The following is a 144179-nucleotide window of genomic DNA, read 5'->3' as shown; positions in this document are numbered from 1 at the left end:
TCCCTCTGAAGATGCATCCCGGTTTTCTGCCAAGACATCCGTGTCCTCCATAACATTGCTGCGTGTAAACGCCAGAAACCTGCGGAGATGAATTAAAAGTGTATCGTCTGCCAGTGGCCGTGGGGGTCAGGGCTGATGCTGCAGTGCAAACTGTGGCGTTGGGATCGTGTTGACAATAGGTTTGTTGTTTTATTGTCGGTGTTACTGAGACTGAAAATGCTAAAGATGGGACAACTCTTCATATTTTGTGTCCTCTATCTCTCTCTATTAGGAAGTCTTAATAATGTGCACAATATCGTTATGTGTTGTAGTGTGTGACACACTAGCAGAGGCGTCAGCAGTGTGTGGGGTACTCCACTGATCAGATCTCTTTAAGGTGAGCTGAGAGTTGGGAGTCAAACTATTATTTTTGGTCTATTAGAACTTCTCAGTCATAATGAAAACAAACGCATTCATAAACTAATGAGAATAATAATAGTAATATATTTTTTTAAAAAGCGGCAACAGCTGAGATGAACTGAGAACGTGCAGAAAGTTCAATATTCATCTAGGGCTGAAAATCCATTGCAGGTAGTTCAGTCCCGTTTTTATTTGTGTCCATGTATTGCAAGTAGTGTCGCAACAAAGTTTAAAACGAAAAGAACACACATAAATACATGCATGGCGTAATAAAACATGCATGGGACACAACATTTAAAAATCCAAGATGGAGGGATATAACAGCGTGCTGAAACAACGTCCAACATCCTATGTGCTGTATAATGCAAGATGGTAAAGTTCCATCAGTGCATATTACAAGTTCCGGTACCTGTGAGGAGACACATAATATCAGATAAGAGACGACACCTCCCACCCGCTCCTGAATTCAGAAGGATAAAGGAGGAAGTCTGAGCCGAAAGGCAGAAACTGGAATTCAGCATGTGGGAGATGGGATCGTTCTTAAAGGATGGCATTAGCTTTCCTGACTATTTGCCTGTTGCACAGATCCGTTGAACTCCCACAATCTCACGACTCGCTCTTAAACTCTGTTGTACGTACAGCGACACACATTGCAGGTCGTGTGGAAGTAATGCCAATTACTGTCAGACATCTTGGACCCGTCAGCAGGACTGATTTAGTTCAGGAATAATGACGCGTTGCTCCTTCAGTAAAAACGAGACTTAGAGAAGGTAATTATTGAGAAAAATGCTTCAGCTTTTTAATCCTGACACTAACAACTGCAGCAGGGAGTAGGGACAGTATCTACACAACTGTGGCAAAAGTAATTGTAATAGCGATATCATTTTTATGATAGTAATCATCTGCTCGCACGTCACTGCCATAAGTAATTTCCTTACAGTAAAATATTGCAATTTGTTATTCCCAACACTGGTAGTAGTCATCATTTACCAACAGCAAAGCAACATGACAGCACAGCGAGCAACAGCAGCTTGTCCCCGGCTGTTTATTTGTGAAAGCTTGTGGAAATGTGGGTCTCCTACTAACATTAAAAGTACAAATGAGGTGGTGCACTTGTTTCTCTGTATTGTAAGATCCTCCCCTTTTCACACCAGCGTAGCGTCCGAGTGTGAATTAATAGGCGCTAATAAGCTTGGCTAAGATGAAACTCTTAGCAACGGATCGAGAACAGAAGAAACATTTCTTCTTCTTTTTTTTTTTAACTGCATATAATGCATATATTGCACCTTCCATCATTTTTAGCGAGACACTCAGATTGCATTACAATAATGTTAACGATGCTCTTACAACGGGCTATTAATATCCATATCTTCTGCAATACTTTATGAGCAGCGCTTGAAGTGCGGCCGCTCCGTTCGAGGAAAACATCAGGAATAAATGGCAGTTGGTGGCTGGGTGGGCAGTTGGTTTACACCACAGTATTACTATTAGCAGTAAAACAAAACGCGCGGCAATAAAACCTCCTCTATCTGCTTATTTATTTAAGCTCCGCAGGCAACGGTGAAGTGTCCTGTCAGCCACATCAACCAGTTGAAAAGTGTGTGTGCGTGCGTGCGTGCGTGCGTGCGTGCGTGCGTGCGTGCGTGCGTGCGTGCGTGCGTGCGTGCGTGCGTGCGTGCGTGCGTGCGTGCGTGCGTGCGTGTGTTTGCACGCGCACCTAATGATTGTTTGTAACCCCAGTAGACAGAACAGGAGTTAATGCAGACCAGGGCAATAATAATTCTCTTCTACATACTCCCCTCCACAGGCATCGACTTTGTCCCTCTCTTTCTCCGCGCTGTCATTCTCCTCTCACTCTCTCTCTCTGTCCCTCTCTCACTCCCCATATGTCGCTCCCTCTCTCTTCCCTCCTCTCCCCGCACTCAGTCGGTGAAGATGGATCACTCTGTGTCTGTCAGCAGTAGTATCACAGAATGAGAATGTATTGTCTGCTGTCTCAGATAATAAATGCTGCTATCTACGCCACTGTTCCCGGTCATAATAGATGGCCCATATCTACACAGCTACTGTTTATGAGATTATCACAGCCCTCTGCCGTCCCGCAAGCCCCCCAACAGGAGAGATGGAGAAATTACTTTATCGCTAGGGGGCCCAAAAGTTATCATTTGTGAGGAATTCGTCGAGTGGGAGCTCTGTGAATTGGCACTTACTGCCAATTGTACTGCGGCGTCACACGCACTGAGAGTGTGAGCACAGAAGCAGGAGAGGTTAAATTGTTCTGTGATTGCTCTTTTATGCTGCTTGAATCTGTGATGTGTTATTGAGAGAGGCCACCTGAAGGAAGGAGAAAGAGATTAGCATCAAACAAGACTCTCTCCTCCCGTCTTTACGGCACATCACCATTTATCATGTTTTATCTTGTTCTGATTTCTCCCAGCGTGTACTTAGTTCATGCAGGTAATCACATGCAGCTCGCAATGCACAGCAGAAGCACTGCTGAGCGCCTTATTGAGATATTTGGAGCCGTTTCCAAATGGCTTTTCTGGCTGCTCATTCAAATCAGCGCAAGTCATGTGATAAATGAAGGTCTGGGCAGCAGAAAGAATCAGTCACAGTCGCTGCTCACTGTTGGACAAGGTTGCCGGTCATTAGAGAGGGTGTGTGCTCTCTGTGTGCGTGCGTGTGTGTGTGTGTGTGTGTTTGTGCGTGACATTTATTGCTGCTGGTCACTGAGGGAGTCTGTTGACATTTGACCCCGGTCTTGACTGGGCGGCCCCGGCCTGACCTTTGTGTCTGGCTCGGACTGCAGAACAGAGGGTCTCAAGCTGCTGACTGATGGTTCTGCTCTCCTCGCTTGGCTAAAAGCCTCGACCTGCGCCTGTCCACGACAGGACAGAGCGGGGCGAGCCAACAGGAGCAGGTCAACTTCACCATCATGCTCAGACACTGTGCACCAGTGAAAATCAGTGCTCAGCTGTATCAGTCGGTACGGTGCTGAGCACATGGAAGTAGAACGGGGAAAATTACAAGGCAGATGAAGACTCACAAATAACCAGCGGGATGAAGCAGCTTTTACTTTCCCTGCTCACCACCTGTGTGGGGAAAAAAAAAAAAAACAACCTCCAGAGTATCTGTTTGGCTCAGACTCGCAGCTCATTTGCATCAGAGCTTAAATCACCAGTGTTTACTGCAACTTACCAGTGAGTTTTAGCACATAACTTATTGTTTAGGGTCATCTGTTGCTATTTGTTTGCTTTTTGAATACAATTTTTACTCTTTATTTATGTACTCTGAACTTTCGTCTTTAATGGCCTCAAACGGAATCTTAAGGTTCCTGTAAAGTTTTTGTTTATCCGAAATCTTGCAAAACACCTTGAATCACCACGTGTCTGAACGGTGCAATAAAAATAAGCTTACCTTACCCGGAGGGCAGTCTCTGATATATAAAGAGTAACTTTGATGACTATTTTAAGCTTAAAGTGTAGAACGTATCTTCATTCATTTCACGTGATAATGATGTGACTAATATTACTAAGAAATCTGCTTTTCAGCCCTGTTTTCAGAGCTGAACTTGCTCTGACTGACGCTTCATACTTTTCCAGTGCTCTGACCATTGGATCTAATTGGCCCGAGACCTGAACAAGGGCTTTAATTGGCTGTTGGCCCTGTCCGTATGAGCAGAAGGGTCCGCTGGCTCGCAGCCGCGCCGCCTGCTCTGTTGCACATGGCTATTAATCTGAACTACTATCGAGTTCTCCCAAATTTCCTTTTTCACACAAACCCCAAATTGTCCAATTTAACACAGATTTTGCGCATATTACTTGTGCAATTCATATTTTAATAACGTGACTAATTCCAGTCCAAAGCGAGACAGAAGAGCAAAGACCTCTGCTAATGAAGCTCGTGAGACGACAAACAGGCTGACGGACTCCGTTGTGATATTATTCCAGTTTACGAACAACATGGATAATGTGTGCGCACCCATTTACAGCTTACAGCTCTGCCTTCTTTTTCTTTCTTTTTTTCAGGCTAGAAGCTGTGTCCGTGTCTGCTGCTAAAAGTCTGATTATTGCCAAAAGCTTAAAGTTACATTGAAGTTTAACTTATAAAGGTCATCTGTGCTGCATCTGGCTTCCTGCCATGCAACTTCTAGAAGAAAGGGTCCTTATCTACTGTAGATAGCAAAGGCAGAGAGGGGGATGGAAAAAATAAACAAATCAAAGTGTTATTTTAAGTCTTATTTAATGTTTTGATGCACGCAAACTTAATGTAATTAAATTCAGATGATTCAGGCAAAGTTGTCACTGACAAGACTTTCATGACTTTTTATATCTTGCACAATTAAGACAAATCATTATTTCATAAGTACAAGAGTCACGCTATTAAAATGTGTGTCAATTAATTGTTAATCTGAAATATTATAGATTAGGTTTGTCCAAAGTCCAGCCTCAGGATAAGATTTTATATATTTGATGACCTCTATCCTAAATGTTATATTTTTGGCAAAGCAAAATAAGTAAATGCAATATGCTTTTTCTTGGATGTTGATGATTCCGTGTAGCATCCAGACACATGGTGTTATTCCAGTTTAACAATAATGTATTCCTCATACCAAGAAGTAAACCCACCAAGCCTCTGAAACACTGATGTATTGACTTTTTTACTTGTGTTTTTTGGGGAAAAATTTTAAATTTAAAAATCTCTCCTGCGTCATTTGTGAATTGTACATAGATTGACAACAACACTATGTATATATTATGTAGTAAGTACAAAAACATGTTGTATCCACCGAATTACCTGTGATTTATAACAAAATGTAGTCTTTCTTAAAATGGGTGCAGTATTCCTATATATATATTTGCTCATCAAAGATTCTGACATTTTAAGGTGAAATCGGTACAAAATTGTATTTTGTTCAAGCATGAAATTATCACAGCAACAATGTCCCCACGTTCACTTATGAGCTCAGGGCTCATTCTGTTGAGAGTTTGCATGTTCTCCCTTCACATGGGTTCCATCCCAAAGTAAAGAAGAAAAAAAACAACTTTTAAGACTAATGAGGGATTATAAATTTTCACATTGGTGTGAATGTGGGTGTGCGATTGTATCTCTATCTCTCTGTGAACTGATCGGCCCCGGCAACCCACTGTTACGTAACAATAACAGACATTGGTTTCGTTATTGAAAACACGTCAAGGTGGTACACTATTTAAATGTTGTACATCATATGTTCAGATTAAATCATCGTGTTTTTTTTTTTAATGCCCCTCTCCAGTTGAATGTCCCGCAGTAGAAGTTCATGTGCAGCTTTTCAAACCAGTGTGTGTGAGCAGCAACATATGACGTCTCCAGATGGGTCCGTCATATGCAGAGTGAAAACATTCAGCAAGTTTAAGTGAGGGCGGCACTTCATCACGTCTTTGTGTCATGTCTTTACATGCTTCACTGGCGGAAGGCTGCTGGCTTCAGACAAACTGCTGCTTTTCACTGAGCTTTTTTTTATTTCTGGGACATAAAGGAGATTGTTGAGTTTTGTTGGAAGCTGTGTTCGTGTTGTTGATCTGTTGCGTTGCATCATTTGAATGCAAGGTTGTGTCACATGCGATGACTCTCGCCTCTAAAGAAATTAGTTTTTCCTTTCCCCACGCCGAGTCATCTTCATTTCTTCCCTGCTTGAACAGTCTGGAAAAGGTCAAAGTTTTCCATTCTGAGGATGATTCAGGATTTCTTAAAGCCTTTAAGCTCGCCGTCTGAAGAAGAAACCCTGTGCTGATCCCATCTTCAGAAACGTGGGTCCACAGTCGCTCATCTCCTGCCTCCAAGTGAAGGGGGGAAAAAAAAAAGCCTCGATTTGTAGACCTTGACAAATGTCAGGCCACACCAGGTTCAAGGCTGACAGTTGTACACTGTCATCTGCTGTATGCGTTTGTTTACATTGGAAGGAAGACAACAATGAATCTGCACCACATGCTCTGACACACGGTCAGTCAGCTCGGCTCAGCCCGCGCATGTTTTGACTGCGTGTGTAGTAATCAGCTGGTGTCTGAGGGGAACATCCATCTAGTTGTCACACTATATTCCTTGGGGAGAGACGCTGGGACTAGACACACACACACACACACACACACACACACACACACACAGACACACACACACACACACCTTATCTCTGTCTGGCAGACCATTGGTTACTCATTAGATACAGGGGGTAAAGGGACAGGCTGCAGACAAAGAGCATCTATGCTAATGCTCTTTGATTTTTGTCTCCCCTCTCTTTTTCTGAGCAGTTGTAAAATCTATTCTTTTTTTTTTATTTTATCTGTATCACTTTCTTATTTTGACATCCAGGATTTTAGGGGTACAGAAACTTAGTGCAACAGACAAAATGTGTTTTGCCTATAAACTCATGCCTTTTCTCATACTGCTGACTGCAGATCTGCTCTCACTTTTTAAATAAGTTTATATACTAAAACATTGGCTTCTTGTCTCTTGATTTCACTGAGGCAATCCACGCGCCTTAAAACATGTGTTAGTTTGAAAACATGATACTGTACCTTCACCAGTTCATTGTGGATGAAGATGTGTTTTCTTGTCTTTTGAAGGTGCTGTTTTCATAAACCAAAACAAATGTTATTATAGGGAAAAGTTAAGAGTTCACTTAAAGATAATCACACACAAAAAAATAATTTCCCATGCAAAGTGCTTATGGACCATTGAAAGCAACTTGCTCAAGGACACGTCAACACTTGGTCAGGATGTCAACATCAAAATTGTGCTCCACGAACTGAGCCACACTGGATTTTCTTGTTTTTATGTTGAAAAGCATCTGATAAGGTATGTGTGCATTCATGTTTGTGAAGATTAATTTCATTACACAGATACTTTGGGAGACCGTGTCAGCATCGACACTGCAAGTTCCAGGGTGAGTTGAAGCTGTAGGCAGATACGTTCGACAGAATGAGTGGCTGCTCTGTTCATAAACAAGATGTTAGTAGTACGAGCATCCATTGTTGCATTTGACTGACGAGCTCATTTAGTTTACGGCTCAAAACATGTTTGATTTTGAGTATGCTGTCCACTTTAAAGTAACATCCTTGTGGCAGTCTGCTGTAGATCAGATTCAATGAGTGTGCAGATGGTATATCTTATATTTAATAATATATTGAATCAGAGGAACACTCTTCGTCATGAAAATGAAATGCAGACCGGATGGCCACCAACATAAAACACTAGATCGCTACCCAACCACCCACCTACCCAACACCTTTATATAAGTATTATAGCGTACTTGCTAACAATGGATTAGGATTATAATTGACAGTGCAACATGATCTGAACATTGAATACAAGGAAGTAATATATGAGAAAAACTCTAGGGCCACAACAGTAGCATCATATATAGATTAAGATAATAAAAAGTGTCTTATAAATAGTGGGGTGGTAGAAATGCAGCATTCTACTGCTAAATGTGTCTCTGAGACAGTTTACATGCACACAATGAATCTGACCATTATTCAACTAATTATATCAACAGCATAGAACATGTTAATCTGATTTATTATCTTCTTTAAGTTTGTGCATGTGTAAAAAGAAAACTAGAAATCAACTATATATTTACTAATGTGTTGGATCCAGTTCCAGTTTAGACACAATGAGGATGCGGGGATATGTAGACTTCAGGCACAGACGCTTCACTGAGTCGACGACCGAAAGCTAAAAGATTAAGAACATCCTCATCCTTTCCATTCAAATTGCAGTACTTTGGTGTCGAGGTTAGACTTCTTCCTGGTCCTCATATTTGCTCCAGCACTCTAAAAATATGTGTTTGAGGACCCTAAATTGATTGTCAGAAGAAGATGGATGGATGCACCTACAGACCTTATGAAAAATTCCCCATTTCAAAATGATCAATCCTGCTTCAAATCTCTAACAACGATGAAGAAACAGAAATTCAACTTTTGAAATAAACTTTGTCCACACACTCTTACAGGTTATATGTTACAAAGTACTGTTGTCTTTTCATGTAAATCCTAATCCCACATATATGCGTCCACTTCTCAGTGTCTCATTGTCTTCCTTTGCTCCCTGACATCTCTTCCTTCTACTTCCTCTCATCCGGCCGCATCAGAAACCCCCAAACACGTCACCACATTCTGTTTCCAGTGTACCGTCTCAGCTCGACTTGGAACAGGCAGATTAAAACAATTTAGTGGGTGGTGAGGATGTCATATTTACCTCAGTAACAAGATTTCATATCGAAATGAGAAACAAGCAAGTTTGCACGCATGTTGGTTTTCTCACAAATGAATGAAAACACTTCCTCATTCTATGAGGGCTGACCTGGACCTTCTACTGCAATGAGCTCAGTACGAATACTCTATATATTTTGTCAAAAAGCAGCATCTTATATGGTTTTAATGAGCTCCCGTCTGCGCTGCATCAGTCAGGTTCTTGTATTTCTTAGTTTTTCTGGTGATTGATGGAGTCATCTTATAAACAACTGAGATGGGAAAAGGTACAACCATAAACTTCAACTACACACATTGTGTGTATTTTAGTTTTTGACACGAGCACAAAGATGCAACAATATTTGAATACAGTACCATAAAACTGGGCGTTGTATCTCACACCACACATTAAGATAGCCCAACTTAATATGTGGCGTGTTTTGACATGGAGGGAATTCCATTAAAACATCTCATATCAACATTCTGTGTGCCAGATTTCTGTGGACGTTTATTGATTTTTTTTTTAACTCATTTTCTTCTATATAGTTTCAATTATCTTAAGTGTCTTTCTGTTTTGTGCAAGTTGAAATTCAGTAGATCATTTTAGTATCCCTCACTTTGGCCGTTCAGTGTGCTGTGAAGGTCACAGAACAAACTGAAAAGTCAAAAGAACAAGTATGTGTTCACACAAACCTTTAAATTATCAAGCTGTTCCTTGAAAACACATAATAGGCTCACGCTGGATCTGCCGTCTTTGTTGCTCCATGTTACTAAAAGGCTTCAATGAGAGACTTACTGTTTTATTACTGTTATTATGTCATTTTTATTGTGTTTAAATGAGTGGATTGCTCCAGCAGAGTCAGTGATATAATTGAGGGGCTGCAGGGGGTCAAACACAATGGCAGGGCACGCATTGGCTGTATGCTCTCGACTATACACACACGCACACACACACGCACACACACACGCACAGACACACACACACACACACACACACACACACTCGCCGCCCCATGCGGAGCTATAAGGAGGTTTGGTGAATGGATTGGTGGGATTAACGACTAAACAATAGCGTGGAGAAGCTACACAGACGCATTCACACATTAGCATGTACACACAAAACCACAGGCCCAGCAGCAGACACATACAATAACACCAATCCGTGTGTGCGTGTGTATGTTACTTTTCATGTATTTGATGAATGATGAAAGAACCTCGATCTCACACTCACATAGACTGTATTTACTACCCGCTATCAATTATCAGTGATATAAGGAGCCACATGTGTATGTCTTTATGCCTCAGTGGAAATCTATACACTGAACAGGACTATCTAGTGAACCGGGCTTCATGTGGCTGCAGTCGTCACTTTGAAGCATCTTCGTCGTTGTGGTGGGGCGAAGCCCTCACTTTCAGGCATCTGAAACATCCCAGCTGCAGCTCAATCTCCCACAACTACCCCCAAAAGAAGTCATTGGATTACTGTAATAAAATTACCGAGTGTGTTCACAGAGAAAAGCATACAAGGGAACCCTGGCCTCCAGGCTGCAGCTGGCTGCACACGCTGGTGTTTCTCTTGGCCCCCTGAAAGATGCTCTTTCAAACATAAATCACACTTTCAAGCAATGATGAATTCTGAAGAGTTTCCCTGATCAAGGTTATTGTCCTCAAGTGTGCATGCTGCCTCCAACTGCATCGCTCTATATGCTAAGCCCTCCCTTGCCTTGGGACTTCACTAAATTAAAGGCATGCAGGCATCTCTTTCAAGACCTCGGGTCTCTGTGAACAAACTTTCATTGTGTGTGCAGCTCTGGTGAATGTAAATTTTTTTCATGTTCTCTCGCCTCCTGCAAGACAGCCTCTTTGTTTGTCTTCCAGGCTTCTGTTGAGGACGTTTAATCTCAGACAATAAAGTCTGAGATTTGACATTTTGGAACAAGGATCTCAAGCTGTTTTTCTCCTGCCCCGAAACTCATAGAAGAATCATGTAACTTTATTGGGGGGAAAAAAATGTATCACAAGTCATTTTGTCCATGTATTTCCATCTAAACATACCAGTGTCCACTAACCCCGTAACACCTACGACATCTTCGATAAATTAACTTACTTTCTGCTCCAACAGATTCCTTGAGGTCAGTTTTCATTGACACCTGAAGTAACACATATTCCTGTTTTCTCCCTCTAAACCAACACGCCATTAAATCTGAATACACCAGCCCAGCTGCGCAGCACTAACGTTTTCAATCTCACACTGAGTAAATATGTATGTCAGGTTCTCTGTGGTTGCTGTATGATTACCGGTGCCGCAAATAAATGCTTACATTTGGCTGGAAACATTTGTGGCCATGACAAAACCTCCTCCACTGCTTGGATAGTAAATGTATTCATCTATTTTTACTTAGAATTCACTTTTAGCATAATCATTTTTAATCATTTGAATGCATTTAATGATACGTGCCATTAGTCCAAAGTTCACAATAATGTGGCTGTTTAAAATTTCATTGTCCCAAACCATTAATTATAAGACTCGTAGTTACAAAACCTTATGTTTATGTCATTCTTTGAACTTAAATTCTACATTTGTTCCTGAAAATATCAAACAAAGATCAAAGATGTATTTGCTGTGACTCATCTCATCTTTTCGTAGCAACAGTATTTACATACAAACAGACACGCCTACACACTCAGAGAGCATGTAACAGAGACGAGAACTCAGGTGTGAGATGTAGATTGTGGTAATGACTAGTAATGAACACATAAATCTGAGTGTGTGCACATGTCTGCGTGTGTGTGTGTGTGTGCGTGCATTTGTCTGCCTGACCGTGTGTGTGTGTGTGTGTGTGTGTGTGTGTGTGTGTGTGTGTGTGTGTGTGTGTGTGTGTGTGTGTGTGTGTGTGTGTGTGTGTGTGTGTGTAGCAGCTTGAGGGGGATGTTAGAAAATGTCTGTGTGTCTTCAGTGGACCCCCTCTGTGCTGCAACATGGTCTTGCACACACTTCAATACTCCAGATGGTGTAGGTGACACACACACACACACACACACATACACACACACACACACACACACACACACACACACACACACACACACACACACACACACACACACACGTGCACACTACAAGACAGACATATAGTAAGTAGCGGAGATGTAAATGATCACAGATTGGTGACAGGATTTGATTAATTACTCCTGATGCAGGGTGAGTGTGCGTTGATGTTCAGCAAAATGCATAATGATCTGCTTTATATGAAAAGACTCACATGCTTCTGCTCTTATGCAAATATTAAGCACACAAACCTTGCCGGAGAGCTGCTGTGAGGATGTTTCGGTGCATTAGGTGTACTTTATGATACCGGCTCATTATATCTCCCGAGCAATGAGTGGCGAAATGAAGAAACGGAGAAGCAGAACATAATGTAAATACAGTCACATTGGAAGGTGATTAAAAGGAAGAGGAAGACAAAGTAGAAAAGAGACGAAAGAGACTTGCTACTTTTGAATACCGTAATGAGAAGGAAAGGTTTTTAGTAAGTCTACTAAAAAAAATAGGTCAACATTTGGGAAAATATACTTAAGAGTTAGATATCATTCTCTTCTCTGCGGGTTGGAGCTGGAGCCAGGAACCAATTAGGCAAGTTATTGGCATGAAGCGAGAGGAAACCACTAGAATGACTCTCTCCAAAGTTCAAAAATCCTCTGCCGAGTAATGATGTGACTTTCTTTGTTTGATCTGAGCACAAACTGGCGTGCAATAGTAACTCTGGTCAATTCAACTATTTGTTGATGAACATCAGTTTGTTTACCAGCACAGAACTTTCTAAATATTTGAGAGTATCACCATGACACTATTGTTTCACGAAGTCAAGCAAAACTTCCAGAAAAAAAACGTTCATTTAGTGAGCTCTACAGATATGTCCTGAGTGATCTAGGTGTCGTGTGTCCTTACGTCCCAGTTAATGCTATGATTTTCCACCATGCTGTACAACTAATGTCTTTCAATAGAGACTGGAAATTGGACCTCCTGACCTTCATTTCATCCCGTTCTCGGTTGAGATGTGTGATCATGAGCTTGTTTGTGTCCTTTCTGTCTTCTGACAGCAACATTAAATCGGCACTGCTGTTATTGTCATATGAACACTGAAAGCAAGGAGACGGGACCTTCTCACCTGGTATCTCTCCCAGTTCTCAGCTGCATGAACAAAGCATAATTCCCTACGTTAGTTATTGGGCATGAGGCGAGTATAAATTCACTTTATCTTCAGTGTTTGTCTTTACTAAAGTCAAGCTTCAGTAAATCTGTTCTGAGACTATCACAACACAGATGACTGTGTCATTTCTGACCAAATACATACTATATGTTATTATATCAAATGTGATAAGATTCACCTAGTTATTGTGCACCGACTTTAACTACAGCATCTCCAGATCCATCAGTTAGTGTTAATCAACCGAATTAGCATCTGCAATGATATCATGTGCAAACATAGCAACTTGTAGTATTTGGTACTGAGGTCACTGGTGCCAGAAGTTGTTGAAGTTGTCAAATAAAAAAGACTATTCCCAGTGTGATGTGATCACTGCAGAGGCAGATGAAGGAGGTAATTCTCGCTCCATCTCGATTCTCTCGCCTCTTGAATAATTGAATGTTCTTCACAGCGACAAGGTCAAGGGGTCCAAGTCTGGTTTAGACCGAGGGAAATTCCTGTGTGGAGTTTGCATGTTTTCTCTGAGGTGCGTCTGTTTCACAGCTGGTTTGTTAATACGCTGTGACCAGGAGATCCATTGAAGCGAACTCGCTCATTTAGAACTGGGTTCAGGCCGAGGCGTTGTGTCTGGCAATGTTTCAGATTTTCCCCCAAATAGGTAAAACTATAACAATTCTTCAGTTGAACTCAGAAAGTTATTATTATAAAGGGGCATCTTGTCGGCATTCCAGTATTTCATTCACCTATTCATATATAGTGTTGTTTTTAAAGGCTCGTCCATAATGTTGTTCGCTGCTCTGTGGATGTACTGAATGTTTTATATGCGCAGTAGTGGATCTTTTTTTTTTTTTTTACTAAACATTCCCTGGTCTCATTGTGAATAAAGGTTTGTAAAATTGTTAAAGGAACTTCTACCAGTACACCTTACTTGTGTTTTATCAGTCAACCAAACTACCCAAGGATCAATAGTTCCTTTTAACTTCCACTTCGTAGAATTAGCCGTCACTCGTAACTATCTGGGGCCAATCAGCTTCAAACGTAAGAACTTCTTTCCACACTCTGCCCCGAGACTGATGGATTGAAAATGTCACCGTATCCCATTTAACAAGGTAGATACAATCAAATTGTGCTCTTCTAGCCTGACAGACCAGACATTTGGGATTTCTGAGGATTACATGAAAGGTCTGCTGTGCAAAATATGAACCCAAATCAAGTCACTGCGAAAACTTCAAGGAGAAGTCTCCACAACTCGCTCTCTTGGAAATCCGGCAAATGTGCACAAAGACAGAATTTCTGTGCCCTTTATTTGTTGGAGTGAGTAAATGGGTCCCTTCAGACCGAGCTGTGTGACCATTGAGACAATGGGGTATTTTACAACTCCCTCCAGCCATTTAGACAGCAATTTCTAAAGCAGTTGCAGCCACTTTAACCGGGGTCCCACATGGTGCTGTGGGCGGATATGGATAGACAGGGCAATTACAATGGATTTATCATACACACACACACACACACACACATACACACACACATACACACACTCACCCACACACACATGAACACACATAGTTACATGCACTTTTAATAGCAGTGTGATTCCAAGCACCTTGGGAGGTGACCGTGAGACACATGCATGACTGCCCTTTGTCTCAGCTGTAAGCCATCCCATGTCATCTAATGCGATAATCTATGGCATCATTAACAGCAGTAATTAACATATGTTATCCATGAACATCTGATCCCAAAAATTACCAATCAGTATGTCTCTCTTTCTCTCTCTCTCTCTCTCTCTCTCTCTCTCTCTCTCTCTCTCTCTCTCTCTCTCTCTCTTCCCCTCTTGTCTTTGAGTCTCCCTCCTTCCACGTGTGAGTCTCCTCTAATCATATCAGAGTATAAGGCTTTAGCATCAACAACATCAGCGGCTCAACACCTCCACAGGAATATACAGTCTAATCTCAAAATTCATAAATCCTCTTTCTACTGGAGGAAAATCTGAGATTGAGTGGTACGCCACTTAAAACACTGTGGCTAAAGATAGTACAGTTGCTGGCAGGACCTTTCTCGGTGTGTATCTGTGGGTGGTTTAGAAGCTCCTTTGAACCCCTGCTGTTATTCTGTAAAGAACCGAACAGCCTGCAGCCCGATAATGACTCTGCTGAATAGCTGCATGATTATACCTCTTTCTGTGAAGTGTTTGTCTTCTCCCCCCCCTTCTGTATTTTATCTCCATCTCCCCCTATTTTTTTGTCTCGTATTCCATCTTGTATTATTTTCTCCTCTTCTCGGTTGCTTCCGCCTCATTTTTATTGTCTACACTCCCACCTCTCTTCTTCCCTATTGACCTCGCTCGAGTTCATTACCCCGCAAACTTCACCAGTTGTTTCCATGTTTGTGGTATTTATCTGCTTTTCTTCAGCATTGTAATACACATGGGTGTTGGGGGGAAAAAACAAGAGGAGTGCTATTTATCGTTTGTCCAAATTCTTATCTGTATTATGATAAGACCCTCTCGAGGCCGAGGATATAAATTATAGCTGTTAGGAACACAGAATGGAGTAGTGAGTTTGCTAAGGAGCTATAAGACCAGAGGCTTGATGCACATTTTCAAATTTTTGGTGGCCGATTGTAGTTTTTTTATTGTACGTTGTTGTGTATTAGTCCCAAACTTTGTGTGTTTACTAAGCGATCTTGGCCATTTCTGCTTTGAAACAAATCAATGACGAGCACCTTTTTATCTTGTAGACTACAGTTCTCAAGCTGCAGCCATTTGTCTGTTAAATAGTCTTCCTGTTGCTTTGTTGTGTGACTCAATACACCATCTTGAGTTGCAAGCTTGTATTGCAGGGCTGAATGGATTTTTCCATGTTGGATAACTTACTGATTTTGTAGAAAACCAGAAATGCATCAGGGCTGTGGTTTCGTGTCATTTGGCTAATAACTTTTGATTATATCGATTTATTCTAAAGTTTAAAGAAATGTCGTGTTATCAAACATCTTTTTGTTATCCTAAAATAGGTCATTTTATGAAATTATTATTGAATCTGCGTAGTTTTTTCACACACAGGAAATGATACAGCCTTGTCAGTGCTTCCACAAACAGGGGATTCCTTGATTTTTCGCATTATGAAACAAAAACATGAACACTTCTTGGTACCAGTTAATGTAAAAACACGGATGCAGTTTTAAACTCATGGTTTAGGCTTGTGCAGTCTTTGAATTGTACGCCTACTCACTCGGTTTGTGCTTTGACTTGGTCACAAAAAGTCTTCAGCTTGAAGGCCTGTGCTTAGGTTTAGTTTTTTGTTTTTTTTGCATTACAAATGCAAAAGCGATGACGTGGTCACAGTTATGTAGGATTGTCGTATCTTGGTGTTTTTGTAATCAGACTTCACCAGAGCTCTCAGTGGGGCCATCAAGTTAATGTGCAACTTTCTAGATTCTGCTCTGCTGTTTTATTTGACCTTCCAGTGGCGTATGAAAAAATGACACATCCTATGTGTGTGTACATGTGTGTGCATGTATGCGTGTGAGTGTGTGTTGATAGCTGTAACTAATGCATGCTGCTACACACTCTGTTAAACCCCTGCCCTGGAACAACCTCCGTCTTCCCTCCTTCAGTGTCTTCAATAACCTTCTGTTGTCTCTCCATACATTTTCCATGATCTGGTAATGATACTTACACACACACTGGCACATGGGCCAACATATTGTACCAGTATCAGGACACACACACACACACACACACACACACACATACACCTGCAGTCAAAGGCCTGATGTACACAGCTAACACTCACGCACAAATATTCATCATGCATGCTATGGTATTATAATAGCTTAATGCTAATCTTACAGCATCGCATTATTAGCTTTTAATGTATTCCGGGACACTATTAGCTGTGAACACTAATGCTAGGGCACTATTAATGCTTAATGCTAATGCAGTAACAGTGAGAGTCCTGAGCCTGCCCGCCCATCTAGGATTATGTGGAGCTTTATAATCCCTTGTTAGCTAGTAGCGGAGGCATACATCACACCACCAAGGTAATCTGAGTGCTGTGTGACAGCTATACACCTCGCCTTGTCCTCATCTACTCCCATAATCTACTCCTTCCGGGGGAGTTGCTCTATCAGCTGCTTTGGTGATGATGTGCACACACACCACACTTGTTGAGAAACGAGAGCTCGTTCTGTCAGTAAAAAGAAAACAACAAAAAAAAAAACACAAAATTGCAATACAGACTTTCAAGTGTACAGTATATGTTGGTATTAGCCGTTATCTACTTGCCAGAGGGGAGCCATTGTAGGCACAATACCCGCTCCGTGTCATATTGTATAGCTTTCAAATTCCTGCAGTTTGTTAACGCCTTTGAAAATGGAAGCTCAGACGGTGTTTTTGTAAGTCGCTGGATGGATGTCTGCTGCCTACTTTCTCCCTCAGTTCTGAGCCTTTGACATTTTTAGGTCAAATCGTGTGTTTCCAATTAAAACAGCAGGTGTTCTTTCTCTCTCAAGCTGTAAGAGCCGGCATTACTCCAGTTTCAAAAGGGATCAATGTTAAATGACGACTATTTGTTCTAATCTGTAACAAAAATCTTAGCCAGCAAAGATCATGCTCACCTCAACAAGTACCAATGAACAATAGAGACTGTCTGATGTAGTCCTTTATTAGACTTTTGCTTATGTGGAAACAATAAACAAAAAAAATGTTGATGGAATTTGGCTTTTTGGAGTGTATCTAGCGAGATATCAATGAGATGATAATACTTATCATATCAGATTTGATCAATACTGTCTACTTCACACTATTCAGATTGTGTAAATAAAACATTCCAGTTTGTAAATAAAGATTATAGCTTTACTTTCCAGTCTCTGGTGTCAATTTTGTCCACTCATGTAACTCCACTGAAATCAGAGGCATAGTAACAATACCCTGGATAAGTTGTATAACATTTGTGCTGGTAAATGTGGAATATGACTCAGCTTTTGTGACAAAACTGTCCTGATTTAATGTTTCATTGTGGCTAATCAGATCAAAATCTTGTAATTCTGTTCAATGGAGGCTGAGAGGAGTGATCTATTAAGAGAGGGAGAGTGTTTGTGATTGGTTATAATCAATTCTGACAAGGTTATAAGCTACTGTGGCTTTCAGTAATGGATATTTCCCAAGTTATCTAAAAGGACATATGCCGACTCATATATATCAAGTCACAACAGTCAAAATTCACTTCACTCAGCGAACTTTCGTGAGGTGAAAATTGCTTTCAAGTGTCCACCAATCCGTTAACAATGATGATGATGATGATGACGTTTCTCCAGACAGCATTTCTTGCATCAACAGTCATTACAAGAACAAGGAGAGAGCTCCCACGTTATTTGATCTATTTCAGGAAAGTTTGCTTTATTATCTTCAATCTGAGTATATTTCCTCAGACAGTGTTTCTTTTGAACAAATTCTCAGCAAACTTGACAGGCAAAGCTTCGTTTCTGCTGCAGGAAATTAACACGTTTCTCCTTTCGCTGTACAAACCTGTTCCTGTCAGGTCTACGGGGAGTCTTCATCACACCCCATCGTTCAGCCTGCACAGAGCAGAAGCAGGGTACGGTCAGGTCATCAGGAACGTCCATCATGTGGATGTACCGTACAAACCCGGGCCATGTCAGTTCACTTGTGCCAAAGACAAACTTGAGATAAATATTTCCTCTTATAGCCTTCTGCTCCTGAACGGTGTTTGGTTCAACATTTCTTCTGATCTCACCTGCTGGGCTGACCTTGCTGTATTGTGACTGCTATATTAACTAACTGTGAAGAGTGTCGGACAAACAGCTCGACGATGTATCTCGATGGCCATATGCTCAGGTGAGCAACATACATACTTGGTAATGCCCTTTTTTCTCTTTTTCTTATCGTGCTTTGATAAGAAAACAGAGGATGGGAAGCTTAGAGGCTTGATAGGAGGGGACAAAGCAGGTGGAGGGGAGGGCAGCGGAGGAGAGGGAAAGGAGGGGGCAAGGAAAGGCAACAGAGGGGAGAGAAAAGAGGTGAAAGAGGGGCGATAGGGATGAGAGGAGGAGCATGAGGCAAAAAGAGGGAATGGGGGGGCAGCAGAGGAGCGGGGAGATAATGTACTGTAGGCTGATTAATGTCAAAGGCGCTGAGTCCTGAATACTTATGAAGCAGATGTCAATGGAGCTTTACCCTGCAAGGTTACGCAGAGGGAGGGGTGAGATGGCGTTTTGCAGGATGGAGGGGGGGGGGGGGGGGGGGGGGGGGGGTCCAACTCTGTGGCAGGAGATGGGGATGAGGAAATGAAGGTGAGAATGAAACAGAGGTAAGAGTTGAAAAAGAAAAGAGAAACAAACAAAGCAGGGATTGTGACAAGCTCGGAGGTGATAGAGGCCACGTCTATAATTTGAAAATGCCACTCCAAAGTTTCCCCCAATGAAGCACTTTTAGGTTTTCTTTCTCTCTCTGCTCAAAGAAGAACTCTTCCTCCTTCTGCCATGTGCAGACCACTTAAGCCAGCACCCGTACAGGAACTGAATGCAGGCAGCTTCTTGCCGTTTTTGAAGGTTTTTGTTTGCTGTTTACAGATCATAAAGATCAAACCGTGGCTGACAGCTGGTTCGGAGATGAAGCGGGGGCCATTAGTCACGTGTTAACATTGATGCATCAGCGTTTTGGAAAAACTTGCGCCGCCGCCTGAACTAAATAAGCACAGAAAGCGAGTGATCCAAGATGTGTGTACTGTACACACCGAGTGTGTGTATCTGAGATGATGATGATGAGGATGAGGATGAGGATGAAGATGAAGATGAAGATGAAGATGAAGATGAAGACGAGGACGAGGATGAGGATGAGGATGATGATGATGATGATGATGATGATGATGAGGATGAGGATGAGGATGAGGATGAGGATGATGATGATGATGATGATGATGATGATGATGATGATGATGATGATGATGATGATGATGATGATGATGATGATGATGATGATGAAGAAGCCCGAGAAGAAAGAAACCAGCGGGCAGAGTCTGTGAGGTGTGTTTGTGTGGTCGGAACAAGGTGCCGTACATGTCTGGACGCCACAAGGTGAACATTCATCTGAGCTGAGTGTATTCAGCACCAAAAGGGCAGCACACAGTGCAGCTGTAGCGCCTAATGTATTCAGCTTTTAATGCTGTCATACACAAGCCAGCAGGACAAAAAGAAAGGAGAGCGCTCCTCTCCTGATCTCAGTGTGTGCCTCGACAACAAGAGACCTTTACAGTCCATCTCGTATTGATGACAGAGCAACGACCTCTCACCTATGACCTTTAGCAGTGACCTTGACCTCATGGGGACGGTTGTAATGATACTGGGATACGGCTAATGACCCCTGGGTGGGAGGGAGGTCACTGAAGAAAGGTCAAGACCAAAGGTCACACGTCTTGGGTGACCTCAGGAAAGGAGCGGGGCCGGCTGATTAACTGACCGGACAGTCAATCCTGGAGAGAGAAAGTGTGGCGGGTAAGGTCTGCTCACGAAGATTACAAATCAGAGCTATTCAGGGAGTTTTTCAAAAGAGCCTCTCTGTGTGAAACTTGAGCCAGAAAGTAGAGAAGCAGAGGGGGAGGAAAACGGCAACGGCAGATTCTCCTCTACGGGATTAAATGTATCTCTTTTGCCGTTTCTGACATTATTTTCCTGGGAACATGAGAGCAGAGTGAAGGATATTACTGCGCAGATGAAAACCTAAAGAATGGATGTTCATTCATCCTGTCTTGCCTTGAGTGTTTCCTTTGTCAACAGATATGCAAGATAATGATTTGTTTGATAATAATAATAATAATAAGTGTTAGAACCTGACACAGCTGTTATGTCACATCAATGCAATTGGAATGTTTTCTTTTGATGGTGTCCACAAGTAGCCAATTATTAACGAATCCAAAAACGACACCTCAGCACTTTGCTCCCTCTGTCACATACACATGCGTTAGCTGCATTGAACTTCAGGGTTTGGGGGGGCTCTTCTGCTTGGAGATTGTATGTTTTTCCTGAGCATGCATGGTTGATCTGGGTACAGGGACTTGACCATGGTTTATGGTGCCTTTGCTCATAGTTGGGTTGGGTCCAGTGCCCTGTGACCCTGAGATATAGAATTGATGAAAGTGTATCTCCATTGGTTACAATGGTATTTCTGTTATTTATGCAGAGAATGAAAGTTGATACCTTTCACTTTACAAGTATGTCGCTGCTGGCCATCACTTTCAGACTCGTTGTGTTGTGAGGCTGCACGATGTCCAGCGGTTGATCCAATTACTGCATGAGCTGCCGTTTTAAAATCTGATGTCCATGAAGGCTGGATCGGTCCTGTACATCTTTGCAAGTTATCAAGTATTATGCCAACTCAAAGGAGAGGCATCATTTGTATTTAATTACTAAAAGTCAGATATAGATCAAATTATGTGCTGCGATCATCTATAAAGACTCAAAACAAAAGGATCAATGCAACAAATGAGGCAGGAAAGAAACTGAGTTTGAGTTTTTTTTACTTTGTTTATTTTTCACCAATTTTGTTGCTGTCCTGATTGTGTCCGTCGAAAGTGAGATATTAAAAAAGGCATCATTGAAAACACTGGTCACAAGCTGTCCTCTGGAAGTCATCCTCATGGTGCACACGAAAACTCCTGAAACTATACTACTTATGTCAACTTGTGTTTATCTCTGCCTCCTTCATGGAGAGGAAGGATTGTTAATCTGTTCATGGTCTTGTTGAATTGGAAGAAGACACATTAAAAAGCATGATACATCCTTCTGTGTTGAATTCTCCCTCTGTATGGCTTTTTGTCTCTGTACTTCAAATCCTTCCCATAATCCGAAGACATGCTCGAAAGGTAAACTGGTGACTCTGAAGTGCCTGCAGGTGTGAAAGAGGGTGATTGTCTGTCTCGTTGTGGTGGCCCTGTGATGGACTAGTGCCTTGTCCTACGTGTACCATGCCATTTATTGTCGACTGAGATACTGAGGGAGGCTGGAGCTCCCCTGCGACCCTTGTCTGGATAAAGTGTGTGTAGAAAATGGATGGACATCCACCAGAAGGATGAAGATAAAGCTTGTCGGTCCGGCATGGATGCTTTCTGAACCTCCAGTCGAGGCAAACTTTCATTAACATTCTCACAAACCGTCTATTTGTTACCCTGTATTGTTCCATTGTGCATTGTTTTGAGAATATGGATTACAACACATGTGAATTTTAAAAGTTATTACAGAGAGTTCAATGCAGAAATGGCCAACATAAATATTTTGCATAAATGCCTCTGGGACACTGTGAACTAACGCTTAGCGTAGATAACTGTTGAATAGGTGAAAGTTGGCCATCTCTATTTCTTTGAGTCATTACTGAACATATACAGCTACAATAAGAGTAGATGTACACTCTTTTCACTTCACCATTGAGTTTGACAGTGCAGCCACAGGTGTGACTGACGTGGGCCTCCACCCATTGTTTGGTCAGGTTCATGGGTAAAGTGTGGCACCGCTGACATTACTATTCCTCTCTCATCTCCTCCTTCCTCTTCTCTTTCGTATCTCTCCTCTACTGTCCGCTCCTCCACTCCTCTAATCTCTCTCACTATTAGTAGTCTATTTACAGCATATTCAGTCTGGAGTCTGCCAACACTTACTGCTCTCCAGAGCTTTATCAAGCCACTGATAAACTACACACACACACACACACACACACACACACACACACACACACACACACACACACACACACACACACATTTACATACAAGCACACGCATGTGACTGATTTCATGAAGTGATTTTATGGAGTGTGTGTGTGTGCTTGTCTGCAAGCATGCATCTTGTTGATTCTCCTGTTTGTATAAAAACATGTTGGTGAACTCGCACAGCTGGATGTAGCCCAGGAAGTCTTAGTTTCTGAGTGTTGTGGTTCAGGATATGCATGTACACGTGTGTTTATATGCATCCCTCTTTCTTTTTTTTGCGTGTGTCCGTGCTCGTGTGTATATGTTATCAGCAGTGTCCCAGTGTGCTCGCCGAGGGCCAGTCTATTTAGTGTTCATAACAAAGCCTTTTACTGAGGCTGCAATCAGGATTAAACCCTTATCAGCACACACAGACCACAGGACACAGCCAGGCGGCACGCACGTTAGTGTGTGTGTGTGTGTGTGTGTGTGTGTGTGTGTGTGTGTGTGTGTGTGTGTGTGTGTGTGTGTGTGTGTGTGTGTGTGTGTGTGTGTGTGTGTGTGTGTGCGAGAGAGGGTAAGGGGGATTATTTGCACATTTGTATTATATACAGTGTTAGTTGTATATGTGTGTACCTCTGTTCATGCATGCGCATAAAGTATATATGGACCGTAGAAACTCATGGGACAGTGTGTCCTTGTGTGTGCACACTCTTTATCTTTTGTGTTTCTGTGCATGCATGTAGGTGTGTGTGCACGCACGCACGCACGCGCGTGTGTCGGTACACTCAAGTGTTGCAATAAATATGAAACTCTGAGACTGCATTAAATCCAGATTCAAAGAGCTGGCATCCCCCCTGTGGGTTTGATAATTATCACGGTGTGTGTGTGTGTGTGTGTGTGTGTGTGTGTGTGTGTGTGTGTGTGTGTGTGTGTGTGTGTGTGTGTGTGTGTGTGTGTGTGTGTGTGTGTGTGTGTGTGTGTGTGTGTGTGTGTGTGTGTGTGTGTGTGTGTGTGTGTGTGTGTGTGTGTGTGTGTGTGTGTGTGTGTCAGAAAGACAAAGACAGGCCAATCTTATTGAGATTCAACCAATAACATCACACGGTGGAGGGAAAACCTAGAGAAGAGAATGAAGATATAAAGATAATGGTAGTAAATTTGGGGGGGATCAAGAGAGAAAGATCAACGGATCAATAACAAAGTGGACAAAGTTCTGACAAGAAAGAAGTTCAGAACATTGACAAAACAAACCAAATCTAAATACTCCACTCAAACTGCTCTCCTTGCAGCTGTTATATTGTCGCACACAACATGTAAAAATGTCTCTCGTTGATGTTTACACAGCAGGGCTCAGCTCAAACACAACTTTGCGTCCTGCATACTGAAACCATAAAAGTTTTTGCTTGCGTTTGTGCCTGTCGTCACATCCAAGAAGGGATCTCGGTGATACAGTCATCTTTGTTCTTTTCTAGGTCAAAAGCTCAAAGATCTGATCTGAGGTCTAGGATCCTTTTAGAGATACACTCTACTGTAGGCCTTTATTATTGTGATAACGCTGCATGTAATTATGTAGATTGATATCATTAATATTCATGAGCCACGCTGCCGCCAGGGAGGAGCCTGCAACAGACACAACAATGAACCGGCAAAATAAACTGAATCTATGAATAAAAATCTCAGACCGCAGAGGATTATTTACACCCATCTGTCTGCTTACTGTGCATACTGTACAAAAAAGGTGACCCACTACTGAACAGAGCTGAAAGATAATAGGTAATGAAGTATCTTTTTAATTTCCTTTGAAAGATTAGAAAGAATAAAGTTGATCAGAATCGGTGCTTATTGGTTTAGTTAAGTTATATTTAAATATGCCCTTTGTGGGGGGGGTTTGTACGACAAAAGAAATAATTGCATTTAAGAAAACGTCCCACAGAGGATAATTTAATATCACCAGTCTTTTCATAATTTTCCCAAAAAAAAAAATACTCATTATGCAATAAACATTGTGTTAACCTCTAATTAATTTCTGCAAAAACAAATGCCTGAAGAAGAAATGTCTCCATTCATAAAGAATCCCAGAGGCTTTTTTTCTCTCTTTTTCAATAAATAAGAAAAGTTTTCTCGTAAACATGACTGAATGAATACAAATTGAAATGCAGAAATGTCTAAAAAGAAAACCAAAGCTTTTTCTTTATTTCCAACAACCAGTTCGGTTATGACTGCAAAAGGCAAAACATGTAATGAGACTGTGATCAAATAAAAGGTCTATGATGATTATTTATAGAGTCCATGAGTTATGGAGTTAACCCTTTAAAGAGCACTCAATTAAATGAGTAAATATTTTAACCTCTTTGACTTTAGAGTGTACATATCTATTATTACATGATAATTATACAATCAGATCTGTTACAAAGCGGTGTAAAACTAAAATCAAAAACCTATATCCTTCCAAATCCCCCTTAAAGAATATCTACAGATTTCTATAACGTCCTCTCCTACAATGCAGTGTTTGCAAAGTAGATTAAATATTACTTGCTTGACTCATGGGAGTAACAGATGCTGTCAGTCTCATTAGTTTTTTGTGTATAGTGCTGATTTTCTTTAACTTGAAATAGGCGACGTTTACAAAACTAAAAAAGCCAAACACTATTGTGTTTATGCTATTATTGGGGGAAAACAAGTTTGGGGTGTAGTAGTTTATTCAACTTCTTATTGTTAGTTTAGAAGAAAATATGAGGAGATGCACATGTAACCGAATATAAACTCAAAGAGCAAAATATTGAATAGAAAATGCTGTAGAAACTCTGAACGATAAATAAATTCATTCATGCCAGATGAATCCTGAGCTGAACCTGTGGAAACAAAAAGTGCCATGTTGTCACGTATTTTCTCCACATAAATATTCTCTACAATGATGCTGGAAGCCCTTAATGTTAAATGATGATGGAGATTCATTATGACACGTTCTGTCTGCGATGTACAGTAAAGGTACATCAACACAGAGTGTAAATTAGGCGGGCCATCACAGTGCATTTGGGTGTAGAAACAGAATTAGGCTGAAGTGAATCCATGAATAAATATCCGAGTCCTCAGAGGATCATTAACACCTGTCTGGCTGCTCGTAACCACTACTGTATGCAAATGGATGGTACATTTATGACCTGCTAGTAGCGTTTAAAGGCAGAATAATAAAACTCAGGTGTATTGTGAAGATGTGCACGACCGGATCAAAAGTCTGAAGATTATTTCTAGTTAAATTCAGTCATAAAAATGGTTGGGGGAAAAAAAAAATAAAAATCACTTTCCCATTAAACATTGATGAACTGAATCTATGAATAAATATGACTGCCTCCTTAGAGAGTAATGTGTGTCTTACTATATGCCCACTGTTGCTGCTGTACAGTGAAGAGAGGGGAAAAGAGGATAGAGGAGGAAAATACTCACAAATACATCCCAGAGGCATATTTAAATCACAGCTAAATCTCAGTCGAAACCAACAGCTTCAACAGGAAATGTGTTGGCGCTATGTGTGAATGAAAAGTATGAAAGATTGAATTCACCAAGCAGCAAACAAACAACACGTGTTGGATTATAATCATCCTTCTGGGAGACATAATTGTGAATTGTGGGTGTCAAAGAGTCGGTTCTCCCCAGCTCTCCGTCTGATTGTTGGTGGTAAATTTCCATTAATGAGCGGGACTTTCTCTGCAGAAACCAAGCCAAACACATCAAAACACTTTCAAAAAAGTGCCCATGCATACGCTTTGCGCAAAATCTGTGTCACACATTGGTAAAAGATCATTTCTGGGTTCAGCGGGAAGCATAAAGCCTTTATAAAAATGTTTTGATTTGGATTTCATGAAAGGGCAAGGGCAGCTTGCAAGGAAGTCTATACTATTCTAAATGTGAAGAAAGTTATCTCAGAGTTAGAGAGAGAGAGGGAGAGAGAGAGGGTGTGCTTGTTTGTCCTAATGAGCATCTGTCAGTACAGACCTGATAACCACAGTGACACCCGGGGTGATTTTTCTGCCCGTGTTCACAGCCGCTCTGAAGCTCCACAGCGAGGTCAACATCTGGGTGAAAAGAACAACCCTCACACCCTTCAGCACTGTTATCACTGCTGTCAGGATGATATTGTCACAGATCTGCACTGATTCTCCATCCGTCCTGGTCAGTAATGCTTTCATTTATTACACATGTTAGTGGGGAATGTTTCAGGTTAGAACCGTTGCAGTGTGAAAACTTTTACTGGTCGAGGTTTTGGTAGAAGGACTTGGCTGAGGAGAAAGACTGTGGTCAAGGCTTGAAATGAAACACTGGATGAGGTCCGTAAAAGTTACGCTCATAATTCAGAATTACAGCAAAGCTCATGTCTCTTAAGTTCCAAGTCAGTGTTTCAAGTGCTACACAAAAATCTAATTCATCTAATTGATTATTCAACTCAATCCATTTTTTTCTACCACTTTAATCAGATTCAGGATTGTTGGGAGATGAAGCCGATCCCAGCGAAGTTAAAGGGGTCATATTATACAGCTTACCAACAAATTCATATGGTCTCGTTGGTCCAAAAACGTTGTAATCAAAGTTTATTGCCCCAAATCCAGTTTTACCTTGATTTTCATCTATTTGAATATTGGATCATATGAGCTGCATTCAGAATCTGCTGAAGGAAGTACTTGCTGCCTAATTGTGGGAGGGTCAAAGGAAGGACCGACCTTGATTGGCTAAACCCCCAATGACACTATATAGGGTTTGATTTCTGATTCGCTCGTTGGAGCAACACACTTTTTAAAAATTGATACAACCCAGGGAGAGAGATGACAGACTTTCTACACTACTGGGGCGTCATTCCAGGTATGGGGACGCATATTAATGTTGTAAAACCATTAGAAGGTGAATTTTGCATAATGTGACTCCTTTAAGGTCAACTATAAATGTGATGGGTTAAATGCAGAGAAGTAATTAAAGCAAAAAGTTCAACTGACACGTTTACGTTCTGAAAATTGAAAATTGACATCGAGTGAATGTTTTGAGATATTTTGAAAAGAACTTCTCAAGCTCTATTCACAGCCCATTAAAATAAACACATCTGCTTCTCCATTCGCTTCAAACCCTGAAAAGATGATTTTTTGGGGGGAGAACACAAAAATAAAAGTTTCACCCATGAAAATGATGCAAGCACCCACACAACTTATATTTCTATCCGTCCATCTTCTATATACCACTAAGTCCAGGTGCTGGACTTGATCTCAGCTGACTATGGGCACGTCGGCAGTCCATCACATGGCAAACACAGAGACGGACAGCCACACACACCTTCCCATTTACACCTCAGAGCTACTGCAGCCACGGGGAAAACATGTAAAATACACTCTAAGGCCTGGCCCAGATCCAGACACGAAGCAAGAGCACCAACGACCGTGCACCCAGTTACATATCCATACCATCAAATTCAGTTCGCTGCAAAAGTAATCGCTGGCCACAATATATTCAGATTTCAGTTTTATTAGAAAATGACTGCGTTTCAGCCATCAAAATGAGAAATACAGAAATAGCATTGCTATGGACTGCAAATGTTTTCGATCTTCGGATTAAAAAGTAGGATACATATTAAAGCCTAAGAAAGCAGAACTTTGAGAGAACCTGAAGCCCTTTATCAGCTATGTTAATGATTTACATCTAGACGATTACCAACTGGCTGTTGGTCTATAATTTTATTTATTCCTAAGTGGTGAAGGAAATGATTGAATTTCTGTTGTTGTTTTAAAATGTATTTGTTTTTGTTTGTTTGTTTTGTTTTGTTTTATGTTATTCTTCTCTCTTTGCTATATTGTACTGCATCTCAGTTACTTTTTGCAGTTCTTAACTTTTGTTCTCCTCTGAAAGTTTCTTTTTAATCAATTACTGTTTTAATTTAATCTAGATTGCCACACATCATGACGAGGAGCAATTTTGATGCGTATTTACGTTTGATGGTTATCATAAAGCAGCAGTGTATCTGTAGAGAAGTTAGAACATTTAAAAAAAAACATTTTGGAACACAGAAACAGAGGAAAATCATGTTTCTGTCTTGAAATCAAGTCATTATCTGCCTTTATTTTGTAATCCCTGAAGTTTTCCAGGACCATAAACATTTCTGCTGTGGTTACAAGCTGTGGGGATTGTCCAAGTCAACCAGAGGAAATAAGTTTTCAGTGAATTAGTTTCTGAAACATTCAGTGTCAACATGTTGTCGACTCCCCAGTAATGTCAATTAAGTATGTTTACTCATTATATGAATGGAAAGTGCAGTCCAGGTCTGTTATGACATGCTGTTCTAGTAAACATACTGTGGAAAACATGATTTGTTGTGACAAGTTGTCTGCGGTGAGTCCGGAGGTTCATTAATGAAACTGGCTAAAACTTGAAAAGGGATGACATGACTACCGGTCAGGCTCTGCTCAGTACGGTCTCCAGCAAGTCATTTCACACTAACACGTCTTAGTCAAGTTCTGTCATGGCGGAAACTTTCATGTCACTGAGTTGGAGTATTTTTATTTCAAGCCGAGGATTGAAATCGTCCTCGTGTTAATTGGTGGCAGTCCTTTCCACCTATATTTGCACAGATGTACAGCATGTTTATTGTAAGTCAATGCTTCTTACGATTGCTTTTCTAACGCAGTAAACACTGCTGGTTGCCACAGTTTTTGGTGTACGTTGCTTTAGTGAGATAAGTCCCACTTTTGGCAACGTCTCTGACGTGTTCGGCTCAAACTGAAAACTGGGCAAACGCTGCAGTTTGTTTTTTGTTTTTTTTTCACTCGTACGACTAAAAAGTACTGATCTTCTCTTCAAGAGATACGTCAGTTGTGAAAATGCCACTTTTCAAGGTTAAGGTGTGTGTGTGTGTGTGTGTGTGTGTGTGTGTGTGTGTGTGTGTGTGTGTGTGTGTGTGTGTGTGTGTGTGTGTGTGTGTGTGTGTGTGTGTGTGTGTGTGTGTGTGTGTGTGTGTGTGTGTGTGTGTGTGTGTGTGTGTGTGTGTGTGTGTTCGTGCAGTTCGCATCCAATCTGTCAGAGGATTTGCTAGTGAAAGGTGCTTCTCTTTGTTTGGACACCTGTGTGACCACCAGCTAAAGCCTCGAGAGGTAGAAATGGAAGCTATATGTTACTGTGTGTGTGTGTGTGTGTGTGTGTGTGTGTGTGTGTGTGTGTGTGTGTGTGTGTGTGTGTGTGTGTGTGTGTGTGTGTGTGTGTGTGTGTGTGTGTGTGTGTGTGTGTGTGTGTGTGTGTGTGTGTGTGTGTGTGTATGCGTCAGTGGTGGCTCATGTGTACCATTGTGGTATTTTGTGTTTCTATTGGTCCATTAAAGTGAACAACACAGGATGTCTGTCAGTTTGAAACATCGCAGGGGACGGCGTGTGTTATCCTGAGGCCCCAAAGGTGTGTGTGTGTGTGTGTGTGTGTGTGCGTGCGTGCGTGCGTGCGTGCGTGCGTGCGTGCGTGCGTGCGTGCGTGCTTGGTGCACAGAAGCGTGACTGAGCCAGAGGCAAAGGAAGGTCACCTCACGTGCACAGCTTAGTGGAACAGCGCCTGGCGACCGTGCACGAGGAGCTGAGCACCAGCAGTCTCCCAAGGACAACAAAGTGCTTATCCAGGAGAAAAAAAAAGAGGAAGGGTGTAGAGCTCTCTGATCACACACACACACACACGCGCATGCACGCACACACGCACACACACACACACACACACACACACACACACACACACACACACACACACACACACACACACACACACACACACACACACACACACACATCAGTATTCAGTATATAGGCTCTCATGCACTGTCATAAACAGAAAAACAAGCCTCTTAACTCACACGTGCAGCCACCTTTTGCTCATATCTTTATCATTGTGTCTCCATCAGACCACGTTTTGTCTTCCTCAATCGTCTCTGCTGCAATGTCAACCGCTCACTTAGACTCTGTGTGGTTAACAGAAGTAAAGGATTTTTTGACGTCTGTCAAATAGAGTCACAGGTGTGAGCGCGGTGTCACGTCACAATGGGACACTGAAACCGAAATCAGCCTCGTAGGGTGTAGTCACATGAGCACAACTCTAAATATCTGCAGTAGAAAAGGTGTGGAAGTTGAGGCTGCTTTAGCTTTACTCAAACATACCTGAAATCTAATGCAAAACGACTCCCAGTAATTGCTTTTAGCATCAAATAAATGTTGAATCCTGACATCTTTTCTAAAAGAAATGCAGCTTTTTGCAGAATGCTTGATAAACACCATGGATGTTCATCCCTGTTCCTGCTTTGTGACAGGTGATCAGTTGGTTGACGAGGTTGTCTTAAAATCCAAATGTTGGCGATTCAACCGCCGTTTGTGCCCGTTCATTTGGTGGTGTGTTCTTGGGAAAGATGTAATCTCGAGTTCAGAGTGCTTCACCGCACAGCTTTAACACAAATGTGCAGTTGCAGAAGTCTTAAAAAAAAAGAAGAAAGTCTTGAGGAAGGCAGTGACCAGGATTTCTAGAATATGACAGACTTTTTATCAATGCTTGTCATGTAAAAGTGTCAGATTTGCTCAAAATATTATCTTTATTAAGTGATTTTTAGGTGTTTTAAAGGATTTTTTTGGGGGGGGGGGGCCCAATGGATACTTAATCAGTCACATCTGAATATCAACAGAATAACAACAAATGTTTTGGAAGTTCTTCATTTACTTGAAAGGTAAACTCAAGCTTGCGTAAAAATCTTGAGGATATGACCTGAGCATTCTCAGCGGGTCCTATGACTCAGAATGTAGCTTATTTATATGAGGGGTGGCATCACCTTCAGATTTATCCAAAAGGATGAGGAAGTAATTGGTTTCCAGTCTCCTGTGCATCTTCAAATCCTTTGTCACAATACGTGTCGTAGAGAGGCAGAGTTTTAGTGAGGGATACATTAGATAGCTCCACTTACCCCACTATTTCTATTTTTTTTTTTCTGTAAGTATATCGTATAACAACTTTCTATTTCCGTGCAGAAGCTTGTTTTGTACAGTAAGTGGAGCTGTCCATTGCCTCCAACCTTCCTCACTCTCCTCTCTGCCATCGGTGGTTCAGCTGTTGTTTCTCATTATAAAAACCACCTTATTGTGTTTCTTATTATCCCAACCTGCTCCGAGCAACCAGTATACCCTGTGCATCGAAGTGTGTGTGTGTGTGTGTGTGTGTGTGTGTGTGTGTGTGTGTGTGTGTGTGTGTGTGTGTGTGTGTGTGTGTGTGTGTGTGTGTGTGTGTGTGTGTGTGTGTGTGTGTGTGTACAGTAGCTGCCAAATGGAGTCTTTATTTGCCTCCAACCTTATTCCGCTCGGTCTCTACTCAGGTGTTTGTCTCTTCTGTCCCCTCATTATAAAAAAAACACCTCACCCCCATCTCCCCCTGTTCCCACCTCTCTCCTTCTCTCCTCTTCCCCGTCACCGTTCAACCTGCTTCCCCTCTCCATCCCTCCCTCCTCGTCTCTCTCTCTTTACCTTTCTCTCACTCATTATCCAACAGCTTGAAGCAACCAGTCAGCCATATGTGAGCGAAAACTGCCACCTCGCACTGTTAGCTCGTATTATATCGAGCCTGCTCTTCGCCTTAAACTTTGCCCTAAACCTTTGGCTATTTCTGTTCTTTTTAAACAGTCAAACTAATTAACCAAGCAGCTCCCAGTCAGCATCCTGCTGTGTGAATCTATCTCTGTTGTTAGTTTTGAACCCATGTTTGCCTGAAGTTTCTGGGGGTTTTTTTTGGGGGGGGGGGGGGGGGGGGGTGGTTCTATTCCAAATTGTTTTCCCTCAGAATAACCAATTAATGAAGGAGCTCACCATCATCCATGTGTGAAGCTTGTTTGGTATGTTTACTGAAGAACCTGTGGGCCACAAGCTATAACTCTCCCGTCCTTCTAAAAGAAAGGCCATTTTGACATATACATTGTAGTTCTACCTTAATAAATAATCATAACAGTGAATCAAATGACTAAAGGGTAATGAAAGAGGAGTTTGGCAGCCAGTGATCTAAGACGGAGGCTCTTTACAGAAAAGTACCTCTCACTTTTCAGCCAATAGCTTCTCATGTCAAACAAAAGAATAGGTTTATTTTCTATGACTCCGAAAAGACTACTCTCAGTTATCTCTGTATGGCCTCTGAGGCTTCATACCTTGTCTCAGATAACCAAATCTATATCTGCCATGCTGGGACAGTTTTATAAACTGGTCTGGCTCCACCAGTGTCTCGTGTATGTTCCGAAAGAAAACCGCCTGGTTTGTTTGGTTTCTGTAATCTAATCACAATGTTCTTGGGTGGAGATAAGTCGATCTCACATTGACATTTTGTTATGATTTGGTGGAGGCTCTACTGCTATTCACTTGTTTATTCCTGTTTCTTGGTCAGCATATGTTGCCCCTTCAACTTCTAGTTCTCACCTGATTTATAGCAAACAGGTTTGGCCATACGAGATGACTGCGTATGATAGACCGCATGGGAAATATGCTCGGAACATCTAAATAAACACAATAAATCAAGCAATAAATCATGTCTCATTGTTCGACTGGATTTGAAAATTGGCAGCATATTCAGGCGATCTTTTGAGCTGGTGAGTCAGACCATCAAATGCTGCACCAAGATGACGGACGAGGTCGAATTTATCGAATGAATTTTTAAGACTACAACATACAGGCATTGTCAGATGTTGATTTCAACAAAGACACAATTATTATCCTTGTTTTATACATTCCCATTATAATGAGAAACGGTCCCTCTATGAATTCAAGGAAAAAGCACATTGAGTTTACATTTGTTAATGTTTTTGCAATGCATTTTGGGGTGTTAATTAATTATTAAGAAAGCAGTGCAATAGGTCCTTGTTGTTTCATGTGATACAAATATCCCAAAAATTCAAAGCATTTTAACAGATCATTGTCCAGAGTGGAAGAAGTGATGTAGAACGCGGCCTCTGTCACTGATTGCACTTTGATTCAGATTGGACCGTTTGTCCTCTGACAGAGTCACTCAAGCAAGACAGCTATTCAGTTCACTGCTTCTCGGGTTAACAAGATGATTCTATTTCTTAAATAAGCAAGTCAGCAGTCTTTGTAAAAGTCCTCTCCACAACGATGACAACGCTATAATTCACTTCCTGTGTCCCAGAGGGTCGAGCGTGACTCGATCCAATCAGAAATCATGCCAATTAGACGCCTCAACTGGCACTTAATTACCACTCTGAAGAGGCTGATGGGCCATTAATTAGCAGGACATTAACAGGACTGATTGTTCATTAACGGCAGAGCATATTAGAGGAGATAAGACCCGATTGTAATGGACTCTGGTGGAGACGAGAAAGGCTGAAGCTGCCTCCAGTAGAATTAAGTGACCTGCTACGACAGTCAAGTCTGCGATAATAATGTTAGCAATGGACATTAAAGGGGAATACCACTTACTTTTAATGTTGTGACTTTATCACTCATATGGCTGATGTCTGTTTTAGTGAACGTTCCCTCCTTGAGGGAGACATCCGGGCTGTTAGTTCCTACGAGTCATCCAGAAAATAAACACATAAACACAACAGAAAACTGAAAATCTTGAGAATAATGGTTCCAATAGATAATGCTGAGAGTGTGCAGGTGTTGAAAAGGAAAATATAAAGAATGTGGATATCTGGTGATGAGAAAAAGATAAATGTTTTCTGTCGTGCCGGTTTCTTGATTTGCTTTGGAAAAAATATTCGTTTTGTCTGTTCGAGTTTGGTAAATGTCCCTTTTTTGAAGCTCTTACCTCCTGTAATATTTAGATTTTAACACTATAAAAAAAAAGAATATCAACATGGTCATTAGCAAAAGACTATGTTGTAAATTGTGCAGTTGCTCCTTCTCTTTTCCATTGATTACACACCTCCGAAACACTTTCCGTGTCTTGCTTTTGATTCAATAACTCAAATAGGCAGTGCTCATTGCTTATTGGATCTTTGCCAAATTGGACAAAGAACTGAGTGAATCTGAGCGGCTTTTAGAATGGGAACATCTTCCTGTGCCACAGTGAGGAAACGACAACAGGAAATTTGCCATGAAAATTGCAAACAATTTGGATCACAGTCACAGTAAAACACGATGACTTTGACTTGATTTGCTATGAAAACCTTTAGCCTGTGACTAAAGTTCATAAGCTTGCTGAAAATGAGCTCAGATCAAAACTTCTTGGAACTAGTTAGTTAAAGGTACAACCCAATCCCTTCTCTGCAACACTGAACATGAACAATGTGGAAAGTTTTATTTGCATTTGTCTAATTTATTTTTTATTTTTTTTACAACAGACAGAGTTTAAAGAAAATAATGACGTCCACTGGCAGTTGGCACAACAGAATTACTTTATTTAATGATGCCAAGCAGCGCAGTTTCTGTGTCAGGGTACTAATGTCTGGTTTGAAGGCAGTTTGTCTGAGTGCAGAATCAGGCATATGGATAATAGGAGTTGTACTTAGTCACAGTATTTACCATAGACACGTTTGGCTTCTAAAATGTAACATCAATTGTCTTAAATTAATGTAAACTTTGCAATTGTGGCATTAAGTGTGAATGAGCTAGTCAGTAGTGAAAGTGACTGTTGGTGTAATAAGTCAACTTTTTTCCACATTACATCTCATCAATACACAAAACCATGTCAGCTGGATTGATGACAAACCCTTATGTAACAAGCAGCCGATGTAGAAGTTGTAAGATATTTGCCTACTTGCTCATAGTAGTCGGTGCCTTAAAAATCTTTTTAAACTGCCATCAACTTGAAACCTGGTTTTAATTGTTCAGTATGTCTTTCTGTCTTTGTTGCCCCGAGATATCAAAGCACCTTCAATGCACTTGACCATACTCTACTTTAAGAGTAGCGATGCACCGATACCGGTGCCAGTATTGCGTATCGGGTCCAATACTGCACAGCAACGTATAGCCTTCACATATCGTTGGCGTGTGGGGCATGAATTAGACTTCATGGAAGTTATTAAGTACATGTATTGTTAGTCAGCAGCTAAAAGGTAGTACTCGTATTTGTCCTTTAAAAAAGTGGCATCAGTGCACCCCTTCTTAAGACCACTTCTTGGAATTTACTATCCGAGCAGTTTTGTGTACTAGTGGAATTACAACTGTATCGGTCTGCAACTAACTGAGAAGCTTGTGTTGTGATTTGTGTCACTTTTCACTTAGTAGAATAGTATCTCACTATCGAGGAGGGTCACGTTTATGAAAAGTCTTATTCTACCACGAGGAGACGGGTTGATATACAGAGATATTAAAGGTTTTGGTTTTGGCTGTCCTGATCTATCCTGGCCCGGTCCGTGTCAGTCCGCCGTAGAAGATCCCTGGGGAAGGAATGTTCTAACATCTCTGACTCTTCATTTCACGCTTCATTTACCATCACAGTCTCCCCAAAAACTGTGTGTGTGTGTGTGTGTGTGTGTGTGTGTGTGTGTGTGTGTGTGTGTGTGTGTGTGTGTGTGTGTGTGTGTGTGTGTGTGTGTGTGTGTGTGTGTGTGTGTGTGTGTGTGTGTGTGTGCGTGCGTGTGTGCGTGCGCGTGCGCGTGCGCGTGCGCGTGCGCGTGCGCGTGCGCGTGTGCCCGAAAGCAACTTTATGCAAGTGGATGTGTGCGTGAATGCATTTTTGCTCTTGTTTCACTGTCTTTGTGGGGTCCCAAACTGAGTGTCTGATCTACTTTGTGGTACCAAAAAAATGTTTCCCATCTATATATTTAGAAGCCTTTATAGGTTAAAAATATATCCTGGGGCTATAATTGAGGTTCAGTGTAAGCCTGAGTGGGAGTCAGTATTAGAGTTAGACATTTAGTTGTGATGTTAAATGATCACATAAGGAAGGTGTATCCTATTGGCCCATAGAGATAAGATTGCAAATATGTGCGTGCGTGTGGGCTGTATTATATTTCTTTCAAGGGCCCCAAAAATCCTGTCATGTATGTGATGGCTAAGAGGTTAAAGCTTCAGAGTCAGGATCAGGGTTACAGTCGGAGCTGAAACAAAGCTCGCACAAACCGAGAAGGTAAATACTTGTAAACAAACGACCAGCTTGTGTCTGCTGGAGTCAATAGGAACTGTAGCTTTCTCCAAGGACAGGCAGCGCATGGGACAGAATGAAGCAGAGTTCTTAGACACAGTCAGAGGATTGGATGAAAGGTTTTAAACACACACACACACACTCTCACATTCACACACTGTAACTGTTGTTTTACTTTTAAAGTCAATGCAATTATCTCTTCCCCCTCTCAGTGGTGGTGTATCCAGTGTATGGATATAGCAAAGAGACATGCAGTAAATGGGAATGTGTGTGTGTGTGTGCGTGTGTGTGTATCAGAGTGAGTAAGGGGAATAGTTATTGGAGACTTTGTGTCTCATAAAGCTTCTGCAGCATCAATACAAGCTTCTCCCTGCTGATACAAAATAGACAATTTTACAGTCTGGCGTTTTGTTTTTTCATTTTGCAGCACTTGTTTTCTTTTTGTGATACAACTATAAAACTTTGAGTTTGCTGCTTCGGTTCATGTTTTATTTGTATTTTTTTTTTTTCAATAGATTGTGTCAATGATTTTTGTGTGAAGTTCTCCAAATCGTTCAAAAGAGACAGAGTCAAAGTCACAGGAGATTATTTTTCTAGTGGACGACTCAAATTCATACAACAGCCATCAGTCAGCCGATTGGCTCTTGGTGCTGAGCTGCTGATAAAATATCATTTCTGAGACACACACACACACACACACACGCGCGCACACACCTGAAAGCACACAAATTTAGCCTTGACATGTAATAGCTTTTAAGCACAGCAAGGCATTGGGTTGCATTACGGGCAGCGGTGTGAATGGATGGGCACTATCATTACACACACAACACACACACACACACACACATAGACACCACACACCGTGGTGGGTGGGTATGAATAGATGGTCTGTCTCGGATTGGTGAGATTGGTTCCATCTGTCGCAGAGAAGGTTGCAGGGTCACATCCCTCCTATTACCTTTCTCTCCATCCGATGACACTTTATTCACCTGAATGCGATGGATGGAGCTAATCGGAGCAACACAGAGGGGCAAGATGGATGAATAGATAGATAGATAGATAGATAGATAGATAGATAGATAGATAGATAGATAGATAGATAGATAGATAGATAGATAGATAGATAGATAGATAGATAGATAGATAGATAGATAGATAGATAGATAGATAGATAGATAGATAGATAGATAGATAGATAGATAGACAGACAGACAGACAGACAGACAGACAGACAGACAGACAGACAGACAGACAGACAGACAGACAGACAGACAGACAGACAGACAGACAGACAGACAGACAGACAGACAGACAGACATGTAAGTAAGTAAGTAAGTAGATAGATATTCCATGAAAGTTTTGTTTTTTTTAAAAAGGGGTTGAAGGATGTCTTATCAATCAGAGACCAAAGCGAGAATGAAGCAGCAGAGAGATAGGAGCAGACAAGGCAGGAAAATGAAGAGCAGAATGGAGAGGAGACTGCGAATGTGGCTCATTGAAGGACAATCATTGTCTATCAACATGAAGAATTACCTTTCCCTGTGTCCCTCATGCCCACATGTGAGCGCACATACACACTGAGAGGAACAAGTTGACCTGCGAGGGAACACTGATTGAATCTTCGGTGGGATTAACAGGGATTTATCCCAGTGTAATGATATCTGAATGAGTTGATTAGCTATCTGATGACACTTTGCGGTTTGACCTCCACAGTCCAATAACAACTGGTAACTCATCGCATTCACTCCGGCTGCATTCAAACAAGGGTAAGAAGAATAACTGACGCGGCCGCGGGCCTCCTTGAGGCAGCGATCAGTGCTTTTTCGTGGCTAAATGAACCATGAAAGTGTGTCACCGTGTGGGCAGCGACGGCACGATCTGTTACAGCTTGAAAATCAGTTTTTCTGTGGTTTGTCCCTGTTAAGACAGTGACGAAGCACATAAGCAGTGACAAAGCACAGCTCGAGGGGACTGAAGGGCAACGGCTTCTCAAACCAAAGCTAAGAACGAGAACAAATGTAGTTACAAGAGGCGATTAAAGGCAAATGCACATTGTATTGTAATGATGTGAGAGGAAATAGAGGAGCGCAGGAGAAATGCCATATAAATGCAGTTGCTTGGTCCAGTAAGACAGTAATGAGAAAAGGGAAACCTTTAAAGGAAAAGTTTATAGAAACGGACCTTTTGTTCTTTCTCAGCTTAGCTTTACCAGAAATGAAATACATTGACCAGTTTAAAGTTCACTCTTTAATACGATCCATCCATACTGTGTTTCTCAAAACAGGGTTTCAGAGTGTTTAGCTGATTCCAATTTACTTTTTGGCAAAGGCCCGCCAAAACAATTTCAGAGTGACAAGTTAACTTTGGGGTTGGGGCTGTGGAAGGAAACTGGACCTCCCAGAGAAAACCCATCTAGGTATCGAGAGAACATGGGATAACTACACAGAAGGGCCCTCACTGGACTCAAGGATATTCCCACTGTGAGGCAGAGGCGCTACCCAGTACACCACCGTGCAGGTGGGATAGGATTTGAAAACACAAAAACGGAACTAAAGTTTTAAAACATTTGTTCCCTGGTTGCTTATCTTTCAAATTCACGGCGAGAAAAGAAAATTTGATTATTTTGCAAAACGGGTAAATAGAATTAAATCAATTCAATTTATAAACATGTATGTCATTTGCAGAACATAGACTGTACGTCTATAGTTTGAACTTTAGATTATTATCAGCTCATCTGCAATCGTATAAAGATTAAATCCAAATCTGAAGATAGAGCACAAGCCTCTGTGTGTGGATGTAAATATCATTCTCAGATTTTTTTTTTTTACATATGCTACAATATACTTTGGAATGATAATCTTTAAATTATAAAACTAACTTGATCAAGTTGAGTAATCCATACTTCACTGAAGAAAATAAAAAATAAAAGAACACATCACTGTTCATTGGCAGCTACAGTGGGACATGGTGAGTTACTGTAGTAACAGTCCAAACACTTGCATGTGAGGTTAACTGATGACCCCAAATTGCCCCTAAGTGCCAGTGTGTGTGATTGTCTGTCTCTATGTTTGTCCTGTGATGGATTGGCGACCTGTCCAGGTCCAGGGTGTTTGCCGCCCTCGACCATAGTCAGCTGGGAGTGACTCAAGCGCCCCATGACCCTGAACAGGATTACATGATATAGAAGATGGATGGACGCTCATTGGCTGTTCTGTGTTTTGTACACTCCTCAGCTTCAACATTATGGCCACAGTGTCTCATATTGTGGAGATCACTCTTAATAATACATAGATCACAAACTCTACACTGTGTATTTATATCTCGGGTGGGATAATCAGTAAGTGGTTATAATATCTGTCCAGTCGATGCAAGTGACTGATCAGCTGATATACGAGTGTTTAGGTTTGAATTCGTGAGTAACATTACATTTTTAATCCACCAATCATCTGGGTTTTGTTCAAGAAAGAAGGAATCAAGTCTACGCTTCCTGGCCAAGTTCAAACAAAGTGAATTATAAATCAGAAGCAGGCCTTGGTAAAGGAAATCCATAAAGAGGCGACAGAAATGGAATATTGCATTTGCAAGTATGGTCCTCTGGGAGAATCATTTTCTGTTGCGTTTTGAATACCAGCTCAGAAACGTGCAGCGCTATACGAACAGGCTTTGTGTGTCATCTGCAGGCAGGTTGGTCCCAGCTGTTGTTTGGAAGTTGATTTAGATTTCAGCATCACCTCTCCCATCACTAACAATGACGTCTATCGCTCCCATTTTTCACCTTCGTCTTTGTTGAGTGAATGTGGCTGGTGCGAGAGTTGCTTTTTAGGGAGGTTTTTTTTCACTCTTTAACTATCTAAAGAGCACGCCACTGTAAACATTTACCTCCAACTCGCCTGCATTTGGTGAGTCTATGTGCCGGATCATTGTCTGCAGAGAGCAATAATGAAGATAACGGATAAATCGACTTGCAAATCTTAAAACCCGGTTTTGTTTTGTTTTAAGTTAATTACTGACTTTGTTCAGTGAACCAGTCAAGGAGACGCAGCACAGACATGAAAACACAATCAACAGTGGACTTCAGCTGCTCGAACCAGAACAATTTCAATGGTGAACAAAAGCCAAAGTGACTCGCATTGTTATCTCTTTGTTAACAAGAAGCAAATAAAAAGTTTTCAATGCTTCTTTTGCAGTTCCGATAGGTCAAAAACATAGATATGAAAGTTCCCCTGCTGGCTCAGCAGGCACCAGTGCTGGTCTATTGATCAGCCTACCAGAGCTGGTAGTTCATTTCTCTGAGCTGACATTTGAGGGTAGCTCTCATGAATTTTTCTGCTATACTTTAAGAAGTAAGACATGTCCGATGAGTAATGGGATAGAGCCTCTAACAACAGCTCTCTCTTGTTGCAGTGAAAACCTTGAGTGACTTGTGGCTGTGGTGGCACGTTGACTCTATGTGATAAGTTGATCTGAGGGAACCAGAAGTTCTGATCTGATTCCTCGTTAGTCTTGAGGTGAAGTGATTCAGGTGAAAGTCGAATTTAAGTTTTATACATCCCAGATGTCATTAGATTGGGACTGATAAAACTGCAGATTTGTTGGTTATAAGGCCATCAGTTTATGTCTCCTCGGTGTGATGGAAAACTGCAGAGGTTGAACAAAGTAAACACCAGACAACAGAATTAACTCGCACATCAATGTCATGTCAGTCTGTGTGTCGTGTTTCCTTAAAACAAGCAACTTGTGCAACGCAGCAGGTGCCAAATCCTCCATGGAAACAAGATGAGCCTTTCTCATACACATCATAATCAATTTCCTGATGATGGTTATTATATGAACGAGCTGTAGTTCCAAATTGCTTACATCCATTTCCGTGCCCGTACTGAAATTAGCAATGATTTTCATCAGCCTGTTTGAATCAGCAGACTCATGTTTTCAAGTAGTTTGTCGTGGATCGTGTGTGCACGGCTGTCAGCCACAAATATGTGCGTCAGCTCGACTTTAATGACAGTGTTATACTAGAATTTATCCTTGCTTTATGGTAGTTTATCAACGACTGGGTAAGCATGAATCCACACAACAGCGTAGAGACTAACACTCCTCCTGTGTCCTCAGTTCAAGTCTGAGCCGGGGCCTCTCTGTGTGCATGTTATCCATTCTTGTGTTACTTCTCATACACTCAGTGGAGTGGGGCGCAGCTCTTTCCTGTTTATAGAATTGGGGTCTTACTGCTGATGGGAACTATATGTGTGGATATGTGCGTTGATATCCATGCATAAGCCTATAAAAAAGACTTGGCCGTGATTCGAAGAGAGACTCTTTTTGGCTGCGAGTTGTCTCCCAGGCAAACCTGCTCGATACCGGTGTTTATTTTAATAAACTTGTTTTCATGCACTAAAGGCGGTGTGTCTCCACCTGCACATCATCGATGTGTTTGAGCAACAGCAAGATATGCATCTGAGGTAAATCTGTGATCCTAAACTACTTGTAGATATGCATGTATTTAACCTTTGATTGCCTTCCTTCATAGACGATGACTTGATAGAGTACTTTATCCTTGATTTATATTGACTCTTCAACAGATATTAATATTCCTCAACACATGAATATGTAATTAGAAGTCTAAACACTATTGATTATGATTCCTTGCAGCTGTTTGAAGTTGATAAATGACACTGAAATGGACACAGCGTTGTGACCTCACCGGCTCACTGCGGGGCTCAGGCCAAAAAAAAAAACAACTCTGCAACGTTCGCTGGCAGAATGAGCAGGACTCTGTCGCCTCCAGGTGGAGACAAGATGTACGACAGCAAATGCTTTTGAAACGTGGAACAAATCACAGCTGCAAATAATGAACTGTAAGATATCCATGTTCATATTTAGACGTCGATACAAATATTGTGACTTATCCGTTTTGAGGTTTCGGACTAATAACCTATAATAACTCTATGACAACCTAAAGATGACCTAATTCTACTTTTCCAGATATAAATCACAGCAACTATACCCCAAAATGAAACAGCGCACACACACACACACACACACACACACAAACACTTGCTTGCACTAGCACACAGACACACTCGACTGGGCCGTGTGCTTGGGTAGTAGAAAGCCCTGACGCTGTTCATTAATCACCACGTTGAGGTTTTGATGCCACAGCAGGAATGGAAATGCTGCTCCGACTCTCATGGATATACTATACTGCCTCCATCAGCTTCACCGGAGTACAGATCCGCAATGAGCAACACTCAGCCATGAGTAAGAGCCATCATTTGCAGAAATACCAATAGCTCCTGTATTTCCGGAACATGTCACCCAGTGCAAACACTCATGACTTATTTGTATGGATGGTTTCTGGGGGAAATCTCAACATGTGTTTCCTTGTTCATTGTCGTTTCTTGGTCTGGTGATATTATAATAAGCAAATATAAATACAAGACCAGCCTTATCTGTATGTGCAAACACATTACCTCCTCATCCGTTTTTATTGGCAAGCTTGCTGTTTGTTTAGTACTTCAAAGACTGAAAGATCTCGTGCAAACAAGAGGCGACTGAGAGAGGTGTTCTTATACAGAGCCTGAGCAAACAATTAAAGGCATGTTTAGATTATTGAGCCCGTCTCACTATACTGATAGATGATGACAGTTCGGAGTTCTAAGATTAAGGGTTTCTGTCCTTTTTTTTTTTTTATATATTTCTTTAAAATTATTCTGAGCGCTTTATACGCCCTAAAATCTGGCTCAACTGGTGATTCTCAGCCCAGGTTGCCTAAAGCTGCAGACTCACTCTCCAATTTCTGTTTGCTAAAACATTTCAGCGAAGCAAGCAGGTGAAGCCTCCCCAGACTTCCATTTGGGATCCACTGTTTTCAAAGAATGAGTGTACAGGAAGCTGGTGTGGATTTTATGTTTATTTTTTTAAGCGCAGCTGTCATTGTCAAGTGTTGATATTAATGTCTGACAAGTGCGCTTACAGGTTGTTTCATGTTTTTGATCCGTCACCATTCCTCGCTGAAACGCACAGATGGAGGGATCAAATAACTTCAAGCTGGTTTTAATGGGCACTTTAGATAAAAGTAGCTGACAGTCAGTAGAAAACTAACAGGATCCTTCCAACAGCTTGGCAAACTCGCTGACAACTTGTCTCTCCCACAGCCAGACTGGACTTACACAACAGGAGACACATTTTCTACACAGTGACACACCACAATGTAGAGAGGATTGCTTCTCCGTGGGGTTTGAAATTTAAGGGTTTGCCTTCAGTGGGTTGGCAAAAACATCTCAAGCTTCAGAATACGTTCTTGGGGAATGTGGGAAGGCTTCCTCCAGCATGTGAAAATGACATCAGGCATGTGGAGACTTCAACAATTAGGCATTAGTAAAAATAATTAGCAGATTTTTAATGGAGCAATGGGAAATGGATGTTATCGACATCATCTAGAACAATATGGAATCCACCGACTGGCAAAACTGTTGGAAACATGTCTGACAAAAACAATATATGAGAGCAAGACCTCTCAAGATAGCAGTTTACCAGTTCTGCTTGATGTTGTCAAAAGTTTCTTATGGTTTTCTTTGGCATTTGCAAATCAAATCTCGACAAATTCTCAGGCGAGCTCAGGTGCCTCTACAAGAGGGTCCCAGAACTAAAATAAAATCACGGTATTCCTTCAAAATGACCAAAAAAAATTAAATAAAATTAATTTCGTCACACAGTGACGATCGCGACTCCAACTGCCTTCTTGATAAAAGCACTGTAAATGTTCAGCAGCGTGAGCAGGACTGTGTCATCCCAAAACCCTCCATTAGGAGTTTGGTTCATGTTTTTTAAGCCTGGCTCTGCTCTCAGGGCACGATGCACGTTGCCTTTCGAAGGGCCAGGTAGCCCGTAACGACGTCAGTGGGGAGGAGACGGATGTAGGCGAACTCCTCGGTTGATGTGAAGCGGAGCTTCGTCTGAGGGTCTGTGTAGTTCGCCTGAGGAAAAACAAGATTTCTTTCTCAGTCTTCTTCAAAGACGTGGCGGAAATAGGGTTTTCTTTTTTTTTCCCCCTAATTTTTTTAAGCAAACTGCTCAGTGCTCACTCACCGGGAGTCCAGAGATGTCGGAGTATTTCTTGGCAGGCTTCAGGGAGGGAGGAGCATCAATGCTGTAGTCTAAGAACACAGGAAACTGATGCTTACAAATGCATCGTTATTGCTTTTTTTTCTTTCACACATCACCTATATCGTCCGTCTTAATCTTTCCTCAGCCCACTGATATATATCGCCATATAGGCACTGCTTTAAACACCAACACAACAAGGCTGTTCCTTGGGGATAACTAATAGATGGGAATTCATTCACTCTGGCATAAGTTCTGCTAAATATTCTACTAACTATTAATGTTATTTAAGGTTATACCACTTTTGGGCTCAGGGTGGAAGCTTTGTTAGTTTAGCATTGTTTGCCAAGAACTTCAGCTCTATAGCGCTTCTCATATTGGGTTTTCTATTTAGTGTCAATCTTGTGCTGAAGGAGTGTTAGAATGACTCACAACATCACCTTGTGGCACAATCTTTTATTACAAGACAGACTGGGCTGCACACACAGCTGGTTATCTTGTGATCAGCAGTTTTCTGACGGTTGTTTTGCAATGAAAATTTAAACTGTTTACTTTAAAGAAAATGACTTTCTTTTATCCTGACACCACATCCATAATTTTCACTCTACCGAAAAAAAATGAACATGTCTCGCATAATCTGACCGCATAAGGCAGAGTCATTGTGTTTGATACATCAAAATGACTCAAATGCAACAAGATGATAAGCAGCAGTTTCTTCACTTATTGCCTTGTCCATATTTACAACAGACACAGAAAACATTCACAATGGTTCATGTCAAAGACTAATAAAACACAGGAACGAGTCTGCAATAGCATTTTGGATTTTTAGAATTTCAAAGGGAGCATTGAGTCGAAGCCGAGTCAACTCACTCTGTCTCAATGACAAACATCGATCCGGAAGCTCCACAAATGCGATGCTCATCTAGTTATTTATCTTACCGGTACATGCTGTTGGTGCTGTTGGGCTACAATCTTAGTCATTAACGGTTTAACATTCCGGCAACAGTTAAAATAGAGCAGACTGCAAATAACGCATGAGCAAAACAGTTGAAGCATAATGACCTAAAAATAGGTCAAAAACTTGATTTAACCGACACCAAATAATATTATAGAAATTTAGTTTCATAAGAATAAAATCATTTAAAATCCTGTAACATGGCTGACTACTGGATGATTACGTATTTCAGTTGTTTGACGTTGGCTGACGCAGTGTCAGTTAAACCGTCACAGCTATTATCTGAAGCAGTTGCTCCAGGTGCTGCAATAGAGACACACTCTATTTCTATTGCATGCAGAATAAATGAAAATTCACATCAGCAGGATGACTCATAAGACATTGTTTATCACTTTACCAGAAGAGAAAAGGAGGTAATTTGATGATAAAAAAATATTTCTTGATATTTCTTTCTTGAAATTGTACTTTCCATTTATATGATGGAGGCTTTTATGTACTTTTAGGGCAAAAAAAAAAAAAACCCATGAGGATTTTTGCACTGCTTAGAATTGCTTATTTAGAGTAAACAAAACAGGAATAAAACAAACAAAGCAAAACTCACAGTTTGGGTCGTGGAGTTTCCAGGGTAAAGTGCGCTCCAACGCCAGGATCTGCTTGAGGTTTTTCCAGGTCCTGTTCTTTTTGCCTGCTGCTGCTCCACCAATCCCAGAATGCTGCACAATTAATCATGAGAGAGGGGAGAAAAAAAAATTTATACGAAAATGGAGCGAGTACCAATAGATGAAGTGACATTGGGGCGGTCAGATTCACTCACCATAAATGTGGCGTCTTTAAACGGTGGAGGCTTTGCTTCTGTTGCCGTGGTTGGGACGCTGTCGGTCGATGCGGCCGACTTCACCTCAACCACTGTCTCCACTGCGGCAATCTGCAGAAACACCTCGATTAGAGATTAATTTTTTTTTTGTTCTAATGGTTTTTAACAAGCATATGTGAGTTACATGGATTTCATTTATGCTGCACTTTTGCGCTGCTTTTTAAACACATTCCCACACACCAAATGTGACAGCCGCCACACAATGTGCTCAATCTATCCGTTGAAAAAATTTGGGTTCACTATCTTGCTCAAGAGCACTTTGACATATGAACTGGAGGAGATGAGGGGATTGAGCCTGCAACCTTACAATTGAGAAATTACTTGTACAGCATTAATCGATGTAAAGCAATATCGTTGACTGTTCCTCCACTGAGACCAGAAAGATTAGAGATTATAATACATCATATCTTTGTGATCGGTGTGACACGTTTTTTTGTGCTTTTTGGCCGTCCTGCAATACTGATCATACCGTTCTGCACACAAACATTTGATATGATTGTGCCGGGCAATATGTGCAGAGTCATTGTAGTTAGTTTTAGACATTGTGCTATAAAATACATTACAGGACTGCAGTTTCGTGTATCAGCATACACAGAACAACGTGTTCTAGCAACAACAAAAAAAGCCCCTCTCAGGAGGTTTGTGGTCCATTAGGGATATCGACTCGTACACATCATGTTACAACCTTTCTGCAGCCCGTTGTAAAAAGAAAATTCATGCTTCTTGGTTTTTCCAAGAGCATTACGCTGAAGATGTTTCTTCTTCAGGACAACTTACTTAATGAAATATAACCTTGTTTTCTTAAGTTTTTTACCAATTTACCGGTGTGTGTCTAAAATGAAAGAATCCTATTTATCGGAGACTCTATAAAATGTCCCTGTGTTGCAATATCTGTGTTTTTACCCATATTGAGCAACCGATATGCTTAATTTATAAAACAATAAGTTACCTATTGTGGATCATTATATATAGCCCATCTAGTACTGCAGTAAAGCAAACCAAAGTACATTTATTTACATAGCACCAATCGCACACAAGGCAGTTCATAGTGCACTACGAGGAAATAAAGGAAATACATTAAAACAAGGCCATATGAAAAGCATAATAATTAAAGTGCAAACTTTATTAAGATAAAGGTAATAAAATTAAAATGTATTGTTTAATGGAAAGCCTGAGAAAATAATAAGTGTTTTAAGGCCTTATTTCAAAGGAGTGAGCGTGTCAGCGGTCCTCAGGTGTTTGGGAAATTTGTTCCACAGGAGAGGATTGTAGGAACTTAAAGCTGCTTCGTCTTGTTTCCTCTGACTCTGGGAACACTTAGTAAACCTCTTCCTGAGGACCTCAGAGGTCTGGAAGTTTTTATATTCAACAAGTAAATCTGAGATGTAGAAAGACCTGAGACCATTCCAGAAGTAAGACCTTGAAGTGGATCCTTTAACTCACAGGCAGCCGGTGCAGATTGAAGCTCAGGTGTAACATACTGCAACCTCTTTGTGTTGGTGAGGACTCTGGATGAGCTTCACATTTCTTACTAGCACATGTAAACACACCTTTGTAATAATCCAGCCTATTGAAAACAAATACATAAACAAGATGGAACAGTAGTGGACACAGAAAAATGCCAGATGACTTGAGATTTAAAGAAGTGAGATTAGGCATACATATAAGGGGATAAAAACTATGGCAGCGTGGTTTCTTTTTAGAGGTAGATAAAAAAGTGTCTTATTGGATCAGGAATGTGAGCGTCACTGTATTTAAGGCGTTTATTAAGCTTTACAGTTAACTAGATCATTTTAAAGTTGCGGGAGAGTCTGTGCAATGTCGCAGAGTTCCAGCAGTAATCAGGAGAGTGAGGCAGTGTGCATCCACCTGTACCTGTGTCGTGGTCTGCATCACGACCACCGCTCCTTTCTTCTTCTTGCCGCCGCCGCTGCTGCTGCTGCTCCCGGCGGCCTGCTGGACGACACACACCGCCGGACTAACCGGACGTTTCTTCCCCCGCAGAGCCGAAGGGCTGGTGGCCGGAGGCTGCGTCCTCACGGTGACCGGGATCTGAGATGCCATTTGTTGTGACGGACACTGTAAGTATAAATTATCTGCAGACAATTCTCTCGACAGTTAGCTTTAGCTTTCTGCCATTGAGAGTGTAAACGCAGGTCGACCCGGAAGTGGAACTGATTCACTTCCGTTCTGGAACGCGATAGGTTGACTAAAAATTATAAACGATACCTAGAATCATGTGTGAAGATTTAATTGAATTAATTCATAAATTTATAGTATTCTTAATTTTTCCTCCGTTATTTTGTAAATTTAATGATTAAAATACCAAATAAGGCAGAATCAACATTAAACAATTAAATTAAAAAAAATAGTACAAGGCTTATGTATAAGCATGGAAAATTGAATTGACAGGAAAACACGATTTACAGAGAAGAGCTATGCAGTCAGATGACCACAGATATAAGTATATATGGCTAGACAGGTGTTTGTACATTAGGTTTGGATTTATTAATTTTATTATTACAGATGGTAAAAGGCTGCAATATATTTATATACTTCTAAAAGGCTGCAATTTTTTTTTTAAGATTACTCAGTTAACCATGTTTCAATATTTTATCAAATGATGCTAACCTAACAATTGATATGTAAAAGAAATAGGAAACGTGTTGGAACAAAATGAGGGTTCAATTCAGCATGTGGAAATAATTTAACAGCTAAAACAACACCGGAATGTCAACTGTGCTTCATTAAACTGGTTTAATCCAATGCATGCAAGAAAAACGTCCGTTTGGTCGAGCATAATTATGTAGAAAGGTTTATAGGGTCTGCTCTCTTATGATTTACATATGTTTTGCAACTCAATGCTTAGTGGAAATGTTCTATTTTGGTGGTAAAGACTGCACACTCCTGGTCTACGGTGTTGATTTCAATTTGTTGACCTGCTGCTGTAGATATTTCAGCAGGGTTTCTACCTCCACCTGCTACACATTTGATACTGAACCAGTGGCTCTCAAATGTAGCGGAATTCTTCCGCCGGGGGGCACCAGAGAGCTTCAGGGGTGCAATGCAAGAGGAAAAACCTGGGGTTGAGAGGTCTGCATTTTCCAAATATGATCAACTACAATAAGCATGGAAAGCTGTTAGTGATTTTATAATCCTACTCATTTTTATTATTGGATTTAAATTACTTTAATTTGTTTTGAATGATTTTAATTGTTGAAGTTTCTTAAATATCAGAAGGAAATCAAAATAAAACTGTCTGAACTTATCTGTAAATCTGTAGCAAATTATTATTAGAATAGTTTCACATCATAGTGCCTCCTTTTCTTCTTTCCTCCAGGGTTGTGTCCTGTTTCTTTCCATCACCGTGCAACCACAAACCGATTACCATTTTGATGTGGCCTTCCTGCGATGAAACTGTTTACATTATAGAGCCTATAAGCGCAAACACACAAGCGAATGGACACTCTGATAAATCTCTCTTTATCAATCCATGTTGATCAAGTCAGTGGATAATCTAATTTGCTAGTCTATGTTTTATGCAAATTCTAAATGCCTCAAAAGAGGCTTAGAAATGCATTAGTTCAACACATCGGAGCTCAGTAAATATGAGAATAGGATCAAAAACATATAAACCTTTAATGTATTTTAAGCCAACTTGAGTCATGTGAACAATGCAAATGAATAAGATGTAATACTATTTTATATTTATTATTGGAGATAGCACTACTGAAACCAATGTAAACATACACAATATATATGACTAAATGCCTGCAGTACAATATTGCTGCCACCTTGTGTTTTGGGGGGATAAATACCTGGACACAAAAAGCCAATAAAAAACTGTGCAGCTTTTAATAGTAAAAGGAGGATAATATTACTGGAATCTGTTTCCTGGTTCAAGTTCATTATTTTACACCATTCCTCCCATGTTTTCAACACAAAGAAATTCTCCTGTCATCTTAATGATGTAAGTTGGAACAGAATTTAACAACAATATGAAGTGTATAATACAGGATTTTTCCTCATTCGTTCAAAATCTTTGAGGCGGCGTTGGATTTGAGGTTCAGATTGTGTGAAAATATCCTTACTAGTTTACCAGATGAACTACTTCCCATTTCAACGTGACGTGAAGCAGGCCTTTCTGTCGGTGGACTGATGCTGACATAACTTTTTTTCTTTTCAGTGTCATCAAAGACCAATTATATTCCTCCAACGTGGAAACAGGTTGACAACACATTGTTAGTTAACTACAATCTTACATGAAGACCCTGCTATAAATACACGTTAACTTGTTTAAAACTTGTTTTTTTAAATAGATTCTGAACACTATAAATCATTATAAAACACACAATAGAAGAATCCAACGTGTCATGTTTCGAAACAAAACTTACGTTATCATACCAACAGGCAGTGTTTGTCCTCTTTAGCACTTATTAAGATGTCATCAGCCTTAAATCACCTATTTGAAGCTTAGAAATATTATTTTGTACATGATATTACAGGATTCATCTTGATAGCGATGGAAACTAAAATGACAAACTTCCAGACTCGCACACTAATATGTAATTCATACTATCCACACCATGAACTATAACCAAATAAATCTGTATAAATAATTCAGTTTATTGAAATGTCTGCATTATAACTTAAAGTTGTGGTATTTCAAAGTATTTTATGAGTTACATATCTTTCCTATGCTATTTACCTTTTTGTAAGTGGACCTCTGCCAGACTACAATTTCATGAGCAGCAACTTTACCTCCCAGCATATCGGAGCGATTCTTCAACTCGCTGTCTCCAACGGTCAGTTGATCGTCCCTAAAGATAGCCATGATATCAACCATGAAAAAGTCACTCCACCAAGAGGGTACGAATTATTTACTTGTGTCTGGGAGAAACTGAGAAGCTTCCTCAGATGACCTGCATTTTGACTCAAGAGTAGACACATTAAATAATTCAGAGCCTTTCATTCAGAACACTATGAAACAGATGCACTCTGTGACAACTTACAACTTGTTCTAAGTTTGAAGTCTTATACTAAGATTAGATCTTGAAAACGGATATTTTTATTCAAATAGAATAGTTTAGATTATCATTGTAATCTCTCTAATCGTAAAAGCATAATATTGTACAACATTACAAAGGATCTAATTTGTTGTTTTGACTGTTTTATACACAATTTACAATTTGTAGATGTAGTTTTCTGTATTGGCTGTTACAAAATTCCATACAAGAGCCAATAAAGTGAGTGGATCTATGTCTGCTGAATTGAATAGAGAATCACTACCCCCCTACCCAAACCAGGGTTTGAATCCTTACCCACAATCTGTCCGTCCTATCCTTTTTCCTCTTCCTATCTCCTCACCCCAACCAGTACAGCAGAACTTCTCCACCTCCAAGCCTAGTCCTGCAGGTTTCTTCCTGTTGGTGTTTTAATGCTTGCTCATGTGGAATAGTTGTTGTTTTTTTCTCTGTAAAAGTGCCTTGGGATGACTGTGTTGTATTTGGCGCCTTGGAAATAAAATTGGATTGATTAAATAATAAATTCATTGTTGGCTGCAGAGCGGAGTAAAGGGCAACTGCTTTAAATTGAAAGTCACATCCAATTTACTCTCACAATAAAACAGTTCCAGTCTCTTCTAATTTTGAAGCAACCTGTTAATGCCCTCTGTCGCAAAGATTAGAACCATATCTGGGAAAATGAATACTTTTTCCCTCGCATATTTTTGATAAAATGCAACCAAACAGTTGAATCTACCTCTAAATGCTCTGACCTGATCTGTGATAGTGTGGAAGTGAGATAAAATTTCCCTTGCTGGAGTCTATAAAGTTGTTGCCATAAACAAGCTTACCTGTCAGAATACATCTGCAGGCTGAGTTGGCCTCTGGTTATGTGCTGGTTGATTAGAGGAGAATGCGATGCCTTGGGAGGTACATGGTTACTCTCTTGTCATTCAGTCGCTGCGTTTTCACACAGCCACCTTTGAGGGGAAACTGCCTCCAGCAAATCCTTCAGTCTGCAGTGGCCCACCAGGGAAGAACCTGTCAGTATTCAGCCAACCCACACAATAAAGGTCTACCACGTCCCAATTCAACACTGTGCCCTCTGAGCTGCTGTGGGGACCTTGGTGAACTCTAGGATGCTGATTTAAGGCTTTGTAGTGGAGTACCTGAGACACGCACGCACGCACGCACATACGCACGCACATACACACACACACACACACACTGAACCATTCCTGCTGCTTTGCCTCCATTGTCCTCATGGTGACTAGAGGACCAGACTCACAGGGGAAACATTGGTTCAGAAGAAGGTTTTTCCAAATGTCTCATCCATTTTTCAATGCTGGCCCACCGCTGTTGCTCGCTACATGAATAAAGTATATTTTGAGACTCTGCTCAAGCTCAGTAGCAAACAGATATTAATGTTTTATGGCTCTGGTTATGACTATGTGCAGTGAGTGAGGGACATTGGACCTGTGGCCACATCCCTCATAAACACATCACCATCTCCGACAAACAGCCAACTGTAGATATTTCAACCAGTACTCGAACCATCTATACCAGTGCAAAAGGTTTTTGCAGCAGCTGTAGTTAAACTTAAAGTCCAGACGCACCTGAGTGCCACACAGAGTTCATCTGTCAAGCAAGCCAAGTTGTTTCATGTCGTTCTCAACCCTCTGTGTTCAGACTGAACCCGTACAGTCATTACAAAAAGCCCCTTTCCCAGCAAATGTAATTTTATTTTCAGTTGAAACACACATATATTCTGGAAGGGGGTTTGTGATTTCACAGCACATTATGTAAGCCAGCTGGTGGAGTTCTCTGCTCCAGTGACTCCGGGTGGTACGGGAGGCAAACATGTAAGCCACAGCCTAAAGCAAAGCCTATTGATCTGTGTCAGCAGGCCATTGACTGGTGCTGGATGTGTGTCAATGTTTGTAACCGGAATGGATAGTGCTCACGTGTGCACGCATGCCAGTATGTGACTGCTGCCTGATTCCTGCCTATAGATAGAGTTTCGTAAATATGGAATGATTATTTGAATATGCATGAGTGTGTGCGGTGAATCTAGAGAACAATGTCATCTGTTGTTCATCTGTTTTGTATTTGGGAGTTTGTGAGAGTCCACTGAAAATATTGTAAAGTAAAACCGCATGTTTCTTAATGTGATGTTGGTGCTACAGTTGTCGAAATTAGATTAGCACATGTCAAACCATAATAAGGAAAGAAACTAATCAAGGGGAAAAAAATATATACTGAATCAGTACACTCAATAGAAACCGGGCGGAGCAAACAAGGTCTTTCTATGTTAGCCTGAAATCCCAGTTATGTCTGATATAAATTATGGTTGCTCAAGGGCGTTTTCGTGGGTTTTTATCGCCCTGTTTTGTTCTTCAAACTACATTTATTTGCATTCATTTCTCAACAATGACTCAAAGGGAATTGCAGAATTATATTAAAGCATTCAAAGCCTAAAAAAATGGATTTGCTCTATCCAAGTTGGCACGGGGTCGTCATTACCAAACAACAGAAACAATTATGGTCAACAACACCAACAACAACAAAAAACTCAAGGGTGCAAGATCCCTTTGCAAATGTACAATGACTAATACAAGCCTGTTGGGGGGGTGAACGCAAATAGGCAGTGCATATCGCATATATATTAATTCCCCTCATGCCAAATCTTACCTCATGAATACATTCTGCACGACCTGACCTAGAAGTGCGGCTGTATTGCAATTCAAATGCCATCAAGTTGAGGCAAAGTGTTTTCTGTCTGTGCAGGTAGAACGTTGAGTCATAAAAATGAGACACAGCTCCTCGCTGACTTCATTAACTCCAAACATGAGTTTGGCAGTGATGCTGACACAATCCAATTTGCATTTGCAACACGGGGGAAAGAGTGGACGGACACCATATCTTGCGCGTCATATATTGGATGCGGTGAATCTTTCACACCTGGAAACTGCAGTCGGAAACAGTATCTACCTTCCCAGTGAAAGAACGGACAATAAATTGCTCCTCATCAGAAGGTAATGAACTCAGTGAGTCAGGTAGCTGACTCCGTCTGGCACCGGCCACAGTCTGAGCCCTCTAAAGGGTTTCTCTTATTCTGGTAATAAATTGTGACAAAAAAAGGTTACGCCTGGAGTCAAGACATCTAAACACTCCCTCGATAGAACAGCTCGCAATACTGTTGACATCTTATTTGTGGCTTCTAGTATCTGAGAGTATCCCATTTGTCGTAAACATTTCTCCTTTTCCTTGTAGAAGGAAAAAGGTACAGATTCATGTTTCTCTTCTTTTTCCCCTTTCTCACTCTGAGATTTTTGCCCACGATATACAGCAATATAAGACAAGCTCTCTGCAGCGAACGCAGGTGTCATTTTGTCGGATGGATTGTGTATGTTTGCAAGTAGTGGCCCATAAAAACTCTCAGATGTATGACCCTCTGTCATGTTGACCTGTAGCGGCTCACATTGGCAGTGCTTTGTGCTTCATGTGCAGATATTCCATCACAAAGTTGTATTTTATTGAAAATGCAACCAATAATGGTTCAAGAAAAATGTATGTACTATATCCTCCTATTGGATAAATAATATATAGTATGTCTTGAGTATTTCCCTTTAATTCAATCATGAAACTTTGCTGCTAATAATTTATGAGCTAAAACCAAAAACACTAAGTTAATTTTTATTAAAAACAGACAAATTCTGCAGAATTAGACATGTATACCCAGTTACAGACAAAATAGAAAGAAGAAGGATGATACAGAAGTGACTTCTATTTTGCATTTTAATATCTAATATTTCCATTAAACTAAACTTTAAAGAGAATTAAGCTAGTTTAAATAATGAAAAAGCACACATCAAACACATATGGACCAAGTGCTGTGTTGCCTGGATCATGTTTGAAGAGATCAGTTATATCTTTGGACGTGATTTCTGGCTTGGTCTGTCAGCGTGAATCAAAAAATAAATCTTCAAGGTGACGTTCACGGCAACGCTCACCCCCACATGAATTAAATTGACACGGGAATGCATCAGCATGTGACACGATCGAAGTTCAGGCTGAAAAACAAACTCATAAACACAAAGTCACAATGCTAGAACACAGTAAACTCTAAGAGGGCAAGATCACCTGCCTTCACGGCAAAGTATTGTTGAGAGGTTCACCCACGATTAAACCGGAAGGAGTTTCAAGACAAAGACACAAATGTTCCAATTGTCGAAAAAACTAAGAAATTGAAATAAATTGTGGGCAATAATATGAAAATAGAGTGTCTTAACCCTGTCACACATACAAATGACAGTGGAGACTGCTTAATTACATATAAGTTATCAATAAGTTTACGTATAACAGTATGCTACAAGCAGAGCATGCTGCAGGCTCTCAATGGTTTTCATGAATAGTTGAGAGTATGACAAGTAAAACTAACCTTTAGTGGATTACAGACATCAGCAGCCAGAAAGGTCAGAGTTGCTGTCAACTAGTTTCTTTGGCTAAAACAAAATAAACCCACTCATTGGGAAATTTGATCATTCTTTCACTTTTAGACCATTATTAAAGTGAGCTGGGAGTTTACCATAATACCTCAAATAACCACAAGCCCCATTTCACAGCTGGGTGTGGTGACATGTTTTAACAAGTGCTGGTGATGTCAGATGTGTGTGGGTCTGTTTTTTTTTTTTTCTTCTTTCTTTCCTTTTTTTAAATACAGTTTCATTCTTTGCAAGTAATTGTTTCTAGTGTGAAAGATGCTCATATTCACTAAATGTGGCTGCAGGCTCTAACATCACTTTATGGTCCATAAAGACAAATAAAGGCAAAGACCTACTGCTTTCATCCTTTCATATTGTCGCCTGAGTGTGTTTATTTACCATCATCCTTTCTCTCATTCATATTCTTGTTGTGTGTTATCTCATTAAACTCAATTAACCTGATGCTATTGCATTGTTTGGTAATTATAATGCGAGTGATGCTTGAACAAGGGGTCCCGCGGTCCTTTGGTGGCCACGATTCTCATTTCACATCTAGAAAATCCCTGTTTTTGCATTTTTGGGCTCGCGGGCTTGGATTTTCAAGTGCACTCCGATTTCCTTCTATAGTGCAAAAACGCATTTCAGTTTAATTGGTGACTGTAAATTGCCAAAAGGCAAATGTGAGTGTGTGTGTGTGGTTGTCTGTCTCTCTCAGTCTGACATGTAATGAACTGGAAACCTGTCCATGGTGTATCATATCTTTGCTTATTGTCAGCTGGGATTGTGCTCCAGCCCTCTGGATAAAGCAACACACAACATGGACAGATAATTATCCTGGTATATATTATTGTATTACAACCATTTTTCTTTCTTGGGTATTGCTACATTTGATTCATCCGTCTTAAAACACCCCTCTGACTGTACCAGTGCGACTTTCTTTTACAAAACGCTTTACTTTCTTGACTTTTTTTTTCTTTTTACCCGTTTTTTGCCTCACCGAAAATAAAGCTAGTGGGGAAAGTGACGGCTCTAATTCTTCTGAAAGTGTGAGGGAGCAGCTTCCCTGGGGCCTTGTGAAATAGTGTAGGGACTAAATGAAGATCTCTTCCGATGTGAAAAGCTGAATAAAGTTCCCTTCGACTTGAATCCTGAATGTGCCACGAATACACACTGATCGTTCATGTCTGAACCGTGAATGTGAGTAGGCATACTAATAACAGATGAGATACTTGAGCTTCTTTGCAATTAGGGGGAAACATTTGTGCAGATAATAGTAGGATAATATGCCAAAATCACACTTTGAATTTGGGGAATTGCTGTGCAAGAATGGCTGGTTAATTTGTTTCAAAACTACAAGGTGTATCTCTACTGCAGGCTTGGGTCCACGTGTGGCTCCATCCAGTTAAAACAAGATTTTACGGATTATTAAAGAGTAAAGTTCATTTACACATGCTCTTTGATGACAGTTATAAAATCAAGTTGACTTTTTAAAAGAAACTAATATATCCACGTGTTAGAGGTGTTCAAGGTCACAGTTTGGCTGTGAGGAGAACCTTTCGTGGCCCTGATCACACGTTTGGTGATCTTATGGTCAACACATGTCAGATTGTGCGGATGCTTAACGAACAGATGAAACGATGATCGTGGCCCTCTAAACAGTCGATTGCAATTATTTGTGGAGTTGAGATGTAGTATTTTCTTCCGGGTTGAGGTTAATGAAGGGAGGGATGAGCAGCGATGCTGCCAGTTTGCTCCTCACATCAGCAGCAGTCGCTCTCTCTCTCCCTCTCTCTCTCTGTCAGTCGGACTCACCGAGGCTCAGGGAGGACGTCCGCCCGGAGAGAGAGCACGCTCTCCCCGCATAGCGTCACTGTCGACCCGCCCCGGCTCTCGCCTCCTTCACCCCCCCCTACTTCCCAAATGGATGTTATCTCCTGATTCCGTCTTTTTTTTTTAAATTTATTTATTTGGACATCTCACGGTGCTCTCGCAGCCGTGACGACCATCTCCTCCCCGGCTTGTGTTTCTCGGTTTGTCTCGACGCCACGGAGGGAATCACTCCCCCCCCCCCCCATCCCCCTCCCCCTCCACCCCCCCATCGCTAGCGCGCTAAGCTAGCTAGCCCGCTAACTTAGCGGCGATACTTTGAAACGTCTCGGCGTCAGTTTTGCGCCTCGCGGCTCTCCTGCGGCTCTCCTGCGCCACGGCGGCGGCTTGAGGTGACCCGTCACTCAAGGTAAGCGACTATATCCGCGCGTGGGTTTGTTGTACCGACAAGGTTTTTTTTCCTGGTCGGTTCATCGGGAGACTGGCGGAGGGAGCCGCTTGTTGACAGAAGCAGCCAAGCAACGGGAGATGCGATGCGACTCGACGTTAAAACACCGCGGATCGCCACTTCTCTGCCCGGATGGTTTACCCCGAAACCCGTCTAAAACCCACTCGACACTTTTTGATCAATTTCTTTTTTCCCTTCAACCTTGACTGTTGATGTGTGATGAATGAGCCACTGCCGGGTTCACGTTGTCTCCCACTTGCCGCATTTGACTGCGGCGACTTTTCTTATAACGGTCTCCTGTTGAGAGACAGACAGCGATCACACATCAGCCTCCTCTGTCAACAACATGCAAAGACATGGAAAAACGGCTGAAGTTCACCCGACTGCTTCGTGCACAGAGGAGTGTGTGTATACTCTCTTCCTGGAGCCTCTTTTTTTTTTCTCCCCTCTCTGAATATTTAAGAGCTTCAGTGTTGCATCACAACCTGGAAATATGAGCCATAAACCTGGAATTTAACCTCTACTTTGCTTTTTTGTTTTCCCCTCCTGTGTCTAATAAAGGTCAGATGATCGAGCTTAGCTTGATACAAACATGGAGAAAAGCACACTGGTGGCCAGAATTAAGCTTTATCTCTACGTTTGGCTGCCAATTTCAACCTGTCTTTCACAGAGGTTGAGCATAATCTCGTGTAGTTCAAATCACAAGCGTAGGTTTTGGTTGAGGCGTGTGTCCTCTGGTGTGTGTGAGGAGAGAATGAGTGGGAAAGCATTAACAACGTTGTAATTGTGGTAAGATAAGGAAATGGACTCTTATCAATCCTGCAAAGATCCTGCAGTTGCAAAGCGGAGAGGATGGGGATGTGGGATTGACAGGAGCCCAATTCAACAAATCTGTCATCTTCCTTTTAAAGGGAGCAAAAAAACGGGAAGCATGTATTATTTATCATGTGTGTTTTGCAGGCATGTGTGTGGCATCGCTCGTAGTAGGAGGGAGGGATAGCGGCTGCACCTTTGTTTTACCTGTAGCAAGTATTCACTGGCAAACAGGAGCTGACGGCTTTGAGAACATTTCATCATGATTATCTGAGTGGTGCATTAAAGAAGCGGCGTCTTGACTGTGCTGGTGAATAAATGATGGTGCTTACACGTGAGTGGTAAGTTCTCTTCACAGACATTTCCTCAGACGGGTTTTGTATATGTCTCATACGTGGGATGGTGCCTCTGAGCCGTATATCTGCATTCAGCCTTGTGGTCAAGCATGACTGTCCGGCATAAAAAAGGAAATGAATCATGTTCCTCATTTCAAGGCTGTGGAGTCGGCATGATGCGTTTCCTGCCCCGTGTGTGTGTTTGCTGGTCATTCAGGCCCCAGCAGATGTGCCGCCGCCGCTGCTGTGTGGTGATTTAGATCATCATACACTGGGAACATCTCGGCTTAATTGTCAGACTGAGATGTAGTTTGACACAAGTTTTTGGAGTACAACAACATGGGTTTTGCTTCTCAAGGAGTGAATGACATCAGTGAAGTCACCTTTCGTGTGTTGAAGTACAAGCATGTCTTTAGGTGAGTACAGCTCAGTGACTTTGACGTTTATCGTTGAAGTCATCCGTTGTGCATGTTCCCACAGTGTTGGACAGGAGGTTTTGATTAAAACTGCAGCACAGTTGGAACGTTACCTTTTCAAAACTGAAGGAGTGCGAATGCAACCATGGTCTGGGATTAGTAGCATAGGTATCCAGGCTGTATGCTTGACTTGGTTACCGAGGATATAACCCAATACTGATAACGGTGAGAATCTCCAACATCCTCTATTGGTGTTTGTCATTGAGCGTGGCTGCGCTGCATTTATTGCTCTGAGCTGCTCTGGAACAATAGCTCTATTCTGGCCCATGTCTCCGGAGGGAGGCAGCAGCATTCGGCGTTCCCGGCACTCTGTGTGCCAGCGAGGCTTGGTTTAGGATTGGGTTTCCACAGCCACCTGGAGCTCAGAGCACAGGAATGCCATTGTTCCTCCTTCCAGACTATTGCCGGATCAGGCACACATGCAAACAGACGCATGCACATAAACAGACACATGCAAGAGGAGCTCATACCAACTTGCCCGTCCTCCGAAAACCGAGGTCCCCCTGCTTTGTTACCTAGCCATTACTTGCATAGTGAGAGAAATGTCAGGCTTTCATGTGCGCAGCCATTGAGATCTGACATTACAAGAAGAGTTGCTTGCTTATACAAGTGGCTGATTTAAAAAAAAAAATTTAATTTAGCAGCAAACCGCAAAAGGTATAGGATCTGAGCTGATTGTATTTCTACTATTCTTTGCTGGCCTCTTAGTTTGTACGCTTGTACAATTTAATGAGGTTCAGTCCAACTAATCTGCTATAAACTGTGCTTTTTGCAATGGCAATAATGAGCAGTTATAAAATAAGAAAATCAAGGAAAAGGTTTAATCTTATCCCGCACCCCCCCAAAAAAAAAGGTAGCTGTATGTTTAAGCATCTCGTCCGGGGAAAGGTTTGTCCTTCATAGTGCTGTAAACTTCCTATTATACCAAACTTGCTCGCGCCACAACAAGCATGCCATATGATAGGGAAGCTGGGGTCAAATTACAGACACTTGATGCAGCATGTCGGCAATAGACCTTCAGAAAAATTAAACTGCTTGTTTCAGACAGAAGATGACTTGTGTTGTGTAAATAACCTATATGAGACAAATAAGGCAGAAAAAAAATCCCTCTGCAATTTCAATGCTTTTTAAGTGGAATCGAAGAATCTGAATGAACCATGTAAATTATGATGTTCACTGTTCTTATATTCATATAAGCATATGTGAATATCACCCACGGTAAAGATGTTGATCGTTTATTAATATTTTTTAACAGGAAATTTGCCTTCAAATTGGCAACTCCAATGTGTGGATTTGTCAGTTCCCTGCCTTTGTCTGTTATCTTAAGTTAAATACTTCTGACTTTTGCTGTGTTGGTTAGTCAAGGACCAGGGATCACTGCAGGGAAACTGTGAAGTGTGATTTCTTCTGTCATTAAAGACCCAACACTTAATCAGTCAGTCGGACAATGTTAATGACTGTAATAATTATTTTCTCGCCAAATTGAAGTAAATAGAAAATCAGCACTGGAAGGTAAAAATGTAAGTTATTGATAAATATGTGGATTCTCACAGAACAGGCCAAATGTACCGTCACTTTCTTGTGTTATCGGTTCCCATGAGTGAGATGTCAGATTGACTATGTGCCTGTAAGTTTGTTTTTTGTTTTTCTTTTAGATATGAAGTCTTGCCATGTGCATGAGAGCATTGCACAAATATTCCAGCCTGCTACTTCACAAGTTTTGTTTTGAATAATGTTGTCTGATCAGCCATGCATCAGACAGACTTATCACTCCATGTTGCATCAGCCAGTTCTGGCAAAGCGCACCATGTCAGAAAGCTGATATTTCAATTTTTTTCCATCCATGAAGTTGTGATCTTTCGTCTCGTTGTCATACTGTAAGAGGCCTGTTAAGTCACAGTTCCAAACAACAATCCCCAAAACCATAATTTAAACTAGTGTGCTGCGCTAACTGAGGATAAGTAGCAAGTGGATGAATGGAGACAAAAAACTTTGTCTCAACAAAGAAAAAACAAAAAAGAAAAAACATCCCCAAAAAAGTAAAGGTTTAGTTTGTTTGATACATCAGTCGTCTATATGGCTCTCTCTTGTTCTCCTGTCGTCAGTCCATCACAGGATAAACACAGACACACATACTAGAGTCACCAGATAACTTCACATGCATGTTTCTGGACTGTGAAATTGGAGTACCTGGAAGAAATCCACTCATGCCTGGGGAGAACATGAAAACGTCACACAGAAAGGTATTAATACGGTTTAACTTCCTCTCATTTTCTACTAATAACTTAATATCATCATGATGCCAATCCTGAACTGAGAAACCTCACATAGTGACTAGTGTTACTGGGATGTGCACCCTGTGTTAAATGTCTTCAATATTAGCTATTCTGGCTTTAAGCTACCAACTGAGATTTAATGTCGAGTCAGAGCCTGCAGGAACTAGCTCCGGATAGTTGAGCTGGATCAGATAGCAGACCTAAATACTTGCTTTTTTTCGACAAAGTGAGAGAAACCGAAAACGGAGAGGGATGAGAAAAAAGAGCCACGGGCAACATTTAGCAGTTTCTTTGCTTTTTTTTCTGCCTCTCAGTCCTCTAGGGCCTCGAGGCAGTGTGTGTGTGTGTGTGTGTGTGTGTGTGTGTGTGTGTGTGTGTGTGTGTGTGTGTGTGTGTGTGTGTGTGTGTGTGTGTGTGTGTGTGTGTGTGTGTGTGTGTGTGTGTGTGTGTGTGTGTGTGTGAGAGAGAGAGAGAGAGCACGCGTGTGCATATGTGCATGTACTTGCCGGCGTGTGTGTCCTCTGGCTCTCCAGCGGGTCATATTAGGGATAGAGTTGCGTCGAAGTGGGTCAGCCAGTGCCACGAGGGAGTTTTGCCAGCTTCCTTCTCCCTCTCGGGTGGGAACCATCTAAAGGCCACCGCGAAGACACAAACCCCCACTATTTGCATGCTTGTATGTTTCTCATATGTGCATATGTCATGTCTTTTAGTATTTGTTGTTGTTGTGAGCTCACTCTTGACATACCTGCCATCTTCTTTGCACCTCGACCCTGGAAACTGCCTTGGAGGAAATATTTGGAGGCAAAAAGAGCAGTAAGCCTAAGCTATGGCGCATTATGTTGCTGCATATAGGGTCTGAACAGATGATTCAGAGCCTGTCACACTCCGTGTGTCTCAGCTGGATGGACACAGTGTTTCTGCTGGCTTAATGATAAGGAAATAGGATTTAGTGCAGTATTCAGCAGAGGTTTATTTCAACCCCTGGCCGCAGTCACTTGTTTTCTGCATTGGTTCTGTTTTCGCGTGGAATTAATGGTTTATTTCTGTTTGCAGTGGGGTATGTCGAGTTCATGTCTTGATGATTTGAGATTTCAGCACGAGGTAACAAAAAGATAGCAAATTAAGGAGGCCTTTATGTCACAATCTGGTAAAAATCCTTATCAACCTCTATCAAACACAAATAAAGAGTGTTAAGTCTGTTCTTCACAAGAGCAACATATTTTCCATTAACAAACTAGAAATTGAATGATGTTTGAGCATGAAAATCATAAAATCTTGAAAATTCTATCCGGCATGTTTGTGTGATATTCGTACATTAAACTGTTCTATTGTTAGAAACAAGTTTTTTGTCTAACACAAACGTCTGTTGAGTTTTGGATATTTATTTACAGAACAGCAGCATTTTTGATTCCCTTGAAATCTCACTATTTGAAAATGGCTTCTAGAAATGCCAGTCTGCATCAAGAGGGAAAACACAAGCTTTCTGAAACATGAAGTACTGACACTTACAGTAGCAGTCAATGGATTTAATGCCCGTGCACGAGTAGATCGACAACTGCTAGTGCTGTTCACTCTTTTGAATTTAACAGCGCTTCTTCAACAAAGTGTACATTTACTACACCATCACATGGATCAGCGGTCTCTGTGTCATGTGTTGCGTGACAAAAAACAAAAAAAACAACTAACATTGCCAACTACATCAGCGACATCAGCGTCATGTGTCTGTTTCAATTCGATCATTTTCATCTACAAAGGGCCTGAGCAAATCGTTTTCTGAATTGTGTTGACGTTGAACGTCAGACCTTTTAAATTATTTTGCTTTATGTGTACTTCATAAATTCGTTAAAAACCTATATTTATTGTAATTTCTGTCTGTTTTCTTCAAAAATATCAAATCTTTCCCTGGTTACGAGTGCCTCGTATCCAAAATTATATTTGCATTGTAGGATAATATTGTAACACTTTTTGTCTGTAAAGCATAGTTCCCAAGTCTCGGGACATCACAGACAGCTGTGGAAAAAAAAAACCCAACCCTTTTTTCAAACAGAATAATTAATCAATTTAGTTTTTCGGTCAATTCTCACCACTCTCATTAGCTGCTTTTCCCAACGCAGCAGCCAGCTGTTCTCAGAGTAAAAGCTGTACACCACAAATAACAGGCAGGGAAGAAAAAAAACAGCCCAGATGTTTCCTTTATGACGCAATATGGAACACAAAGAAAGGGCAAAAAGGAGAGTGAATAATAGATTCATCCCCAACAGGTGGTTAGCATGTCTTCAAAAGATGTTGTTTCTCTTTTTTTGTACTTCCTTTAATGAGGGTAGGGTCACGGGGGCTGCAGCGAGTTCAAGCAGACAGCATGCACCCGTCTGGGTTTTCAAGGGAGCGGTCACTTGTCTGAAACAGGGCGAACGCAGAAAGACAGACAATAAACTCTGTCCGTTCATATCACAACTGCGGTCAATTTAGCAACATTAAAGATCTCCTATTATACAGCTTCTCAACACTTTCAAATGGTGTCGTTGGTCCAAAAATGTTGTATTCAAAGTTTATTGCCCCAAATCCAGCTTTCCATTGATTTTCAGCTATTCAGTCACATGAGCTGCATTCAGAATCTGCTGTGTCTGTGTGAGCTGGACTGGCTCCGCCCACACATGCCCATCTTGGAAGAGGAGGAAGTACTTCCTCTCGTGGTGCCATGTGCCAGAGCAGAGCAGCCTAATTGTGGGCGGGTCAAAGGGACGTCCTACCTTGATTGGGATTGACTAAACCCCCGATGACACAATGTAGGGTTTGATTTCAGATTTGCTCGTTGAAGCACACACTTTTTAAAAAAAAATTAAACAAGCCATGGAGAGAGAGGACAAACTTTCTTAACTTCTGGGGTGTCATTTCAGGTATGGAGACGATTATTACTGTTGAAAAAACCATTAGAAAGTGAATTTTGCATGATATGACCTCTTAAAATAACCTAATAAACATGTCTTTGGAGTGTGAGATGAAACTGATGTAACTGCATTAAAAAAAAAAAGCACAAGAACATCATGCAAACTCCACATAGAAATGCCTTTGAAATTCAAACCCTCAGCAATTTGCTGTGAGCTGATGGTACTAACTGCATCATTGTTTTTCTACGCCTCGCATGCAGTTTTGCCATCTTGTCCAAACTCCAACTGAAGGATGATGGTGTTGTGTAGTGCTGCTTGACATTGGCTGATATCCGTACTTCACAGAGAGACTGTGTGCGTACTGTACACAGCTTTAAGAGTCACCTTGAAGGCTCAGTGCAGAGAGAGGTGATACGGCCAGCAGCCGCTCGCTCCCATAGAGTTCAGTAACCCTATAGGTCGTCTTCAGCTTAGCTCCAACAATTCCCCTCTTTGTAAAAGTGTACCGTTCGTGCGTGTTCGTATCAGTTTACTGCCTGAGATACTACTCGACGGGGGAAAAAAAGGCATAGTTTCCATGGTGACAGCCGTGCTCCCCCCCCCCCCCCCCCCCCCTCCCGCACTCTCCATAAGAGGAAGTGGAATATGTCCAATTTCTGCTGACTCATGGAGAAACAATTGCATGAGACGTAACACACACACACACACACACACACACACACACACAAAACTCCCCACCGTGGCCTGGAAGAACGGTTAGCGTGCTTTTTTTCATAAATGTGCTACACACTGTTAGTATGTGTTGGCATCTCCATTCAACTTTAATGTGAGACTTGAATTCAATGGGGATTTTCTAGTACAATTTACTTTAACCTCTTATTTGACAGACCTTCGCATCTATAAAAATATAAACCAATATGTTTATGTTTTTCATCAGTGGGACAAGAGGTATTTTTTCTGTCCTGTTCTAATTAATGCTGTTTTTTTCTTGGTCATAAATGCATTTCTTCTCAATTTTTACTTAATTTGAGACTATCCTTTTTGGTTGTTTGTTTTTTTTATCTAGTATCAACATCAACCGTGAGCCATTCGAGGTCTTTTAAATCCTCTTTCTTCTCATGGTTTGACCTTCAGGAGATCATTTTGACCGTGTCTACAGTACATGCTAGAATACATTGAGTTGAGAAGTTGACATCAGAAACCCTCACTCAAGACTTGATGAGGATGAGATGCACAGGTCGTCACAAACCTCCACCTCCACCCCCAGAGATCCTGCAGGGTGTTATAGAAAGAGATAGAGAAAGCACATGGTGACATATAAATCTCAAGGAAGTCAATAAAGTACATGGGGGAAAAAAACCATTGCACAGCAGTATAAACCTAAAGCAGACTATTAAAAAAAATTCCAGGGTGACCAGGAGTTTTTTCTTTAACTTGTTTTTCAATTTTAAAGTTTAATTGGTAGCTGCCATGCTCAGTGTTTAGTTCCTGTAATACAGTGATGATTTATTGTTTGTTATACCTAGATTGCTTTGTGGATCTCGGTTTGATCTGCATGAAATTCTGTCTGTTCGTGTAACTGTGTTGCTGCCGCGAAATGAATGAATGAATTAATTACAAGTGAAAATGGCTTCGCAGCGTCTGTGAATGTCTTTATTGCTCAAAGTAACCAGGGAGAAAAATCTGTCATACAGTTCTGAGTGTCGCAGATGATGAGCTCCAAAAGGCAGTCTGAAAAAATGCAAATTTTGGGAGACAACATTTTTCCTGCCTCCAAGAGCCTGTCAGGAAGAAGTGTGAGCATGTGACTGATAGATGAGATGCTATATTTTGGGTTTTCATTTGGAGAACCAACCAGGATCTGACAATCGGGCCAAAATTGTTACATTTCGAAAAAGTGTAGTATCTGCCATGCAATACCTGACAGTTAAAGTGAAGCGTGCACAGTGGCCTGGCAAAGTTACACATTATTGATCTCTGTGGGGATGTCTGTCTCCTGTGTTTGATCCTCTGTACACAAGCAGTGGGTAACCACAGCACAGTGTACAGAGATTAACTTCACTTCAACCCTTGTAGTACCTCGGTCACGGCCTAATGGCAGTACTGTTCTGGTAGTGACGTCTGTTTGTACCTGGATGATGTAACATAATGAGTGTTCATATGGAGAATTTGGTTGCACATTTTTTTTAAATTGCCTTGTTGCAATAAAGGGATCCTGAGATCTCGCAGCTGCACAGCACATAAATCACCACCTATTAGATTCATCTGAGTCAATGAGGAGGTTAAAAAAAAAAAATAAAATTAAATGAATAAAATCAAAAGAGATTATAAGTGTGTTAATGGTTTACTTTCTTATTTAAACTGCAGAAATCAAGATGACACACATTGAATGCAGATCATTTGCAAAGTATGTTGTTGCTATTTTGGTGGGTTGGAGGTCATAACAGAGTCTTTCTCTCAATCTTTTATGTAATAGGAGGTTGGAGATATGATGATGTACAGTTCGGTACGCTGTGTACATCTATACCTCCCAATGTTGTATGGCAAACTAAATTACATCATACTTTTGTTCTCAACTCCATTTACCAAGGGCCACCAAATTACCTGAAAAATGGATTGGAATTATTTTAATGCAATAGACAGGCATGTTAAAACATTAAAAGTAAGGACATTTTTGTTTGTTTTATTTGACAGAATATGTTTGGCAAGCTCTTCATGGATACAGCTAAGCTTTACTGTGTGTGTTTGCAGTGGTGGCCTACAGGTTGGAGATGTGGACTTGGTATTAAGGTTCAAGGGCTCGAATCACACGGCTGACAGGTTTCCACAGTGGCTCCCGGAGCAAAGCCCGTAACTCATCAGCTCCCTGGGCGCAGCTGCTCCTAATAACGGGATGGGTCAAATATGAGATTGGAGACAGTGGTGGCCTCGAGCTTAGAAAAGCAGATTTGAGATTGGAAGTTCACAGGTTCAAATCCCACTGCTGACCGGTCACCACTGTGACTCCCTGAGCAAGAGCCTTGTTCCCTGGGCATGGTACCGTGGCAGCCCACTGCTCATAGCATGTGTAGTTAAGGTTAACTATGAATAAGGAGGGTTAGATGCAGAGAATTAATATCCCACAAATGTATGTTTCTTGTGAATGTCGCACCATTTAACAGGGAAATAAACAGGCTTTCCAGTGGGGTACCATTTATTTCCATGAAATCTCATTGCAAGAAAAAAGAAATCTACCAGACACAAATTTATTTCTTTACTTACATTTTGTGGTTATGAGAGTAGCAAAGCCTCAGCTCCAAACAACAGTGTGTGTGCGTGCGTTTGCTTTTGTGTGCAACATTTTAGGTTAATAAGGAAGAGGACTGCAGGAAGGTCTGACCCTGCCGTGGCACCTCTGCACTCTGTCTTAGTTGTGTGACAGTGTAAGCTATTTACCACGGGCTCATCCCGGGAAAGGTGGATGCACTCCTCTCGAGGTCCACACACACACGCACACACGCACACACACATAACCATCTCCAGTTCTTATCTGCTGCCAGGCCGCTGCTCTGAGTGTCTGTATGTTTTGTGTGTCTGAGGTCTCTTTGAGAAAAGTTGTTCTGGCCTGGTCATACTGATAGCCGTATCACCAGTTACTCCTGGTTGATGGACTGCAGAACAACACATCCTTTGTTTTTCTGAGTATGTGTGGGAGTGTATGCTAAGCTATCAGAAATTGCTTTTCAGCAAGCCACAAATGTCAGATGCACAGTGCTGAAGTGACTTTGTGTGTGTGTGTGTGTGTGTGTGTGTGTGTGTGTGTGTGTGTGTGTGTGTGTGTGTGTGTGTGTGTGTGTGTGTGTGTGTGTGTGTGTGTGTGTGTGTGTGTGTGTGTGTGTGTGTGTGTGTGCTGCAGTGTAATCTGCCTGAGGCTGGGATGTGGGTCAGTGTGGCTGCAGCGTCACGGGCTGGGTAGAGACAACAGCAGGATACTGCCTCTGTACTCGCTGCAGGGGGACGAGCCACCCTAAACCAATGCAACGTTAAGCAGGGACCAGCCTGCACGTCACATTTGACTTTATTTATGCATTTCACATATTCCTAAACACAATACCTTGACTGTTTCTGACATAATTATCTTATTTTTCTGGATGCCAATAAAAGGAAGAAATCCCAAAGAAGAGTAGATTGTGTTAGTATGGGGTTTATCAGTATAGGAGGATAGCAATAGAGATGACAATTGGTGTAGCTGTTGATAAAGTTAGATTTGATAGGACGGTCAGATTGGTCGTACCTGGGCCTCATAGTAGATTTCACCTGCAGTCATTAAGCCAAAGTTATTGCTGAACATTTACAACTCATGATGAAAGCTTATTGGAAGTTATGTAGTGTGACGCGAAGTGTGTGTGTGGGCATAGGGACTATTGACCTCATAAAGGAGCTGCTTAAATGAAATATCGACGGCATCTGCTTGGTTAGGAAAGGTGTGTGTTTGTCTGTGTCCGTTTTCAGAGTTGCCTGTGTAAATCTCGATATTTGCCCAGTGACTGTGCATTTTGCATATGCCAATTGGCTACAGAGTGCCGGTTCTTAAAAATGTGTACTCAAGAGGACAAGACAACTCATGAGTTTTGAGTGTTGATTGGATGAATAGGATAAGATAGGAGCTTGGACACCTTAAAGTGGTTTAATGACTTTTTTTACAGTTGGATCAAATCAGTGTCTTTTCTGAAGAGATTCGTTATTTGTTAGGCTGAACCTGTGATACAAATCTTAAGAAGTTATATGTTAAACCTGCTCTGATTCCATTGAAGTAATTGGCAGCTTTCTCTTGTATGACTTGATAATGATATCAACTCTTCAAATATAACCCTGAAAAGTTTGAAGTATAACGAGTGCAATCACAGATTTCTGACCTCCGCCAGGGGTAGACAAGGACACAGGGAAATGACACACATTCCACCTCCAGATCAACTGCTTTTATTCATTATGTAGTTTGGTGATCACATGGTTTTATTAAAAAAATTGAATAAACACAAGAAAAGACAATATATTGCACCACCAAAATTGCATTGGTTTTTCCTTTGATCAAAATGCAGCTGTGTACTAATTTCCATGAAGATCCGCACATTAGTTTTTGAGATATCTTGTTAACAGACAGACAGACAGACAAATAAACGCGGGTGATTTCATAACCTACTTGGTAAAGGTAATACTAAAGTAGTGTGTGAACATTAAGTATATCTGAGCCTGATTCAATTTCTACCAGAGTTCCCAATTTTCACTTCCCAGTCAGGGCACTTTTTGGGTGAAATTTGCATGTTCTCCTGGTGTCTGTGTTGGTTTCCTCTGGACATCCTCCACTTATAATCCAAAGACATGTTTGTTAGGTTAATGGGTGACTCTGAAGTGACCGTAGGAACGTATTTGCATATGCTTGCAAATGTTGTCTGTTGTCTTTGTTCGTCCTGTAATGGCCATAAGACCTGCCTAGAGTATCCTCTACCGGTGCCCAGTTTCAACAACACTCCTTTGAATGAAGTGGATATAAAAGTTGAATGGAGGTTTCTCATCCCCGCATACAAATCAGTGTAGTTGTGATGTTAAGATAAACTGGATTCAATGCTTTGACGCAAAGAACAACAGCTTGTAGCTGTTCCATACTTCCAGTTAAAAAATGTTCTGTGTTGCTTTATTCATCTCAGGGTCATGGCTCACTAGAGCCCACACCAACTAACAATGGGAAACTACACAGGTCTCCATTTGTGCTTCTCCCTGAGGCCTGAAACATAGTCACGTTAGGGATGACCTAGCTGGATCGTTCCACATAATCCCATGCAAATAGTTTTTTGTGGAAGTAAATCCAGCTGCTCCCATGCGTGTGCAGGCACATGTTTGCTCTGATGCGTGCATCTACATGGGCAAAGTAGAGGCAAACACGATAATGTATCTGTTATCCATTATTCAGTTTATGTTTTTGTTTTTTAAATCTCCTTTTTTCTTTCTTTAATTTTGTTAGAATGTTTTTAAAAACATTTTTTTTAGTGTTTTCCAAATTCAAAATGTTTGACTTTTTTTTTTCTTTTTTTTTTCCCAAGTGCACCTTGAAAGGCTTTGTTGTTTTTGTCCTTGTGCATGCAGTTAAAACTGGCCAGTGTGCCATAGCACTGTGTCAAACCTTTGCTATGGCACCACAGCGGGAGGAGATTGCATGCTGTGTAGAATTGGTAGGAAGTCTGTCCTGGATTGGGAATGTTGCCGGGAGCGTTTGAGCACACAGCTGGGGGCATGCATGCACTTCAGCTTGATCCTGTTAACACGCCTGTTGGCCCGAGATGCTGGGACAGCAGAGAAATATGGCACCAAGAACAAATCACAAGATCTCACCAAGATAAGCAGAGAACGTTGGGAAGGCTTGAGGCTATATCTGGACCGTGTGATCACTTGGGACACAGTGGGAAGGTAGTGAGTCTGGGTCTGTTCCTTTTGTGTGTATTGCCATCACTGTTATCCAGTTTAACAGTGGTCTAGTGACCTGCTGCTCTGTTTCCTGTGTTCGCCGCTCTCTGTAAACAGGAAGCAGATCTCTGTCTCTGTCTCTTGCGCTCTCCTTTTATCTGTCTTTTTCTGCCCTTCCTTTTGGTACCTTCTTTGGCCTTTTCCTCCCCTGGCTACCTCTGAGTTTCTATACTATATCAAGACAGTGACAGCTCCCAGTGCACGTCATTATAATGGAGAGCAAAACACGCTCTTGTGTGAGCTGTTTCATCTTGGGTAAGTGTGACTTATTGCCGTATCAAGGGAAGTTGGACCGGTCGCTTCTTACCTATTTTTTCCTCGCTCTATTCCTGGTATCCCTGTTTTTTCCTCCTCGGGCTTCCCCTGGAAAGCTGTCAGAAATAGTGAGTTACATCTCTAGTTGCCTGTAGTGGTGTTGTTGTCATCTTTTATTTTATTGTTTATTGTATACCATGGAATTAATGTTTGGGATGCCGAAGCTCCCGCTGGTCCTTTCTTTCCCACAACATTTAAAACAAGGTGTTTGACAGACCAGAGAGGTGCAGGGTTGTGCAGTTGGCCCCGGGTTGGCAAAGCTCTATTTGTTATTGCTAAGACCAAAGTTGTCATCTTTGGACTCCTTCTGTTACAACATATGCTACAAACAGAGTCACATAACACATCCACGAACCCTGGCACAGAGCCAACCACACACACAAACACCCACATACACATTCAGGCGCTCGTTGCAGGCTACCACTCGGTGGCCTCTCTGCTCGTCTTACCCAGTGTCTCCCATTTTCTCTCTGGCAGTCTTGAGAGAGAAAGCGAGTGGAACAGTGAGGTTTAATGCTCGGACATGGCTGGTTGGTCACAGTGTGTTCACAGTGAGCTCGGGGAATTGTGAAAGACAGATTTGACTGTCTGTTAGCTTTAGCTCTACTCGCACTTCCCTTCAAATTGTCCAGAACAAAGGTTATTTCAAAGCCTTAAAACTTATTTGGCTCCCCCTCAGATTCGAGGCCCCAAATCTTTATTTCAACCATGGACCAACCATCGTTTAAACATCCATAAACCTATTAATATTCTTTTAAACAGTATGTTTAGATTACTGAAAGAGAAATTGTGCTCACTATGAGCTTCTTCTCGCCTCTATTTCTTACTCTGCTGCAGTCACTGTTTTAGATTTACGACAGGAAATGGAAAGAATGAATAAGGGCCGACATGGGAAAAGACACTGACTTCATAGATTAATAATAGGGAGTGTTTTGTAGGGACGGCGATAGAGGCACATTGGGTGGGATGCCATACTGAATTTTCTAAAGCTGCTCCTAGTGAAGTGAGGAGAAGTAAGACATATTATAACATCAAGAGAAGACAAAACCTGTAACAGAAAGTGTGCAAACTCTCCCTTTTTTGTTCCCCCATTCTAATTTTGACATGTTCTTGGATCTGTTATGTATGTTTTTAAATTCATGCCTGGACATAAGCTGTCCAGGGTGTAACCTGCCCTCGCCCACAGTTATGCAGATGATCTTCTATCTGTCTGTGCTAACTTGTGACTGGCTGACGATGTGTTTACCATGCCCTGCACCAGTATTGGATAATTGATATTGGGTCTGATGCTGTGTCAGGTACTCAAACTCGCACTCAGTGTGTTCTGATACCACTTTATGGCTGCCATGAAGTGGCACTGACACTTGTCATTGGACTGAATTCTCAGCAGATCAGGTCAACAAAGAAGGAAGAACAATGTCAGCCATATGGGGGTTTTTCAGGGTTAACGAGAGCAACAAAACAATTAAATAATAAGGCAACAGCAGATTTTATTGTAGTGATTGAAGAGATATGTTTTTATTTTCTCTTATTGATTTTAGCAAACGCAATTGTATTACTAAGTACCAAAATACGGGAATATTACAACTTGTTACACAAAAGTGTTAGCTTTGCATTCCTCAATCAGAAATAGACTCCAGCCATCTGTAAGTATCCTTTAGGATAAAAAAATGCCTTTAAAGTAGATGATGAATGAATAATGATTTTTCTCTCAAGAGCAGGTATCGGCACTAATTAGCACCCAAATACATATTTTGTAACTCTGTGTCAATATTCATAAAAGAAATGTGTGCATATTTTAATTGTACCATTCTCAAAAAGGGCTTATTATTGCAGTTTTTTAAAAGCCACTTGGCTCTCCTTTTGCAAAAGGTAAATTTTTACCTCAGCTCAATTGGAGGATTTAAGGCAATTATATAAGCAGCCAGCAGCAGAATCAGATCAGGCACAGTGGACCGATGAACGATCTGCTTTGAAATATGGGCTCCAGTCTCTGTTTGAAAGTACTATGGTCTTGATATCGTACATTAGCATGTTTTTGGTACAGCAGGAGGAGAAAACAAGAGAGCCCAATTCTTTCTCAGTATCACAATGGAAACACTGCTATATGGTCTGATAGTGTCCACTTAATCATTCAAGCTTGATGTTGCTTGAAAACAGCTGTGGCTGAGTTGGGAGAGCGAGTTGTGACTCGGTAAGAAGGCTGCAGGTTCGAATGAGCGCCTTGCATGTCAGGCGCCTCCTTTAGTGCGAATGTGAGTAACACTGTAAAGCGCTTCTGTTAATTAAGTTCAATTATCACTGTGCAATCCTCATTGTATGAACTTGCTTTAACTTGTCAGCCAGATAAATACTTTTTGAGCACCAAATCTGCAAAATGCATAGTCAACATAATTGTTATTGAACATATGTAAACTATAAGAATACTGCAGGCTGTAAGCATAAACTACATTTTCCATTTTGTTTTTTTAGGTAGTTCAGCACTTATTTCAAATACTTTTGATACTGTCAAATATTTAGAGCAAAATACTTTTTTTTTTAATTCAATTATATATTATGACCAGTTGCTTTGACCTCTCATCAGTATACATCATCAGCACAACTAGCTGTAAATCTGCAGATTTCTTTACACAAACTTCCCAAAATGCAACTCCTTAACTTGGAATAATCATCAGTTGAGCATATATAATGCAAATATACATATCCATGCTGCTACCAAAGTAGGAGAATGTCAGCAAATGTGCAGATAACACATTTTTCTACACCTTGCTATGGCATGTGGTCAGATGACTTCCTTCTTGATTTTTGAATTTCTTGATCCTGTTCTGCAATTTCCTTTAACAAATATCTTGAAATGTGTAAAGGTGACCACTTGACAGTGACAACATGGCGTTATGGATGATGTTTTTTTATTTAAAATATCTCCTATGTCTTTGTATGTATATATTGTGTGCAACTGTAGCAACTATTACCCTCAATTAAAATTGTTCCACGTCATACATGGCTAATACAGGTGTCTGCCTTGGGACTGACACTGTTCATATACTGAAAGTTTAAAAGTAGAAATTTGGTCCTCATTACCAAAACAAGTCTTCTTAATATGGCCTGTTGTACAGTGGATTTCTGCCTCTGCCATCTAAATGCTCGTGTCCATGATTGCAGCGCTAGTCTACATAATGTCATGTTCTGCATGCACAGCACTGCCTGGACACGTCCATCCGAGCTCACTTGCTCTACATTAAACTTAAAGCTTCTGTCTGAAAGCTTAGCCACCGCAGCATCACATTGTGATGAACAAGGTGTAGGCTTCATGGTGTCGATGGCCAGCAAATCTGTAGAACAAGCTCTGTCGTACAGCAGCAGCTTGTGTTACGTGAACTTTTTGTGGTTTTAAAGCTACAAGTGCAGGGATGCCAGAGAACAGTTATGTCCAGCTGTAGGAAAAGCTGAGGTAGTTGCACATCTTGGAAGATCTCCCAGCTCCACTGCATGCTGGAAGGGAGCCCAGCAAAACATAGCCTCCCTGTCATTCACCTTTTTCAAATTCAAAATGAGAGCCTTTAGTATGACCATTATTAAAAACAGTATTTCCACAATCTCTGCTCCCTGATTCACTATGCCTTTTGGTTGTATGTTACTTCTTTACTTTTTGATTGCTCTTTATGTTCTTCCTCACATATAATACTCATGCAGCGACTACAGCACGAGATGAGTAGGAAGCAGAACGAGGCAAGGAGGAGGCTTGCACTGCAGACAAAGGCAGAGATAGGCTGCTGTTTGCACTGCAGTGTTGTGAGTGATTCTCCAAGTTTATTTTGTGATTGTCAGGGGAATCTGATGAGTATTTATAGAAGCGCTTGGTCGTCCTGCTTCCAATTTGCAGATGGATTACGTTCCACTCAAACTTTGCCGGGTTTTCTGTACAATTGGGGGGGGGGGGGGTGATAGACACCTCCTGACATGTGTGTAAGACAGACAGAGAAGAATAAAGAGAGTTAAAGCCAAGCCGGAGAAGGGGAGTGATGACTCACCCACGAGGAAACCGACAGACAACTTTGGTGGCCGAGAACCTTCACATACTGAAGCATACCTGCACTGCAGTGCAGCCTCCTCGCAGTCACTAACACAGAAGTGTGTGGGCTGGCAGCAGGAGATTTATGCTATGGCACTTTTTGCAATAGAGGCTCTTAATACACACATGGACTATACACAGGCCGGAAATATGAAGTCCCACTGGATCAGAATGATGACTTTGCTTTAAAGTAGGCCAAGGGCCAGATTGAAGGACACACACACACACACACACACACACACACACACACACACACACACACACACGCACACACAGTCATATTCACTCTCATCTTTATTCTCTGTGGAGTTTTCAAAAATAGCAGATTAATCCTGTGAAATGAGCAGTTCTGAGAATTTGTCAGTTGTCTATCCTGATTTCTCTCTGCCCCTTCATCCCTCTATCTTCTGCTTTGCTTTTTCTTTTTTTTCTTTTTCTTTTGCTTCCTTAGCTGGAAGAGCTTCTCTGTTCATGTTTGACCTTTTGATGGGTGTGGAAAGAGAGACGATGATTGATTCACAACACAATACAAAGAGAAACGGTACTTGGCTGACAATTTGTAAATCACTGATGACTTTCCGACGTCCGCTACTCGGACACGTTTGACTGAATGATGATGCATTTACGCTAATGCAGGGAAGTGTTGGTGGGACTGGAAACTTGCCCGATGACATTGTGACGCTGAATATCGTTAATATTGTGTACGTGATTTGAGTGTCTGCACAGCCAGGAAGTGTTTTTAAGGCCATACAGTTACAGCGCTTCTCTACTCTTCCTGTGGCTGCTGTGTGGTATTTGCACAACAGATGTGAGCTCAGTCCTGGTCTGTTTTCCGGAGCACCCAAAAAAGAAAAGAAAACACTGCCTGCATTCTCTGCACCTGAACTTTCAAAGAAAAAAAAGCTCAGTTTTGTTATTTCCTGAATCTCAGTTTCAAGGTTGCACAAGATTTTAGAAATTGTAACAATCGGAGTGATTGCTGCCATTGAACGACCCAATTAAACAGATGTTAAATCTGCATCCACCTCTTTTCCTACCTTTCAGGAGCATGTTCGAGTGACGAGCAAAAGAGGAAGTGGGATCTCTGAAGCTCCGCCTCCTCTGCTGGTGGAGCCCCCCTGCACATCGAGCCAGAGACCCCTCAAGTCACTTGTAAAGGTAGGAGTACAGGAGTGACATGGATGGCTAAAATTAAGTAACATTTTCAGACAGAATCTTTCTGATCATTTTTTAAATCACTAAGTTCTGGAGAAATTGTCATAAAACTGGCTTCCCGTGCCCGTTTTGGGTGAAATCATTAACACCATAAATAGACAATTTTCTTTCTCTCTGTTGAACTGCATAAAATTCAACAGAAAATGTAACAATGAGGCCGATGGTTCAACTTTGATTGGTGTTTATGCTTGTTTTGTTTTTTTTTGCACTGAGAGATAATAGCATAAAAATGAAGACAACATATTGACAAATGCTACCCTGCAGTGAGAAAACCACATTTTGTTAACTAATAGTTACAGAAAATATTACAAATATATACTTCGTTCTTTTGACAATATCGTACGTGCATTCTTATGTTGAGTCCTTAAGAAAATATTGTGTGTGACTTCATGAAAAGCTTAGTGAAAGACTCGAACATCTCTCCTTTGTATCAATGGTACAACAGGGAGACAACAGTCAAAAGATATCTAGAATTCATTGAGCGAGGGTAGTGGGGTGTGTAACTATTAGTAATTCAATGTTCGAAAACATTCAAAGTAGATTTCCAAAGGCTAAACACATTATTAGTCTGGAAAACCCTGTTGTGACGGCAGTGCTCATAAATCCTGCCTGCTTGCCGTGAGTTGTTGTTGGAATAGTTGGTGCGTTAATAATGGTGGAAGCGAGCTGCTGACATAAAGCAGAGGCCAGACAGTCGAACCTGCGAGGGCAAACAGTTTGATCCGTGATCATTTGATCCGAGCGCGTGCTTGTAAATGGTGAGACGCGGGATCGGTGTCAAAGCTGTGGCTTGTTTCCTTTGTTAATTCTGCCTGAGAGCCACACCTGAATGGAAAGATGAATGCCTCTGACATAGACGGCCAGCTCCACTCCACTCAGTCATCAGGGTAACACTGTGGCAGTAAAGCGTATTGATTTAGTTAAAAAATGCCCCTGTGATTGGAGATTGAAAGGTTGGATTCCGCTTTGCTCCTGAGCCAAGTTTTGTATTGGCAATCGATTTCAGCTGGGACTTTTACGCTGCCATGGGCAGTTCTCTGTTTTACTCTTTGCCTTTGTCACACTTTACACTTTTTAAACTTTGTTTTTACTCGTTCTCTCTCTCTCTTCCTCTTCCTGAACTGTATTTGAGCGTAAATGGTATTGATCATTGCGGCAACATAATAGTGCTGCATTGATTGTTTCAGGTCCTTATAATTATCACTATCATCGTGTTAGAAAAGATGGTCATAGCGATTCTGTTGATAGGGCTAAATTATTAAATAACTTTGCTCTCAATATAGGGCAATCTCACCATAACAAAGCAATTTTCCCTCTTCTCAGACGTTTCCTCCTTCCATACCGCTTAATGGGTTTTATATGCAGTCTAGACTCCACAGTCTCTAGTGTTATCAGACTCAGAGCTCCTGCCTTTGCTGGTTTCTATCAAGCTATCATTACTCTCACACTCCGGTTCTGCCTGCTCCTCCCTGAAATGTAGCAGATTAAAACTTTTGAACGGTTTGTGAACAATGTCTGGCTGTGAATCAGTGATACAGAGCGGGTCAACTTTCAACTGCAAGGTTGACGATTTGGTTCTCCATCTTGCCTTTTCCATACGTCAAAGTTTACTTGAACAAGACTCGGAACCCCGAAAAGGTTTACAAGTGGAGTGGCCGTGCACAACAGCCATCACCGTTGGTGAGGATGAATGTGTGTAAATGGATGAATGTGACAAGCTGTGAAAAACTGCTAACCGAGTGAAATCCATTTAATGTAGGGTGCTAACCTGATTAAGAGATGACCCTACTTTATCAGACCCCTTCTCAATCAACACATTTAAACTTGAACAAATATAAAAAAAGAAACCATCACCAACACCCCCTGACTTTGTCAGAAGAAACATGAATACACTTGACCTGGAACGCCCAAAACATGCACTGCCTCTTAACAGCTCGCAAAAATTATACAAAGATAAAGCTGTCTACTCATTAACATCAGACACAAGTCTTGTATCTTTGTGTGTTTGATATCTGCACCTCCGAGGTTGCTCTGGCAACTGTACGAATACTAGTGGGCTCCACCTATGGAGGAATTTGACATTGAGAGCTGCAAAGGTCAGCCTATAGAAGGAGCTAAGACATAAAATTCCTCTTATCAGTTTATTCACTTAAACCTGAAGGGTTTTTTTTTTTTGGGTTGTTTTTTTGATCAAAACACACTTCAGCTGCACTGTCTCATGGATGGATGATATAATCAGCACGCAGACAGTAGCGCCAGGCTGGTAATTATGTCTCAAGGCCTGATGCTTGGTGAAATGAAACAGGTCAAATGTGGCCTGTTTGTTGTGTCCATATGTCAGTGTAGGCAGTTGTATAATAGAGATAGAATGCATGATATCAGCAAGCTGTCTAGAATAACGCGTCCCTACTTTATCTTGCTCGTTGTTAAATTCATTTGAGCTCAACAGCCACATACATCCCTGTCCAGAAATATATAGGCTCTTAATACTGGCAAATGTGTCCCCTTTGTTTGCAAAGTAAGTGCATTATAAGAATGTTCACATTTAACTTGAAATTTTGTTTTTAATTGTATTATATTTTATGTTAAAAAAAATGCAATTCTGAAATTATTCCGTACAGTGTTTCTCTTCACTTATGTTGGCATAGGACTGTTGCTTCTCAGGCTGCAATATTTCTTGCTCCCTTTCACTACAACATCTTGCTTAAATTGGCTGTTTATCATGAGTTCTCAGTGCCATGTTTAATTTCACCCAATCCATACAGTCCTCATATAATCAGTGGGAGTTATTTTTATTGTAAAATTGCATCTATTGAACAGTTTTACTCTTTGCAGTGTTATCTTGTGGGTGTGATTGGGCCGTCCAGTGGGCTGATTTGGGCCTTCTTGCCACATGTTGGAGACCTCTGGTCTAGCCGATGCAGTGTTACAATCCTGTATACCTTCAAAGCTGCTGCCCCAGGCTAAACTCCAGCGGCGTCCAGCATAAATCTCATGTTTCACGTGTGTTAATGGCTTTGGTCATGATCTGTGATGTGACGATATCGAATTTCTAAACAGTTCAAGAAGAAAAATGGAGTCAGGAACAAAATCTGTCAGTCATGGAGTTATCGCATTGGTCGGTAGTGGCATCGTTTTAATTGGTTTGAAGCTAGTTTAGGTGAATCGTAGATGGTTGGGGGTTTTTTGTTTGTTTTTTTTTCACTTCCCCACATTCCTGTGATGTCATTTTAAAAGGCAGTCTGTTGCCTGTAACTTGGCATGGTGTCAGGATGTGATGCTCCTAAAGAAATGTTGAGATTCAACTTGTTAAAAATAGCAAATGACATTTCTACTGCGACCGAAATACAATCGTGAAATACTTTTTTAATATTACTGTGTGAAATAGTGAAAGTGAAGAAGAGATAGGAATAAATTGTATACTTTTAAAAGAGTACACTAAAGGTTGTGTGAAAACATCTACGGTCAAATACAGGTCATTCTCTCTCTCTTGCTCCCCTTTTCCGTCCCAGTTCTTGGCTTGTTTTTACTTCTTCTATAAAAACCAGCCTGTGTTCTGCAGTCAAGATTTTGATGTGGACATAAAGCGACCCCAGCTGTTTCACCAGCAGTCTCTGTGAACTCCGTGGAGAGTCACAGAGATGGGGCTTCAGGCCACCTTGTTCTGTCTCACCCCCCTAATATTAGCCCGCGCCTTGTTCTGCTCTAATTGCGAAGCATTACGACAGTTCAGAAAATCAGCGCTCCCATCAGCGTTGTCTTGGAAACTGTTGAGCTTATCAAACCCGTATGACCCAAGGACGGCACATACCCTTCAATGTCTGGTGTTCTCGTCGAAGATGTTTCAAGCAGCTGGATGACTTTTTTTTTAGTTGAAGTGGGAAAGAACGGTGAAAATGAAAGGCCTCTGGGTTTGTAAAAATAAACGGTGCCATACAGACAGCAAGCACATAAACTATGTTGGGAGTTTATCACATGAATTAGCGGCACAAACTTTGTCTTGATTAGTAACACACTGATCCTCCTCTCTCATTGGCACTTACTCATGCAAATACTATCTCCCCTACCGTCCTCTTAATTGTCTTTCAGACATATAAATATAAAAGCCCCGGGGGGAGGCTCCTCGCACTCACTCATAAATTGTGAAGCTCTCGATTGTCTGGTAGAGTTTTTCCAAGTGGTTGTGAGAAAGAGCAGTTGCGCAATCTCGAAAAGGGGATTAAGCTTGTGGAGAAGAGAAGAGGAGGGGAAGATGAAGACAGTCACAGAGCAGGATGTGAAGGGGGAAATTGTGTTTTTGTATGGAAGTAGTGATGGCAACCGCTCTTGAGAGACGGCCTCACTGAGAGACAAACGGGGACCTGGAGGCTGGGAAACAAAAGTGTGCAATGCCCGGGATAGAGGTACAAAAGAAAGATGTAGAGAAAACGATATGTTAATGGATTAGCCACGACGTTGAAGGGATGGAGAGTTTTGTGTCTGTTTAATGTCAGCCGGAGCCAGGCTGTTTAAAAGAGGCTTCAAAGAGACTAGCGCCCCACATTAAACTAAACTGACACACGCTCACACACATGCAACACACACACACACACACACACACACACACACACACACACACACACACACACACACACACACACACACACACACACACACACACACACACACACACACACACACACACACACACACACACACACACACACACACAGAAGCCAGGCCCAGGCGGTCGTGAGCACGAAGGAGACCTGAGGTGTTCTCTGCCATGCCTGATTAGAAATACAGTGAGTGGAGAGGCCTGGCTGAGAGACAGCAGTGGGAAAGAGTGGATGTGCATGCTTTGATTTAATGTACACGCCTGTAAATGATCTCTGCTGCTGCTCCCGCTTCCAGCACTGCTGCCTACTATTTTTACATCCTTTCTGATCAAATAACATTCAGAGAAAATAGATGACATCCCCTTGACAGCATTTTGACACGACTTTGTGAACAAGAATATGCATGTGTGCCTCTGTGATAGCGCGCTTTCATGTCGGCATCTGTCTCCTTTTGAGAGGTCTGTGCTTGTTGTGTGGGCCGAGCTCTGTCTGCGCACTGGAAAAGGTGAATAGAGAGCGATATCTAAGTTCCTCATTTCTTTTTCTGTGCTATATCGGGTCGTGTGGTGTTACTGTGTAGAGGTCAAAGGAGGCCAACACAATCTAGCAGCAGTCAGTGGAACAGAAAAGAGAGACTTTGGAGAGCAGGGACTGAATATCAGGCTTCCCACTGCTCCTGGAATTTCAAAAATGTTGAGCGGAGCCATCCGAAGATCGAGCTCTCTCTGGATGTCCAGGCAAATTGTGTACATTTTCCGAAGGCCACTTTAGAAGTTTAAACGTACACACAGTACTAGCCTAAAGAGTTTAAATACTGAATTAATATCAATGAAAAACCTGCACGGTTTAGAGCAACGAGCAGCCGTAATAACATATGCACTCTGCAGAAGATCATTTCTCACAGCGCGCAGCCATCACTCTGCTCTCTCAACACGTACCGCACTCAGAGTAACACCTGTATGTGTGAACTGTAACTACAGTCAGTGGTGTGAGTCTGCTGCGCTGTGCAGCATTTACTGCGATGACAGCATGACGGAACCCAGCGAGCCATTTTTTTCTCTCTTCAGTCACAGACGTGTGCAGGATACCTAAAGCCAAAATCCTCACCCACTGTCCAAAAGACTCTTCCATCACTGCAAATAAAGCAGGTTATGACTACAACTCATGGACGTGACTTTATAAAATGGTTGAGAAGTAGTTTTGTTTCTTTTTTTGCTCTCATAGTATTTTTCCTTTGTTTCCCTTCACTCCAGAAACAACTTCATTTGTCGTCACCCTAAAGTCTTCACAAATAAATAATATTAAAAAAAAAAAGGAAAATGAAAACCACATTTTTCTGCAATATTTGCCTATAGTGGATCATTTACATATTTTATACAGTATTTTACAGGCTGTCATTTGGCACAATAATTTCAACCCAAGCTCCTCTTACCAGCTTTTTAATTTTCACATCACCAGCTTTTTCAACGACCCAGCATTACCCTAAATCTGTAATTATATTAAAATTCATCAAACGGTGCAATTTTCCCGTCAGACGAGTTTAGGTTTCAATCTGTGTGGGACTTAGGTAGAGCGTCAGACAATATAAATACTGATAAAAGGATGCCAAGCTTACCCAGAAACGTGTACAGCACGAGTCTTATTCATTCTGAAACCAACCGAGTGTGTGGGAAATGCTGTACTAATGCATTTGCGGTAGTTTAATTGATTTTATCGGACTTTGTTCTCCTCATTATGATATAGATCACGTAACGAAATAGCGACTGGCGGTTGCCCTGCACCAGATTTTGTTTTTAAACCTGGCAGATAAAAAGTTTAACTAAGTCAAATTACAAAACAGAGCTCCACAGGACTGTTGTTTGTAAAAAAAAAAAAAAAAAAAAAGAACAAATATATTGACGAAGAGTAAGTTGCCGTTGTCGTGTAAACGGACACTCAAAACACAACAAAGGTTTTCCATTTTCACTTTCAATAGGGCCTAAAGAAGCAGTCGCATGCATCCCTACAGACTATATAGAAAAACAGCAAATATTTCAAATTTGAAGCTTAGCGTTTCTATCCTGAGGAGAGTTTTGTGTTTCTGTATCCCAGCTGCTGTTAACAATAGTATCTTATGGAGTGGTGAACAGTAGGAAGTCTGGTATTCAATTAAAAATGACCATTTGAAGTCAGACAAAGCATCAGCAGTGTGAGAATGGGAGGAGTTGTGGTTGTACAATGTGGCTTTAATTCTAAGGCTGGGCTCGTCCACCCACACTTTGTAAACCCCTGATTTACACAGTTGTGTGTTCAATGGTGTTGAGCTAGAAAGCATTATTTTGTTGGGTCTTAGTAATTGTGGTCAAGAAAGTACCAGAAAATGTTATGTGAATTGGCTCCATGGTGAAACTGCTGAGTTATATGGACACTGGAAACTATTTCACTTTCGGTATCAGAATTCCAGGAAAAGACAAATCTTTACTTTTCTTTTCTGCTGTGCGTGGCACTTTGTGATCACCGAATCCTATCCGGTGGAATTTAGAAACGCTGCTCTGCAGTTCTTTCTCCTCTCTGGCGGCTAAACTAAGCTAAGCTAAGTTAGCTATGCACAAACACCTTTTTTTTCCCCTGCTCCCAAAGGCACAGGAGAAATCACCATGGCCAAATTAATTTTCTCCCCTCTGCCTGTGCTGCTGCAACCTGAGGGATCATTGAGGCGGAGAATCAGCCAAACAGAGGAGAGATGGTGCTGGAGGAGAGAAGGAAAGGGGAGCAGTGGAATTTTAATGTGACTGTGTCTTGTCTCGCTCTGCCTCCCGAAGAAAAGCAATTACTATCACACAGCTCGCCTCTACGCTGTGTGTGTTTGTGTGTGCTTACCTGTGAGTTTGTGTCTCACCGCACTCCAGCACACAAGATGTGGTATGTTAAATGTTCAAAGCACCGGTTTGTTCGTACACTGCAGGATGTTTGTGAACACTGATACAGTAGATGTCTGAGATGTTTCTGATGCGTGGCTTTGCCAAACATTTGAAAGGAGTCAAAATGTTGTTTCGATATGTTGAAGCATCTTCTCTGAGACAGAATTACATTTTGTTTTATTCCTTTGTATTTTACATTGGTGTAAAGTACTAACTTAACTGATGAACTTTCACAAACGCCCTCATCGATGTACTACCTTTCTTCTGGAGGGATGTTAGGCAGAAGCTCACAGTAAGAGGCTCTGTTTGTTTGGCGAAAAAGATTTTCTGAGATTTTGATGAATACCTGACAGAAAATAGCCTGGAGTCAGACTGACAGCATGGAGAAGAATGGGAGTATTGGGAAGACCTGTGTGAATAATGAATAGAATATCTTCAGATTTTTAGAAAACTCACTGACAGTCATTATGACGATCCACAGTAAAGTGAATAACACTGATTATTTCTATATTGAGCTCCTATTAGTGTGTGGATGTAATGGACTGTGAGTGAATATTTTTTGCTTTTAAAATTGTATTGAAGTGTTACAGGTTGGAAAAATATATGGTGGGTAGCTGTGCATCAGCTGTTAGAACAGCTTGTCTTCCAATCCTAAGGTTATTGGTTCAATCCCGGCCTTTCCTTGAGCAAGACACTGACCCCAGTGGCAGTAGAGCACCTTGCATGGCTGATGATTAAAGTCCATTTACAATCTCAAGGATTTGAGAGCTTTTGACAAAGGTGAAGTTGGGATTGCTCGATGGCTGGTTAGAACATTGCAGAAACTGTAGCTCTTGTTGATTGTTTCAAGTCTGCAGTGGTCAGGATCTAACAAACATTATTCCCAGGAAGCAAAAGCTGGCCTGTGTGGTCCAATCCAACAAACTACTGCAGAAGATAATGTTGGCTCTGCTAGACAGATATCTGAATACATAGTCCCTCACAGTTTGTTGAATATGGGAACAAATACCAGGGCAACACAATGTTAAGCTGGGTGGTTAAACTGTTGTGGCTGATCTGTGTATGTGTACGTTACCACTCATCTCTTTCTTTGTCTTCAGCACAAGCGTTAATATTTCCTCTCCTCGTGTTTAGGATGCGGAGGTTTGCCTACTGTAAGGTGGTCCTGGCCACCTCTCTGGTCTGGGTGATGCTGGACATGTTCATCCTGCTCTACTTCAGCGAGTGCAACAAGTGCGATGACAAGAAGGAGAGAGGACTGCCGGGCAGAGACGGTGGGTGCATTCTGCCACGTGCACGTTAGGGATTCAGAGGCACGTTTTCACTTACAGCCCCGAACAGAATCTTGAGTAACACCGTGTTTGTTTGTCCGCTGCAGACACCCTGTCCAGACCGCGAGACGGGCCCGGCGAAGGGGGGAAGCCGGTGGTGATCCCGAAAGAGAACCAGGAGAAGATGAAGGAGATGTTTAAGATCAACCAGTTCAACCTCATGGCCTCGGAGATGATTGCTCTGAATCGTTCACTGCCCGACGTCCGCCTGGAGGGGTGAGCAGCCTCCCCGCGACTAATCATCTGTCTTGTCACTTTGTCTTACTGCCTCCATAACTTTCACCCTAAAGTAGCCGTCAGGCGGGATCCATTGTTCCAATAGTCCACATTGGTGATTTATTAGAAACCGCAAGCCAGATGTCTCGCTTGAAACCCTCACAATCATTCAAATAGTGAGCCACTGTTGTTAGGTACAGATTATAAAGATTACAAGTAACAACACGGAGGGATTTATAAATCAGAGTAGAGTGGATAAACTCAACAACAGAAAATCGAATTGCTTTTTCGATTCACATTGATCTGAACATGTATTTCATTATTGATGCTAAGGTAACTTAAAAAGACACCAATAAAGGCAAAATCTTTCAGTGCCTCTGTGACGACAGCGTACTCAAGAGTTTATTTTTTTAAACTGGAATACACAGACAGTGAAGTAAACAGGGTGCGGTGGCCTGAAAGCCCTCATGGGAACTTGGACTTCCTGGAAAACAGTCAGCGTGGCCCAATTCGATATGCTGATTGTTTGCAGTAAGCAACAGATACACCCCTTTTGTTGTTTGAAGACACTTACTCACAATGAATAACAAGATATATGTGCTGCGACCAATTAGACTTAACATTGAAACTGAATTTTTCACCAAGTGATCATTGTCTTTTGTTTTCTTAGTGGTCACAAAGCTCTATCATCCACAATTCACTTCATGGATTTCCAGTTGCGAACAGCCTCTGTTTTTTTTTCTTCTTTTGCAAAACGGTGAAATCAAAAACAACTCTTGACAGCTCTTAGTTCCCTCTCTGTGATTAACACAAGCTCAAGTGGAGGCTGTTGGAACTGATATGAAAGCTGTCACACTTTGAGGGGGTAGACAACTCAACAGAGACCATCTAAAGCAAGGCCTTAGTGCAGGCTTTTCGAAAAGGTTTTTAAGGACCTGTCAACTTCGATTATAGAATATGAGTTAAGAAAACAATCTTCATTAGCGTGAATCTTCCCTGATTGTTCTGACTCCAACAGCTCTAAACTTGTGCCGTGTTGTGCTTGTGTGCATCCATCACAGAAATCTCTAGATAGTGAACCTGACAGTAATCCCATTATAATATTTCTCTTCTGGTTTCCTCTTTTTAATCCTGTTTTTGCCTGTTTGCCGATGCTCATCACAAACCCTAATAAAGCCTGTTATAAATTGGTGCTGCTCGAAGTGCTTAAAGCAATACGATCTATATTAATAATTATTGCTTCAACTGTATTGACGGCTTCCTATAATCAGCCAAATGCAAAGCCCTTATTTCAAAATGAATTACATCCAGCATTTTACTTTAGATCCAGCTATAAAGTGACCTTTCCCTCTATGTGCATCATGTACAGATTATTATTATGAAAAGGGAACAATTGTATTATGTTCGTGTCGCACTTGTTTTATTTGGCTCTGTCATTATTCGGAAATATTTGTTTTCATTTTACAGTATTGTATTGACGTACAAGTATTGTGACAGCTGTATTACAAGTTAATTTGTGGGCTTCACAGCTGAAATTAACTCGTTTGGAGCAGTCAGGGCCGGTTGTCTCATACAATTTAGATTTCTCCACATGTAGTTCATATGAAGCACACAGCATGCAATGGTTCAATGAACTGGAACTAAACCCTGCATCGTTTATTACCCTCGTTCCAAACAAGTGGACTTAACTGCAGGTGTGAAAGTAACTTTAGCCGAACACTACAGTTTTCACTTGTAGACCCGTAAGACTCAAAACTTCCTCAGAGTTGCAACATCTCATGGAGTACCCATGAAGTACTAAGAACTGACGTTTTCACTAGTCTCAGCAAATCAAGCTCCCTCTCTTTTCATGACTGACGGCCTCAATAACCCTGAAGATTGATCCCTCACTGTCCTGTTTCAACAGGACATACATCACCTTAAGAAAGTAATGATACCATTTCATGAGACCTTGAAGGTAACTGCTCATTGACCTTTGGTCAATCGAGCATTAAGCTCTCTGCCTTGCAGTTTTTGCTTCATTCAGCTTCACAATGATGCTTTATATGTGCAATTTACACTCCCTACTCTTCTTTTTGAACAAATATTTAATCATCTTCAAGTGTCTGTCTGTGCCAGTAGCTGGAGTTTGATTCGTCATCAGAAAAAGGAGAAATTCAGACACGACTGTTACTAGCTTATCATCACTCTAAAGACATGTCAAGGTCAGTTCAGGCAGGTGCAACCCAGGTGCCCCCCCCCCCAATTCCCCTTTGCCCCGATATAAGAACATGCATAGATCCATAATGAGGGTTTGCGGAGCGATGGAGGGAAAGACTGACTGTCAAATGCAAGACTGACAGGCCGGGGCACATGCACACCAGACAGACAGGAAAGAAAGAGGACATTGATCCGTGAAATGGGTTTTAGTCTTTGAGCAGAAGTTGATTACTAGGTGTGTTTTCACTCAGTCTTCCCTCCGTCTATCTGCTTTTCCAATTAGGAGATAAGACAGAGTCAATATCAAGCAGGGGAATGTGTGCCTGTGTGTGTGTGTGTGTGTGTGTGTCTGTGTGTGTTGGCATGCATACATTTGTGTTTATTTGTGTGTGTGTTTTGTGCGGACACATGCATGTATTAACAGCAGGTTCTGGGAAACTCGGCCAATGAGGAAGCCATGAGATAAGACTTCAGCAGCAGAGACTTGCAGTTTATTTCCATTTTCTGTGAGCAGAACATTCACCGCCTTGTGAAAAGAACAGCAGAGAGCAGGTCATCCTGACATTACACTGCAGCCTGTGTGTGCTTGTGCTGGGAGCAGGGTGGATCTGCAGTATATGAAAACATTTTCCAGGACCACACCTTTCAGAAAACTTGACTTATTTGTTCTCGGTGCAGACTGCCGTTTTTCTTCAGAGGACGGAATTCATTTTTAGACGTACATTTCCCTGTGCGTGTGTTTCTAACGTTGCAACAGTGATGCTGTTTAATTAGAATCAGTTAGCCCACCCATCTGAAACATCCTGACAATCCTGCGCCCGGAGAAGCAGCCTGCAACTCATTACCCTGCTTTAGTCCTGCCAAATGCTGCTCCACCACCCTTTGACTATTTAGACACACACACACACACACACACACACACACACACACACACACACACACACACACACACACACACACACACACACACACACACACACACACACACACACACACATCACATGATGCAGATTTTACAAAAGAATCCCTTGTGTGTGTGTGTGTGTGTGTGTGTGTGTGTGTGTGTGTGTGTGTGTGTGTGTGTGTGTGTGTGTGTGTGTGTGTGTGTGTGTGTGTGTGTGTGTGTGTGTGTGTGTGTGTGTGTGTGTGTGTGTGTGTGTGTGTGTGTGTGTGTGTGTGTGTGTGTGTGTGTGTGTGTGTGTGTCGACCTCTATCAATGCATTTGGTGGTGGAAACCCAGAAGCTCAGTACACACCTATGGTCATGTCTAAAAAGAGGAATGCCTGGGTTGTTCTGTTTTACTTGTGCAAAACATGGCTGGGAAAAAATAATGAACTGCTTTGGATGCCGTCTCTGTTTTTACAGTGAATCATCTCATGTGCTCATCGGCCCTGCCTTCTCCGGGAGAGTGTGAGCACATGTAACTTAGAGTGACTGTGTGTTATTTAACATGCACCAGAGGCAGCTGCAAAATAGAGTTTGCTCTTGACCTCCTCTCCGCTGTTGCCGCTGCATTCCTTCTGTCGGAATCAGCTGCGGAGAAACTGGAATGGCTCCAGAGTGATCACGGGGATGAGGCCAGGCAGAGGAGATGAAGAGAGATCATTTTCCATCCGACCGCTGTGAGAGTTGAATTTTCGAGAGGAAGTCGGAGGCTGGTTTCAGTTTTGTCTCGTTTCAGCTGCACACCGAGGTGCAGCACTCAGACTGTGAGGCATGAAGGTGTCATGGTGGACTGCACTTTGGAGATTTTCGTCACTCTATCTCTGTGGTGGACAGAACATTTCTCATTTTGGAAGCAGATACTAAATGAATGTGTTCAAAAAAATACAGCAAGAGAGAGACAGATTCATATAGTTTAATACAATTCAAAGTGCTTAAAGGGTGATTAACAAGAGAAAATCAGTATGACCATTATAAACATAGCAAAACATAAAGGTATACTGAGTATTGACCATAAGGTGAAATTAAACTCTGTAATGAATATGTAAAATAATATGAAAATACAGAAAATTGATGTGAAAAGCCAGATTAAATACAATTTCAAACAGATTTATTCTAAATGAAACGATAAGAAACTAAACTCATGAGGTGGAAACAGATATCATAGCTCACAAAATTAAATAAGACATATAAAAGTATGCATTTCAGAAACTGAATAATGACTATTCTTTTATGAATGTTTCAAGACTTGCAGTGGCTCTCAGATCCTCAGGCGGACTCTTCAGCTGAAGGACGCCTCACTCAAGGTCATGGTCAATTCTGAGGTCAATAACTGAGTCGTGCTCAAAGATCCTTGGAGTTTCACTGGCTCATACACTGCGGGTGTCTCGGTCAAATGTCCTGATACAAGAAAATACGATGCTTTGAAAATGAATAAATTTATCTAAGAATCAATGTTAATGTGGGAAACTAGTGTCGAGACATTAAATCAGCTCTGATGTGCTGATCGGCTCCTCGTTCTGGTCAGCCGTCTGACTGCAGGTGCAAAAGGTGAGATGATCCGGCTCTGAAGAGTCATTATCAACACTAACACCAAACTCTGTCGGTAGTACATGTACTAGCTGTAGATATTTGCTTGTGAGTGTATTTATTTTACATCTAGTAATGCAATAATTATACAGGAATTCTCAGGTTGTATGAAAAGATGGCTCCAAAATAAAAAGGCAAAGCAGTGATGCCGTTCACCGTGTTACAAAAATACTCTTTAAGCATGAATATTACAGTGCGTCGATCGGTGCAGCGTCGACTGCGATCTTCACCGTGCTGAAATAAAACTGCCTCAATGTCATCAATCAGTCTTTTATAGAGATCCGCAAATGGAAAGACGTTCTTTCTTTCTTGTAACCCCAAATCTGATTTTATAGGCTAATGTGTTTATAAGCTGAAAGCGAGGGATGGGTGATATGGATGGAGTCTTCAGTTACAGCGTGTGATGGATCCCTAAAGTGATAAATATCCTAAAAGACTTCAGTAGGTGTGCTGGCATTTGCTTGAAAACGCTTTTACGCTTAAAATAAGTAGATGGGAATGTGCTCGATATCACCGTTGGGTGTGATAGAGCTTTATGAAAATAGAAAGGAGCTGAAGCGACGGGGTGCCATGTTAAACATGGAGAAGCATTTACAGACTAAGATGAAATGAAAGCATATCAAGGTCTAACTTTAAAACGGTCTCAAAAAATGCTGAAATGCAAAACCATCGACCTATCTTCTCACGGTCCAGACAGTCTCACACTCTCACGTTCACACCCACATAGAGTCATCAATTATCTTAAATTAGATGTTTTTGTGGTTATTGAAGGAAACCAGGTACCCATGCATGCACAGAGAGAACAACTCGGCGCAGGGCTAATCACTACACACGTCCACTTTTACCAAAAACCGACTCTTTAAAATGCAGAGTTTCCTTGGGAATTGGACGTGACGGTATCTAAGTGTGTCTACGACCCAGTCTTGACTGCTCCATTATCTGTTTTCTCGTGCCTGTTGTCCTCTGTTTGGCATTCATATCCTCTTCTGTTTCCCAATAGGGGAGTGTGATGTGTGTGTGTGTGCTCCACTCTGCGATGATAATGACTCACACTCTAATTAGTATCACTAATCAACTGTCATCACGCTGACCCACTATTTCTGTTCATCTTTCTCCGTCTTAAATCGGGGCTATACGCTCCGACGCTCGCTCATTGTTTCTTTTGTTTAACGCCGATAAAAAAAAATACGATGTTTCACTCAGCCATGAATGATGATCTCGGTGGTTTTGTGGCTGTCTAATGCAGTTTAGTTGATTCTTCTTAAGTCTCAGCAATGTGTCTCTTGTTCTGCTCTTGTTCAACTCTCTTGTGTGGACTCACTTTAGCTGCTGCGCTCTGAAGCAGTCTCATACAATCAGATAGAGGCTGGATTGTGATGTCTCTGCTAACCTGCCTGAGCATTAAACTCTCAATGAAACCATATGTGATTCTTTTTTTTTTGATGCAGCTTCTTGCATATTCATAGTCTTTGGCATATGTATAACCAAATGACGTCCTGAGGTGTATATTTCTTTCAGTCCATATTTAAAGCAGTTTGTTAAAATTTTTTTTAAAGATTTTCATTTTGATTTGTTTGCTTTTTTTTTTTTTCTAGGTGCAAGAACAAGTTATACCCCGACAATCTTCCTCGCACCAGCGTGGTGATTGTATTTCACAATGAGGCTTGGAGCACGCTACTGAGAACCGTCCACTCTGTCATCGACCGCTCGCCACACACACTGCTGGAGGAGATTGTGCTGGTGGACGACGCCAGCGAGAGAGGTAAACTGACACACACACACACACACACACACACACACACACACACACACACACACACTCACACTCTCTAGATAATTCCTTCAGTTGCCTCTCATTTGAGGCTTAGCCTATTTTTAGAGGTACTGTATGATTTTTCTGGATTTTGAGTGCGTGTGCTTGTGTGTGTGTGCGTGCGTGCGTGCCACTCCAACCCTCCAACCCGTGCAATACTGATAATCCCTGTTTGGGGGAGATTAGGTCTTTAATTCACCAACCGCAGGGATTACACACTGTTATTACCCTCAATCCCCCCTCCTCCTCCTCTTTTCGCCACCACACAGCATCATTTCACCCCGCGGGACCTCAGGTTAGATTCTGTAAGTCAGGGGTGTGTGGAGGTGCGAGGAGGGGAGCTCTCTGCAGGTTGGAGGGATGTGGGCCGGCATACTAAATCACATACACTCATGCAAAAACACAGGCATGTAACCAACCTTTGATCTGGTTGCTCGGAGCATCTGGTAATCCAGTGCGTCTGTTCTGCGTGAGCTTATGTGTCTGTGCTTTCTCTTCATTTGGGCCGATAGATTTCCTCAAACGGCCACTGGAGCAGTATGTCAGAAGATTGGAAGTCCCCGTGCGAGTCGTCAGGATGGATCAGCGGTCCGGACTCATCCGTGCTCGTCTCAAGGGAGCCGCCATCTCCACCGGCCAGGTGTGCGAGCGCATGTGTACACGCGTGACATTTAACACCCGGTGGCCCCGCACTTGTTGCTTTTGCCCTCCAGCATTTGTCCAACATTTTCTCACCGTGTTCTCAGGTCATAACCTTTCTGGATGCTCATTGTGAATGCACTACGGGGTGGCTCGAACCTCTGCTCGCCCGCATCAAACAAGACAAGTAAGACACATTCATTTTTGATGCGCGCGCCATCAGCAAGCATTAAAAAAAAAAAAAAAAAAAAAAAAAAATCAATAACTATTGCCGAGCCTGCAGGGGGCTTGCCCTTGTGTTTATCTTACGCTTAATTACTCATGCTCCATTTAAAGCTTTCTGAAGGCACTCATGACCAACACATAGAAGATGTAGTCAATGATTGAGTGAAGGCCGATGGGGAGTCACACTATGGTCCGTGCACATCGGCACTGTGGTTCATGAAAACGCCCAAAAATGTGGCGTGTTTTTATTTCCATCCTGTTTGTGCTTATTGTAGGAGAACAGTGGTGTGCCCCATTATTGACGTCATCAGCGACGACACGTTTGAGTACATGGCCGGATCTGACATGACGTACGGGGGCTTCAACTGGAAGCTCAACTTCCGCTGGTACCCCGTACCTCAGAGAGAGATGGACCGCCGCAAAGGAGACCGCACTCTACCCGTCAGGTGGGTACAACAGGACTGACTTTCTGATTGAGAGGTCCGTAACAAATTGGCCCCCTTTTGAAGATTTCCTACGTGATTTTACGTCCAATAATATAGTAGATTTTGCTCTGCTTCTACCTTTTATGTTGTTTGTGATTATATAAAATGTGGCGGCCTTCCTGAACCTGGGGCCTTTTGAGCAGCTCGTCACACTTTTTCTAAAAACAGATCAGTCCAAACAACATGATTTGAAAATGTCAGCATTATTGCCACCAGAGTGATCATTTGTATGAAAAGTTGTTACGGAAGTGATTTTGATCAAAATTGTTCAATTGTGCTCACTCATTCAAAATTCAATCAAGAAAGTGATTTACAAAGTAATCAGTGATGCGTTCGCTGACCCCTTCAAAAGTGGAACCAAACTGAGACGACGAAAAGTAAATCGTATTGCACGTTTAGACATATCTGCTTCCTATTAAGGTAAATCATTGTTAATCACTTCCCATTCGAATGTTTATTGTCTGTAAGAGTGAAAAAAGTTACTAGTAACTAGTAGCTATTTGTCTGACAGATTATAGGTCTGAAAATGTGAGGTTGTCTTATTTTCGAGGTCTAATATTCAGCTTCTGCTGTAGAGGTTTTATGTTATTAAATATAGGGGGGGGGCTCGTAGATGAGAAATGTTTTATATATGATCAGCAGATAACTGATTGAGCGGTTTAACCATCAGGTTTGCACAGTGAACGATGGCGTGGTGATCAAACTGAGGGGCGGGCCGAGACGCTCCAGGCGCTGGTCATTGCTGTTAATAATCAAGACCTTTAAAGTGCCTTAAAGTTCTCCAGCGCTTTGGATGGCAGCGAGATTCCCGTGCTATGGAAGGAGCAGTTGGAACCGCAGCGTGAGAGCAATTAAGACAGGAGATGTGTGCAAGAAATAGTCTGAGGACACGGGGGACCGAAGACTTTATATAAAGTAACAGAGCAACATCTGAGCTCTCCAGAAAAATGCAATGTTAGGTGTTTGTGTTCGGGTTTTTTTTGTACGAGTCAAAAACATGTTAATTCCATTTGTTTTCATTTTTTTCTTTAGTAATATATATTTATTCTGTAAAATCTTTTCAGAAGAGCTGACTTGTGAATAGGGACGCTCTTGTATTCAGACCGATGCAGTGTTACCGCGGTAACCTTGAAGCAGCTCTTGGTTACTAAAAGGTTCATGCCCCCTTGTGTATAGCAATGTTTTTGTTATTGTCACATCCAGCAGTGTTTAAATCTGTCGATGTGCACATAACCTGTATAGAAGAAATATCTTGGCTTTCAAGTGAAAAAGTTAATAACATGTTTTATATTTATTTCATATGTATATATCTATCTTTACAAGTTCAGGGAAAACGATTTACGATAAATATAAACATTGAATTCCTTTCTTACATCCAAGTCTTTATCTTTCTCTCCTTCCCACCTCTGCTGTTGTGCAGCTGGCTCTGACCTCTCCGTAGGGTCAAGGGGAAAAAGGGGGGATTTTCCTGGAGAGACAGAACAGAGCAACATTAGCAGTGTGATCACACGCCAACTGTGGCAGTCAGCTGTTTACGACACATCCTGTGAGCGCCAGCGTCTCTAACAGGCATTCACAATTGATAAGCTGAGAGTAAATCACACGTTACCATTTAATTTTCCACAGCTAATCATGAAATGGAAAAAAAAAAAAAACAAAGCTGGAATAATTCACTGAGCTCTCCTCTGGATGACAGAGTCAAAGATGTTTATATAAGATTCAGTGTTTTTGTGTTTGCCGTCTCGCTTTACATGGCGCAGACCTTGGGAGTGAAATCAAGGGCTTATTTCTGCCCGTCTATCATCTCTTCTTCCTGCTCTTGTTTCGGAGCATGCACGTCGGTAATGTTCAAGGTCACACTCGTAATATATCTTATGTAACACTGCGTCCCTGTTATTGGTTGTTTTTCCACAGTTGCTGCTCGACAAAGTTTTCCTCCGGGTGTCCTGCGTGTGGCCTCAAAAACAAAAATTGGGTCGTCATGTCAGAGCAGAGTAATTACTTCATACTAATGACTAGATTTACCTAAATGCCGTTCTGTTCACGAAGACAGCTACTCACTGTGGGGAAAACGCAAAAGCTCTTCTACATATGCCGTTTTCGCATCAGACGATGAAACGAGTGAAGACTAACACAGATGTGATTTGTGCTATTCCAAAAAAATAAATCTATTTTTTACATCTGTTTCTGATGTAAGATCTTTGCGAATATGCCTGTGGAGATCTGCCCTTCTTTAGCCGCTGCAGAGCAAACTGCGCCTCCTCCGCTGTCACACTCTGAGGAGCCTCGTACGTCTGACAGCACAGGAGAAACCTTCTGGAGGGAAACCGGTCGTTACGGGCTCTTCTACCTTGTAATTTACCGTATTGTGCAAGAGTCTGGACTCACTTGAAAGGATTCTTTTTTAAAACTGTTTGGCAAAGCAAAACAGCTAAATAACTTTAAAAAAAAAAAAAAAAAAAAAGCAATCTTCTCAGAATTTTAAATGACATTGTCATTAGATGCTATAAATGTTTTGTTGCCTGTTATTTTTATGGTTTCTGTCCGTTTTAAGCCTGATGATTTGTTGAGGCAGTAAACGCCACCTGTTATTGGGTTGGTATTGAATTTAACAAACAGGTTGTGTTTAAAAAAGAAAAAGCTTTAATGAGGAGTGGGGGGGGTTTGCTTTGAATGACCAGGTTTTGTTTGGTTTGGAGGTTTGCGTTACATAAGAATAGTGATTTCAAAGTAAGATGAGCCTTTTTAGAGGCTTTTATCAGCTTCCCCATAAAAAGAAATGCACACATACTACTTATCAAATGTCAGCCTTGTTTCTGTGTTTTACATCCACAACCGTATCCTGTTACACAACATGTGTCCGTCGTCCTATTTGTTCTTTCTGTGTTGATTATTATTTCCTCCGCTCGGCCAAGTGCTGCGCTCGCTCCATCGCCCCGTGTTTTCTCAGGATATGTTTCATGCGTGTTTGCATGCAAGTGTTGTGTTTTTGGAAGTGAACCTGGATGTGAAATGGTAGTAAAAACAGGCAGTAGTGAAAATGAGCCTGTTTAACGAAGGAGGAAGTCACTTCAGTGAGGGAGGAGGGAAAAACAGTGTCGAGGCCGTTTAACACTAGAGCCACAAACGGCAGAGGAGTGATGGAAGAAAACAGGAAATCAGCGAAGAACCGAGTGAGAACAGAGTGAGAACAGTGTGAAAACAGAGTGAGAACAGTGAAATATAAAACTCCGATGTGATCTGTAGATACCGGGTGACCTTTAGAGAGCGGGCCGTCGGTGAACGTAGTGGCACTAACCCTTCATACTCTTGGTTTACACTGTCTCTCTCTCTCTCTCTCTCTCTCTCTCTCTCTCTCTCTCTCTCTCTCTCTCTCTCTCTCTCTCTCGCTCCCTCTCTGTCTCTCTCTCCAGAACTCCCACCATGGCGGGCGGCTTGTTCTCCATCGACAGAGACTATTTTCAGGAGATCGGCACGTATGACGCAGGCATGGACATCTGGGGTGGAGAGAACCTGGAAATCTCTTTCAGAGTGAGCGAACACACCCACAGCCGTGTGACATGACGGTGTTCTTCCATGCACTGCAGGCAGTTAACACACTCACACACACACACACAAACACACACGCACACCCAACACACATGGATGTTTGACTCTGAGGCCGGTGACTTCTCTGACTAAATTGTTGACTTGACTAATACTTTGTCACGCGTCATCCTGACTGACTTTCAATCAAAGTTACTCAGACTGTCAAAACACAGACCGGACTGGCCTGCGTCATCCATCTCCCGGCGGAGTTCACTGCTCTGCCCATGTTAATCCAGTTCCCAGGACTCACACGGTGTCTATTTTACCAAGGTGTGCTGTTGTCCACAGATCTGGCAGTGTGGTGGGACTCTTGAGATCGTCACATGTTCTCACGTGGGTCACGTGTTCAGAAAGGCCACGCCTTACACGTTCCCCGGAGGAACGGGACAAATCATCAACAAAAACAACCGACGCCTGGCCGAAGTCTGGATGGACGAATTTAAAAACTTCTTTTATATCATCTCTCCCGGTGAGTCGGGCCTTGTGTCGTCGCTCTTCTTAGATATTAGGCAAGTCGTAATAAAGCTGGGCTGAGATATGGAGTCAAGTGAAATCAATGCAGGTTAATGGAATCGGCAAGGCAAGTTATTGTGTTCATATGGCCTTTTTTTTCTGTGTTTTTTACACACACACACACACACACACACACACACACATTCAAATCTAAATTTGTTTACAAACTGATAATATGGGCACTTGAGGTCTTTGTGAGGACAGAAATCAAGTTCCTATAAGGAGTTATATCGTTACGGTGAAAGCTGAGTTTACGGTTGGTCTGCCGGAAATACAAACAGTATGATAAACAGTGTGTGTATGTATGTGTGTTCATGCAGGTTTACAGGTTTGTGCTGATGTGTTGAGGTTAATCTATGTGGCAGGTATGATCTGTCCATTAACCCAGTTAAAGTCCCAATATTGCAGTTGTGATCCAGCAGTGGAGGTGGCAAAGTAATTTCGTGCCACAAAGCATCTATTAACACACACTGTAACACACACACGACGTATCAGGATATAGAGAGACGACCAGTAAAACTGACGTGAAAGTCTTTAAATGATGTATTTTTCTAGGTGTGAAGCGCGCTCTTTGTTTCCGCGAACACCTGCAGGCATCCCGCGGTTTGAGCCGCTCTCCCGTTGTTTGCTCAGCTCCAACGTCGGGCTGCTTTTTTAATATAATGTTTTGTGTAGAGGAGGTATTTCCCTGCTGCAGTCTGACAAACACCATTAATTAGATCATTTTGTTTGCTGCGCTGTGCAGTGATCAGCAGATCTGTGGCTGTTATTACGGTTGTGCTGACAGGTCGGATGGTGCTGATATTTCTGCTCTTAATGTAGGATGATGATATAATAACAGAGCCGATCTGGGCCTGCACCCTAAAACAGCATGTCTTCCTCTAAAACAGTTATTAAGTTATCAGCAAAGTGCATCAGCTCAGCAAGTTAAGCTCAGATGTTCCACGCAACCATGTTGCTGGAGGCAACATGATTATTTTAGTAACTCCCTCCTCAGTCTGATATCTGCAGTGTGATACAGTCAAGTCAGGTCATGGGATCTGTTCCAAAAACGGAACATTTCATTCCCCGCCTTAACTATTTAATAACACTTATTTATGAACTGTTCTCCAACGAACCACTTTCAGTTACATTAATGAAAATGTGTTAAATAAGTAGCCCAGGAACACAAGAAGCTTAACAAACGTAAGCAAACAGATATTTTTTTTCAGTGTTTTGAACATTTCTGAGCCAGTGGGAAGGTTTTACTGAATGGGTAGATTATCTTGCAAGACTCCTCTGGTTTTACTGTAACTTCAGGATGTGAAAGAAAAATGAAGCTGCAGTTTCTATACGATACCATAGTCAACCAATGGATTTTTTTTGTTGGAGCAGCTTTTGAATTTTACTGAATGAGGCTCATCAAGTCAGTGTGTCGCAATATGTAGGGAACAGTCGTCTCAACTTTTCACTGCAGTTCTGAAACAATATAATTACTGTGTCCTTGTGCGTGTGCGTACACAGGTGTGACCAAAGTGGACTACGGTGACATCACGTCTCGGACGTCTCTGAGACAAACGCTTCAGTGTAAACCGTTCAGCTGGTACTTGGAGAACGTCTACCCCGACTCCCAGATCCCCCGCCACTATTACTCCCTGGGAGAGGTACGCACACGCACACACACACACACACACACACACACACACACACACACACACACGGTATATGAGTATGTTGCATGGCTTTGATGGCTACAAAATAATTTTTTCCGAAGAGGACTATTCACTATTCATTTACTACAAAGGTGTTGCAAGTCTCTGTAAAACAGCTTTTTGAAAACACTTTCAGAGCGGGGGAAATGCGCCTCTTGTATAAACTCTTGAGTACTCGCACTCTACAGTGGCAGTCAGTAGCGTTTGTGCTCAATAGATCGACGGCAGGAACAATGGCGGCTTTAAGAGTGTTGTTGTGTCCTCATTTGTTTGGATTGAAGTGCATCTCCAACAAAGTGTGCATTTATTACCATTTACTAACTGCAGTCAGTGCCCAGATCGGTGACCCATTTTCTTCAATATGTCTGATACTGAGTGAGTCAAGGACGGTGAGTGTTTACATCCGACTGTTCTCTGCACAATGCAGATCATTCTTGTGTTGAAAAGGCCTACAGACACACAGACTCACATGTTTGGACAAGATTACTTGACGGGTCCAGTCAGTGACATCACACACTCTCAAGCACCTCATTTGTTTACCTTTAAATGTCCAAGACTGAACCTGTCCAGAACCTTGTTAAACAAACGGGTCCCATCACAGGGGAATGCAGGCTGCACAGTTTTCAGGGCCTTCAGAGAGATTAATGGAAAACGTACCCCTATAAACGTATATCTTCTTCGACATATTGCGTCATTAGTCACATAAACATGCTCGTGTTCAGGTAACTGTGTCGCCAACTGTCCTTCCTATACGTTTAACTCAGATCCGCAATGTGGAGACGAACCAGTGTCTGGACAACATGGCCCGCAAGGAGAACGAGAAAGTTGGCATCTTCAACTGTCATGGCATGGGAGGCAACCAGGTAACAGAGGGACAAGACAAAATGTGAATAATTAACCGAGTCTGGCGTTCAGCGGCGTGTGTCCTGGCAGCGGTCACGTTAGGGAGAAGCTCTGCGTGTGAGAACGTTTAGTCGCAGACCAACGGAGGGTATTGGTTCTACAATCCGCTCTCGTTTGTGCAGGTGTTCTCCTACACCGCCAACAAGGAGATCAGGACGGACGACTTGTGTCTCGACGTGTCAAAGCTCAACGGCCCCGTCATGATGCTCAAGTGCCATCACCTGAAAGGAAACCAGCTGTGGGAGTACGACGCCGTGGTGAGTGGGGCAGACGGCCATGAGACGGCATGTCGCCGACGTGAACGTGGAGCAGAAACAGTCGTCTGCGTGATTTATTAATAACTTTGACAGTTTTCTCAAACCGGCTCAGAATAGACAATAAGCGTCCTCGTGTAATTTCAGAGTGACAACTCATATTTCAAAGCGACTGTCACCGCTGTGAGATTATTTACTGTCTTTAGTTTTACGACGAGACGTCTGAGTTGATGAATCGCCCTCCAGAGCGATTACTCAGAGACAAAACGCAATGGAGCGTCGAATGTTTAAGTCTGTGGGGAAAAAGAAAGAGGAGGGATTTTAAAGTTGAGGAAACTTACAGAGACCTTATTAATTAACACACCTTATTAATGTGTTATAAATGATTACCTCACCTCATGTCCAACCTGGACAATATGAGCCTAATTAGCATCAATCACCACATCTAAACTTCAGCGTCAATTAAATGACTAACTATTGGCCCCCACCCCTCCAATTCTTACTTGCTTAGCTCCGCCCACTTCCTATCCAGTCCAATCCAGCTTTATTTAAAAAGCCCATTTAACACACCACAGTGGATCAACGTGCTGGACAAAGAATAAATAAGATGTAACCCAATTTGATGTTAATAACTGGCCCAAAATTTCTGTTTTTTTCCGAGTTTGGAACAAAATTATAAGTAAAGTAATTGAACGTTCGCTGCTCTTCAGTACATTTCTAGTTAGACTGATGAGGAGAACAAATGTTAGCGGACTTGGCGGCGCAGGCGTAGATTTTGTGAGTCATTCCAGCCGGCTGTCTTGTGCACGTTTCTGTAAACTCTGAAGAAAGCAGCTGAAAGCCTGATTCACCTCGTGTCTCTGACCGCTCACGCTCTCCGTGTCTCCCCCCACGCCCTGCAGAAGCTGACTCTGATCCACGTCAACAGCAACCAGTGCCTGGACAAGGCCAGCGAGGAGGACAGCCAGGTGCCCAGCGTCAGAGACTGCTCGCACTCGCGCTCCCAGCAGTGGCTGCTCCGCAACGTCACACTACCGGAGGTCTTCTGACCGCACAACGCAAACACACACTCTCACACACACAGCGGCCCAGAGCGAGCGACCGGGGGAAAGGACGTGTTTGTTGGAGATGGGCAGCGGGGAGAGGAAAGACTTCCCACCAGAGCAGGAGGAGGAGGAGGAGGAGGAGGACGAACTGGACGGTACTACCTCTGCCGGCAATCAGAGGGAGGCCTCCTCGGAGCGAGAGGAGCAGAGAGACTCCTTCCCACAGACCATGGCTGTTGTTCTGCATTTGTTTTGTTTTTCTAAAAGAGATTTTAACCACGCGGAGAGAGAGAGAGACTTTTGCTCCACGTGTGTCGATGTGAGACCGACTGACCGGCGGGCGGAGACGTTCTGAATTCACAGCTTCCCTCGACTCATCACTTAACATTTACTGACTGCCTCTGATCAGAATGTGTGCACTTATTTGTGTGTGTGTGTGCGTGCGTGCGTGCGTGTGTGTGTGTGTATACCTGAGATGAATGTAAGAATGCATTGGTGATTTGTTTTTGTTTTTTTATTTAATTTTGTAACAGACTTAAAAAAAAACTGAGCGTCGCTATGAAGAAGGGTGTGTGTGTGTGTGTGTGTGTGTGTGTGTGTGTGTGTGTGTGTGTGTGTGTGTGTGTGTGTGTGTGTGTGTGTGTGTGTGTGTGTGTGTGTGTGTGTGTGTGTGTGTCAGTGTGTGTCAGGGCCCCTCCTCCAGTCCTGCAGCAGCGTCTGTCGCCCTCTGCTGGTTCTCCTCTATATTTTTCATTAGACTCCGGCCTCCACTTCCAGGATTTTATTTTTAATTTTTTTTTCCAAGGGACAGCACACTTTGGAGAGAGGAGGAAGGAATCCGAAGGCGAGGACCCCCGCCGTCTGCGATCAGCAGAGATCTAGAGATAGAGAATTCTGATGTTTGTGATATCTTGAGATTTCTATGTCCAGTTTTTACATGGCTCGTCTGTTTCTACTGTTTCAGTAACCCTAGTTCGTCCGTCGGTCTCTGTTGTCGTTGAAGATGTTTAACATAGAGCTAACACACACACACACACACACACACACACACACACACACACACACACACACACACACACACACACACACACACACACACACACACACACACACATAGGAAATAAGGCTGCCCTGGCCTACTACTATTCTGTCATATCTTCTTGTCAATGACCTCTTTAAAAAGAAAGAGTGCACTCCAAGGGCTTCTTTCCTACAGCGGAGTGTGTATGTGTGAGTGTGAGTGTGTGTGTGTGAGTGTGTGTGTGTGTGTGTGTGTGTCTTCAGTCTTAGAACAAAGAGCTCTGACTGCTCTCCACCGGACAGATTCTCCATCGTAGAAAACCAGGAGCAGAACGTGTCGTTCTTTAAAGAGGCGGAGTGAGCAGCTCGGTGGGAGTGAGAGAGTGAATCTGCACAGCAGCAGACATGATATCTCGATCCATAACCAACATATCTCACTTTTCACCTGCAGTGTTTTCGCTGCTCATATCTCAACGAGAGGCCGAGCAGTGAGTCCATGTTGTTTCATCTTTGTTTTCCCTCAGGTCGGTTCCACTCCTGCCTCTGCGAGTCGGAGCCAGAAGTGACGTCCTGAACAGTCTCAGCTTCCTCCAGTGGAGGAAGAGTTTACACGTCGCACGCGTTTAGCCGCTTGGTCTTTGTTGTGGGCGCAGCAGCGAGATGGAGGCCGACTATCCTCTTTCCGTTTAACTCGTCTGTTAGTTTTGTTTTGTTTTTGTTTTTCCATTGTCCGAGTGACTGTGGTGATCACGTGAGCGTTTCCTGACTGTGAGACGGAGGGAGTGTTTCCATCGGGCAGATTCCTGGGGAAAGTGGGCGGGGCTTTGAAAGTAACTGATATGTCCAGGCTTCCACACTGAGCTGATCCAAATGTAGAAAATAAAGGTGAAAAAGTTTACAGAACATCTGGAGGAGTGTCTTACTTTTAGTCTGCGCACACACACACACACACACACACACACACACACACACACACACACACACACACACTCTAGTCTCTGTATCACTCATGTAATGACACTTGGACGACCGTTAACTCGCATTTTTTTGAGATTTTCCACCAAAAGAAATTTACCTGGAACCACAACACACATGTAATCTTTAACCCACGGCTTCTAAAGTTTCAAATATACAGTAGTTATGAAATATGTACAAAAAACTCCTATGTTGTATTCATGAAGTTTCAGTTACAATTTGGGACGGAGAAGGTTTCATTACACTTTCAAGTGTTTTTGTACCTGATTTTAGTGCTTTCATCCTCCTTTTCCAGCATTTTTCAGACAATTTTGATATTTTAGAATAAAATGGAATAGAAATACTTTATTAATCCTAGAGGATAATTCATGTGAGCATTGCTCCACACAGAATAAATTGAAATAAAGCTGAATATCCACTAAGATAGGATAGAAAATTAAATAATTCTATTCATTGGTATGTACAAGGCTTAACTGTTACTAATACTAGCAATACAGCAAATACTATTTACAGGGAGTAGTTATGTCCACAGCAAGGAAAGAAGGACATTTCAACCACTTTATCTCTTTTCTTAGCAGTTTTTCATTCCTAATTATTTATTTTTTTGAAATTCTTTTTTTACCATTTTACTTATTGTGCCTTTTTTGAAGCTTTTTTCCCTTTAATCTAACAGATAAAGGTCATTTAGAAAATGGCTTGTGTAAAAAAATAATTTTTTTAAATCTGATAAAATGTCCATTCTGGTATAAAATCTCCATTCATCAGAAATGCCAGATCAAAGAGCAAGACTATAGAAATATATTTTTTTAACTTTTCTTTCACCTTTTCTAGTGGAATCAATTATTTTAAGTCTACTTGTCGTGAGCAACTTGATTGAATAAAGACTGATGAGAGTGATGCAGAATAAAAAGCCCCTTTGTTGTTGCCGTTTGTTCTTTTGTTTTGTTCATTCCTTCCTATATTACTTTATTCATTCCTTTGTACATTCTTTCATTTGCTGCTTCAAAACTTTGCTGAATTCATTTTGTTTTTTTACACGTGACCTCCACTGAAAACTCTCTGTAGTTGACAGACGCTGAGTCCTCACGGCAGCTTTTAAATGAGACTTTCCTGCTCTCTTCCTGGTTCTTGACTTTTTCTGCACCTCGTTCTCCTCTTTCTGCTTTTATAAATCTCTTTGTTCTCGCAACAAAGTTTTCAACACTACTGTTGTGAACTCTTCTCCCGGATGCTCCACATTTGTGACTCGTCATGGAAACGGTGGTGCCCCGCTAAAATCAGGCAGAAGCTCAGTCCAGTCAAGCAACAGGTTGATGAAACAAACAAAAAAATGAAAACGACCTCCTATCATTTCTTTTTTTCTCATGATGCTCTTCTGCAGCAAGTTTGTGTGCTTCCAGTTTATTCGTGTACTTCTTGGCTGTAAGTCTGTTGTTTTGACGACGATCACGGCTTCTCTGGTTGGGAACTCGAGCTGTTGTTGTTGTTGTTGAGTCCCTGACCTCTCGGCAGTGAGACGTTCTGCAGGAGCGTCGGGTCGGGGTCCAAACAAGACAAGTCCCACGTGGGATTTGGGATTATTTCCTGTCCTTTTAATAACCGCGGCCGTCCGACGTGAGGCAGCAGAGCCGACCGCCGACTCCGTGCTCTGTGAGAACGTGGATTATTTGAACTCCTTGACATGATCTGCTGAATTATTCATCCGTCAGGCTTCGGCCCATCAGGAAGACATATTAGACAACAACGTTTTGCATACACATAAATAAAACATGTCGATGCCCCCTGCATCTGTTTTCTGAGAGCTTCTGTACAGTGAAGAGGATGGCGGGATGTTGATTCTCATTACAGTCACTCCGCCGTTCAGCGAGGGCAAACGAGACGCCTCGGGCGCCAAACTGAGCGGGAAAAGTGGGAAAGTGAGTTTTATTTTTTTCAAGCTGGTTTAGAGAAGACGAAGACTCTGACGATGAAGTGTAATGCTTCAGAGTGGGAACGTGATCTGGCCTCCGCTTCCTTCAGCTTCCCGGTGGAAACTAAATCCCCCCCGGTGGAGCGGGGAGAAGTCCTGATGGAGGCGCCGCGCTCGGCCGCGGAGTGCCAATGAAATGACGGCCTCCCCTGTTCGGTGCGTTTAGAGCCTCGGCGGCTCAGGAAGACTTCGCTCTGCTTCGTTCTGCTTCAGAAGAAACGTGCAGCGTCTGATGTGGGGGAGGGGATGAAGAGCCTTCCCAGAGGGAAGCTTCAGCCGTCAAACGGAACGGAACAACACTGACGTGTGTCCACCGAGTGGATTTGTTTTAATCTTGTATTGAACATAGTTGGTGGAAATTGTAGTTCAGAACACTTCATCACTGCTGCAGCTTTTTAAATTCTCTCTGTTTGTGCAGAACTCTTCTGCAGAAACCTCAACAACCGGCATCATCGCCTTGAACTGAGCTTAATGACTCAGATCTTTTTAAATGGGTTTAATCTCTGAAGCTGGCTCCAGCCACCTAAGAATTCTTAGTTCTTCTTTTAATAGAATTTCCAGTGAGTGAAGCTGCCCTGCTCGTCTCTGGGATTATCTCTACTCCTGATTTTATGAACTGTGAACTGTAAACATTCCTCGTGCCGGATGGATCATAAACCTCTCAAACCCTCATCTCAGGGTGTTTTTCATGCATCTAATATACTCATTGAATTCAGTTCTGTTTATAAAGCATCAGCTGTTACAGAAGGCACTCCACATTATTATGAAAACCCCGACAGTCATCATGTAAACTTAACGGCAGGAGGAAACCTCCGGTAGAGAACAAACAACAAATAGTAAACACAGGCTGAGGAGATCCGGAACTTCTGACCTCCTCATATAGAGATCAGTGCAGGAAAAAGCTCACAGAGCACAACAACAGAGAAATATACTTTAGTTACTTTTCAATTTGAATTATTTTGATTTTATTTATTGTAAAACAAAAAAAAAAAATCAAGAATAAAAGTTTAACTTGTATACTTTGCCCCTTTATCTCAAATAATCATTTTCCATTGGAAATGAGTTAGTTAAAAAGTTTTCATCTACTATCAGCCTTTTTTTATTCTTCTTATTGGCTTTATTTAAGTTGTTTTCTAAAAGTCAATTCAATTGAACTTTATTTATATAGCACCAAATACAAGTCATTTCTAGGTGTTTTCTACAGAGAGAAACCCAAACAGAGTAAAGCACTGTGAATGGCCTTTGGTCTGAATGCTGCTCAATAAATATGAAAATACGTCAATAAAGTTGTCGTACCAAAGTACCGAAGAGTTTTAAACTTCATCCTAAAAGTACAGGCAGTGTTTTCCTCCTGAACTGATATTTAAATTACTGTGAATCTCAGACAACTCAGCCACTGACACCGTTTATGAATCGAAATGTTTCCTTTGCTGAAGCAAAATTAATACCGCAGATGTTTGAGGGCTTTAATATCAGCCGGTGAGGAGCACAGCGGTGATGATGTGACGACCAGAGTCCGTCTCCGGCTCCGGCAGCAGCAGCCGCCGCGCCGCAGCTCCCTGGATTTGGGTTTTATTTGGTCCATCTGTCCGCAGCTCTGCTGACATGATGACAATCTGCAAAGCCTTCGGAGAACAGACGACGCCATCTGACTCACAAACCCAAAGGAAGAGCGATTTCTGCTTACCAGAGAAATATTACCCCAAAAAACTAATTTCCTCTTTATTGTTTCCTGAAGACGCCACATGAAAGAACTCAGACTAGTAATACTGTTAGTCTTTTCATGAACATTAATTTAGTCTTTACTGCTGCAGTTCAGTTCAGGGACTTTGTGCTTCATGAAAATCAGTGGACAAATTTTTTATGGCTGTTTTTCCTTCTTAAATGTTGTCAATCATCCCATGTTCCTTAATCTGGCACCAATACAAAGCAAAATAAACAGACTTTCTATCTTTTTATGCTTCAACAGTGAATGATGTTTTCTGTGCCATTTCGCCCAAGTAAACAATATTTTCTCTTAATTTTAACAAAATTTGAGGTTTAAGATATTTCTCTCTTCTGACCCGTGTAAAAAAACCAACCAGCTCCAAATGAATGCATCAAAGGACAAAAATCTCATCAGTTCAGATTATGTTTATTGTGTCAGTGCAAAATCAAGTGTTCAGAAAACAAAACACAGCAACAGTACCGGGGAGAAAGTGGCGTGTTCTCCCCCCAACAGTTCATGTATTTCTCCCCAGAACAGCTCAACACCCTCCCACAGCTAAACACAGCGGCCAAGTACCAGAACAATTCCTCTGCTTCCTTTCTTAAAGCTTCATACTCTCCTCTCCCAAAAGTGCTCTGCCTCTCGCTGAAGTACGCCGTATGAATGTAGAGAACGTTTTAATTACATCTGAAGGGTTGAACAGGTGCTGATAAAAAAAAAAAAACCATGTGGTGAGGAAGACGGACGTCCGCATGGAAAACTGAAAAAGTGCTCAAGAAGGAACATGTGCTTTAATACTGGAACGACTGAATTGGGTGTGTGTGTGTGTGTGTGTGTGTGTGTGTGTGTGTGTGTGTGTGTGTGTGTGTGTGTGTGTGTGTGTGTGTGTGTGTGTGGTCACAGTTTGTTAAAAAAAAATAAAAAAATCTTAAGAATAAATAGAAACGTGTATATAAAAAGAAAAAAATCTAACCATCTACTGTCAAAGTTTACATCAAATTCCCTGAAGCAGGAGTCCGATGAAGTCTGAACCAGTGGTTCTCAAACGAGGGGCCACAGCGCCCCTGGGGGAGCTCTCTGGTACTGCAAGAGGTTGAGCAAACTTTTAAAAAAGTTATGTAAAGCCACTTGTCAAAAAATATTATCGATTAAAAAAAACACAGTGCTTTGTTATTCACATGTTTATCTCAAACAAAAAGTTTGCGTGCTTTATTGAATTAGCAACTGTGGAAAATCTGGCTTAAAAAAGGGAGAGAAATCTGATTTTACTGAGGTTAGAATTTGAAAAAAAGAATTTTACATTTTGATGAACATTAATTAATTGTTATTAAAAAAAAAAAAAAAAAGAAGATATTATGACTTTTCCCTTCCAGATTTTCTATTAAAAGACGTTTGAGAATCACTGGTGTGAATCTTACATATAAAAAAAAAAAAAAAAACATTTAAATATACAGACACACAAAGGAAACCTGTAATAAATGCTGGTCCAGGAGCACAAGAGTTTGTTAAAGCCAAAATGTGGTGTTGCGAAGCTGCGATCACTGAAAGCAACACTGTGTAACGACTTTACCTTTAAATGTCAGAAACGGTGTTGGAAGCCGACTCCTCTTTGATTTCCATCCCGATGGATGTTCGGGGGCTCTGCCACCGGGCCGTCGGACTTATCTGGGAGAGAAACTGTCTCTCTGACGTCTTGAGTTGTTGCACTTTCTCGTGCAGCTCTCAGCACGGTCGTCGACTCACGACTTTAAAAAGACTTCAAATAAAAGGCAGGTCGCCCCGGCTCACACTCGGACCTTTGTATTAATATCAAGTGCTCTTGTACCGGCTGCTTCACAAGTCGCTTATCGGCACGGTTCGCATCACGTTTTATATCAGGAGAAGTTTCGTGGCGCTTGTTAACGAGGGAAGCTGTGCTCTTCTCCGGCGGCACCCTCGTGCGACATTCACACTCGACATGGGCACACGATGCATCCGCTGGTCTGGAGGTGAAGCTCTTTTCTCACGGCTTCAGAGATGCAAAGCGTTGCTCTAAGTCTGAACTAAAAACAAAACAGTCGGTCGAGCCGTCTCTTGGCGGCTCATGAATCAGCCTTCGCTGTGAACTTGAGCCTCCGTCTGGAGGGAGGTAGGGAGGGGGTGCAGGGTTCACACCAGCTTTTGTAGATAAATCATCTTACAATTCACCACAAGCTCCGTCGATAGTTTTTAAAAAAACTAAAATTGAGGCACTGAGTTCAGAGAGAGGAGTCGATTAACATCAAACTCTGCTATGCATCATATTCAGGAAACCCGGTGTGATGTCACCGGTCTTAATTTGGGGGTTTTGAGACGTGTACGTACGTACGTACGTACGTTTGGGTTTTTAAGGTGCCGGATGTCAGGAGCCGGAGCCACAAGTGGCTCTGTTCAGCAGAGCATTGTGGGTAACCGGCTGCTACGCCGCCGTCTTCGACCCCTTTCGGTGCCACGCGGCGCGGGGAGGAGCTTCTAGCAGGGAGCGCTTCCACCGAGGAACCGGCCCGTCGCCCGCTCACCGTCACTCACTGGTCTTCAGGACCGACGGCGTGGATTCTGCAAACGCCCTGCGATCAGAGAGGAGAGGAGAGGCGGGCCGGTGAGACGGTGCACTCAATCAACGCCGCGCGACACACGGGAGCGCCGGGGGCTTCACCTCATGGTGTGGAGGGGCCAGTTGGGCTGCACCGGCGTGGGCAGCGCCGAGCTGGGGCTCGTCAGCATGGCGCTGTAGATGTTGGCCGCCACCACCAGGATGCAGAGGAGGATGGGCCCGATGATGGCGCCCTCCAGACCCAGGTAGTACGCTCCGCCTGCCACCGCCAGGCCGGTCAGGTACGGGTGTCCGCCGCTGAGGGAGGAACGGGCGCGAATACAGGCTTTTCATTTTCTCTCTTCATAGCACAACTTTTTAAAGGGACAGTGTCAACTGCACAGAGAAAACACACACAGTCTGTTAAAAAGAAAAACGATGATGAATCAAAGTCTGATCAGAATGATGATCCGATCGAGATTCTGCTTAATTTATTGTTTGTTTTTTATTTATTATTAGTTTCCCACCTTGTGTTTTTATGTGCATTTATGTCCATCGCTTTGATTCGGCTGTGGTTGTTTGTAAAATGCTTTAAAAATAAAGTTGAGCGAACATGTTTATACGACGATCCTGAGCCGACTGGTCCATTTTTAAGAAGTTATTTCAGTCGGAGGAAAAGGGGGAGGTTTCTTCTCGTCCTTATTCTAGTCAGAGTTCATGTTCGCACGCCGTCTGATCATGTCGCTGGAGTTGAGGTGAAATCCCGTCATCGTGCCACTTTTAAGAAAAATAGCAGTGGCCTCTCAAACGTGTTTTGTCCAGATCAGAAGCGTATTTTTTCTTTTATAAACGTAACAAGCCCGACCAGTGGAGCTAACAAACCCATCTTCAATACAGCCGAGCTCTCGTAAACCACCAACTCTAAAAAGATCTTGGCACCTTTAAACTTCCACATCAATCTGATTATTTCAGTCTGTGTTCATGTAAATGGGAAAATCTGGTCGCTCAACCAGAACGGAAACAACCTGACTGACAAACAATGTAAATTGCACTGATTGTGTAGTGAAATATTGCAGCGCAAACAAAAAAAAAGAAAAAAGATTATTACAAAGCAGAACAGGCCGGTCCAGTTCAGTGGGCGGTGAAACGTTTTTTCTGTAAACTCCTTGTAACCTCACCGAACAAGGCGACGCTCAGCAGATCCTTCGACGGCGCAACAAAAACAAATGAAGCTGCAAATGTGTGATTGCCAAAGTTAACCAGACGCATTCATCACACGGGTTGTTTGTAACATTTCCAATTGCCTTCAGGCTCAGGACCCGGAGTTCAGAAAGACGTCAGCAGACATTGCAAAACTTTTCTTTTTTTTTTTTTTAATATTAAGTTGCATTTTACTCGTAAGAACGGTCTGGCTCTACAAGCACAGGCGACACTGTAGCATGAGAAAGAGATTTGAGGCAAAAGGAAAGCAGAATAAATAGGTTTGGTTTGAGGTGCCAAATTAAAATTCAACAACTATCTCTGTTTAGGTGCTTTTCAACACTTGTTGGCGAGAGGCCAAACCTTTGAGGAAAATGTTTTCTCGATCTCTGCCAAAGGTTTTTAAAGTTAACAAAAACTAAAAAGGACTCGTGAATTTTCAGGCTTTCCACACCGATTTTCCCTTCGTGCCCTGGGGCGTGTTGCCGGGGTTAATACTGCCAGAACGGATTGGATTGGCAAAAACATAAAAAAATGTCCACGTTGGCCTCGGCGGTGAATTATTACCTAAAGGAAACACACTTAACATAAGGTGGTACTGATGTTCACAGGTGACCTGCTATCTTGTGCTTTTTATAAAGCCTCTATGGTTTAAGATCATGTTTATAGATCATGGCAACAGCAGTCATCCGTCAATCAGACCCCGATCACACTGAATCCTGAGAACTTGGGTCAAACCCTGGCCTGCATCCTATTCGAGATTGGCCCAATCAAATGACATCATCTCAGTGCAACCGACATCAACTGATGTCCACTCGCACGTACCCGGATATATCGGAGTAGATGGCCGTGTCCACAAAGTAAGTGGGAAGCAGATGGCAGACGAGCAGCAGCAGGGCCTTGACGCCCTCACCCTGAGCCAGCCACAGGTCGCACACCGCGGGCACCGCCGCCCAGTACGTCCCCAGAAACGGCACCGCACCCAGGATAGCAGCCAGAGCTTCAGGACGGGTTCAAAGAGCGACAGATACGATGAGTGCAGCCGGGCAGGTGGCGGCGTAAAGACGGTGCAGTCCGCCTGCAGCGAGCCGACTCACCCGACGGAATGAAGACGATGTTGATGCCAAAGATGGTGTGAGTGAGCCAAGTGTAGAGGCCGTAGAAGGCAGCCATTTTCAGAGAGGCGTCGAACACTCCCCTTCAAATCAAACACACACACAGAGTCAATAAACTGTTCTCCTTGAGGCGGATTTTTATTTATTTTTTTAAACTGTAACCACCTGATGGCTTCTTCCACAGACTGGCCGATGATGTTGGACGAGGGTCCGGGCTGCGAGAGGGGCGTGAGGCTGATCACCCATTTGACGGGCTTGTAGTATTCACCACTGGAGCTCAGCAGGTAGAAGAGAGTGGTGAGGAAAATCACCTTCAGACACAAGAGAGGAGAAATGTAATGAGAATATTAATGACAAGAAGAAGCCGATGAGTCTTTATGACCATCTGTTGGAATATATTGCGTTTATACGGCGTAAAGCTGGGGCCATAAGCCAAACCAAACATTGGTGATTTCCTACCAGACTCAGTACAAAGTTGAGCAGAGCCGTGCCGCTGTGGAACAAAACGGTGAGCAGCGTGGTGGTGGTGGAGAAGAGGAGGCCGACGTTCCTGCTCATCACCACCCACAGAGACTCCAGGATCTACGAAACAACAAGACTACGGTAAACATGCCAGCCAGCGGAAGGCTGCGCTTCCCTTCGAGGCGCCGCTAAAAATATCCCAGTGATTTAGGACCTGCTGTTCTTTATAAAAACATCTATTTCAGGCCAAACATGGCAGCGCGGCCACGCCGCATCCCCACACCTTTAATCACAGGCTTCAGCTTCACCGATTCCCTGAAATATTGTTTTTTGACACGCGGCACCTCTCGTGGGTTTTTATCCAAACATGGAAGCGTCGGTAGCACAAGGCGGCGATGATGAACTGACGGGCCGACGAAAACAAAAGAAAAACACGTCTGCCTCAGACAGAGAGGTTAAACACACAGATACTCACAGAGAGCAGAGTCTCAATGTTCTCTTGCAAGAAGGAAGCGATGTCCTTCCAGTCCAGGATGTCCCCTAACCAGCTGTTTTGTCTCTGCGGCGACATCTTGTTCCCTCGATGTCGTCCCGTGTGGGTCACATTCTGGAAACATGCGTACACCGATCAGCCATGACACGATAACCTAACATTGTGGAGGTTCTCCTTTGTTCCTCGTATGAAAGAAACAAGGCTGCAATGATTATTTTCTATCACATTTGTGTTTCTGCTGCGGCAGCCTGAACCATAGACTTTTTTCTAATGGACTTATGACACACAGGTTTCTAGAGACTGTAGACTGGGACAGCTGCACAAGTTTACTTTACTTTACTTTTCAGGGACCACGTGTAGAAAACATTAATCTTAAAGAAAAGATGCCCAGGCAGGCAGGCACACACATTATGATCCATATTACAAATATAACCTTCAGTAAACCCACAACTTCACTGGAGTCATCTAGTGATTTATCCTTGATAAATACACTGAAATATTAAACTTTTTCAGCTTCCAACACAAAACCTCTGAGGCAAAATACTCATTAAGGATTCCACCAACCAGGATAAAAATAGATCATTTGTGTTATTTACATCACACGTCAGTGGTCATAATGTTATGGTTGGTGTGTTATTTAGGATGTAAGAGTTTGGGAAGTGGGAAACATCCCCATGTCACCCTACCTTCACAAACCAGGAGTGGTAAAGTCGGTCCCAAAGCTCCAAAACCTGCTTCTCGATGACGGCTGTGTGGTTCACTTTGTCTCCCAACATCTTATGCAGCTGCGCAGAAAGAAAACAGAGGTGTGTTTCATAACTTCTGCTTCAGGATTCTCAATTCCAACATGTGCCGTGGGCGATATCAAGAACCGATCGGACCTTCTGCGTTATCCATTCTCTCCCGTGTTGATAGACATTAGTGGCAGCCGAGTTCAGCGCTTTCTGAACAACACGAGCTTCTGGAAGCCAACTGGAGGACCATGTCAAAACAGAGAGAGAAGTCGTGAAGAGCCTCCGGCAGAATGAAATAAAACCTCGAAATACTAATTATTCAGGTAGAGCGTCATACTTGGCCCACTCTGGATGGTTAGAAACGGTCTCGTTGATGAGGTTACTGGTTATCTCGATGATGTGCGCGCTCTCATGATGCACCTAGAAGAGAAAAGTCCACTTTCGTATCCAGGTTTCGCTCCAGCTAAATGAATTCATATCAATCGTACCATGGCGGTCAGCAACAGAGCCATGAGCAGGGTTCCTGTGACCAGGAGGAAGATGATGAAGATGCTGATGATTTTATCCAGCGATCGCTCCAACCACACGATCATCTGAGTGGAGGAAAAGAGGAAAACGACGGGGGGGAGAGAGAGAGCAGGTACAGGATCAGTAGGGTTTTGGAGGAGTTAAAACACGTACAGTGATCAGACACATAGAGAAACCTGTGTTGTTGGCTTTTCCACTTCTGCATTACAAGACACAGTCTGGGACTTTTGTGATTAGGAACAAAAGTCAAGTCATTTATTTGCTGTGTGTTAGTCCTTCTGGAGGTTAACTCAGGTTTCTCAATGCTCCAAAACTGTATCAACTAGATCTCCAGCTTTAAGCACCGCTGTGTGTGTGTGTGTGTGTGTGTGTGTGTGTGTGTGTGTGTGTGTGTGTGTGTGTGTGTGTGTTTGTGTGTGGGGGGGGTGTGTTTGAGCTTGCAGTGTTAATGTCACAAAACAAAGTTAAAAGTCGTGTTACTGGGAGACGTTCTGTTAGCGGATACCTCTTGGTTACAGGATCGAGCTGTGACGTTTCGGTATTATATGGATAGACATGATATGGCGGTCAGTGCGGGCCTCGCTGCATCGCTGCGAGATAAAGATATGAAGCTCAGAATGATCTACGGATGAGAACGGTGCCCCTCCCCCTCCTCTGAGAACAACACCATGGCCTAAAAAGAAGACGTCACACAGCCAACAGACTTGCACAGCGTGAACTTGGTTAACAAAAGAATGGAAACACCTCACTTTCCAAAAAAAAAAAGGTTTTCATTTTGATTTAAGTAAGCAAGCTCGGGAAGTTTATTTTTATCCAAAGTGTGAATTATCGGCAAGCGTCTGCTTCAGAAGAGCTCAGACATTAAAACAAGACAATCCAAGCAACAGACTTTTTTTTTTGCCTCACCTAATGTGTTCTTTACATAAAAGTAGGATAAAGAATAGAACCATAAAGTATGTGTGAATTAGGAAAAGGAACAAAGTTCTACTTGCATTAGTTTCATTTCTACAGTGTTTCTGATTGATCCGTTTTAGTCGGGTGCAGTGTTGCCTTGCAGAACACAATACTTTAGATAGTACTTTAGATAGTACTTACAAAGATAAACACTTTTTTCCCCCCCAATAAAAGTAACCACTCCTGCTATTTTTTCCAAACAGGGAAGTTTTCCAAGAATTATATTAGAAAAATAAAAAGTATTCATACTTCTACTCACCAAAACTAAGGAAAATATTCAGATTGGTCATTATCTATATATTATTATGCTCTTTTTGCTGATCCACTGAAATCATACAAGCCCGTATCTCATTTATCACAGATTACAAAAAAAAAAAAAAAACTAACATAAGACTCATTAATCGGCATCAGCTTCATGGCATCTATAAATTATGAGTTAATATAAATAAATAGTCAGTCAGATCAGAAGAAAACTCTTTAAAATGCTGCTGCGTGTAGGAACATTACATTGGGGTTTAATTACACCAACATAAACCTCATCAGGTGAATGAAGCGTGTCCCTGCAGTGCAGCTCGGCCTCTGGGCCGCCTGACACAAGCTGGACGCGTAAATCATTAAGACCAACAGAACCTGCAGCTTTGTTTGGTTTTTCCATCGCATGAAAAGACAATCCCGAGTGGGAATTTTACAGACAAGGAGCTTGCTTTGTGTTTGTCAATCATTTCAGCACAGAGATACGAAGATGTGACGCTTCTTCATTAACTAAACGTTTGGCTCTTCTGAAGTTAAAAAGTGTCGCCGGTGTTTGCCGAGCTTGGTGCTTCATACTGTGTTTCCATGGTTTTGTCCACACACGGCCTTCCATCCACCCGTTAAACCTCTTCCTTCTTATGAAACAATGAAAACGCTTTATTTATTCGGCAACGTGTTTTTCCTCTCTCCCCTGCTCTGTTCACATCAGCCATCTCTCCATGCGGCTCAAACACTCTGGAAGCAAAGCTGCAGGTCAGACTGAAGCAGAGAAGGTACAGACGGGGTGAGGGGGGGTCGCCGCGGAGCCCGTCCCCCCCCCACCGTCCCCCGACTGTAGCTTCAGCTCTAATAAAAGCAGGGAGCGGGGGGAAGAAGCAGAGACGTGACGACAAGACAGGATGACAGTGGATGGGTAAAAAGAAAATGCCAGTCCAAGCTACTATAAGGTGTGCTCACTCCTTCACACAGGCAGATATATACAGTATATATATATATATACGTATATATACACACACTGCTTATCCTCTTTTTCTCTTATTTACACAAACACACTTTCCGTCAGTCTCTCGCTCTCTCAGCACACTGCTCCTCCGAGTCATTACCTGCTTGTTAAGCCAATGCCAGAGCTTGGGGAAGAGACAAAGAGACATTGGGAAGATTATTATTGTAAAGACCTGGGCAGCAGTCATCACATGTACCCGTGCGACAGAAACACAACCTGTGTGTGTGTGTGTGTGTGTGTGTGTGTGTGTGTGTGTGTGTGTGTGTGTGTGTGTGTGTGTGTGTGTGTGTGTGTGTGTGTGTGTGTGTGTGTTTACAGGCAGTGAGGGATCACAGTGGGCAGGCAGGGGTTCACTACAGGCTGTACAGGGAGTGAGGACTGAAGGATGCAAATCAGTGTGTGTGCTCACAAAGACACAACGGTGTGTTTTACAAAACTTAGTACTTAGATTTGGGTGCTTGCAAGTACTGATATGAGTGCTTAGTAATAATATTGTTCTTATAGTGACTTTAAAAACATTTCATTTGCGTTCCTCTCTGTTCAGGTAATAACTGACGCATTAATGTCGCTACTACAATTTTAAAAAAAAAGTGCTTCAGTGCCTCTGACTTCAGTCTTTGTTGCCTCCAGGCAGAATAAAACCTTTATATAAAAAATTAAGTGAAAGTTTTCAAAATGACATTTACTTAGTTGTTGTGAGTTCTTCCTGCCTGGCTCCGTCTCCTCCGTCAGCCAGAAATTGACTTGTTGTGTATTTTACCACGGAGCAAAGCACCGAGCTGCTTCTCGTGGAAACACTGTGCAGAACGGATCAGACGGAGCGCAGCCACCCAGTAAATTAGGGGTTAACCACAGATTTGCCTCAACCTGTGTTTAGCGTCACTAAGAAGGGAAAAATAAAAATAATCTCTTCACTGTTAAAGACACGATGGAATTTCTCCTCCTCCATTGATTACCTGCCCTGCTGAATGTGAGCCGATGTCAACCTGCAGTAAAAATGTTATTGAGCGTGACGGTTCCAGAGCTTCTTTATGATTCAGAGCACTCAGGCAGTTTGTGCTGAACAGGATGTTAACGCAGTCACTTCATTTTTTTTCTTCTGTAAATCCTGAAAAAGTCGTCTATGTAATCGCCTGACCGCCGCTAATATTCTACCAAGCACCATTTCAACAACAGTAAATAAATAAACACGTGATGCAATGAAAAGCAGTTGTAACACAACTAATACAAACAGGTCTTAAGCACAACATATAACAGAAATATCGTGAATCAGTTGAGATGTCGTCTTAGAAACGTTTTTCCTTTGCTGGAGTGACATCTACTGATATCAGAGTGAGCGTTTGCACTTGAAAATGAGTCATTTCCAGTAAACTGATGAAAATGAGAGTTGGACCTGGGCAGAAAATACAGCGACTCATCGCTGCCACCCAGTGTAAAAACAATTCACTCAATCTCTCCCTGCACAGGAGGACTTTCATTTGCCACGCAAATATTCCTGACACTGTTACAACCAGTCCAATATTCATCTTATGCGTTTCCTCATGTAGTTTCACACTGAACTGCTGCATGAATCATTACGCTTTTAGCTCTGATTCGGGGAAAACCTTCTATGTTTATCAGCTAATTGCTCATTTTTATCAGCCTGCAATACACTGCTGGACTTTTTATTGCAGTTGTTTACTGAAAACTTCTTCTGGCAGTAGCAGTAAACAACACTGACGAGTGTTGAAAATGGGCCAGAACAATTAGGTTGAAAATGGAAGCTTAAACTAAATGCTCCTTAAAGTAGAGTATGGCGATAATTTGTCACGGCTCTGGCACTTCATTCCATTACACGGGCTAATTTAATCAATTATTAATATAAACCAATTACCTAGTGGAGTCTATAAATATCCTGGACTACATTCAGGACCAATAGGAGTGGGCCAGGATGACCGATATAAAACCTAAAAGCTTCAGGCTTCAAACCAAGTGATCCATTATTGCGTGTTGAAATGACGATACAAATCACAGGCGATGTTCATGTTGAGCACTTTGTAAGTTACTCTCTTCAGTGAGTTACTATAACGTTCACTTTTTTTATATACCTACGGAGGACCTTTATTAAGGACACGAGGTGAATTTAAAAAGTGAAGATGAAGCAGTGCTCCACAGGGTTTGTGTCTGGTTGAAGATGTGTGAGATGAAGAAGAGAGAAACATAAGGACCCGTGTCGCTCCAGCAGCCATCGGCAGAGACGGTCAGAGGCGTTACCTTTGTGTCGATACGCAGCAGGAACTGAGTCAGGCCTTTGATGGGTCCGGGCAGCAGGGCCTCCTCGCGCTCGCGTCCAAACTTCTCCATCACCGTCCACCACGAGGCCAGCGTGCGCTCTGCGAAGCCCTTCAGGCCAAAGTGGACCACCAGCTTCTTCAGCACCCACACTGCATCACCAAAGGCAAAGTGCACATGAGAACAGCACATCTGAAGTGCTGTGTACCGGTGTTGTGTGTGTGTGTTACCAGCTACAGGGATGGGGAGCAGCTGTAGGATCCAGAGGTTGAGCCAGACCTGAACCAGCACTATGGCCCAGGCCAGCAGGATGAAGTAGATGTTGCTGGTACTCTGGGAGCTCCTCTCTCTCTGGAAGAGACCGGCCGGTAATGACCGAGACCCCCGGGGGAACCCGGGCGTGGCGGGGATGGGCCCGAGAGACTGCACACCGTCTGTAAAGGAGACCAAAGGAGGACAGACAGAGGAACGTTACAAGGGGAACAAACAAAACGATGTGGTCCGTGCTGTTAACATTAAACTTCTGCGGTTGAAGAAAAGAAGAAATGAGAAAGAGGAAAATCGAATGTTGAAGCTGTAGAGGAAGAACATTTTGGTGCTTTTCTCTGACAAGAGAGATACAAAGCGCTTTGCACAACTGAATTAAGTAAAACATTATGAAACAGGATAAATGCACATGAAAAAAAAAAAAAAAGTACATTACAGAACGCGCAGATACAAGTAAAAAAAAAAAAAAAAAGCCTGTCTGAGTCAGTGTTCAGCTGCTATTTAAATGAATCCACAGACTGAGAAGCAGAGAGGGAAACAGCCACAAAGGCTTTTAAACACCACCAGTAAGACTCAACTGTCACTGCATAGAAAAATAACTCGGGGAATTTCTTACACAGTAATTAGTGGGATAATATTTCATATTTCATGAGATGTTTTCTACCACACTATTGTTAAGACATTAGATGAACTCACCGGTGGCGGTGTTCTCGCCGTGCTCGCTTTTGGGCTGAAGGTTGCTGCAGGAGATCGCCATGTAAAAAGTGTTTGCAGCGAACGACAGAACCTGGCCGGACAGTTCTCCTGGGGGGGGGGGGGGGGAGACGAGAGGCAGGTAACAGGTGTGCAAAGATACTTCAAGACTGTTGAGTCAAAGTCTTCCTGATGATTTCAGTGCAGCTGGATGTCAGCGCGAGCATCAATAAGACGAATTGCATTAAGGGCTATTTTAGGAGGAATACTTCTTCCCCTGTTACAGGGATCATCACAAGACACTTCCCAGCAGCGGTTCATATGATCCTTTTGACTTTTAAAGAAGAATTATTTGATTTACTGTAGAGTTAAATAAGAAGACTGACATCACTGGCATGTCTGAAGAAGCTCACGGTTCTTGCGACTCTTCAGTGTTAAAAAGAACCCAATTTCTATATCTGCTCAATGCAGTCAAGGTCTGGCCCAGTGTACAATATCAATGTTTATGTTTAAATGTTCACCTCTGCCAGGAGCAGGGGGTTTCTCCTGGGAGCCCACGATGAGGAGCGTGACCACAACCACAAATATGGGAACTCTCCACGACCCAGTCAGCGACACTGAAAACACAAAACAGGGACGAGAGGCAGTGAGACGTTCTAATCCTGCAATGATCTGCATCCCTCATCATACGATTTGTTTTACTGAACCAGTTCAATCAGAGATCTACCTGGATATGTTCTCACATCGACCGTGAGTTATTCTCTATAAACAGTCTCCTGAAGAGATCTGCTCCTTCACAGCTCTGTCATCTTTAACATTTAACGCCTGAAGGCTGACACCTTTTCCCAGCGTGCCTCGACTGAGCTAAAAATACTGCCAACTTCCTCATCTTACTGAGTAACATGTGAGGCAAGAACTTTTTAACGTGTGGAGACACCTCACCACAAACCCCCTTTAATCCCCCGTCTTGCATAAAAACAGATTATTTAACGGAGGCTCGTATTGAGAACTCTGGAGACCAGGATTAGATAATACGGCCTCGGGGGGTGGGAGAGACGTGGTTTGACAAGAGAGAATTTAGGGGCCCCACATGACTGTGCAGGTCCTCCTGAGATCTTCGCTCACCGATGTAGAAAAGCAAGACGGCCCACACAGGAAGAGCCAGGGTCCGCAGGTAGCGCTCGGTGTGAGGACTCCACTTACAGCAGACAGCCAGCAGGTAGCCGAACACCACCGTGCAAACCTGAGAGAGAAAGGGGGAGAGAGAGAGAGAGAGAGAGAGAGAGAGAGAGAGAGAGAGAGAGAGAGAGAGAGAGAGAGAGAGAGAGAGAGAGAGAGAGAGAGAGAGGGAGAGTTTCCTTATACATTTTCTCCTGTTTTCACCGTATAGTTTTTTTTATAAACACTTTAAATTGTACCAATCCGCATGAAAGTAGAAGAATCAGAATCATTCAACGAGTCGATGATGATTGGAATAATAAACTAATTTGATAACACAATAGTTTTCAAATATAGCAGAAACACTATATTTTACAACAATAAAAAATTATTATTTTATTATAACTTTGATCAAATATTGTTAACTTTAGGTTTCGACAAAATGTGAGCTCCTGAAAAGCTTCATACACACCTCTGTGGGAGCTGCAATATCAAATGTGCTCATTTAATTTTTGATTACTTGATATTTCTATTCCATTATGGTTGTACTGATAAGTGTAAGTGTGGTCGTTGCTTTTATGAGCTGCCGGTCAGTAGAATTTCCCTTTAGGATTAGATGAAGTAGTTTTCCAATGTTCCATTGATAAAACTATCAACCTATTACATTTATTTTATGTTTCTGAGCTCCTTTAAAGAAATAAGGATTAAACCTCTGGGTGTGAAAAGACTGTAAGGGCGACTTTTCCTTTGCCTTACCCTTGATGACCCTTTGTGGGAAAGGTTGTTTCTACCGCAGCCCAGAACAGGGAAAGCAATCGCTCAGCCTCTCGGTTTTATCTCTGTGGGCGCCAGAGGTTCTGTTATGTGAAACATTTGGCCACAGTGGTTTGCGTCCTAAAAACATTGTTTCTATCGATAGTTAAACTGTTTCAGTCAGGTGTGATACTCCTGGGACGATACGAGTGAGGATGGATTACACTGCAGCCGGGGACGGACATTTATTCATCTATTTTGATTTTCCGCAGCTGGTTTGCTTTGTTTGACGTTGGATCATTGATTTGAGAAAGTAGCTGAAAGATGTTACAGTTTTGTTGGCAGAAAAAAAAAGTGAGTTTTTAAAAAAAAAAAATTATATATAAATATTGTGAGATATCTATGCGTACCTCGACATATATAAATTGCCTTTTGACAGCATCACCATTTCATATTGAATTGTGACGCCTGTAGTAGGTTAAATAGTCTGGCCTTGAGGATGTGCTGCCCTGGTATGAAATTCATTCTCAATTTCAAACCTTATGACATTACATGTTTGCAAATAAATAAATAAATAAATAAATATTACCAATACCGACTCCAAACATGCTGCATAGCACTAAAACAACAGACACCTATGAAGACACTATAACTAGATATAAAATGCTTTTCCTTTGTTGTACTAAAACTGATTCACTTTGCTTAAAAACCCTTGAAAATGAACATTTACTTTTGCTTTATATGACAAAACTGCAGGTAATACTTCAGCTATAAAATAACTACAATTAAGAACTGCGAACAAAAATAAATAAATAATAATAATTTATGTGTGGATAGTGGTGTAGTGGTTTGCTTGCTGCACAGTGAGAACATTCGCGGTTCGACTCTGGGTTGAGCAGGTTCTCCCTGGGTTTCTCCTGGTACTACGGTTTCCTCTCACGGTATTTAAAGTTATGACGTTTTGTGGAAGCGGACTCACAGCAGCTGCTGGTCACAAAGCGCTCAGCTGATCCGCCTCCACACAAAGACTTCACGCCGTGTAACTCAATATAGAGTCGGAGTCCTCCCTCCTATTTCTGATTGTGGGCGCTGTGTCAGTCCACCTCTGCAGTTAAAGAAAGCTCATGCTGTCTGAGGAGGAACATTTAATGCAATTTGGATGCAGTCAAAAGGCGGCAGAGAGGAGCGGGGAGTTCAGAACCCTGCAGCTGTCTTGGAATAATGAGCTACTGATGGATGGGGCACCGGACCGGCAGAGAATTAGATCTACTGATGCACAAGTTAGGACACATTTTCACAGAAATGAACTTCTTGCCTCAAGGATAACCAAACTGAAAAACTAAAAACATCCGCGATAATACAATATTGTCTATTGTCTCTAAATGTTCTAGACTGTTGAAGAATGTTTATATTTGTTTAGATCATGGATCTCTTTATGTTCTTCACATATTATTGGCGGCATCTTTTGAGATCCATCTGCCAGAAAAGAAAACTGTTCTCATGCTTATTAGAGAATACATATGTTTGACAAGTCTTTATAAATTGTCTCACAACAGTTACAATCATGCTTTTAAACAAAACAGTATTTTTGCTTGTAATTTTACAATAGATTCAGTTATTAAAGTTTTGGGTTTTTTTTTAAAGATAGGAAATAATTTTACACTTCATGATAGTTATTTTTAACATTTCTTACCTAAATGGAATGAAAGAAGTGATTCAGGGAAAAGAAATCCCCAAAACCAACAGAGTTTTCTCTGTCGCCCTCCAGGACAAACCTTAAGTAGAGTATGGTGATAACCTCACGCCCAGAAACTACTGGTCTTCGTTTTGTAACATTAATAAAAGTGAAGAAGTTTCCACTTCGTATTTAGTTGTTTCTTCTGTATATTACACTTGTGAAGATAACTTTTATAAACTGAGTGCACGAGACAGCAAACGTGTCTGCGAGTGTTTTTAATGTTTTAATATTGAGAGACTCCCCAACAGACTGACACCGACAGTGGGCTGTCACGTGACAGCTCCGTCCATCCACTCACCCACACTACGTGGAAACAGTCCAGCGCGGCCCCGATGACCCCGCAGATGTGTCCGATGATCACCTGCATCCCGATGACGCTCCAGAACAGGTAGAGGAAGTAAACCAGCGGCGCCCCGGCTCCGATCACCAGCAGCACCGTGAGCCGCTCCAGCACCAGCCGGCCCATCGCCTCCACCACGTAGTTGACGCACCGCACCGGGACGAGCAGCGTCCCCACCACGATGGGCGTCCCGGTGTCCTGCAGGCCGTTGAGCCAGGAGCGGCCCAGGCGGGCCAGCGAGTGCTTGAAGGGGTGGAGGAAGGTGCCGCAGAGCACGGCCCAGAGCAGCGGGCGGAGGAAGGCCTCCAGGATGAAGTAGACCAGCACGGCCGCCCCGCAGCAGATCGCCACGAAGATCATCGCCCCGGTGTTGTAGAAGGCCTGCTTGATGTTCTTGTCGAACTTCAGGGACGACGGATGCGTCAGCAGCTGGCTCACCATCTCGACGGCCGGCTGCACGCTGTCCGTGAAGGAGACGGAGTGAGGCCGCTCGGTGCGAGGGCTGCCCCGGGGGGAGAGGGCGGCGGGCTCCGGCGCCGAGTCCTCCTCGTCTGCCATGTTCCCCGTTTCACCTCCGGTAGTCAACGGACGGAGCCACCGCGTGAGGGAGGAAAACATGTGACGTCACCAGCGAGAGGCCCAAAGGCACCATGGGAAATGTAGTACAAATGAATGCAAACGCTAATAATAATAATAATAATAATAATAATAATAATAATAATAATAATAATAATAATAATGTCAAGTAAAGAAACTCTTTTAACAATTTACAATAAATGACACTAAAAGGACAAAGCTGCTTGTACAATAAGTACAAAACAGTAACAGCAGGATTTAACAATAACACAGAACATCTAAACGTAGGTGCAGGATGTGTTTTAAACGTATTTTTGCTTTCGAGAAAAATAAAAGATTATCATTGTAGGATAATGTATAACTAACATTCATCCCTCTTATATTGCCTTATAGGCTAGAGCCTATCGCTCAGTATGAGCGAGGGCAGGATACACCCTGGACAGGTCACCAGTCCATCACAGGGAAAACACGGTGCGGCAGACACACACACACGCACTCACGTTCACAAGTAGTGGCAATTTGGGGTCTGTTAGTTAGAATTAAGATCATATGTCTGCTTTCACTGAAGTCCTATCCTGGAATCAATAAATGAATCCACAGCAGTATTTGTATTTGTTGCATGATTTCTTTAAAGACCTGTGAATAATGACCACAGCCAATGCAGATTGTTTCAGTGAGGAATATTTTTAACATATCCAGCCAGTTTTAATACAGAGCAGAAGGCTACATTGACAGTGTGGTGGACAAATAGTCCATGTCCTTGCAGAAATATTTTTAAGTGCACAGTTTGCGCCTGCTCAGTCTGTTATTGCCGGAGAAAACAATGCTAACATCTTATCAGTCTCAGTTCGTCTGTCGAACCCAGTCACAGTGCCGCAGTACTGATAAACAAAACAATAACTGATTGTAGAAGAAGGGAATAATAAAGCAAACATGAATGAGTGAAATGTGATAATCATAAACACTTAAAAAAAAAAAAAAAGTTAATAAAAATATTTTACATGACAAATGATTCCTTAAAATCCTGGAAGCAAAATATTTTACCACAAATGCCTGAAAATGAACAGTCTTTGTTGTTGTGTTTGCAGAAACTGATATCCACATAAACACAGCAGGGTACCGGAACAGAGAGAGTGCGTTTGTGAGCGGCTTTATTTTATTTCATCCTCAGAAAACCTTTGTGTTTTAGCCAAACTCCACATGAGTCACCAGTGAACAGAAGGTTTCTGAAATCGGTCCCAGAGTGCATGCAGTATTTTCTAAGAATTGTGAGATTTTGTTGTTAGTATTGGTTTTCTTCATACTTTCTCATGAACTAAAAAACTAATCTAAGAGGTCAAAGTAACTTTCTTTTTTAAACTAGTACTACATTTTTAATCAGGCCTCTTGTTTTGTACTTAGACCTTTAAGTGACACCTCTAATAGTATAACTTAAATAATCTGTCACGGTTCTTTGTATGAGTTCAGATTAATGAATATAATATATATCGTGTTGTTTATATATTTAATACAGTCTGTCTTTGTGCAAATCGCACACTTAAATGTGGCATTCGATTTTATAAAATGACAACTTCTCTTTATTGCTGTGTTCTTATTTTTCCTTTTTTCCCCTCCATTTCATGCTCTTCTGTGCTTCATTATGGCGTTCCCATCAGCAGGTAGAAGGTGAGAGCTACTATGAGCAGTAAGCAGAGTGGGGAATTGAAGGTCTGATAGGCCGTGGAGGGCATGAAGATGTCCTCGTACTTATAGATACTGATCATGCGGTCGCTGACGGGAGGGCTGTCGATGTCGTGCCTGGTGATCGAACCTGTTGGGAGCAGTAAGACGATATCAGATGTCACAAAGGACAAAAAAAACATCGACAGACCGCTTGATGTTGGGTCCTGATTGCTCACCTTGAATGGCAGGCCCCCATGCAAACAGGTAATACCATGACAGGTGCAAGTCCACAAGGGTCTCCTCTCTGGGGACGTACAATGGCCGTTTGAAACGGCAGGTCACACGGTTGTTCTCAAATATACCCTCTTCATCTCTCGCTGGATTCCTCTTGATCTCCTTGGCCCACTGGCCCACGTTGTAAAAATGATGAATCCGCACGCGTCCATTATCGTCATGCACACAGCCCATGACATCGTCTCCTCCCTGAGGCAACGGAATGGGAATATTTATGAAACGACATATTTACATCAACACAGGTGAATCTCAAAATATTAGAATATTGAAAAGTCAAAATATTTTCAGCTGATTTGACACTCATAACTGATATAATTTTAAGCGTTTAATAAAAATATAATTGTTATAATCATCGCCTCTCGTTAGAAAAATATGTCCTAGATTTTTAATCTTATGACATAGTCACTAAAAGTATAGAGTTCCTGATTTTCAAATCGTGTTGGATGAAATTATACATAACTAAACAAAACGCCTCGGGTTAATTTAGAGACATTGATAAGGCTCAAATGAATATTTCTGGACTTTTACCCAGAAAAACAGGCCAAACAAACTCCACACAGAAATGCTTGATTTTAAATGTTTTTTAAGATGTTTAATACAAGTTCTTCTTTTATATCTGAACTCACATCAAGAGGGTCCCAGGCCCCGTGTTTCAAACCACTCAAATATAAACCATGTAAATATTTGAATCTTTCTTAAAAATCTTGACTTAAAAATCTAAAGTATTCAAATCGATATCTCAGCCCATGTTCCATATTTAAAATGAGATGTAATGCAATCCTAAGTATTTTTGGCTATAAACTCAAACATCAGTTGAGCCTTTGCACTAAATAGCACTAATTAGTTGAAACTTAAATGTGTTTTCAATTTCTCATATTTTAGATGAGGAACAGTCCCCCCCCCCCCTACCAAGTCGTATAGTACAAGTGAAATTTTTGGGAAATAGAAATCCGCAAATGTATTGCGTCCTGCAAACTGGCCATAAAACTACAGACATGGACAGATTAGGCAGCTGCTCACCATCTTCTTGTCGGAGGAGAAACCCACGGCCACCCAGCCGTCCGTGTCTGCACTCATCTCATACTCCACATCTGTGCCGATGCGACGATAACTCAGGAAGTAGTCACACGTCTCTGCATCACACCCCGGTTTCCCGTACCTGGACATGAGCAGAATAAATGAATGGACCATGGTTAGTTTGCCTGAGAGGTTTTGTAATTTCCTCCTGGTTTTTAGGAAAACAAAGATGAGAGTGTGAAGAGTTTCTATGTTTAGCTCTGGCTCTCTGAAGTCTGTCCACTGCATGTAGGATGAAAGAGCCCCAGGGACTGCAGCTGCACCGAAGCTCAGCCCTCAGAGATACAGCGCACACATTTTGTTCTCTAACCTTATGCAGCCTTTGGTCACGCCGCAGTCGATGACTTTGATCTTGGCAAAAGGGTCGACCGGCGGGGCAGTGGGGAATGGATAACCTGCAAAGAAAAGCAAAATCAGTGATTCTTTTGGCTCCACACTGAACATCCGAGGCTTGTTTTCTGTCCAAAAGGACAACTACAGAGAGGCCATCTGCACCGGGTGTCTGTGTGAGACCCGACCGTGTTTACAGGCACATAGAGAATGGGTTTCTTCATGTCGGGGCCGACAAGCAAATGCCCATTAAGACATGTTTTCAGGTAAGTTAGTTAGTATACTGTAATTCTTCAGAGAATTATTCTGATATCTCCTAAAATTGTGGAAACTCATTTATGCGTATACATTTTTTTTATGAAAATTCCTATACTTATATACGTGTAAAATAGTAGCTGAAATAGTCCTGCTGCTAATTGTGTCCACGACTGTATGTTCTGGATCCTTCTACTCTGACTGAACGCTCTTTACGATAACAAAGGATAAATTATCCAACAACAACAAGAAGAAAAAACTAAATATTCTAGAAATAAGTTGGAAGATTATATTTCTATTCATGGTGAAACTAAACTAAAAATGTATATATTTGATTTGGAGGATTTAACAGCATCTCAGTACTTGATACAAGAACAACATTTTTCAATTCAAATAGCTTTTAGAAGATGAACAAATCAAATAAATGAATTTATAAAAATATGTTTATACAACATCATGTTTATACATTACTTTTTTCAACTTCTAAAGTTGACATTTGTCTGGTATTGGTAAGACTAGTAAAATCATTAACATTAGCTTGGGTATTTGTGGTTGTGGCTACATGTTTAGTCTTGAAGCGATACCAACAATTTGAACTGTTTTAGGTATATGCAAAGTGTGTGTTGCCGAAGTGATCACATCAACACTCCCTTCTCTATCTATCTGGGCCAAAGCAATATGTCTTATTTGTTTCATGCATCACACCCATTAGCCTGTTACAGTTCTGGAATGGACAAACAATTGGCTTACAAACTTCCACTTTGGTAAATTAAACAAATGGTCACTATGAGATGTAACCATACAAACAACAAGCCCAGCAAAAACAAACAAAGCAAACTGAATATGCTTGCTACTGTAGGATTGGTGTGCCTGGAACTGAAAAGAACCTTAATAGATGCCATTGAAAACCTTACATGTTAGTGGGTAAACCTAAAGGACAATTTAATGCATCAGTTTAGCTCTGTACACTATTTCAATAGTCAATTAATACATCAAAGTTAACACCCTAACCCTATTTTTTAATCACTTCTGTGTGACCACCCCAGTTGAACTCTTCTTCATGTGCCCACTGAGGATATGGTGTGTATCCGGCCCTGGTGGGCAGCATCACCCGGGGAGCTGTCCGGGGTGCTGAAAAGCCCCTTTCATGGGAGACAGGTTACAAAACAACACACCATTGCCCTTTTTCCCCCTCCACACTTTCCTCTTTACTGGGCCTGTACCCCAGATGGCTATTCACATGCATCTCTTACCGTCGTCGGACAGATATCTGGACTCCAGAAACTCCGAGGCGAAGGTGCTGTAGGAGTCCTTGTGGGGCTCCTGGTGCCCCGGCTCTCCGTGCTCCCCGTGGCCGGTCCGGAGTGCTCCCTCGTCGGTGGGGCTTGGCTCGACCCCCCGCCATCCGCTATGGAGGAGCAGCATCAGCAGCTGCAGCAGGAAAACCATGGCCCGACAGTGACGCACGCAGCGAGACAACAAAGCACTAAACCGAGCTGAAGTCACACTGGATCTCCATTACTGAGTGATAGACATCCATGGCAGCGTCACCATCATCATCATCATCATCACCATCCTGTGTGCATGTTGTTGTTTTTCCGCAGAGATGTGGTGAGAGGAAGCACCGCGCTGCCGGTTCAGAGGCTAATTCTTCTCCAGATTACCCAGATTTGTAATCTTACCACCTAATTGACGCGCGCGACCATAATCCTCTTCGGAAAAATGCTTCTCTCGATGGCAGCGGAGGCACATTAATCTTCACACATCTTCAATGGAGAACAGGCCGGATGAACGGATGAATGGATGCTCGCGGCCTCTCTCCTCTCCTCTCCGTCCTCACTGCAGCGGCCAATCAGCAGGCGCCACGTGCTCCGTTCAGGATCAATTAACTGCGGATCAAAAGTCTCCGGAACACCTCAAAATAACGTAGGCTTGTGCATGTGCTGTAAAACGGTGGATAAAGTTAGACAAGCCGGTGATTTACATACGTATTCGATATGTGACAAGAAAAACTAGGGAGAGCTGAACCATAGCTTCTTTCTTTCTTCTTGTTTAAATTTAAAGAAAATGTTTATTGAGGTAAATATTTTTTGTACAGGGCCAAACCAAAGCAATACAATACAATACAGAACCTTTGGTTTTCCTAATATTTATTTTTTGAACCTCCATGAACATGCAGGTATTAGAAAACGTACAGAAAATCAAAAAGATGAAGAAACAACAACAACAAAACAATTTCTAATCAATTTTGCTCAGTATAAATAGAACTCTGACAGTCTGACTACACACTGGATAGGCTGCCTTAGCAGCGGCAATGGAAAAATGGTCACACGCTCCAAAGACCCTCAATTGCAAGGTGTTAGACTATGGGAGGAAACCTGAGTACACAGAATAAAGCCATGGTCAGGGAGAACATGCAGCCAGCAGAGACAGGCCAGAGCCTCACTCTTTGGCCACGTGGTTTTGTTGTATGCATCCTATAAACTAATGTTCAATTAAATCCGCAGTTTATTGGGGCCCTGCACTCGTGGCATGAACTTTGTGGGTATTTATGTGTAGCAGTTCAAAGTGCCGCCACTAGATGGCAAAATAGAATCAAAGTTTGGTTAAACGATCACACCAGTTCTAGAGTTTCTGTTCAGACTACTGTATGTTCAATTGTCACTGTTACTCAGTTTAACCTTTTTTTTCAGCTCATATATTGTGGTGTTATAGCATAACTATATCTGTCTGGACTCAACAACATTAGAGTACAGATAACCCTGTTATCTTGGTGTCACTTTTTTGTTTGTCTGTTTTTTAAATTTCAGCAGCTGTTTCCTAAAAAAGACAAATCTTTTAAAACACTGACGAATGCTACATTTTTCACTCTATCTTCAAATCTTCAAATCACAGAATAAATGTTGGGAATCTGCAGCATCTGTAGAGATTTGTAAAACTGTTACTTCACCTCTTTTGGAAATGAATATGATAGAATTGCAAATGGCTGTGACTCATGATGAAACACCAGGGTGACAGTGACAGTGAAATTAATACTTTTACACTTTGCTGTCTAATCATTCCTCCCATGATACTCGCCCATATATCGAGATTTTTACGAGTGAGTCGAATTCGTCAGCTCTCCCAGTAGTGTCACCACAACAGAAAATACAGAGATTGAAACTGGAATATGACTGATAATTAAATGTAATCTGCTTTATAGAATTGTATTTTCAACATTATATTATCACATTTTTCTAAAAAAACAAAAAAAGAAGGAGAAGAAAACAATGTATGATTACAGATTTTAGCTGAATGAATAACATTGTCCCAAGTTATTTCCATCCAATCAGAAAGTAAACGAAATTTGGAAAATATTGGAAATTTGAATATAAAAGGGACAACAGGTGAGAACTTAATTAATACTTGCTGTTCATGTCAGTGTCCTGTGGGTGATGCTGATGTTACACGGTGTGAGACTGTCTGACTGTAAAATGACTAAAACTGTTAAAAAGATTAAAATCTCATATTGACATACATATATACAAACTTTGCCTAACAGTTCATCTTTTTTCTGAAGTAATGCAGAAGGTTGATGGACATCGACACAAAGTTCATTAAATAGAAGAAACACCGATATTATAGATCTAATTATTTCATTATGTCTTTTTCCATGCATGCACAAGCGCTTTCCCCCCTTTTAAGCTGGTGTCAAGTGCAGGTCTGAAAGCATCACTTATGCATGTAAAGCATGTGTGTATCACGCGCGTAAACATACGTGTGTGTACATACAAGAGTGTGTGACCTTTAACCTTTTGGCTCTTCAAGCCGTCCACCCGTGCAGCCACAAATCAACCTGATCAATCGCTACTCTTGGTCTCAATCCACCCAATTATCCCTTGTTTATCCTCCTATTATTTGCACTCCTACCTCAGCCCTCTCACTCTTTCTCCGTCCCTCTGTCTCTCTCTCCTTCCCAATTACCATTCCGTGTAGGGGGCAATGCTTGCTGGGTAATGAGGGACTCTGGGCGTACCAATCTTAGCCTAATAGCCTTAAAGGGCCACTCATTAACGCAAACACTTACTCCATCTCTCTCGCACACACACACATACACGCGTATCCACACACATCTGTCCCCACACATTGTGCCATAGAGAGAGATGGAGTGACAGAAAGAGAGAATGAGCGAGGGACTTGATGGAAGCAGCAGGAGAGAGAGAGAGAGCGAGAATGAGACAGGAGAGAGGAAGGGGATGAATGTAAGGAGGGGGGGTGGGGGGTGGTCTGCTAAATGTCAGCGGTGTGTCTCCTGGGCCTGAGAGACGAGTTAGTGACAGTCCAACAATGGCTGCTGGATCCATTCAGAAACGCAGCTGCTGCGAGTGCATGCCTGGATCCGTCTTCTGCCTAGCCATCAACGTGCGCTTGTAAAAGCACAGCTAAACACACAGACACACACTCTAATAGGAAAATGCAGGCCTGGTACACTTCCAGGCTCACACAGTTGTGTATGCGGGCACACGGGGTAAGCCCTGGATGTTATGGGGGATCAGCAGCAATGTGGATGGCTTAGTCAGGGCTGTCAGTCAATGAGAGCCCCTGTGGACTCAGAACTGGCCGTTCGGACATCAGACCTGTATATTCATATCTGGTCTGCAATCACGTCTGTTCATCCCACTGTCATCCAGAGGCATACTATGAATAGACGACTTCCCCATATATACATGCTTTTATCTTCAAAAAACAAACTAATGCTTGATGCTGAGCCTCAGATATAATGGTAAGAAGGAAGTATGCTCCATGAAAACACAAAATGTAGATATTTGTTTGGCCCAAAAAACTTTACTAATACACAATTAGTCTCTGTTTAGGTAAAGTTGGGGGGGGGGGGTAAAAAAAAGTCACACTGTACAGTATTACTACCGTTTGTAACGACCTTCAGGAGTATCAATATTATTCAGGATGAGTTCTGTAGACTGGTTAACCTTTCATAAGACATTCATGGGAGAAAAAAAAAATCAACACCCTAAAATGACTTTTTAAGTAATTTGTTGGAAAACCTGCTTTAGTTTTAACTGTGCAATGTTTTCCTGAAGCACTATCTTTTATAGTGATGATATTTTCTAGTAAAATATACCATTCTGGTGAACTGACTGAAAAGAAAACACACTTTGCTTGAATTAAATGTTGTTGTTGTTTTTTTTTTTTATTAATCAATGTTATCAGTTTGAAGGAAACATGAAGACCTGCAGAAGTTACCAAATGTGGTCACAAAATGAGAAAGTGATCAAACGACAGGCCAGTGGGCGCTGGTCTTCCCAGCAAACTGTTTAAGACAATATGTGTAGCAGAGCAGCATGACACTGGAAATGAAACATAAGTGGTTGAATTGAATTGGATTAACTGGAGTTTACCTGTTTTGGGTGACGCTTAAATTACACCTGAGAAAATTGAAAGATTGAATTAAAAGATAAATTCAGGACTAACAATTTAGGAATGAAAACAATACCGATGTATCCTTCAGGAAAAAAAAACCTGTAGACCAAAATACTTTGACCGTTTCAGGGATTATTTTTTTAAACCAGGTCTGCTTTTCCTTTTTGCTCTGTGGTGGCTGAAAGCTTGCTCTGTATCTGTTGTAGTTCCAGAGGCATCATTTTATTTCTTCATGCTGCTGCAGACGTCAGTTCAGTAGCTTGATCACTTATCGACTGCACCTTGTAAAACCAAGCCATTACCTCCGACACACACACACACACACACACACACACACACACACACACACACACACACACACACACACACACACACACACACACACACACACACACACACACACCCACATCAGCAGGCCGACCCCCTCACCCCCAGGAATTCATTTAGAAGTTGTCAGAAATCACTTTGCCCACAGAGGACAGTAAACACTATTGGCACCTTCCTCTGGCTACAGATCAAGCACATCTCCACCTCACCCCTCCCATCCCCACGCCTACAAAGAAACTGAAAAACACTCATCTCACAGATGAGAGCCGTTGCTTTGTAATTCTCTTTAGGAGTTTGAATTGAACAAAAGCACGTCTGTCTCCGTCTCATTTGCATACATGGTTGGTTTGATGCTGTTTGTCTGTTGGGGTCTCTCTGTGTACGAAAGGCTGAACAGTTTCACTGTGCTGATGAAATGTTTGCCTGAGAGATAAGGAGGCACAGATGAGACATCGATCAGCGCTCATTAAACACTTCCAACTGTTGTGGCACACACGCAGACAAACACAATGACAGGCATTCATATTCTCCTTCTCAGCCGCAAACACAGGTAAATACAAAATGTTTTTAGGCTCTTGAACGTATTTGAGCTCACTCAAGCCACTTAGACAGGATCCCCTCCCATGCTGTTGATTCTCAAAGCTTGTATTGACAGCTGACTTAAAATGCTTGTTGTCAGTAGACTTATCCATTAAGCTGTAATGCTGCTCCTTCTCCATATAGACATGCCGACTGACCAGGGCCTTAAGCAGTGATTATGGTGTTGGGTATTGGGAGCTGGGGGCTGTACTGTCATTAGTCTGGTTAATCAGAGCCTTGCTCCAGGTTAAGCTTCACAGCCTCCAGAGACACGCTGATGAGCTGAGAGCCGTGCCCAGCCTACAGTTCTTGGGTCTGGACTCTAGCGGCTCCCCTAGCCCCTGCCTGCTCCAGCCAGTAATCTATAACTCTCCCCTGGAGCAATGTGCCGAGGCTCAGCCTCCTGGACAACACTGACACACCATGCATGGTAATGAGACACACACAGAATGACACACTGTCACACACACCTGTTCGCACACACCCACACTCACCACTGATGCAGTGTTAACGATCATCGCTGAGTTTCTGAGAGTTTTTCTTTTTTTTCCTTTTTCTTTTTTCAGCCTGGTTTCCATGAGCGGTCTATTCTGCTCGGTAACACTCAAAAAGACAAACGGGTCTCTCTGCGTGTCAGTGACCTTGGCTTAATGACCAATGTGATTCCACATCTAAATGTTTAACTACCCCTGTCCATGGAGTGCAATAACAACCAGCTCAGCAAAACGGGTGTATAATGACCACAGGGACTGTTGGGTTTTCAAACAGGAACTACCCAGAAACACACACACATGCACACACACAAAAACAAATTCCCAGAGCGCCACGAGGGTCTCAGCGAAGCAGGGACCCTCCGGGGAGGTGTATCTGAGTCTGCCCTGCCATTGGCCAGCCTCCTCTATCCCCATGTCCCCTGTGAGCTCATTAGCTCCAATCATAACCACTTCCCTATGTCTACTTTACACACTTCATCCATCGCCACCCTGCCACACACAAATTGCACCCTCCGTCAGACTCAGCCGGATAGTGTGTGTGTGTGTGTGTGTGTGCGTCTGCAACAGCTCCGGATTCATGTGTGTATTTAAAGGACAAGGAAGGTCGGAGGGCCCAGTGAGCCCCCGACTTATCCCAGTGGACTCTGGAGACCCTACAAGAGCAGACAGAAGTGGGCGGGAGAGGAGACAAGTCGAGGGTGAAAAGTGGGTAGGAGGAGGTTAAGAAGTGCGTTTTCAGGTGATGAAGTGGACAACAAGGTTTCAGTTTGGGTCTCCTGTGCTGCACCTTTGCGCTGTGTGACCCAGATGGGTGGGGATGGAGACAAAGACTAAGGAGGGAGGGGCAGGGAGAGATAAAGAAAGAGGGGTTTCATTTAAAAAATGCCTGTTTGCTGCAGACACAGGAAGGACCCCAGAGAACCACAGAATAGGATGAGACAACAAAGAACCCCATCATCAGTTTAGTGAATAGATCTGTCTATCGCTCCCTTTTATCTCCCTCCGCTTTCTTTTTTTTCCCTGTCTCCTCCGCTCTTAATCAGCCTCTCATTGTGCCATTAGCTGAACCTGTAGTCTTAATCAGAGGCTTGGCGCAGACACCATCGCGATCAGCTGCCCTTCTCACACGCACACAAACACTAAATAAACACATTTTAATGCGACACAAATCATGTCATCCACTCAATGAGGCCTCCTCCCCTCCCTTTTGTAGCCCACAAACCAAACATAACACATGGGAGGCATGGCATGGTCCTCCTGTCCATCAGCCAGCCAACACTCTGCCAGTCTAAATATGTACCCGTGTGTCTTTTAGGTGTGTATCCCGATGGGAGGGAAAATGATTTTAACTCAGTAACCCGCATTACCTCCCGAATATCTGCTGCTTGAATACTGTAAACACAAAGGCATGTGCACGCACACACACATGCACGCGTACACACTTTCTATCTCTCTCCTGTGCATGTCAGTGAGTGTGTATTGATAATGGCCATTAGCATATTTATGATCATTGCCAGCCTCTTATTGTTTGCTCGCTCCATTAATCTTCATCTGCTGCCTGCCGACTGACAGCTCAATCTAGCAGGCCATCAGTGGGCACTGGGCACACACACACACACACACACACACACACACACACACACACACACACACACACACACACACACACACACACACACACACACACACACACACACACACACACACACACACACATTAAGAATGCATAGTTGTACATAAAGCATACTTGCATCAACAATCGAGGTGCATTGTTTGGCACATACACACTTTCAGGCAGACAGCGTGATTGACATTCACCCCAGTGAGTGTAATCACCGGAGGTTATCCCACCCAGCTGTGTGGGGGTCCGCTCAGCTTCTCCTGCACAGCGCTGAGGCGTCACATACCCACAGGCTCAGAGTTCCTCCTGGGCCATAGGTGGTTGATGGTGCCTTTTGATCAGGTGTAAAAAGCCCGCCTGTCTCTATACATTTGCCTGAACAAGTGCACCATTGGGTGTCCCATAGCTGGCATTAAAATATCACGAAAGACCTCCATCCTGAAGTCCTGTGGTCACCCTCAAGTCAGTTTATACCAGAGCTGCAACAAGAAAACACCCCTCAGGTTAACAACTGAGAAGATATTTATCATTCTCTGTTAAAATTACTATATTTAATGCAGGTTAAAGTACAGCACTGATAGCGTGTGTGCGTGTGTGTGTGTGTGTGTGTGTGTGTGTGTGTGTGTGTGTGTGTGTGTGTGTGTGTCACACGCCCACTCCAGTGTTAGTGTGTTTGTTTTAAACCAGTATGACTGACTGACTCACCGCTGATTACTGGGCCAACGAGGGCTGGAAGTGAGCCAAGTTCAATGGGAGGTCTGTTCTCCTGTTGCCACTTCCTTTCTGCACCCTCCCCTCCTCCGCCTCATCCTTTCTTCCCTCCCTCTCCTCCTCCTGCATCATGCTGCTCCTCCAGGAAGAGCAACCTGAGAGCCAGAATATCTGTGCGAGGTTTTGTTTGTCGAGATTGAAACTTTGTTAAGAGATAAACTTGACCCTGAACATGAATGAAAGCAGAACGTTTATGAAGTATGTTCATTTCTCCATGCCAGGTCTATCTAATTGATTGCTGTCCTGTTTGATTAAATTTACCAATATTTAGCACATTGATGTGTCTTCGGGGAACAATTTAGCACTGTGAGATATAAGCTTATTTGTTTTCTTTTTGAGGGTTGGATGAGGAAATCGATAGAATCTTGTGACTTAATTATGAAGCTGGAGTCAGGAGGTGATTATCTGTAGCCTGATAATCAGAAACGAACTGCCACATAGTTTCACTTCAGTCCTCCAGACTGACATTGTGTTCATGTTAGTCAATTTCTTGACAGCTGTGGTATTTAGATTTTTCTGTCCCTTTAATCAGTCAAAAGAGACATGCAGTATCTATTTCAACAAAGTTGTGTCGCTTCTGTAGGAATTCAATGCAAACTGTGAAATCTGAAGGATGTTACCAAAGCATCGCGAATTTTAACTCATATTTTTTACAATTTTCTTTATTTTGGTGTATTCGCATGTCTGTTAATCACATTTTCAACAAAGAGGCTTGTGACAACATTCATTTGGTTGCGTTTACTTGTGACTTTAAACATATAATGGTGCCCTCATACCGAGATCCACCATAAAGCTCTGAGTAGTCATCGTTTCTCTGGCTGGTGGAAACCATTAACACCAGACCTATTAGAAACATTAAACTGGATACAGGTTGTAAGCGTATAATTTATTCTTTGTATCATGTTACTTTGTGTTCTTTACTGCTTGCCTCAACAGAAATATTTAAATGGTTTCATTGGGGTAGTTTAGCTGTGCTTTTAATTCTTGATGGGGTGAAGACCATGTGTCCATCTCCTCGATCTCACGTGATTGCCTGGAAACATCAAATAAACTCATGGACTGCCAACCCCCCGCTCCCCCCTTCCAGAGTCAGTTTACTCTTTAATCCTTCAACGGAGACGCATACAAAAATAGTTTATAGCAGGTAAGTAGTTTTTAGTGCTTTGGCTTTAACTCTGCAGAGATTACCTTCATTACCAAACAGCAGGGAGGGTTTGCAGTACCGATTGTGGTGTGGTTTTAAAATGTTACAAGGCTGTCGTGAGCTCCGAGAGTGTACAAACAGCTCTGATGTGTGTAAACTGCGCAGTAATAGCAATTGTACCTATAAACCATCTCAGGAAACTGCCTGTTTTGTAGATGGGATGTACAATAACAAGGAGGAAAATGTTTCTATGAAATCTGAGCAGTAAACACCGGGAGAACACGATCGCTCTGTGGAAGGTTTGTTGATTATTTCGTCTAATCATTAAGTTATAAATCACTCTTCAGTTTAAAAAAAAAAAAAAAGATGTGTTATGTTGTGTCCTTTCATATCTGACTGCACATCATCATTGGTAGAGAAGATTTCTCCATAACTTTAACTTTGAAACAAGGCTCCTAACGTTTTTATTGATAAATCTCGTGTGAATTAGACCACATTTGATGTCAGGAATGTATGGACTCATTTGTCTTTAAGCTATAAGATGTTTCAAACCACAATATACAGCATAGAAAAAAGTCATAATGTTTCTCTTTCCTGTGCCATAAAGCTGTTTTTATAGAGCCTATCTATAATATTTCACTAGCAGAGATTATGGAAGTTTTATTGTGATCTTCCACAGATAGAAGAGCTTTATGGAGCTTTAGTAAATCATTTTTTTTTTCCCCTGTTGTGATATTAGCCTCTGAGGCTGTGTCAGTGTAAGAGTTGTGCAGTATTAACATTTATGATGTGTAAGCTAATATATTTGAGTAGTTTATGGATGCAGTAAAGTATGAAATCCATAATTTGCTAACATGTACCACGTAAAACAGCTCTTAAAGATGAGCAGTGAATACAAATGTGGACTTTCTACGGTTAAGGCACATTCCATCTTTCATGATGAGGAAAGCTCTTTCTTCTCGCTGCATTTATCCAACAGTAAAACTCCTCCTGTGCCTGCTGCAAAATGTTAAACTACCCAAGGAGCTGAAGAAAGGCTGGAGTATACTACACAGACGATGAAACTATGCAGAAAAGAAAAAAACTGCTAACATTTTGTAGTTTATACATACATGTATAGTGTTTTTATGTATTTGATAGAAATAATGCTGAATATTGTAATGAAAAGTGAAGATTTAAGCCTTTATCCTATATATTTTTTTTTTATTTAAGACAGAAATCTGAAGGTGCTGCTGTCATATACCTCACAGTTCAGTTGATATTGTCCATCATCTGTGACGCCACTATAATGTCCAAACATGCTGTGTGCAACTATTCCTCATTGATCTGAGTTATGGGTCAGCTGTGCACTTCTATTATAAAGTAACTCAGCAGCCCCCACACTCCTTGTGTCACCCTATTAATTTTCTTTTGTTACAACCAAATGACACATTGTATATATTTAGAAAGACGTATTAAAAAAAAACCACATCTTTATTTGCATTTTTCTCTTTAACCATTAAAAGCCATAAAAAAGATTGTGTTGTAAACAATTCTGTCAGTAAAAAGAAGCTTTGAGAAGGACTCTAACCTTTAGGTCTATTTATGAAACATTGCTAAAAAAAATTAAATAAAATTTAAATAAATGTGAATGAGAGCGTTGACGATTCACTCTTTTTGTTTTCCAGCTGCACTTTTTTGGGGTCAAGAGAGTGTAAAAGAAGAAAGAAAAAAAACGCTGCCATTTTTTTTTTTTTTAACCTTTGCATCACCCTGTTTTATAACCACACCACCCAGTAGTATTCATATTTTCATATCTCAAGTGTGTTTCTCTTGTTTTTAGGGCAACGGGTCCATGACCTGGTTGGTGTGCAGGAGGAAGAGTTCAGATTGATGTATTTACACTAACTGTGCTTCTCTCATCATCAGCTTCATTTAGCCCATGATTAACTTCCAATCACGAGGCGTGATTAAAAGTCAGAGTAAAAATATTCCATACATATTTAATATTCCACTAACAAGGAAAGCACAGCTCCCAAACTGCCAACAAAATAGATATATACCCGTAACACACGCACGCACCCACACACACACGCACACACACACACACGCACGCACACCACATACATCTCTCTCCGTTCCTCGCCTGAAAACACGCACCTAAATATTTCCACGGCTATCTCCCCCACACCCTGGTGCTGGCTAGGTGGAATTAGAAAACCAACCCCGCGGTCTCATTAATTAATTAAACACCATGTGCCACTGGCACCTGGGTACCGGTTATCACTGCCACTCAGACACACCGTGATCTCAATAACCACCCCACCACAGGGCAGAGAGAGGCAGGGGGGGATGGGGGGTGGGGGTGAAGGGGGAAGCGAGGGGGCATGAAGTCTTCCTCCACAACTTTGAGGTAAAGAGTTTCTTTAGAGAAGCCAGGAGGAGACACACACACACACACACACACACACACACACACACACACACACACACACACACACACACACACACACACACACACACACACACACACACACACACACACACACAAAAAGGGGACCTCAGAAACATCTTTGTGTACACTGGCAGTAAAGTGGGCCACCTTTACAATGAATGGAGCCGAGCGAGTGTTTACTGTTTTTGTTTGTGCATCTTTCCCCTCCTTTCACGCTCCACAGGATCTTTTTATCATCTGGCCTAGCAGGGCCCCTAAATCACTGCGCCACCCTCCTCCTCATCTGCTCTTAATACCGCCGCGTGTGGAAACGCTGCATGAACTCAGACTCGCTTCCTCTTTCATTCCCAGTCAATTAGCATTTTGTATTCTTTAAATTGTCTGCGTTTGATTTTAGGCACAACAGTTCAGCTCATACATCAGGTCATAAAGACACCAACCCATGTTGCAACTTCACTCTATTTCAATCGAAGGTGAGCCGTATTTCACGAACATTCTAAAATACTTTACTGAGAACATTTTTATGTGTTCACTTTTGTGTTGTTTTGTTGGAATATGAGCACTAAACAGATAAAAGTAACTTTAAAATGGTCCTCAAAGTGACAGCTCTAAGCCTGCTTTTATGACTTTGCTTTTAGTTCGGCGTTACTGCGATGATTTACCCTCCTTCTACAGGGTTTTATTGTTATTTACTCTTTTACAGTGTCTTGATATAAACCCATTTTACTATATGTACGTGTATTTTTATGCATGTAAATGTATATATGTTTCATCTCCCTTGTTAAGCACTTTGAAATGTTTCTTAAGTCATGAAAATAGCTATCCAAATTATTAGTTTCAGTAATACTTGATGTATGAGTATCACAAATTGAGCAGAGAGGGATCAAACAACAAAAAACAACAAATGTCAGATAAGTAAATCTTTTTTTTTTTTTCCCTCCCAGAGCAAAGCCATACTGAATATTAAATTAGGACATAAATTCAATCAGCTCAATCACATCTCCTGCATTAATTGACTGGAGGTGCACCGCAGTGACTTTCCACATGATAGACCTCCGTATCTGTTTTAAATTAAACCATTGCCATCATCACTAATTGGACCAACAGGGACAAATAAGTTGTAGTTCTGAAAAGTAAGTGGGAGGACTGTTGGTTTCGTTGCTTTTCAGCTTTCAAAATCAACTCCCAATCAATGTGAGATGTGGGAGTTAAAAACTCAATGAAGGTGAATCATACAGCGGAAATGAAATCAAACGTTTCTGAATACAGAACATGGGCGGATTTCACACCCTGCGACTCGGGTTGATACCATCATAAATTACGCATTAGTTGAATAGGTGACATGTTAAGATCATTGTGAGCCTTAAGAGGGAGTTCCAATCAGTTCACAGCATCCTAATGATTAGACCAGTTCAGTTCAGCTTAACTCACAATAACAGAGGATTATTTGGGAAACTGCAGCGGTGCTTTCTACCAAACCCCATGGAAACAGGTGAGACTTATTGGAAATATCAAAAGAATTGGTGATAAAAAATCTGCAGTTCTGTAAACTTGTAACTATGGTTGTGTTTGTTGACCAGGCTGAACGGAAAGAGAATACATTTGGTACATTCTCTGGAGCATTTTTGGACAAAGAAGCTAGAAAACTATTACATATTTAGTAAAAAAAAAATCATGTGAAAATATGAAATCTTTAATATCAGATCTTGTTTTTGATTAGAGAGGTGCATCTAAAAACAATTGCAAAGTCAATTAGTTTGTTTCTACAAAAAAAAAGAACAAGTTCTTAATTTTGACAATTATTGCATCTAAATAAAATATTTACTGATAGTTTCAGAAAGTATTTTTGACTTGTGATTTAATGTTGAAAAAAAGCTTTAAATATATCAGTTAAGGTGCAATTTAAATTTATTTGGTGTCATTTTTGAGGCGCGTTTGTACGTTTTGAATGTGGACAGTTTTTCTCCTTCTCCCTTCAGATAGATCAAAATGTGTCGACAGCACAGGATGAGGACTTGATTGAGTTTGCGACCCCGCGGTCAAGGACTTTCTCTACGTGGTGTTTATGTTGGAGATAACCAAGTTATCCACGTTCCGCCTCAGTCGGACTTTCTTGAAAATTGTTATCAAGCCATCTTAAAATATGTCACAATTATTCCAATGAGCGGTCAGCTTAACTTTTGCCCCTGAAGAAGACCAGAATCTGCATGCTCAACTCAAGTCAGAGTCAACAACAGTAAAGACAACCTGATTGTGTCCCTGCTGGACGCCGTGATGCAACACTGTGGGATTCTTCTGCATCAGGAGCGCAACTACGACTTGACGAGCTTTAACAGTGAGCACTTGGCTGCATTCCTTCGATCTGGACCGGCTGTGTGGAACCAGGTGGGTGAGCGTGAGTCACGGAGGAGAGTCAGAGCTGCAACAATAAACTTTTGGTTATCGGAGAAATTCAACCACCAGCTTAATAATTTAAAGACAATGAGAGAAAAAAGTTTTGACGACTGCTTGATTTCAATTTTTTCTTTTGTGTTTTAAAGCAAAAGGTAGGCCCTAAAATGACTCCATTAATAAATCCTTACTATTTCCACACTTTTTTTTGTTTTTGTTTTTATTATCATTCGGAAACAACTCAGACTCTGCAAATAATGCAGCAACGGAAGGAGGCAGAATTTTAAGAGCTTCTGTGTTTCTATTGTAACCCCAACACTGTTAATGAGCAAAATAAAACTTCTGTGCGCGGCACCGTCTGAGAATGTTTGATTTAACAACTACAGAACGGATCAGATCTGTCTGCTGCTTTAACAATGTTTTCGTGCCTCCGTGTTGCACTCCACAAAATCTTCCGGCAACTCCATTGTAAAGGCCAAAAAAAAAAAACCTTACCCACAAAGAAAG

The 144179-nt window shown here is 42.0% G+C and overlaps 4 protein-coding genes across 7 annotated transcripts; 1 reads left to right on the top strand and 3 right to left on the bottom strand.

The window, feature by feature from the left end:
• Window positions 1-43047: 43047 nt before the first annotated feature.
• On the bottom strand, window positions 43048-48702 carry ino80c (INO80 complex subunit C). Of its 2 annotated transcripts, none has more exons than XM_080471699.1 (5): window positions 48408-48702; window positions 46473-46583; window positions 46260-46371; window positions 44689-44756; window positions 43048-44576 (listed from the first exon to the last, which is right to left on the bottom strand). In XM_080471699.1, exons 1-5 carry the CDS (start codon window positions 48594-48596, stop codon window positions 44445-44447), a joined length of 612 nt encoding a protein of 203 aa, XP_080327825.1. In that variant the 5' UTR covers window positions 48597-48702; the 3' UTR covers window positions 43048-44444. The 2 variants fall into 2 exon arrangements, with proteins under 2 accessions (XP_080327825.1, XP_080327824.1); XM_080471698.1 differs by having other exon boundaries at window positions 43052-44576; window positions 48402-48696.
• Window positions 48703-58118: 9416 nt separating this feature from the next.
• galnt1 (UDP-N-acetyl-alpha-D-galactosamine:polypeptide N-acetylgalactosaminyltransferase 1) lies at window positions 58119-102209 on the top strand. 2 transcript variants are annotated; one of them, XM_080470653.1, is made up of 14 exons: window positions 58119-58255; window positions 77012-77125; window positions 85815-85954; window positions 86059-86227; window positions 92554-92720; window positions 93284-93411; window positions 93518-93597; window positions 93911-94081; window positions 97534-97651; window positions 97997-98177; window positions 99725-99864; window positions 100677-100775; window positions 100938-101072; window positions 101972-102209. In XM_080470653.1, exons 3-14 carry the CDS (start codon window positions 85816-85818, stop codon window positions 102116-102118), a joined length of 1674 nt encoding a protein of 557 aa, XP_080326779.1. In that variant the 5' UTR covers window positions 58119-58255; window positions 77012-77125; window position 85815; the 3' UTR covers window positions 102119-102209. The 2 variants fall into 2 exon arrangements, with proteins under 2 accessions (XP_080326779.1, XP_080326780.1); XM_080470654.1 differs by lacking the exon at window positions 58119-58255 and adding an exon at window positions 59742-59858.
• A 5992-nt stretch (window positions 102210-108201) lies between these two features.
• tmem245 (transmembrane protein 245) lies at window positions 108202-124876 on the bottom strand. 2 transcript variants are annotated; one of them, XM_080472488.1, is made up of 17 exons: window positions 124258-124876; window positions 121436-121553; window positions 120832-120927; window positions 120314-120421; window positions 119581-119784; window positions 119333-119502; window positions 114831-114935; window positions 114680-114762; window positions 114490-114580; window positions 114295-114393; window positions 113591-113722; window positions 113113-113235; window positions 112819-112964; window positions 112636-112736; window positions 112364-112538; window positions 110462-110656; window positions 108202-110372 (listed from the first exon to the last, which is right to left on the bottom strand). In XM_080472488.1, the coding sequence occupies exons 1-17, from the start codon at window positions 124855-124857 to the stop codon at window positions 110327-110329; spliced, it is 2592 nt and encodes an 863-aa protein (XP_080328614.1). In that variant the 5' UTR covers window positions 124858-124876; the 3' UTR covers window positions 108202-110326. The 2 variants fall into 2 exon arrangements, with proteins under 2 accessions (XP_080328614.1, XP_080328615.1); XM_080472489.1 differs by having other exon boundaries at window positions 108202-110361.
• Window positions 124877-125492: 616 nt separating this feature from the next.
• Window positions 125493-130366, bottom strand: frrs1l (ferric-chelate reductase 1-like). The gene is made up of 5 exons (XM_080470687.1): window positions 129747-130366; window positions 128219-128303; window positions 127852-127990; window positions 126774-127020; window positions 125493-126685 (listed from the first exon to the last, which is right to left on the bottom strand). The coding sequence occupies exons 1-5, from the start codon at window positions 129940-129942 to the stop codon at window positions 126513-126515; spliced, it is 840 nt and encodes a 279-aa protein (XP_080326813.1). The 5' UTR covers window positions 129943-130366; the 3' UTR covers window positions 125493-126512.
• Between the last annotated feature and the right edge of the window lie 13813 nt (window positions 130367-144179).

The sequence above is a fragment of the Lipophrys pholis genome (assembly GCF_963383615.2).
Source record: "Lipophrys pholis genome assembly, chromosome: 9".
NCBI classification, from domain to species: Eukaryota; Metazoa; Chordata; class Actinopteri; order Blenniiformes; family Blenniidae; genus Lipophrys; species Lipophrys pholis.
The sequence above is the reverse complement of the archived record's forward strand: the minus strand, read 5'-3'. Positions and strand labels throughout refer to the sequence as shown.

What these genes read in the sequence shown, in the direction of transcription:
- ino80c (XM_080471698.1), bottom strand. Translation starts at nt 48,596, where the DNA reads ATGGCATCTCAGATCCCGGTCACCGTGAGGACGCAGCCTCCGGCCACC. An exon ending in TTAAAGACGCCACATTTATG is followed by an intron (nt 46,372 to 46,472) that starts GTGAGTGAATCT and finishes TTAATTGTGCAG; the next exon opens with CATTCTGGGATTGGTGGAGC. An exon ending in GAAACTCCACGACCCAAACT is followed by an intron (nt 44,757 to 46,259) that starts GTGAGTTTTGCT and finishes CTGTGTTCTTAG; the next exon opens with ACTACAGCATTGATGCTCCT.
- galnt1 (XM_080470653.1), top strand. Translation starts at nt 85,816, where the DNA reads ATGCGGAGGTTTGCCTACTGTAAGGTGGTCCTGGCCACCTCTCTGGTC. An exon ending in AGGACTGCCGGGCAGAGACG is followed by an intron (nt 85,955 to 86,058) that starts GTGGGTGCATTC and finishes TGTCCGCTGCAG; the next exon opens with ACACCCTGTCCAGACCGCGA. An exon ending in CTTTTATATCATCTCTCCCG is followed by an intron (nt 98,178 to 99,724) that starts GTGAGTCGGGCC and finishes GTGCGTACACAG; the next exon opens with GTGTGACCAAAGTGGACTAC.
- tmem245 (XM_080472488.1), bottom strand. Translation starts at nt 124,857, where the DNA reads ATGGCAGACGAGGAGGACTCGGCGCCGGAGCCCGCCGCCCTCTCCCCC. An exon ending in AACCATCCAGAGTGGGCCAA is followed by an intron (nt 114,581 to 114,679) that starts GTATGACGCTCT and finishes ATGGTCCTCCAG; the next exon opens with TTGGCTTCCAGAAGCTCGTG. An exon ending in ATCTACTCCGATATATCCGG is followed by an intron (nt 110,657 to 112,363) that starts GTACGTGCGAGT and finishes TTCCTCCCTCAG; the next exon opens with CGGCGGACACCCGTACCTGA.
- frrs1l (XM_080470687.1), bottom strand. Translation starts at nt 129,942, where the DNA reads ATGGTTTTCCTGCTGCAGCTGCTGATGCTGCTCCTCCATAGCGGATGG. An exon ending in CAGATATCTGTCCGACGACG is followed by an intron (nt 128,304 to 129,746) that starts GTAAGAGATGCA and finishes TTTTCTTTGCAG; the next exon opens with GTTATCCATTCCCCACTGCC. An exon ending in TCTCCTCCGACAAGAAGATG is followed by an intron (nt 127,021 to 127,851) that starts GTGAGCAGCTGC and finishes CCGTTGCCTCAG; the next exon opens with GGAGGAGACGATGTCATGGG.